This window comes from Rutilus rutilus, assembly GCF_951802725.1.
Source record: "Rutilus rutilus genome assembly, chromosome: 6".
NCBI lineage: Eukaryota > Metazoa > Chordata > Actinopteri > Cypriniformes > Leuciscidae > Rutilus > Rutilus rutilus.
Genome location: NC_140214.1, coordinates 48,911,679 through 49,055,857, shown reverse-complemented (window position 1 = coordinate 49,055,857; position 144,179 = coordinate 48,911,679). Strand labels below are relative to the sequence as shown.

General features: G+C 39.2%; 3 protein-coding genes and 2 long non-coding RNA genes across 9 annotated transcripts; 2 read left to right on the top strand and 3 right to left on the bottom strand.

Annotated features, from left to right (window-relative positions):
- Positions 1 to 64,927: 64,927 nt before the first annotated feature.
- Positions 64,928 to 69,415, bottom strand: LOC311291915. Its single transcript, XR_014627628.1, has 4 exons — positions 69,242 to 69,415; positions 68,939 to 69,102; positions 66,053 to 66,133; positions 64,928 to 65,538 (listed from the first exon to the last, which is right to left on the bottom strand). It is a non-coding gene; the product is annotated as an uncharacterized lncRNA (long non-coding RNA).
- Positions 69,416 to 72,473: 3,058 nt separating this feature from the next.
- On the bottom strand, positions 72,474 to 83,363 carry LOC311291916. The gene is made up of 6 exons (XR_014627629.1): positions 83,030 to 83,363; positions 80,949 to 81,216; positions 75,930 to 75,990; positions 75,120 to 75,201; positions 72,736 to 72,865; positions 72,474 to 72,611 (listed from the first exon to the last, which is right to left on the bottom strand). It is a non-coding gene; the product is annotated as an uncharacterized lncRNA (long non-coding RNA).
- Positions 82,416 to 106,637, top strand: LOC311291910 (uncharacterized protein). The gene is made up of 2 exons (XM_084411265.1): positions 82,416 to 82,866; positions 104,937 to 106,637. Exons 1-2 carry the CDS (start codon positions 82,788 to 82,790, stop codon positions 105,782 to 105,784), a joined length of 927 nt encoding a protein of 308 aa, XP_084267391.1. The 5' UTR covers positions 82,416 to 82,787; the 3' UTR covers positions 105,785 to 106,637.
- Positions 106,638 to 108,442: 1,805 nt separating this feature from the next.
- On the bottom strand, positions 108,443 to 124,761 carry LOC311291912 (tripartite motif-containing protein 16-like protein). 5 transcript variants are annotated; one of them, XM_084411269.1, is made up of 5 exons: positions 124,646 to 124,761; positions 117,197 to 117,407; positions 111,688 to 111,892; positions 109,686 to 109,721; positions 108,443 to 109,472 (listed from the first exon to the last, which is right to left on the bottom strand). In XM_084411269.1, the coding sequence occupies exons 4-5, from the start codon at positions 109,717 to 109,719 to the stop codon at positions 108,952 to 108,954; spliced, it is 555 nt and encodes a 184-aa protein (XP_084267395.1). In that variant the 5' UTR covers positions 109,720 to 109,721; positions 111,688 to 111,892; positions 117,197 to 117,407; positions 124,646 to 124,761; the 3' UTR covers positions 108,443 to 108,951. The 5 variants fall into 5 exon arrangements, with proteins under 5 accessions (XP_084267395.1, XP_084267394.1, XP_084267393.1 ...); XM_084411268.1 differs by having other exon boundaries at positions 111,688 to 111,816; XM_084411267.1 differs by lacking the exon at positions 111,688 to 111,892.
- A 9,377-nt stretch (positions 124,762 to 134,138) lies between these two features.
- Positions 134,139 to 141,818, top strand: LOC311291909 (uncharacterized protein). The gene is made up of 2 exons (XM_084411264.1): positions 134,139 to 134,343; positions 140,738 to 141,818. The coding sequence occupies exons 1-2, from the start codon at positions 134,265 to 134,267 to the stop codon at positions 141,595 to 141,597; spliced, it is 939 nt and encodes a 312-aa protein (XP_084267390.1). The 5' UTR covers positions 134,139 to 134,264; the 3' UTR covers positions 141,598 to 141,818.
- The last annotated feature ends 2,361 nt before the right edge of the window (positions 141,819 to 144,179 follow it).

Genomic DNA, 144,179 nt, shown 5'->3' with positions numbered 1-144,179 from the left:
TTTTATAACTGAAAATTATATATTTTAGTAAAACAAACAAAATGTCATTTGTTTTGTGATATGACACAGATATGCATGAATACACACTAAAGAAATGCAGTGAACATCTCAATTTTCAGTCTAGCAATGAATTAATGCATAAATTAATGAAATAATTATAATTTATATACTGACTATAAGAAACATGAATAAATGAGTAAAAGAATGAATAAAAGTAACCATCACAATAAACAAATGCATGTACAAGTCAACAACACACCAAACAAAGCTTTATTCAAACTTATTGTTTTAACAATCACATATTTACAGGCGGTGAACCCCATAAATATCATATAATAAAGGCTAGATGTGGTCGACGTCCGCACATGGCGGCCATGTTGCCACAGGGAGCTCGCTCACTCGTAACATTGTGTTAATGGTGCATGTACTTTTTAAATAACCATAACTTGCTCAATTTTCTACCGATCTTCAAACGGTTTGGTTTGTTATAAACGTCAGAGATGTAGTTATGACACTGCATACTTATCAATAAATATTATATACTCAACAACACACACTCCTGTCAGACTCAACACACACTCCTGTGAGATAAGCATAGTAGAGCGAGTCTTTAACACGCTGAACACACACTGATGCTTTATAGAGTCTGAACTGAACCTGTGAGACTCAACACACACTCCTGTGAGACTCTACAACACACACTCCTGTGAGACTCAACAACACACACTCCTGTGAGACTCAACAACACACACTCCTGTGAGACAAGCATAGTAGAGCGAGTCTTTAACATGCTGAACACACACTGATGCTTTATAGAGTCTGAACTGAACCTGTGAGACTCAACAACACACACTCCTGTGAGACTCAACACACACACTCCTGTGAGACTCAACAATAACATATTTTTAATATGGGAGGGAGTATTTAATATGATGATAGGATGCGACGAAACACATTGAAACACTCGCACTTGCACGTAACGAGTTACAGTTTAAAATATATATTTATAATTAATTTTAATGGATTATAATTAATCATAAATATTTTAGTTATTTTTAGAATTGACTGTAGAAGAAATAATTATACAATTATTTAATCAGTTCATCCAATGAACAGAAAGCATAATCAATCATTAATTTGTATATTATCTTCCTGGCCAAGAAAGTATAACCTTTTCCAACTAAAGTAAATAAAGTTCTAGCAGGGTAATAGCGTAGGTATTGCTAGATCAAGATGTTTAAGTGACTTCCATATGTGGCAAACACAGAGACAATAAAGCGTTGATATAAGGGTTTAATAAATGAAACTAGGGTAGGCGACACACACACACACACACACACACACACACACACAACTAAACTAAGCAAAGATTGTATACAGAATCAAGAAAGTAAAGAAAAGTGAAGAAAGAGAGAGAGAAGAAAAGAGAATGGCAAGATTACAATCAGCTAACCACAACCTACGAGAAACATCAGAGAATCAGGGTCACCTTGAAGGGGCACAATAACTTAGGAACGCATCTAAAGGCTGTGAACGGGTACTTGCATTGACTTTGGTTGCTGAACAAGTCCAGATGCAGGAGATTCTTGATGATTTCACCAGGAGTGCGCTGAAGCGTTCGTCTGGGTTCTTAGGGTGGTCCACGTTGAATCCAAAGAAGTTAACTTGACGATGAAGTTTCCGGAAGACAGGAGAATGTTGTCTCAAAGAGATTGAGCAAAGATCTGACCTAATCAGATACTCTTAAAGGTCCTATCAGTTCACACCCATGTGTTGAGGTGACCAATCTAAGTAGACCTGGAGAAAGACTTTGATCCATCTTATCTCCATTTGCATGTTCATGCTGGCATGGAGAATTTGTGCAGTCTTTACACAAAAGTATGGTACAAATATTTATGAAGCAATTTATCAAAACATGTTGTACACCATTGATTATAAAATCAAAAGGGAATTATTATGATACTAAGAAAGAGGGGATTTGAAGACATAAAAGCAGTGATACATCATCTTTGGATATCAACATTGGAAGTTACTCTAACATAACTAAAGAATCATAACTAGGCTAATAAAACATAGGGACATGCCTAAAACACAGGAGAAATACTATAAACATTTGGGAAAAGTTTGTGGGTAAGAATGGGGTAAATGTCCGTTGTGTATTGGAGTTTGTCTCTATAGTCTTTAACCAAATGGCTAGTGTCTCCTGTGCTGTCTTTGAGGCTTGTAGACACAGTCTCTTGCTGAGATCGTTCAGTGGAGCCGAGGTGATAACAGCCTTTGAAGAGAACTGGTTTTAGGGCCGATGACAACAGGGGAGAGGGGGAAGGTTTCTGATGTCTAGGTCATTTTGATTAAGGCCATTCATTACAAATGTGTCTGAAAACAACCATCATAAACTCATTTGACCCAGTGAGCAAACCAAGGGTAACACTGACATGAAAGAACCTTAAAGATTAAATGAAATGAATGTGTATACTAACATAAATACATCAACGCTTTCAACCTTTTTATTGTTACAATGTTGGTAGTATATTTAAATGAATAATGTGTAGTCTCTCTCCATGTGACCTTTACCTTGATATCCCTGTTTATTTGTCAGCAAAAGTCTGCTGGATGAAGATGAACACGTTAGTTGATCATCATAGATCTGAGTCATTTTCTCTTTCTGTCTTCAGTCTGAGATATTGCAGTATTACAGAGAAACAGAGTCTCATCCTGACTTCAGCTCTGAGATCAAACCCGTCACACCTGAGAGATCTGGACCTGAACTGGAATCAACTAGGAGACTCAGGAGTGAAAAACGTCTCAGGTTACGACTGTAACCTATGTTCCCTGAGAACAGGGAACGAGACACTACGTCAGAATGACGCTATGGGGAACGCCTCAGGCGTGACAGGTGTCTGAAATAAATATCAACTCACGTCAATCATGTTGACCGGCGACAGCCTGTGCATCATCAGCTTGAATGATGAGCGCGCGACCTGGATGTATAAAGGGGAGCCTTGCACACATGACAACATCCTATCGTCTGAAGGGACTGTTGCAGGCAGGCCCCGAGGCATGGCAGGAAGACGTAGTGTCTCGTTCCCTGTTCTCAGGGAACATAGGTTACAGTCGTAACCTGAGACGTTCCCTTTCGAAATCGAACTCTACACTACGTCAGAATGACGCTATGGGGAACGATATACCAACGCCACCATGCTGAGGGGAGTGCGTGCCCAAAGGCAGTGACAACTGTCCGAACCAGTAAATCAGAAACACTGGAACCACTCACCCTTAGGTCACATCGGGCTGTCAGTGACAGCACTCCCTACCGGTCATAGCCCAAGCTAATGAACCAAGAAACCGCCAGAACATAGTTAATGGGGGGTATATCTGGGCCAGCTCAAAGGCTTAGGACCACAACTTCCAATAGAAGGGGTCCCTTCTAGGGAGTGTGGCTAGGGGACCCAAGGGACTCCCAGCCAGTCACTATTCAGGGGAGCATGCCTCCTGAAATGCCACCAGGCTGGCCTGGTGATCTATACTAAGACTCACAGTCTGGCCATTGCCTGTCTGTCCAAGACAGAGCCTCTGGAAGTTGCCTTGGATAAGGCATCCAGAAACTGAAGGCCTGTAAAGCTGGCAGAAACCATTCAGTTCCGGATCACAGAGACGGGATCTCCCAGAGAGTGTGACTTAACCTCAAGAAACGACGGAAGTCGTCCACTCAATCCACGGGTCTACCCAGTGCTCGATCCGAACACTGGGGAAGTAAGAGAGGGTTCAAACCCAGGAAGGTCTACTGAGACCTAAGACCTGATGACCCCCTCATGTGGGGAGCTCCAGTACATGAGGGCTCATATCAGGAAGGCCGCTGAGGCCTGTAACCTGACAGCCACACAATGTGGGGCTACCTTCAGAAAGGCCTAATGAGGCCTGTAACCACAGAATGTGGGAGATAGCCTGAAAGGGAAGCGCCTGTCGTAAAACATTGCGACAGAGGACGCATCTAGAGTGGGACCCAAGGTGAAGAACCGGAGTCTGAGCCACGTAAAAAAGGGAATGAAGCGGACAGCGCATAACCCTTACCATAAATATGGATTTTAGAAAGTACACGAAACGAAAGTGCGTGTACTTAGCCATTCTGAATCCAGGAAGGCCTGGTGAGGCCTCTAACCTGGCGACCACAGCATGTGGGAGCTCATACTCAGGAGGGCCTAGTAAGGCCTATAACCTGACGACCACAGTAAGTGGGAGCTCATCCTCAGGAAGGCCGCTGAGGCCTGTGACCTGACGACCACAGAGTGTGGTGCTACCTTCAGAAAGGCCTAATGAGGCCTGTAACCACAGAATGTGGGAGATAGCCTGCAAGGGAAGCGCCTGTCGTAAAACATTGCGACAGAAGACGCATCTAGAGTGGGACCCAAGGTGAAGAACCGGAGTCTGAGCCACGTAACAAAGGGAATGAAGCATACAGCGCATAACCCTTACCATAAATATGGATTTTAGAAGGTACACGAAACGAAAAGTGCGTGTACTTAGCCAGTCCAAATCCAGGAAGGCCTGGTAAGGCCTCTAACCTGGCGACCACAGTATGTGGGAGCTCATACTCAGGAAGGCCTGTGAGGCCTGAGACCTGGCGACCACAGTAAGTGGGAGCTCGTATTCAGGAAGGCCGGAGAGGCCTGTAACCTGACAGCCACACAATGTGGGGCTACCTTCAGAAAGGCCTAATGAGGCCTGTAACCACAGAATGTGGGAGATAGCCTGAAAGGAAAGCGCCTGTCGTAAAACATTGCGACAGAGGACGCATCTAGAGTGGGACCCAAGGTGAAGAACCGGAGTCTGAGCCACGTAAAAAAGGGAATGAAGCGGACAGCGCATAACCCTTACCATAAATATGGATTTTAGAAAGTACACGAAACGAAAGTGCGTGTACTTAGCCGTTCTGAATCCAGGAAGGCCTGGTGAGGCCTCTAACCTGGCGACCTCAGCGTGTGGGAGCTCATACTCAGGAAAGCCTGTGAGGCCTGAGCTCGTATTCAGGAAGGCCTGAGAGGCCTGTAACCTGACAGCCACACAATGTGGGGCTACCTTCAGAAAGGCCTAATGAGGCCTGTAACCACAGAATGTGGGAGATAGCCTGAAAGGGAAGCGCCTGTCGTAAAACATTGCGACAGAAGACGCATCTAGAGTGGGGCCCAAGGTGAAAAACCGGAGTCTGAACCACACATAAAAAAGGGAACGAAGCGTACAGCGCATAACCCTTACCATAAATATGGATTTTTAGAAAGTGCATGAAACGAAAGTGCATGCACTTATCCATTCTGAATCCAGGAAGGCCTGGTGAGGCCTCTAACCTGGCGACCACAGCATGTGGGAGCTCATACTCAGGAAGGCCTAGTAAGGCCTATAACCTGACGACCACAGTAAGTGGGAGCTCATCCTCAGGAAGGCCGCTGAGGCCTGTGACCTGACAACCACAGAGTGTGGGAGCTTGTATCCAGGAAGGCCGGTGAGGCCTGTAACCTGGGAACCACAGCATGTGGGAATCAATGATCAGGAGGCCAGACGAGGCCTGTAACCTGATAGTCACAATGCGTGGGAGCTCACATTCAGGAAGGCCTGATGAGGCCTACATCCTGACATGTGGACGCTCACAACCAGTAAGGCCTATACCCTAGCGACCACAGTGCGTGGGAGTTCACATCCAGGAAGGCCTGGTGAGGCCTGTAACCTGACATGTGAAAACTCATAACCAGGAAGGCCTAGGAGGCCTGAAGCCTGGTGACCACTGAATGTGGGAGCTTAACACTCAGGAAGGCAGAGAGGCCTGAAACCTGGCGACCACAGCATGTGGGGGCTCATACTCAGGAAGGCCTATGAGGCCTGAAACCTGGTGACCACAGTATGTGGGAACTCACATTCAGGAAAGCCGGATGAGGCCTATAACCTGACATGAGGAAGCTCATAACTAGGAAGACCTGCGACCACGGTGTGTGGGAGCTCATACTCAGGAAGGCCGGGTGAGGCCTGTAACCTGGCGGCCACAGTATGTGGGGGCTCACATTCAGGAAGGCTGGATGGGCCTGTAACCTGACATGTAGAAGCCCATCACCAGGAAAGGCCGGTGAGGCCTGTAAGCTGGTGACCACAGTATGTGGGAGCTCATAACCAGGAAGGCCGGATGAGGCCTGTAACCTGATTACCACAGTATGTGGGAGCTCACATTCAGGAAGGCCGGTGAGGCCTGTAACCTGACATGTGGAAGCTCATAACCAGGAAGGCCTGGTGAGGCCTATAACCTGGCGACTACAGTATGTGGGAGCTCATATTCAACCACAGTATGTGGGAGCTCATACTCAGGAAGGCCTAGTGAGGCCTATGACCTGATAACCACAGTATGTGTGAGCTCATATTCAAGAAGGCCTGGTGAGGCCTATAACTTAATAACCACAGTATGTGGGAGCTCATCCAACCACAGTATGTGGGAGCTCATAACCAGGAAGGCCAGATGAGGCCTGTAACCTGATGACCACAGTATGTGGGAGCTCACATTCAGGAAGGCCGGTGAGGCCTGTAACCTGACATATGGAGGCTCATAACCAGGAAGGCCTGGTGAGGCCTATAACCTAGCGACTACAGTGTGTGGGAGCTCATATTCAACCACAGTATGTGGGAGCTCATACTCAGGAAGGCCTCGTGAGGCCTATGACCTGATAACCACAGTATGTGGGAGCCCATATTCAAGAAGGCCTGGTGAGGCCTATAACTTGATAACCACAGAATGTGGGAGCTCATATTCAACCACAGTATGTGGGAGCTCATTTTCAGGAAGGCCTAGTGAGGCCTATTACCACATTACTCCTTGACAGTCAAATCCTGGGAGCTCACCTCAGGGAGGCCCAAGCGCTGTCCGGTTGCAAAATGGGGACTGTATGGTCAAGGAGGCCTGTTAAGACCTACTACCTGACCATCGAAAAAGTAAATCAAGATTTTCTTACCCAAAACATTTTGCCCCAGACTCTAAAACAGGAGACATGGTCTGAAAAGAAACAGAAATATGTTAATTTCACATTTTACAAAAAGACCAGAATTACACCTGCTCTTTTTGTTCGCTGCTCATCATTTTAATTCCTCAATTAAAATGCAGCCAAAAACACTGGATAACGCGATCTGGATGATAGGCTGAATTACTAAATATCTAACTTCTTAAAAGTCAGATAATATTCCATCATTTTAATTCATAGAATAAAATGCAGCCATAATCACCAAACAATACTGTTTTAATATTTAATATACGTTCTCGTAATCTACACACTGCCTCGGCAAGCGCGAGAACGAGTCGTTAAAATATATTTGGCTTTCATCCCTCGAGAAGAAAGTCAACAGGCGCGAGGTTGAAACATCCGACAGCGCACGGACTTTTTCTTTCTCACGCGCGCCGAGATATTTCTTAATGAACACTGTCAGCACCCTCAGGAACTGCTGTGAACGGCTCGTACCCAAACAGTATTGTTTCACAAATCGCGTGCACCACGGGGCTCAGATGCTGAACCCTCCTCCCTCGAGAAAAGGGTCCGACGAGAGCGGAGCATCTTTAAATGAAAAACGCTCACAGTTTGCACAAGAGGCTCTCTCGAGAGCCTCCCGCGCGCTTCAGCGATATTCTCAAAACAGACAAACAGTCCCTGAAGACGAAAAGATGTTGTCATGTGTGCAAGGCTCCCCTTTATACATCCAGGTCGCGCGCTCATCATTCAAGCTGATGATGCACAGGCTGTCGCCGGTCAACATGATTGACGTGAGTTGATATTTATTTCAGACACCTGTCACGCCTGAGGCGTTCCCCATAGCGTCATTCTGACGTAGTGTAGAGTTCCCTTTCGAAAGGGAACCTCAGTGATCTACTGATGAACCCACAATTCAAGCTGGAGAAACTACAGTTAGTATCATTATACTGTACAGCAATTACAGTGTGACTGAAGTTTATTTATTTGAAGACAGCAGGGCTTATGTTTCAGTGTTTATAGCAGTGCACTTTCTGGGTTTTTTAAACTAAAACACTTTATACTCAATATCTCAACATACACGCCACTTTCTAAAGCCAAGTGCCGTGTTATCTGTACGCATTTTGAGCTATCTGCGTCTACGCCGTTAAATGTTCTCAGCGAAACGAACCATTATCCCCGGATGTGATTCCTTACTACGTCTACGCAGTTCCCCGGATGTGATTCCTTCCTCAGATCGGTAAGCAGTTGTGGTAAGATGAGGTACTGGATTTGCTAAATGCAAAATTACTTTTTTTGGCATGCTTTGCATCAGCTCGAATGATTACATTCAGAAACCAATGTCTATGCTATGACTGGCTTACGTGGTGGTCTATAAACGCAAATTTAAAACGCTGTTAGCAAAGCTACGATAGCAAGTTCCAGTCAGACAGGCATTTGCAAGCGAACCCAATCTGTGTTAAGAATGGGGTAGGCTAGTCCAAACTGAGCACGTTTTTATAGGTAGATGCCTACAAATGTTATTCTGTGTACCCATTTAGTGTTAGTGTTACAAACATTCTGATTCCATTAATATTCTGATTCTACTGGTTGCAGAAAGTCATATGCCTCACCCTTGTTAAAATGTCTGCAGCCGCATTGTGTGTAGATATTATGTAAGTCTAGAAAGTAACACATATAATGTGACAAATATGCAAAACAAATGTGGAATTAAGTTATTAATAAGCAATTAACATGTAACTCTTTTTAGTTGACGTTGGGTTGCATTCTATTGTGACATCAACTAAAAAAGATCTTACAGGGAAGATATTTTGAAATGAGGCTGTGCTTAACTAATGCTAACAAAATGATTTGAGATATTATCAATGATGATGATTACTGCACCACAGCTGTGATTAATAGTTCTAGGCCTATTGCTTATGCTCCTAGCCTATGCCTCACTATTTGATAACATATCATAACTAGATACCATAGAGACTCTTAATGGAAAATGTAATGTTTTCTGTTAGCAGCATTGACAAATACCCTGGACTGGCAACTCAAGTGCTGCCACTTGTGTTTGAGAGACCATAGTTCAGGTTGATTACAATCATAAAATCAAATACATTTTATATGACCCTGCCCTAGTAAAGACTAGAGGTATTGAAATTAATCAAATAATCGATGCATCGAATCGTGGACATGGACGATGCTGCATCGATAATCCACTGGGCTATAATCTATTATTTCTGTTTACAGTTAAATGTATGCCTAACAACATTTCTCTTTACATATTCTGTTAAGTTTTGCACATTCAGGAAGTGCCATGTGCTTAGTGCTGTAGTTTTATGTTTCCAATGTATTTAGTATTAGAGCACTGCAGAATGTTTTGTTTTTGAAGCTTGAAAAGCTATGAATTAAATATCCAACATGACTTTAATAGAAAAATGTATTTGACGCATCGAGATATCGAATTGCTGACATGATAATCGTAATAGAATCGGGAGATCAGTGAAGATTCACACCTCTAGTAGAGACCTATACTGTCACGATCCACACAGGGAAACAGAGAGATCCAATATGCAGTAGTATATTTTATTGGGCAAATCCAAAATCGTATCCAGTCCAGGCAGAGGTCAATATCCAATAGAGCAATCCAACAAAAACAGGTACAAGACAACAGCAAGAACAGAACTTGGAAGTGGTGTGATACAAACAAGGACTCCGTAACACATACTAAAACAGACAGGGTTATATACACAGGGAAAACAAGCTAAACAAGATAACAAGGGGGTGTGGTTAAACTGAAACACCTGGGAAGACTAATCAACTTAACGGGGAACAGTTGAACATGGGAAAAGACACATGGCAGGATCACATGACAAGCAGGGAATAAAATGACAGACAAGAACAAGGAACAAGACACAAAACCCACACCGTGACATATACAGGCAAAGATGTTCAATATGTCTATGATGTTAGCATACTCAATATCTGCAGAATTATTGGGCAATCACTAACTTTTTCAGAAAATGGCTCAGAGAAACACGCCGGCCAAAACAAGGGTGCAGAAGCGCCTCAACTCCTTTAAGGAGAAGAGTGCCGAGTGGGCAAAGGGGATGAGGCGTAACAGGAATGTCAGCCATTTTCTAGATGACACTGAGGTCACAGTAAGTAAATGTTTTTCTTGAGGATGCATGCATGACACATATCCCTGCGTTCTGAGAAAATCAGCACCAACATCTTGAGAACAACATGAGACGTTTTCTATTTTCTCTTTTTCATTTTTTACCTTTTCTTTTTGTCCTTAAATATGTATATTTTTTATGTGATCGTTGTTATGTCATCGTCAAACTTGCTCTATGAATGAAAGGGTAGTCACCACCAATGTAAAGGGAGTGCTTGAGAGGGCAGAGATAAAAGCCTGCTAACCTGACTACTTCCGGGGCGCTCCATGGTGTGCGACCCACTACAGCAAGCACCGTCTTTTGGTTGTTTTATGTGGTTTTCTATGTTTTATGTTTATGTTTTAAGCGGTTTTTGAATGCTGTGTGCATGTGTGTATACGACGGAGTACAGAGATGTGGAACTTGGGGTCGTCTTTGCAATTTTTTTTACTTGTTTTTATCATTACGCTGGTTTCCTGCACCTGTCGAGGGGCGATGGCTGTTCAGCAACATGGATATCGTCTTGTGTTTACCAGAGAGCTTCTCCTGTCACTACGTTCTTCAACGGAGGGTGAGATACCGATTACAATACCGGCAGAGATTTTTGTGCCTCTCCATATTGACCGGAATCCCCCAAGGCGGCCACCGCGGAGGAAAAGAGATAGGAGGGGAGGCATCAAGCGTAGAGTTAATAAGTTCTGTCTTGATGACCGACGCCGGCTGCCCCCTCTGCCCTCGGTCTTTTTATCTAACACGCAGTCCTTGAGGCGCAATATTGACGAGTTGGAGAGCCTGGTAAAATTAAGACAATAGATTAAAGAGTGCTGCCTGCTGGGGATCACTGAGACTTGGCTAAATGAGAGCGACCTGGATAACGAGATGGCGCTCACTGGTTTTGGCTGTCCCATCAGACTGGACCGCTCCAGGGAGACGACAGGAAAGAGCCGTGGAGGAGGCGTTTGCTTCTGTGTAAATCAGAGGTACTGTAAAATTATTTATGTGAGGGAAAAAATCTGTACTCCTGATATTGAGTTACTCACCCTCTCCTTACGACCGTTCTATTTACCACGTGAGTTCCCTCAGCTGTTTTTTACGCTGATGTACTGTCATCCCCGTGCTAACGCTACTGCAGCCACACAAGTGATTGTGGATTTATCTCAGCGATTGGATACTATTTGCAGTGATGCTCCCAAATTTTACATGGGGGATATGAACCATGTTCGTTTGGACAAGGTCTTGCGGACATATGACCAATATGTGACTTGTATAACCACGCAAAGAAATACCACACTGGACTTGTGTTTTGGAAATGTAAAGGAAGGATATAAGTCTCTTCCCATGCCAGGGTTGGGGGCTTCATACCACAACAGCATCTTCCTTGTGCTTGTGTATAAACCTTGTATTAGACGTCGGGAGGGAGAATCAAAACTGTTAAGCTCTGGACAGAGGACAGTATATCCTCCCTCCAGGCTTGTTTTGAGTGTACGGACTGGAAATGTTTTTTCGATGGTTGTGGGGACAATATTGATGAACTTTCGGATACTGTTTCGTCCTATGTCACCTTTTGTGTGGATACTGTTATCCCAGTTAAAACCGTTAACACCTTCCCCAACAATAAACCATGGGTTACCAAAGATCTAAAAACAGTGATTAATAAGAAAAAAAAGATCTTCTTTACTGGTGACTCATTGGAGAGAAAGTCTGTATCCAGAGAGGTTAGGGCTGAAATAGTAAAAGCCAAAAGTAAGTATAGGGAAAAAATAGAAAAACAATATGTAAATGGCGACCTTAGGTCAGCATGGCGTGGGATTAAATCTATGGCTACAATTAATCAGTATGGTAATGAACCCAAGCAGCAGATCAGCCTTAACAGTGTTCAGGATGACTGTTTGCCTGATGCTTTTAATACTTTTTTTTTACGATTTGAAACGTCTGATTTCATGCATGATGTCTCCAGGTTGAAAAACTCCTTGACACCATGTAGTGATATTAAAATATCTCAAGAACAAGTTGAGGTTCTATTTAAGAAAACAAAAAAGAGGAAAGCCTCAGGCCCGGACCTTATCTGTGGTCACACATTACACCACTGTGCTGGACAACTCAGTGGTGTTTTTTCCCATCTTTCTCAAATGTGTGTTGATAGCTGCAAGCTTCCAACTATTTGGAAATCTTCCATTGTTATTCCTATCCCCAAAATCAATAGAGCTAGGGAATTACAAGATTTCAGACCTGTGGCGCTTACTTCTCTTGTAGTAAAAAACCTCGAGAAAATCCTAAAAGAAGAGGTTCTCATCTTGGTCGAGGGCAAATTTGATTCTCTTCAATTTGCCTATCAGAGGAATAAAGGTGTGGATGATGCTAAGCTTTTTATCTTGGACACACTTTATAAGCATCTGGAGAAACCCAAATCTCATGCCAGGCTTTTATTTGCTGACTTCTCATCAGCTTTTAACAAAATGCAGCCTCTCATTTTGATTGAGAGGCTTGCTTCTTATTTTAATCTGCCCGACCAGCTTTTAGCCTTGTTCTTAAACTTTCTGACTGATAGGACACAGAGGGTTTTAGTAAATGGGATTACTTCAAAAACCCAAGTCTCCCACACAGGTTCCCCACAAGGCTGTGTACTTTCCCCGCTACTGTTCATTTTATACACGGATAGTTGTAGGTCTCTTAAAGAGGACAGTTTTCTTGTTAAATTTTCTGATGATACTGCTCTGCTGTCACTCCTCCATGGCACAGAGTCAGATCACGGACGTGCACTTCCTGATTTCGTTAAGTGGTGTGATGACAGCCTTCTTGACCTTAATGTTTTTAAAACTAAGGAACTCATTATCGATTTTAGAAAAAAAGGGACAAATACCTCTGTATGCAGGATCCATGGCGAGGATGTGGAGGTCGTAAATTATTATAAATATCTGGGTACGGTTTTTGATTCTCAACTGAAGTTTGAAAGGAACTCTGAATCAGTGGTCAAACGGGCCCAGCAGAGAGTACATTTATTGCGCAGGATAAATTCCTTCGGGGTTTCTAAATCTATACTGTGCACTGTGTATTTGTCTTATATTGAGAGCCTTCTTACTTTTTCTTTCATTTGTTGGTTTGGTAACATTTCAGTGAAGGACTGAAACTGTTTAAATAATATTGTGAAAGTCTGCTCCAAAATTATTGGAATCCAAATGGGCGACCTAAATTCTCTTTGGGAGAAACGTGTTCTTCAAAAAGTAAAAAGTCTGATGAACCAAAATCATATTCTGGGAGATGAATTTGTTCTTATGCCATCAGGTCGGCGTTACTTGCAGCCCCCTAGAAAGACAAACCGTTATGGAAGATAATTTATTCCTTCAGCAATTATGCTGTTAAACATTGAGCTGAGGAAATAATTATGGACTGAACTGTTCTTGGCACTATGCACTTTAGGAGCTACGGATATGTGCAATTTTTTTTTTATTTTTTTTTATTCTGCTTTTGATGTCTTTTTATTTATAAACTGTCCTTGGACCCGGACCCTATCATGTTACCCTTGTTATATACTACATACTATGGCTGTGTGAATGGTTGTATGTCTAGACGGTGTACTGTAGAAACTGAATTGCCCTTTGGGGATTAATAAAGCTATCTGTATCTGTATCTGTATCTGTATCTGTAAAAAAAAAAAATAAAAAACATTGGGACACCATTTTTGTCTTTTTGTTGTTTTTCCAGAGTGCGACATAAATCCCTATGCCGATGTTTTCGAGGAATGGAAATTGTGACGGATCATTTGTGACAAAGAAATTTCTTTTGGGATTAATAAAGTATTTCTTATCTTATCTCCTAAATTTCCTGGAAGTCTTTAGTCAAGCTCGGCAGTATATCAAACTTATTTGATTTAATGTTTTCAATCAGTATGAAAAATCAGCTTGCAATGAGCAAATATAACCGTACACTCCCTGGCTAAACATTTAGAACAAGTTGGGCCCCCTTTTGCCTCACGAATCACCTTAATCCTTTGTGACGTGGATTCCACAAGATATTGGAAACATTTGTTAGCAATTTTGTTCCAAATTGATGACAGCATCGCACAGTTCCTGCAGATTTTCCAGTTGCATATCCATGGTGTGCATTTTCCATTCTACCACGCACACCTTTGGGTGGTCTATGACATGCCGTGTTTTCTGACGGGATGTAGCCATGAGCATATGGGTAAATGGTACAAATGTACCAAGAAAATACCCCCATTAGTAGCCTGAATCATCAATTTAAGACATGATGGATTCACACTTTTATGGCTTTTACACAAAACTCTGACCCACAATCAGAATGTAACTAGAGAAATCGAGAATCTTCAGACAAGGCAACATTTGGCCAATCTTTTATTGACCAATTTTGCTGAGCCTATGCAAATTTTAACCTCAGTGTCCTTTTTAAAAGCTTGCAGGGGTGACATTTAGTACGATCTACTGTTGTAGTGGCCCATCTTCTTCAATGTAGATGTGTTGTACATTCAGAGATGCTTTTTAACGCACCTAGGCTATAACAAGTGGTTATTTGAGTTACTGTTGGCTTGCTATCAGCTCAAACTAGACTGCCCATTCACCCCTGACCCCCAGCATCAGTGGGCCATTTTTTCCCCTGAGAACTGTTCCTTGCCAGATATTACTCATTGTCAAAGTGTAATGCCAAAGGTATATATACATAATAAAAAAGACATATCCCCTCTCCCACTGTTGAAACCTCATTTGCACGTAATGAACAAGACAAAAGTATTCCATGTTCTCTGGTCTTTCCTGGCTTTGGTCTCAAGAAGTGTCCCAGTGCCTGTTGCTGATTCTGTGGTCCTGTTCCGTGAGCAACGATAGGCGATAGGCTTGAGTGCGAGTGACATCCTTCTAGTCAGTGTGCTATATTGCTTGTTAACAGTTTGGTATATTAGTAAATAATGTGTGATTGGACTGCAGGCATACCCTCATAATTTACAAGGTCAAGTTCTAATTTATTTACATATTCTAATTGTCTAAATATTTCCGTCATATATTTATACTGCATCATAACTGCATCATGTAAAACCAATATGTCAAGTTTGAGGTTGGTAAAATGTATTTTTATGGCTTTGACCCAGGTATATCCCTTACCAACCTACTATGACTACTCACATAGATTTTTCATCTATGACATGATAATGAATGATTCTTCACCTCTTTCAGATGGAGAAAATGAAGGCCCTTAGACTCAGACCCCTTTTATTAAATGGGGTCTATAGTGATAAAATGTCAAGATACGACACAAAGGTCATCTGCCCGTACAGATGAGTACAAATGAGACAGAAGTGACGCTGAAAAAAATGAACATGCTGTACAATGTTCTTTTACAAGGTATGGTTTGCTTGCCAACATTTATTTGACTTCACACTATATCTGACTAAATGCACACTGAGGTCGAATAAGCAGTTTTTGAGCTATTGATCTTTGGTGCTGATATAATGCAAGCGCATGGATATGGATACCTTATTGGTGAGTTATAAATGTTTTTGCATAGTTAAGATTTACTTTATGCATGACTATGATAGCATGGACTCCAGAGGATGAGGGGAGTAGGCGTGGAGAGAAGAGGAAGGGGAAGAAAGGTAACATGTGCACTTTTTCAACATACTTTTTGTGAAAGGTATTGCTTGGAAATGTTGAACTTCTAATATACAACACAGGAAACCAGAGGCCTGTGTCAGGAGTGGAGAGGGCTGCAGCAGCACCTCTGAGTGGAGAGTAGGGGGCTGCAGCAGCATCTCTGAGTAGAGAGGAGAGGGCTGCAGCAGCATCTGGTGGTGGTGGTGCAGAGGTCGTGGTGGATGACCCAGAGGAGGAGGGGGTGGTGGTTGATAGCCCAGAGGAGGAGGTGGTGTGGTATGGTGGAGGAGAGCCCAGAGGAGGAGGTGGTGGATGGCCCCGTAGAGGACGTGGTGGTTGACTGCCCAGTGGAGGAGGAGGAGGAGGAGGAGGAGGAGGTGGTGGTGGTGGTGGTGGTGGACGGCCCAGAAGAGAAGGTAGAGGAGGTGGTGAACAGCCCAGAGGAGGAGGTAGTGGTGGTGGATGGCCTAGAGGAGAAGGAGGATGTAGTGGACGGCCCAGAGGAGGAGGTGGTGGACGCCCAGAGGAGGTGGTGGACTGCCCAGAGGAGGAGGAGGAGGAGGAGGAGGTGAACAGCTCAGAAGAGGAGGAGGAGGAGGAGGAGGTGAACAGCTCAAAAGAGGAGGTGGAGGTGTTGGACGACCCAGAGGAGAAGGTGGTGGTGGTGGAGGAGAGCCCAGAGGAGGAGGTGGTGGATGGCCCCGTAGAGGACGTGGTGGTTGACTGCCCAGTGGAGGAGGAGGATGGTGATGGATGACCCAGAGGAGGAGGGGGTGGTGGTGGAGGAGAGCCCAGAGGAGGAGGTGGTGGAGGAGAGCCCAGAGGAGGAGGTGGTGGATGGCCCCGTAGAGGATGTGGTGGTTGACTGCCCAGTGGAGGAGGAGGAGGAGGAGGAGGAGGAGGAGGAGGAGGTGGTGGTGGTGGTAGATGGCCTAGAGGAGAAGGAGGATGTAGTGGACAGCCCGAGGAGGAGGTGGTGGTGGTGGTGGATGGCCTAGAGGAGAAGGAGGATGTAGTGGACGGCCCAGAGGAGGAGGTGGTGGACGGCCCAGAGGAGGAGGTGGTGGACGCCCAGAGGAGGTGGTGGACGCCCAGAGGAGGTGGTGGACTGCCCAGAGGAGGTGGTGGACTGCCCGGAGGAGGAGGAGGAGGAGGAGGAGGAGGAGGAGGAGGTGAACAGCTCAGAAGAGGAGGAGGAGGAGGAGGAGGAGGAGGAGGTGAACAGCTCAGAAGAGGAGGAGGAGGAGGAGGAGGAGGAGGTGAACAGCTCAGAAGAGGAGGTGGAGGTGTTGGTGGTGGACGACCCAGAGGAGAAGGTGGTGGTGGTGGTGGAGGAGAGCCCAGAGGAGGAGGTGGTGGATGGCCCCGTAGAGGACGTGGTGGTTGACTGCCCAGTGGAGGAGGAGGATGGTGGTGGATGACCCAGAGGAGGTGGTGGTGGTGGTGGAGGAGAGCCCAGAGGAGGAGGTGGTGGATGGCCCCGTAGATGACGGGGTGGTTGACTGCCCAGTGGAGGAGGAGGAGGTCGTGGTGGTGGATGACCCAGAGGAGGAGGGGGTGGTGTTGGATAGCCCAGAGGAGGAGGTGGTGAATGGCCCCGTAGAGGACGTGGTGGTTGACTCCCCAGTGGAGGAGGAGGAGGTCGAGGTCGTGGTGGTGGATGACCCAGAGGAGGAGGGGGTGGTATTGGATAGCGGTAGAAGGTGAGGAAGGCAAAGGGCTTCAATGCAAGAGTTTAATTCCAAAATATAATCCAAAAAGGTATAAACAGGCAGATAACATACTCTACATAAAACTAACAGCCGACAAGGACAGATGAACTGAAAACAGGTGATACAAATTGTGGTGTAACGTGTGGAAGACAATAAACAGACTGAGCAGAACTACCGTAACACGTCTTTACTCTGTTGTTTCAGTGAACAGACTCACAACTACGGATTCCGCATTGGCTCAAATATTGTTTGCCAAACAATACTTAACACAACCACTGCCATTTCAATAATGACCCACAAGGTGGCAGCCTTAACCTGTAAATACACAAGTCTATTACACAAATGAAGGTAATTAACAAGACACAGGTGATACAAATGAACTAATGAGGGTAACCAGGGAAACAGATGAGCTAATCAGAAAATCAGAAACACAACACTGACAGTAACGTGACAGGTTCATACTGACCCACAAATCAATGTCCTCTGACATTCCCGGCCAGTAAAATCTTTTGGAGATTGCCTCTCTCGTTTTTTTCTGGCCACAATGTGCCCCTGCACTGCTGGCGTGAAAGTCCACAAAGACTTAATTTGCCTCTTTTTCGCCATACAGTACTTTTGCCTTAAGAGACTGAGGTGTAATTCTGTAATTCTGAACCACTTGGAGATCAAGCGGGAGAGCGTGGGGAATGATCACGCAGGGTTTGAATGAGCTCGCGAGTTCCCGTTTCCTCGCGTGTGGATCTGTTATCCTCTCGCGAATGTCATTTACTGCGCGCGCCAGCATCAGTTGTGCGCTCCGTTAATTTTGTCATTGATTTTTCGCCATACTATTATCAAAGTTTAACAATAACTAAATCAGCTATTATGCACAGCTGAGTGAACAACACAGGTTTACTGTGTGTGTGTGTGTGTGTGTGTGACGCATAAGGTGGTTTTCTGCTGCTTGCAAACGAACTGTTTTGAGGAGACAGTGGATTTCCATTAAAGCAACACTAAGTAACATTTTTTACCTTAAAATAATGTTTCCAAAATCGTATCAGTGGTTCATCAAGTCGTAACAGGATGAAAGGCACTTCTGGATTTGCTGTGCGTCTCTATATCTCAGGGGTTGGGAACCTTTTTATCTAGAAGAGCCAAACAAACAAAAGAGCCACAGCAAAGTTTACACTTGTGTATTAAATTACATTTGCGAATTTTTATGTAATAACAAATGCAGTAATACGACTTGCATTGGTAGTAGTTCTGGTAGTTGTATACAGGGTTTCTGCAGGGAACTTCAATTTAAATTTAATGCTTTTTTAATGCCTTTTTAATGCCATTTTTTTTCATTTTTAATGCCGTACACGACCCATGACTAACCACGGATATTTTATATCCAAAATCCAAATACTTCTGGTTTGCCCGGTACAGAGTTAAAAACAACATCAGCAACCACAAGTTGTGTTATGTAAAAGAGGTAGATTTTAACACACCTTCTAGCCAGAATTGAAAATTCAGTAATTGTATAACTGGGACCTACTTACCTGCTCACTTCCTTGAGCAGAGCACGGTTCTTGACTTTGGGAACTGATGTCCTGAGAAGATGAGGTCTGCAGAGTGTCAGGCTTCTGCTTTGAAATGCACATCCTCTTTATTTCTCCTACTGTGCCTTTTAGCTCCTGCACAACAGCATGCACTTCTGGAAAACAGCAGAGCGACACAATCATGTTCACGATCCACAAAGCCTTTACAGTGCCCTCCACATCTATTGGCACCATTTATCCTCTTGGTCTTTCATTCAAAATTCTAATCTAAAATCAAAATAAAATAATTGGGAAAAATATGAATATGAATTGAGGAATAGGGGTGGTGTGGCGCAATGGATAAGACACATGCCTTTGGTGTGAGAGACCCGGGTTCGAATCCACTGTGAGACACCAATGTGTCCCTGAGCAAGACACTTAACCCCTAGTTGCTCCAGAGGCGTGCGACCTCTGACATATATAGCAATTGTAAGTCGCTTTGGATAAAAGCGTCAGCTAAATGAATAAATGTAAATGAATTGAATAATACAGATGTGGTCTATTAGCCTAAAATTAGCCTATTTCCCAAAAAAAGTGGAGTGTTCCTTCTCATCAGGCACAGCATTTTTCTAATGAAGCTGTCACTTTAATTGACCGTTCGCAAAGACCCGCCCCCCTTAGTTACTGTTGCTATGCCCGACAAGCTACGCTGCTCTCATGCCACTCCATGTTCTCACACAAGGAAAAATACATCGGAGCAGAGAGGAGACTGACAACACGCTGACAGACAGGACAGACCAGGTTACTTTCGGTTACTTTTGATATTAAACAATTACATATATTAGAAATGTAATATTTCTGCGTGTGAGAGCGCTGCAAGATCTCTGTTTGCGAGTGACTGCCTGTGTGTGTGTCTGTATGTGTGTGTCCTACAATAAAAGCAGCACATTAATTTAGAACAGTGATTCATCTGACTTGTAACCTGTGCATTCATTGTTTAATGCACACCTTCCAGCCAATCAGAATCGAGAATTCAAAAAGAACATGGTATAATATATACTGAAGAAGATAGTTCACAAGTTGAGAACTGAAAATTGAGAACAATTGCTGTGCTATAGCTAGATTTCATTACCTTTCCACTCCCTCAGCTCTCTCTTTGCTTTTATCCTGAAGCGCCGCTCATATTTAAAATCTTCTTTAAGCTCTTTAATTTCATGTTTTAACTTTTTGATCTCTTCAGCCATGTCTGACCTCTTGCATGGCTGAGGAGACAGAGGACTTGGTACACTTGAATCCTTCAGCACTCCCACAGCAGGTCTCGGTTCCTGAAGTACAATAGCCGTTATTATGTATTCTAGCTGTAAAGTTATAGTTTATAAAAGATAAAATAAAGTAGCTTCCTGCTCACCTTTATTTGAGTGCAGCTTTGTTTCACCGCAGCCATAATCTTCTGTTGAATGATGTTTTTGGTCTTTTAGTTTTTGTTACCGGTGCATTTTCCTGAAAATAGAAATCACACAATAAAAAAGTATCCCAGAAAAATTAAACTATTAAACATAAATGCTTGTCTACAGTGCATTTAGTACATGTATGAAATATACAGGACTTTAGGCATACATGTAACGGGATTTCTTGATCTCATTTAAATACTATCTAAAATCAGGTTGACATTTGAGGAAGAATGTGAATGAGATTTGATCCGTTTACCAGGTCCAGAAATGAAGTCTCGCCAACATCTGTTGAGGACCTTTTGACTTTCTCTCTTCTACCCTTTCCTAACGCTTCCTCTGTTGCAAAGAGGGGTATACTGGCAAAGTCACAGCCAGTTTCTTTTTTTTCTCAAGTCAATTAGGGGCTACAAACAAACAAAGACACATTTAGTGCAGTTTTGTTTATTCCATTGTTATAAGTCAAGTCAAGTCATCTTCATTTATATAGCACTTTTAACAATGTAGATTGTCTCAAAGCAGCTTCACAGAGATAAGCGTATAATTTAAGGTAACAGAGATTGTTTCGGCTTTATAGCAGAGTTAAGTTATTTCCATCTAAAGTTAGTTTTAATTGATTTGGTTCCGTCGCAATGATCATTTGTTATTAAATTAGGGGCCGCTAAGACGACACCATTCTCTCTACACAGACTTTAAACGCGAACCTGTGAGAAACGCTGATGGCGGTCACATGCGCATTTAGAATGGGTTCTATAGTTATGTGCGTTAGAATATACGCAGGTTTGGAATTCCCTACAAGCCAAGCCTAAACAAAATACTTGTCTTTCCTTATAAATTTTGATAAGGAATTTTATTTTATTTGTTGCTTTGGGGTAGGACCGCAAGACGAATTTTCCCGACAACGCCTTATCTGTAGAGTGGTAGTGGGATCCTCCATAGGGAGAGACTAGTTGGCACTTCAGCACTGCGTTGTCATCGGTCCAGGTGAAGGTCCTTCGTCAGATCTGGATACGGCCCGGATCCGGCAGGCTGCAGGAAAAACCTTGGGATAAACACAGACACTAAAATTAGCGTAGATGCCATTCTTCTCATGATGTAACGAGTACATCAGGATTTTTGGGAAGTGTTCCCGGTTCCGGCTGACCTAATCTATGCAGCATAACATTAAATTATAGAAGTCTATAATGTATTATGTGAAAGCTAGGTCAAAGAGATGTGTCTTTAATCTGGCTTTGAACTGACAGAGTGTGTCTGCTTCCCGGACAATGGTAGGAAGACTGTTCCAGAGTTTTGGTGCTAAATAGGAAAAGGATCTACCGCCAGCAGTCGATTTAGATATTCTAGGTATAATCAACTGGCCGGAATTTTGAGATCGTAATAGACGTGACGGACTATAATGCGTTAAGAGCTCGCTCAAGTACTGCGGAGCTAAACCATTCAGTGCTTTGTAAGTAATCAGCAATATTTTAAAATTTATGCGATGTTTAATAGGGAGCCAATGCAGTTTTGACAGAACTGGGCTAATATGGTCATACTTCCTGGTTCTGGTAAGAACTCGAGCTGCTGCGTTTTGAACCAGCTGTAGTTTGTTTATTAAGCGTGCAGGGCAACCACCCAGTAGAGCATTACAATAATCTAGCCTTGAGGTCATGAACGCATGAACTAATTGTTCCGCATTTGTCAATGAGAGCATATGACGTAATTTAGATATATTTTTAAGATGGAAAAATGCAGTTTTACAGATACTAGACACGTGACTTTCAAATGAAAGATTGGAATCAAAGAGCACACCCAGGTTCCTAACCGACGACGAAGACTTAACAGAGCAGCCATCAAGTGTTAGACAGTATTCTAGGTTATTACGTGAGGAAGTTTTTTGTCCAATAATTAGAAACTCTGTTTTTTCAGAATTTAGAAGTAGGAAATTACAAGTCATCCAATTTTTTATATCCGCTATGCATTCCGTTAATTTTGTGAATTGATAAGTTTCGTTAGGTTTTGAAGAAATATAGAGCTGAGTATCATCGGCATAACAGTGAAAGCTAATGCCATGTTTCCTAATGATATCTCCTAAGGGTAGCATGTACAGAGTGAACAGCAGCGGTCCTAGTACTGAGCCTTGTGGTACGCCATACTGAACTTGTGATCGATGAGACATCTCATCATTTACTGCTACAAACTGATAACGGTCAGATAAGTATGATTTAATCCATGCTAGTGCATTTCCCGTAATGCCAACATAATGTTCTAATCTATTTAAAAGAATGTTGTGGTCAATGGTGTCAAACGCAGCACTAAGATCGAGTAACACTAATAGAGAGATACAACCACGATCGGATGATAAGAGCAAATCATTTGTTACTCTAATGAGAGCAGTCTCAGTACTATGGTACGGTCTAAATCCGGACTGGAAATCCTCGCAGATATCATTTCTTTCAAGAAAGGAACACAGTTGTGAGGATACTGCCTTTTCTAATATCTTTGACAGAAAAGGTAGATTCGAGATCGGCCTGTAATTGACTAATTCTGAAGGATCAAGTTGCGTTTTTTTAACAAGCGGTTTAATCAAAGCCAGCTTAAAGTTTTTTGGTACGTATCCTAGAGACAAAGACGAATTAATGATATTAAGAAGAGGATCTATGACCTCTGGAAGTATTTCTTTCAGTAGCTTAGTCGGTATAGGGTCTAACATACATGTTGTAGATTTAGATGATTTAATGAGTTTAGTAAATTCTTCCTCTCCTATAGCAACGAATGAATCAAATTTTTCCTCAGGGAGACTACAATGCACTGCCTGATGCGATACTGTAGTAGACGGTTGCATAGTTATAATTTTGTCCCTGATATTATCAATCTTATAAGTGAAGAAGTTCATAAAGTCATTACTGCTGTGTTGCTTGGAAACTTTGGTGCTTGAAGCTTTATTTTTCGTTAGTTTAGCCACCGTTTCAAATAAATACCTAGGATTATGTTTATTTTCTTCTAATAGGGTTGAAAAATAAGCAGATCTAGCAGCTTTTAAAGCCTCTCTGTAAGTAATTGAGCTCTCTTTCCATGAAATGCGAAATACCTCTAGTTTTGTTTTCTTCCAGTTGCGCTCCATTTTTCTGGCTGCTCTCTTAAGTGCCTGAGTGTGCTCGTTGTACCACGGCGTTGGACTATTTTCTTTAATCTTCTTTAAGCGCAACGGAGCAACTGTGTCTAAAGTGCTGGAAAAGAGAGAGTTAAACGTTTCTGTTGTAATATCTAGTTCTTCTAAGCTATCTGAGATGCTGAGATGATGAAACTGATTAGGAAGATTATTAATAAAGCAATCTTTAGTAGCAGAAGTGATAGGTCTCACATATTTGAAACACGGAGTTGGCTTTGCAGCCTTGGCTAAATGTAATTTACACGAGACTAGATAATGATCTGAGATGTCATCGCTCTGCTGCAGAATTTCAACGGCATCCACATCTATTCCATGTGATAATATTAGATCTAGAGTATGATTACGACGATGAGTAGGTCCTGACACGTGTTGTCTAACTCCAATTGAATTTACAATGTCTTTAAATGCCAATCCCAATGCATCTTTTTCATTATCGATGTGTATATTAAAATCACCAACAATTAGTACTTTATCTGCAGTCAATATTAATTCTGATAGAAAGTCCGCAAATTCTTTGATAAAGTCTGTATGGTGCCCTGGTGGCCTGTATACAGTAGCCAGCACAAATCTCAAACGTGATTTATCGTTTACACTATATATTTTTACATTAAGCACCAATGCTTCAAAAGAATTATATTTAAAACTTGATTTCTTAGTGGTTTTGAAACTATTACTATAGATTACAGCAACACCACCCCCTTTGCGTTTCAGACGAGGCTCATGTTTATAACAGTAATCTTGCGGGGTGGACTCATTTAAAGTAATGTAATCGCTTGGTTTTAGCCAGGTTTCTGTCAAACACAGCACATCTAGGTTATTATCTGAAATCATATCGTTAACAACGAGTGCTTTTGAAGTAAGCGATCGAATATTCAGCAACCCAAGCTTTAGCATTTGCTCATCTGTATTATAGCTGTTTTTTATTTGTTGAACATCAATTAAATTTTTTAACCTTAGTTGGGTTTAAACGTTTTTTGGATTTCCAAATTCGGGGAACAGACACAGTCTCTATATGATGATAGCTAGGTGAAAGAGGCTCTATGTGATGGGATTTATCTGACCTGGGTGACGCGAGGCCGCTAGCAGACAGTCGGTTAAGCCAGTCTGTCTGCTTCCTGACCTGAGCCCCAGATATAAATGTTTTTACTTATATTTGAGCTTCAATGATAGCATAATACATTTGTCTATTCACAAAGGATTGTAACGTTCACTGGTTGGAGTGAGATTTTAATGATAGCCTACGATTAATCAGTCTCACTTTATCACCATATTGAAATGAATATCTTTACAACGCAATAAAAATGGATCCCATAAATGGTCAGTTTACTTCTGGTAATTGTATTACTAAAACATGACAGTGAATGTATCGCCTCCAAAAAACAACATTGTTTTGTCTTTCTATCAGACTCGAGTTCTGTGTTGATCAGTCCTCGCGAGGCTCTGTGCTCGTGCCTTAAAGGTGGGGTATGTGATTCTCTTTTTTGTCCATTTTTTCAAAATCACTTGAAATCCTATTCCTAACCCACTTACAGCCACTGAGTTAGAAGCACTGAAATGAAAAGTAAGCAATAGGCCTATTTCACAAAATGGCGGCCGAGACCGGAAGTAGGGTAGCGATACTTCCGGTCGCGCTGCCGCCCGCTACGATTGCCATTCATTCTCAAAATGGACTGTGAACAGCTTGTTTTCTCTGTAATTAATATATCTGACAAAAGTAAGAATAGCAGATGTTGTCCGTTTTGTTGATAGTTTTCAGGGAGCTGTGACAAGATCAAAATTGGACAAAGGTTACAAATGATTCTTGACGTTTGCTTACATAAAAAAGAAGTTCCATTCATTTAAATGGCATGGCACTTGATGACTAAGCTCACACTTACTATAGCTAAACAAAATAAATAAATAGAAATGATGTCTGATTGTAGGCTATGTTTGAAATTGTCACGATCTGCTCCGAGACACAAAGGTTTAGATCCAAACGCAGCTTTATTGTATGGGGCAATCCAGAGGCGTAATCCAATGTACAGGCAAGAGTCATACACAGACAGGCAGTCAAAACAAACAAACAAACAAACAAACAAAACAGGCAGGGACCAGAGGCAAGAGAGTAATCCAGGGAACAGGGCAAGATATCCAAAACCAAGAGACAAGAAAACCAGGAGAATGCTCAGAAATGCAGTGTAACACTTAAACAAGACTTCGCGGTGAGTGAGTGAATGAATGAACATGGTATAAATAGACTGAGACTAACAGGATAATGAGACACAGGTGAATGCAATCAGTGAATGAGGAACAGGTGAATGTGATCAGTGATAAGTGATGAGTCCGGGCAGTGAGTTATGGGAAACTATTAGTTTGTGATAATAGTCTTATGTGGAGTGCCCTCTGGTGGCTCTCAAGGGCACTCCAGCTGGTGACCGTTACATAGCCCCCCCTTTAAGGAGCGGATTCCAGACGCTCCTAAAACTGTCCAGGAGGGAGGTGGAGCGGAGGCGGACCCGGGGGCGGGATGGAGGGCCAGGCCCGTGGAGCGGATAACGACCTGGAGACTGCAGCAAGACGGGAGGCCAGGGCGGATCAGGCAGTGCAGCCGGCCAGGAGGAACAGACACCGGCTCAGGGACAGACACCGGCTCAGGGACAGACACCGGCTCAGGGCTCAAGCGACGTGGCGGTGGTCATCTCGTCTGGAGACACTGGCTCGGCGGAGATCATCTTGTCCTGGGACACTGGTTCGGCGGAGACCATCTTGTCCTGGGACACTGGTTCGGCGGCGGCCATCTTGTACGGAGAAACTGGCTCGGCGGCGGCCATCTTTATTAAGTGTTAGTTTGTCCCGGAGATTGCAGCAATCTTCCACTAGTGACTAGATTATGGCTCATTTTTCATGTTACCACCATGAATGAAACTAAGAATTGTACATCTTTACAGTGAATTTGACCTAACTTTGCTAGTAGGTCTAATAATGAAATTAAGGCAAATAATAAAAAAATGGTTAGACTAAAAACATGAATGAAGTGAGTGATATTACATGGTTTAAAAAATCATGATGTTACAAAATCACATTTTACTGTCAGGTCCCCTTTATGAAAAGAAAATATATTTCCCTATATATGAATGATCAATATATTAAATGGTTTAACAGTGAATGAAAATATACAGAATAATATATTGTTAATATTACAATATATTGAATAATACATAAAGAATTTTCACATATTTAAAAAGGTGAGACATATATTTACTAATATATCATAATGGATGTAATTTTATATTCAGTAATACGCTTCATAATATATACAGGGATTAAAGTTCTCAGTCGCTACAAGAGCATTTTTGTGAAATAGGCCTATTTAATCATCTGTGGAACGGGCAGGACTCGAAAAACTCCAGCCAATCATTTCCAAGACCACCTAGAATCATTGGACAGTAGGTTCATCAATCAAACGGTCGTACCATCCCCCCCCTCCCCCATCCCCCTCCATGTTCTTCGAATGGGTGGAGTCAGGGCCGGCGTTGGAGGAAAGAAGGTAGGACCATTTGAGTTGTGTATTTTCAAAATCTGCCGACCGTTTTGCAAATCCCATACCCTACCTTTAATTGCACACCTGCGTGTGCGCTACAAATCAGTACGTAAGCAGCATTTCCCCCTATTTTCTCAACTGTGTTTGAATAAAAGATAAATAAAAATATTTGTACAGCTCTCTAAATTAAATATCCAAAGATATGAGGACATTAGACGTTATAGCCTACTCACCACTAAACTGGATGACTCGACAAGGCCAACGCTGCAGCTCGCCTGACCAAGTTTTCTTCCAGTAAACATATGCTTCCTCTTCTTTGTTCCGCTTGTGAATGGCCTCGGGGTGTAGTTTTGACATATTTTTGTGTTTTATTTGTGAAAGGTCACATATATGAACGGTGTTGTCTGAGAAAAAATCGACCAAAACTTATTTTATGTCCATCCTGAACTAACGAAGACGCTGACTGACAGTTCGCTCATCAAGGATCAGCTGCTCTCGAGACTCGTTGTCAGGGCAACAATAGTCATACGTTTCTGATGTCGCAATACATCACACTTTCATGAAACCATGCAACATACTCTACCTTGTCTGTGGACATTGTTCATTCCAAAGCCAGTGCTGGATAAACAGTGAGCGTGCGTGCGACAGTCGGCTAAATGATTTACGACAGCGGTAATGGACAATTCCGCTTCCAACCTGTAGGGCGACCGAAGAGGAAAAGTTCCTTAGTGTTGCTTTAATTTGTTGTCCTGATTCCACACGCTATGTGCTAAATCATCAACACTATCATCCCTAACATGTGTTTAATTTAATACATAACGATCAGCTGAAACGCATGGGCAGGATACTTTACTTCCTGAACAAGCACGCACCCGAGTCCGTGTTGCTTTCACATTCATGCGAACCGCGGCACGGCTCGGGAGCAACCGAACTAGTCTCGGGTTCGGGACCCCAGTGCACATCCAGGTCCACATGACAGCGTTCACACTAGTGATCTTTCATCAGAACCGTTCCCCGTTCTGGACTAAACTGCCAGTGTGAAAGCACGTAAGATACTGATGATTCTAATGATGAAAACATTCCCAAAATAAGTAAAGGAATAAACATTTTTATTTTAACAGAGGGGATAAAAACTGACAGAATACCATGAGGGATATAGTGGATCACAATACACACACACACACACACACACACACACACACACACACACACACACACACAGTGGCGGTGAGAGGACTAGTCATGCACACACACACACACACTCTCACACACACACACACACACACACACATACACACACAGTGGCGGTGAGAGGACTAGTCATGCACACACACAAGTAGTGATTATGCCCCGTCCCTTTTGGCATAGGATCAAAGGGATCAAAGGGTTAACCTTTGACCCGGTTAGCCATCAATCATGTTTTTTGACAGTTAGTTTGACCTATTGACCCGACTAACCCTTGATCATGTAGTTTTGACAGAAAGTTTTTGAAGCCTTTTGGACAGTTAGTTTTAGGTATTGAAAAAGAAAGAAAAAAATAAAGAAAGAAAGAAAGAAAGAAAGATACTGATAATATACAGCTGTGTGTGTAGGAAAGTTTTGTTTTTGGAAGTATCACAGGACCCCCCTCCACATTGCTGAGCGTATCCGGGCTGTGATGTGAAACTGATAAGGAAAAGCTGTGGAAGTTTATCTCACACAAACGTTGAAAAACCATTCAGTTCTTTTAAAAGAATATAAAATAGTTTACTAAAACCTCACACAAAAAGTTTAAATAAAATTGAGTTGCAATGAGTCTCTCAAAGCATCACTGTCTCAAAACATAGGGAGCGTGTGTCTGTGTGTCTGAGTGTGTGTGTCAAAGCAGGGCTAGGGGAGCGTGTGTGTCTGTGTGTGTGTATGTGTGTATGTGTCAGCAGTAAAGGAGCCGCGCGCGCGTGTCTCTGTCTGTCTGTGTGTGTGTGTATGTGTCAGCAGTAAACATAGACAGTATAAGAAGTGGACAGAGCCATCTCATTGGAACTCAATTGAGACAAGTGAAGTCCATTTTTAGCGATTTTTAAGGACTTCCGTTCCTGACGCGCAGACTCAAACAGAGCTTGACGACGTAGATGTTACGTGAGCAACCCGTCTGTCTTCTAGTGGCTGTGGCATGAGAAATCTGAATCATTCCCTTCCGAAACTTGCAGAGACGGAGAGTGTGAGTAGGAGGTGTCCATGAGCAGGAGCAGGAGCAACTTTTGCTAGGTATTCTGATTAATTATTTTGTAATTGTGCCTCCACGTCCCCCCGATTGCCCGCGAGCTTCTCCTCCTGTCTATACGGTAATTTCTCTACTGTGCGACAGAGTCGCGTGGTTATGACGCAATCGTTAGCCTACTTTTACAAAAACTGCTTCTACGGGGCCATAACGTAAGATACAAGGTAATGGAGCCTTTTATACATTGTCGTGTTTCTTTAGAAATAAATAATGGACAAATGGAGTCTTTAAACGCCTCAGATGTAAAGCTATTCGCTGTCAAAGTGACGCCAAAATGAATGGGAGTCAATGGAATGCTAACTGCAGGTGAAGTTCTGCTACAAGATGGTGGCACGCGGCCGGCTTCAACTTCCGGTCGACTTCCTTCCTGCTTGGCAGTAAAGGAGCCGCGCGCGCGTGTCTCTCTGTCTGTGTGTGTGTGTGTGTGTGTGTGTCAGTATGGCGCTCGAAATGTTTCATTTGGCGACCAGACTGACAAGCACGACAGATAACACACGTGTATACGTGCGTGTACGTCTCCATTTGTTTTATATGGAGACGTACACGCAAATATCACGTCACGAAGACACGTCAATAACGTGTAGCTGTTGATCGTTACAGACGTGACGGCGGCGTCACGTTAGAAGTTAACGTGTGGATTACGTCTGCCCGTCTTAACGTCTGCCCGTCTGAACCTCTGCACATCTGCCCGTCTGCCCATCTGCACGCCTAATTTTCCTTATTTTCTCATACATTTACTGTTATAGACATTATAGATAATCTTATTTTGGCAGTTTACTAAGGACTACATTGGATTTATTTATTTCTATAATGCTGAATGTCTGTTAACCCCCTGAGGTCGGCGGTATCGCCGGCGATACCAGCTCGCTTTTTTTTTATCAGTGTAAAAGAAACTCATAAATACTCTGTTGACTTTGATTTTCCATAGGAGTTTCATACATCAATCGATTCTGTTAAATGTGTATTATTTTTCTGTATACTCACAATAAAAACAAAGTGTTGTGCTTTTCGCCAAATTAAGAAAAATAATCACGGAGCGCGATCTGCCTTCTCTCTGTCCGTGTAGTCCATTCTGAAACGCGTCCGAAAATGAATCATAACTCAGCGAATACTTCTCACACAGGCACGTGATATATGTCTTTATGAAGCTTGAAATCTCTTCTTTTAAATGAAGTAATTAATAAAAAAAACAAATGTTTTCAACTCATGTAATCCGTTTGAAAGCAAGGAGAGGTACCGTTTTTTCCTTCTGCCTAATTATCTCTATAATGAACTGAGGCCGCCCCGCCCCCGGCGCTATTGACATGGTAAATAGTTTAGGTGATCTATGCTTCGCACCCGCCCCCCGATCAATGCCTTGAAAACACGAAGTTTCATCAGATCAGATTCACTGATAGTTCATCGCGTTTAGAGAGGATGGCGCGTTTCTCCGGTAAAGACGCTCTTCAGATGATTCTGGACAGCGAGGAATAACTCACCTTGGCTTTTCCTCAGAGGAAGATTGTAACTCAGACGAACGGCAGCATGTTCAAGAGCGAATTGATCACGCCGAGTAAACACCGAGTTTTCACGTGAGTAAATACATGAACTCAAGTGGTCTAGTGGTAGAACATTTGCCTAGCGTGTCAGAGGTTCTGAGTTCGAATCCGCACTCATATATATATATTTTTTTTTTTTGTCAAATCAGATTATGTTTATCAGTGGTTGTATATCAGGCAGAGACATGCTTGTGTGTATTTTATTTTGTAATTTCACTGGAACGAAAAGAGAGTCTCCACAACGGATTGAAGCGCGCGTCCGAGTGAAGACTGCGTGAGCCTAAAACAAACACAGTATCCGCGTCTGACTCGCGGGAATCCACGGCGCAAACCTGTGAGGGGCTGTGTTTTCTCGAGCCCCATATCAGCTCGAGAAAACACAAGTTTATTCAGATCATTACTTGTTTACACCGTCTCGCAGCGCTGTGAGGAATAATAATAATAATGGAAAATGTCCCTCAAAAGGTAGATGTAAACAAACTATTAAAAGGTAAATATAATTTTTTTTTCTTTAAATAATTTTTATTGTGTTTTATTAGTAACAAATTTGGGGAGAGGATAAATATTCCAAAACTGAAAATACAGTATGAGAATTTACTGCACAATTACTAGACATGTTTACCTTGGATATTATACAATTTACAAGCACAATTTGTGTAAAAAAAAAATTTATATAAAAAATATAAATAAAATGTATTTTTGTGTATAAATATATACACATATATGTGTGTGTGTATGCACATATATATATTTGTATAAGCAACGTATTAAACTGCAAATTAGCATTTATATTCCTTATAATAAAATGAAAGACCTATGTTACAGACATATGAAAGACAACATTTCGTTGATTAGTTTTGGATAGATTATACATTTTTACTGTAAAATATCTGCCACCTCAAATAAGCTTTTATTTGCCAATTTTTTTGTCAAAAATAATCAAATAATCAATCAAATCCTTAACTTTGAAATATGTATGATAAAATGTATACTTTAGTTTGTACAAAGAAAGATTACACTTGAATTGTTGTTTATTTAAATATTTACAAGGTAGATGTAAACAAACTATTAAAAGGTAAATATAAGCCTTTTCTTTAAATAATTTTTATTGTGTTTTATTAGTGACAAATTTGGGGAGAGGATAAATATTCCAAAACTGAAAATACAGTATGAGAATTAACTGCACAATTACATGTTTTCCTTGGCTATTATAGGCCAAATTGCAAGCACAATATGTGGAAAAATAAAAAAGAATTGAGATGCTTCCAACTGTTGCTCTTGCATTCTTGTGGCTCAGTGACTCACCTGAATGAATGGCTCATTAAGTATGCGGTCCTCAGGTGTGAACCACTACATATGTATGATCGTCGACGCCCACTCGAATATTGCCTTTCCAAACAGAAAGTGCTTTGCAAAATTCAAATCAATGTATTGTGTTATGTGAAGGATTAGGCAGGGTGATTTTCACATAATTTTGAAGAAAAAACACTAGGCGATGACATCCATTAGACAAAAGTCTTATTGGCACATATTTAGTGTGTGTTTTGTGGTCTTATTTCAGAAACTTTAGTTTTTAGTTTTTTCAATAACCACGCATAAACATTATTCTCTCAAAAATGCAGACATGTACATTCTTGTTGCTCACATATTATGGTAGCCCTGTTTGTGCTAAATAGTGTGTAATTTTTTTTTTGCCATTACTATGTTTATAAGCAACTGAAAAAAGCACAAATGTCAGGGCATGTCAGAACATCTCAAGGACCCCAAAAACACCTCAGACCCCAGAGGGTTAAGTAGGCCTACATACATTTGGTATCCCTGATAGATAAAAGTCTATTGTCATGTATATACGATCTTATGAGAGACAGATAAAATGGGCTAGTAAAATTCAGAAAAAGTGGGTCATATCATTATTTGTTTGTTTAAGATTTGTTAAAGCCCTGCAGCAGCCGGTCTGCATGCCTCAAGTTCATTCATAGATGCTGCATTTAGTATTAATTAACCATTCAGAATCCACTTTAAAGCTTATTGGATTTTAAACTAAAATGAATGATCATACTTCTGATTGCTGGTTACTGCTATACTTATTCTGAACGGGTTATTAATCATTCCATTTAAAATCGTCTAACATAAATATGCTATGTAATAGAGCTACACTACAGTTTTTATAAAGCCTAGCACACTATTAAATGTAGCCTAGTCATACTGCACATTTTTTTGCTACTATGTTAAGAGCATACAAATATATCACCCAACTCAGGCAAAACAATTGACAGCCCTGATAAATAAAGTAAAAGGCTTAAACGGATGCATCTTGTTTTCACCTGCAGGAAAAACAAACACTTAAAACAAAAAGGACAGTAAATGACCACTAAAGTCAGTAGGTGGCAGCAGAGGGACACTTATCTGCTCATTAGCCATGTGTCCACTCCTTGATATACTTGTAGGAAGTTTCAGTAAGTCTTGGGTCATTTATTCCTGTACATTAAGGGCTCAATGCATTCATTTCTGAAAGGAGCAATGTTCGATATAGTGTACATTTGCTTTTGTAAAATATGTTCAGTGCTTTAAATGTCTTACAGATTTGTATTGTATGGGGGTTCTGCATCTTTGGAAAAGTTATATTCCACTAACACAAGATAAATAATGAGTGAAATGTATGACTGAATGATTTTTTTAAATGTATTTGTAATGTCATTTGTAGCATCTTTTAATAACAGAATAATAGACTTAAATGGTCAGAGTATGACTGCTTTATTCTATGGTATTGTCTGCATGCTGGTCCTATTCCTGTCTACCTATTTATACATGAGATACCCATACCTTTACTCTGCTCTTAAGCACACACAATAATCATAAATGCTACACTAAATCTTTAAATCCTGGGAAATAAAGTTTGTTACATAAATAAGAATTACAGTAAAAAGCATTCACTTCATTTCGCAGTTAAGGAAGTACATGTTATACAATATACCAGTGTTCAGTATTTTCAGATTTAAACTATGGCTACGATTTATATTTATATTCTTTATATCACAATGACACACACACACACACACACACACACACACACACACACACACACACACACACACACACATATACAGTGAGGAAAATAAGTATTTGAACACCCTGCTATTTTGCAAGTTCTCCCACTTGGAAATCATGGAGGGGTCTGAAATTGTCATCGTAGGTGCATGTCCACTGTGAGAGACATAATCTAAAAAAAAAAAAATCCAGAAATCACAATATATGATTTTTTAACTATTTATTTGTATGATACAGCTGCAAATAAGTATTTGAACACCTGTCTATCAGCTAAAATTCTGACCCTCAAAGACCTGTTAAGGCGGGCGTACACGGTGCGAGTTCGGACCAGGATCGGACACTCGGGAGGTCGTGAGATATTGCAAACGTTGCGAGTCAGTTTAACTGATAATCGCGTCAAAGCAGCTAGTACACGGCACGACTGTCCTGCACGAATTTTATCCCGAGACGGCAGCAATCACGTGAGCTTTCGCGCTAAACACAGAGACAGTCAATGTTGCATGCAGGCAAAGCTTCAGATAGAAAAAAATGACAGAAATGTGTGTGCAAATGATTTGTTGTAAAGCAGAGAACAGTTGCCATTCATTTCAACATAAAAACGAGAGAGAGAGAGAGAGAGAGAGAGAGAGAGAGAGAGAGAGAGATAGAGATGTGTGTGTGTGTGTGTGACAGTTTATGCGCACGCTGTATGGTGAGAGAGAGAGAGATGTATGTGTGTGTGTGTGTGACAGTTTATGCGCACGCTATATTGCTGCCACTGTGGTATAGCCCCACGTGGTTGTGTATGATTAGCAATAGGGGACAGCTGGTGAAAATCGGGCCGACTCCCCGAATTTTTTAAACATGTTTAAAAATGATCGGGAGGTCTGGGAGGTGCTCATAACGTGCTCGGCTCGGCTCGTAATTCCCCTCACACGCTGCGAGCCGCGACCATGCGAGCATCACCAATCCCACTCGATTTCTCCCGAGTGAAAAAAATCATCTGCGAGCTCGTAAAAACAACAAAAATCGCACCGTGTACGCCCGCCTTTAGTCTGCCTTTAAAATGTCCACCTCCACTCCATTTATTATCCTAAATTAGATGTACCTGTTTGAGGTCGTTAGCTGCATAAAGACACCTGTCCACCCCATACAATCAGTAAGAATCCAACTACTAACATGGCCAAGACTAAAGAGCTGTCCAAAGACACTAGAGACAAAATTGTACACCTCCACAAGGCTGGAAAGGGCTACGGGGAAATTGCCAAGCAGCTTGGTGAAAAAAGGTCCACTGTTGGAGCAATCATTAGAAAATGGAAGAAGCTAAACATGACTGTCAATCTCCCTCGGACTGGGGCTCCATGCAAGATCTCACCTCGTGGGGTCTCAATGATCCTAAGAAAGGTGAGAAATCAGCCCAGAACTACACGGGAGGAGCTGGTCAATGACCTGAAAAGAGCTGGGACCACCGTTTCCAAGGTTACTGTTGGTAATACACTAAGACGTCATGGTTTGAAATCATGCATGGCACGGAAGGTTCCCCTGCTTAAACCAGCACATGTCAAGGCCCGTCTTAACCCTCTGGGGACCAAAAACGCGCCCGCGCGTTTTGCTCGTTTTTTTTTTTTAGCAATGAAAATAAACACTAAATGCTCTGTTAATTTTGATCTTTCATTTTCGTGTAATACATCAATCGATCCTGTTCAGTTTCTATTTTTTTTTCTGTATACTCACAATAAAAATAAAGTGTTTTGCTTTTTGATAAATAAAGAAAAATTAACATGATGCGATTTCTGCATATCTTAAATGGTCAATATAAGTCTTCTTCTAAATACATCTTTTGTCCTTGCATTGTGGCTCAGTCAGTGTCACACCTGAATGAATGGCTCATTAGGCAGAGTCATTATGCAGAGTGGGTGGGACATTGTAATCTAAGGTGTAAACTACTCCTCCCCCTCGCATATTGGCTTTCCAAGCAAAACCTGTTTTACACCATTTAAATCAATGTATTTTTTTGGTGAACGATAAAGCAAGACTATTTTCACATAATTTTGAAGCTAGAACTCAAAGGGACAACATCCATTAGTCAAAAGTCTTGTGGACACATATTTAATATGTGTTTTGTGGTCTTAATTCAGCAACTTTCATTTTAATTTTTTCCAATAACCACGCATAAACATTATTCTCTTAAAAATACAAACATCTACATACACGTTGCTCGCATATTATGGTAGGCCTGTTTGTGCTATATAGAGTGAATTTACACCTTTGCCATTAACATGTTTATAAATAACTGAAAAAAGCACAAATGTCAGAGCATGTCAGAACATCTCAAGGACCCCAAAAACAGCTTGGTCCCCAGAGGGTTAAGTTTGCCAATGACCATTTGGATGATCCAGAGGAGTCATGGGAGAAAGTCATGTGGTCAGATGAGACCAAAATAGAACTTTTTGGTCATAATTCCACTAAACGTGTTTGGAGGAAGAAGAATGATGAATACCATCCCAAGAACACCATCCCTACTGTGAAGCATGGGGGTGGTAGCATCATGCTTTGGGGGGGTTTTTCTGCACATGGGACAGGGCGACTGCACTGTATTAAGGAGAGGATGACCGGGGCCATGTATTGCGAGATTTTGGGGAACAACCTCCTTCCCTCAGTTAGAGCACTGAAGATGGGTCGAGGCTGGGTCTTCCAACATGACAATGACCCGAAGCACACAGCCAGGATAACCAAGGAGTGGCTCTGTAAGAAGCATATCAAGGTTCTGGCGTGGCCTAGCCAGTCTCCAGACCTAAACCCAATAGAGAATCTTTGGAGGGAGCTCAAACTCCGTGTTTCTCAGCGACAGCCCAGAAACCTGACTGATCTAGAGAAGATCTGTGTGGAGGAGTGGGCCAAAATCCCTCCTGCAGTGTGTGCAAACCTGGTGAAAAACTACAGGAAACGTTTGACCTCTGTAATTGCAAACAAAGCCTACTGTACCAAATATTAACATTGATTTTCTCAAGTGTTCAAATACTTATTTGCAGCTGTATCATACAAATAAATAGTTAAAAAATCATATATTGTGATTTCTGGATATTTTTTTTTAGATTATGTCTCTCACAGTGGACATGCACCTACGATGACAATTTCAGACCCCTCCATGATTTCTAAGTGGGAGAACTTGCAAAATAGCAGGGTGTTCAAATACTTATTTTCCTCACTGTATATATATATATATATATATATATACAGTGTATATATCTGTAATGAGCAGTTTTTAGAAAACCAGAATGCCTGTAAATAAATAATATATTAATGACTGGCATTTCACACAAAACAATTGTCTAAAAGGAGTAGTTGTGTGGGTGTTAAATATATATTTGTGTTTTTGAAAGAATAGGTTGAACATCAACCAGTAATCTCAATAGACCAGGGCCTTGGCGCCATCTACCGGCAATTTTATATTGATATTTAGTAGTTTAATATTCATTTAGCCATTCATTTCGGCATTTACAACTCAGTTTAAATGAGCTTGCTAGAAGTTCATAGAACGATTTTTGATAACATAGAATTTAAGAATATAATTAAGTAATGCATCCACTCTACTGTAGAGCTTTATTATTATTATTGTAGCCTATAGCCTATTTCCTATTCCCATGCATGCTCGTGCATAATTGATAATGCAAAATACATTCAAAGCTTTTTACTGTTGAAATTAGTTTTTTTTTTTTTTATGTATTCAAACCTAACTAGTATTTTCTTAATATTCTTCGAGGATGTTAAAAGCTAGGCCTATGTTATATTAATGTGATATTCTCTGCTGAAAATTACTTCATCTAATTTAATAATAGCTTAAATTATCAAATCTTCTAGCCCACACTGTCTGAACAGTGTCTCAAATAAGACAAGTCCATTCAATTCAAATTTAGTTGTAGGCTACAGCGCTTTTCACAAAACATATTGTTTCAAAACAGCTTTACAGAAAATGCATTTCAGAAATGTACATATAAAAATACAGTTAGTTAGTTAGTTAGTCATTTATTAAACCATCATACATTTAGCTGCATAAAAGTACGTGCGCTATTTTTAAATTAGCCAAGGCACGTTTTGCGTTCAGAGGGGCAGACGTGCAGACGGGCAGACGTGTAGACGGGCAGACGTTCTCCACACGCACGTTAACACGTCTTTAAGCTTGGTTAGGAAAGAAATGACACAAAGCGAGCGCCATAGTCAGCAGTAAAGGAGCCGCGCGCGTGTCTCTCTCTCTGTCTGTGTGTGTGTGTGCCTGTCAGAGCAGGGCTAGGGGAGCTCTTGTGTCTGTGTCTGTGTGTGTGTGTGTGCGTGTCAGAGCAGGGCTAGGGGAGCTCATGTGTCTGTGTCTGTGTGTGTGTGTGTGTCACGGGATTCCCCTCCCATGCAAGCATTTGAGCTCTGACATCTGAAACGTGCTGTTCAGACACTGTGATTAAACAACGTCATACAAAAAACATTCTATCCTCTAAAATATTTATCGTGCTAATTACCCTAAAGTTGAAAAAAACATTCTGTTCTTTTTAAAAGTGTATAAATGAAATGGTTATAAATAATATCTTACTAAAATCTACTGAAACCAATTCTTTCAGTTTTAGATAAACAAAAGAATAAAAAATCATCTTACATAAAACATTCTGTTCCTTATAAGTATATAAATTAAAATATATAAAATAATTTTCTTATAATTTAACTAAGGTTGAAAAACATTCTGTTCTTTTTAAAAGTATATAAAATATATAATATAAATATCTTATTGAACCAATTATTTTAGTTTTAGATAAACAAAAATAAAAATAAAATCATCTAACATTTTTAGAGAGTCACAAAAGTCATCACACACCTGTGAAATGTTCAATAATTCCTTAAGTAATGACCACATAGGCCTATCTTCTGAGAGAGCAACAATGAAAACATTTAGAAACTGTGAACCCTCAGGCTGGCCCATTGATAGGCTGCTTATAAGGTCCTTTCAGAGCCAAAGTTTTGTTCATACTAAATTTATTTCAAAGCATAATCGTAAAAGTTTAAATATGATCTTTTAAAATGAAAGATTGTTTAAATGAAATCTTTAAAGTTTGAATACATACACATCTTCTATTTATCTTTTAGACGATTACTGTAATGATTTTGTCTAACGGTGACCTAAAGTATAATTGTTATTAAACAATGTCTGTTCAAAACTTTAGATTGTTGAAAAACTGTACTTAGCCGTCTTAAATCTCATTTATGAAAAGATTCAAGCAGCATTTTTTTGTCCATGCGGGGTTTCAATTTTTATGGCTTTCCATAGCTATAATGGTTTTTGTACCGTAACTGCATATTCTATCCCGTACACCTAAACACGACCATCACAGAAAACTATATTTGTACATTTTCAAAAATGAAATAAATAAATAAATAATATTATATCATTTCTAAGCTGTTTTGCACGCGCACACACACGGCTCTAAAAAATCTCTATTTTAAATTAAATTATTATTAATAAAATATATAACCAATGAATAATAACATATGGTACTAAAATGTATTTAAAAAATGTAAACAAAGTTTTAGCTAAATAAATATATAAATAAAAACAGCTTACATTTCCAGAGAGGTGAAGTAGTTCTTTATGCAACGATAAAAAACAATCCAAAAAGCAAATAGTTTAAGTTGTCATAAACAAAACAGCCCCAGATCCTTCAGGGATAAACTACAGTGTGAACTGAAGCTTCAGACCCGTACAGAGACGAGAGGAGTTACAGACCAGATGAGCCTCTGGGGATAATGTCACAGTAAAGCTAGTCTGTGTTACAGAGTACATCCAGAGTTTATACTAAATTCATTTAAAAGCATAACCTTAAAAGTTTAAATTAGATCTTTTAAAATTAAAACACTGTTTAAATCAAATCTTTAAAGTTTTATTAAAATCATATCTTCTATTTATCTTCTTAGAAGACTTGTGTATGATGTAAATGATTTTGCTTAAATTTAACCTAAGGTATTATTTTTACTAAACAGCGTCTGTTCAAAAACTTTAGATTTACACAAAAATAATAAAATAAATATAGCTGCAAGCAGCCATTACCGGGGCCAAGCAGAATAAGACGACAAGACATGGCTGAAGGTGTCAGATCAACTGCAACAATGAGCAATTACAGACATTTAAAGAGGATTTTAGACGAAATGGCTGAAAAATCATAGAAACAGTAATTAAAAATATAATTTAATTGATTATCACTTTCGACAAGTAGGTGGCGCAGTTACAAAACTGATGTGGTCAGAGTGAAGTGACAATGTCACATACAAAGTTTGGTGTCAATATGTCAAGGCATTGCAGAGATAAAGCCTGAATAGTGCTATTGGCATCATGCCTCAACTTTGCTGCTGCGCTATACGAAAATGGTTTCGTCTATCGACAAGAAATCCATAACTTTTAGTCGGCACGGTCTGGAGATGATACGATTAGATTTTGGTGAAAATCGGACAAACGGTCTAGGAGGAGTTTGAAAAAGTAGGTTTTGACTGAAAATCAAGATGGCGGACAGGAAGTTTGGCCAAATAAGGAAAACTTGGTATCTATGTTCTCGGCTTGACCCAAGGAATCTATTAAGCATTTCAATAGCCAGATTTATTCAAAAGTTATTAGCCTTTTTGGAAATTTTGTTACAACTTTTGACCACTAGGTGGCGCTGTCTCGAAATATTTTGGGTACCTTCAGGGGATGGTGCTGATGACAGAATCTGAGTTTCGTAATATTACACCAATGCATTTGTTTAGTATAGCATTTTATTTCACAAAATTGTATTGAAGTCAATGGGAATTTCATGTTTTGTTCTATTATAGCGCCACCAAGAGGCTCAGTCCCACCATTTTTTGTATGTGTCCTCAGAGTGAGCCCATACATATGTGTGTCGATTTTGGTGAAAATATCTCAATTATCTTCGGAGTTATAGACATTTATATGAAAAAACACGTAAAAAATGACTGACACATGACTTTAATTGGAATTTACTACCTCTAGACATCAATATTTTCGCATTTGGGCTTAAATGTTTAGTTAACAAGCTATGATTCCAAACTTCTGACGGTGGTTTCGTCTCGATCGGACAAACGGTTTCGAAGATATCGCCTAATGTTTTTTAAGTGCTAAATCACAACGCTACACAAACCGTAAGGCGAAACCTAGCATATTTGGTATCGTTGGACTCGGCAAGGATTCAGGAGTCTAATGAGATGAGTTTGGTGAAAATAAGTCGACCACACCCAAAGTTATAAGCATTTGAAAAATAAAATTCACCACAAGGTGGCGCTGTTTCGAAACTTCTCACGCTCCTTCAGGGCATCATGCTGATGAGCCACACCATGTTTCGTAACAATCCATTCATGCATTCTTAAAATACAGCATTTTAGCACAAAATTCAAAATGGCCGACAGCCAAAATGGCCGATATGGTCAAATTGGATATCAGTCGACTCAGCATGTTGGCCTGAATCTATCGAGACCAATTTGATGATTTTTGGGCAAACTATTCAGAAGTTATAAGCAAAAATAGCCATTTTTCATATCTCCGGACCAGTAGGTGGCGCTGCGCCGAAACGCAGCATGTAGCCTCAGGTCATGCTTGTGATGACATGTGCCAAGTTTGGTCTGAATCCAATAAAGCGTTGCGGAGATACAGCCTTACGTCTGGTTTCGCAAGCGCTACTTAAAATTAGTTTGTGGGTTTTTTCGAAAATTGCTAAGCGAATCAACTTGAATTCCATAACTTTTTGTCGGCATGGTCTGTAGATGATCTGGTTCAATTTTTCGACAATTATTGATCTAGAGAGTCCAGAGAATTGTCCTAGACTGGTTTGGTTCCAATCGGGCGAAAAACCAGGGACTAGTTCGCAAAGGTAGGTTTTGGACAAAATTCGACATAGCAAAAAATTTCCCCTGCCTAAATCAAAATCGGAGATAGCCATTTTGTCCGCCTTGAGCCAAGGATTCCAACGATATAAGACACTTGATCCTGGGACAAACGGTCTAAGAGTTATGAGCAATTTTGAACTTTTGCTTGCTGTAGCGCCACCTATGGGCCAATCGGGGTCATACTCTGATAGGTTGTCCCCAAATTGAGGCCTACCATCTGGCCAGGTTTCACGTCTCTAGGCCTTACGGTTTGGCCTGCACGATGCGTTTTACGAATCCTTACAATTACAATAGGGTTTCAGCATTTCATGCTTGAACCCCTAATAAGAATGAAGGCTTTTTGCCAGTTATAGCGCCACCTATGGTCCGATCTCCATCAAACTCTGCATGCTTCCTCACTATGTTCTGACACATATGCTCATCAATTTTGGTGAAGTTCTGAGTTTTCAATTGGGATTTATAGGCTTTTTAGTGTATTTTGCCACACCCCTTTTCTAAATGACCCTGTTACAGCCACCCAAATGCAAAAGTTCAACTTTTTTTCGATAATTATTGATCTAGAGAGTCCAGAGAATTGTCCTAGACTGGTTTGGTTCCAATCGGGCGAAAAACCAGGGACTAGTTCGCAAAGGTAGGTTTTGGACAAAATTCGACATAGCAAAAAATTCCCCCTGCCTAAATCAAAATCGGAGATAGCCATTTTGTCCGCCTTGAGCCAGGGATCACAGTGGTGTAAGACACTTGAGTCTAGGACAAATGGTCTGGGAGTTATGGGCGATTTAGTACTTTTGCACTAAATCTGTAGCTGTGGCACAACGTAAAATTTGTTTGCGCGGTATTCGAGAACGGTTTGACGAATCAACACGAATTCCATAACTTTTTGTCGGTACAGTGTGGAGATGATACGATTCGATTTTGGTGAAAATCGGACAAACGGTCTAGGAGGAGTTCGAAAAAGTAGGTTTTGATTGAAAATCAAGATGGCGGACAGGAAGTTCGGCCAAATATGGCAAACTTGGTATCTATGTTCTCAGCGTGACCCAGGGAATCTATTAAGACCAGTGGCATTTCAATAGGCAGATGTATTCAAAGGTTATTAGCCTTTTTGGAAATGTTGTTATAACTTTTGACTACAAGGTGGCGCTGTTTCGAAACTTCTCACGCTCCTTCAGGGCATCATGCTGATGAGCCACACCATGTTTCGTAACAATCCATTCATGCGTTCTTAAAATACAGCATTTTAGCACAAAATTCAAAATGGCCGACAGCCAAAATGGCCGATATGGTCAAATTGGATATCAGTCGACTCAGCATGTTGGCCTGAATCTATCGAGACCAATTTGATGATTTTTGGGCAAACTATTCAGAAGTTATAAGCAAAAATAGCCATTTTCATATCTCCGGACCAGTAGGTGGCGCTGCGCCGAAACGCAGCATGTAGCCTCAGGTCATGCTTGTGATGACATGTGCCAAGTTTGGTCTGAATCCAATAAAGCGTTGCGGAGATACAGCCTTACGTCTGGTTTCGCAAGCGCTACTTAAAATTAGTTTGTGGGTTTTTTCGAAAATTGCTAAGCGAATCAACTTGAATTCCATACCTTTTTGTCGGCATGGTCTGTAGATGATCTGGTTCAATTTTTCGACAATTATTGATCTAGAGAGTCCAGAGAATTGTCCTAGACTGGTTTGGTTCCAATCGGGCGAAAAACCAGGGACTAGTTCGCAAAGGTAGGTTTTGGACAAAATTCGACATAGCAAAAAATTCCCCCTGCCTAAATCAAAATCGGAGATAGCCATTTTGTCCGCCTTGAGCCAGGGATCACAGTGGTGTAAGACACTTGAGTCTAGGACAAATGGTCTGGGAGTTATGGGCGATTTAGTACTTTTGCACTAAATCTGTAGCTGTGGCACAACGTAAAATTTGTTTACGCGGTATTCGAGAACGGTTTGACGAATCAACACGAATTCCATAACTTTTTGTCGGTACAGTGTGGAGATGATACGATTCGATTTTGGTGAAAATCGGACAAACGGTCTAGGAGGAGTTCGAAAAAGTAGGTTTTGATTGAAAATCAAGATGGCGGACAGGAAGTTCGGCCAAATATGGCAAACTTGGTATCTATGTTCTCAGCGTGACCCAGGGAATCTATTAAGACCAGTGGCATTTCAATAGGCAGATGTATTCAAAGGTTATTAGCCTTTTTGGAAATGTTGTTATAACTTTTGACTACAAGGTGGCGCTGTTTCGAAACTTCTCACGCTCCTTCAGGGCATCATGCTGATGAGCCACACCATGTTTCGTAACAATCCATTCATGCGTTCTTAAAATACAGCATTTTAGCACAAAATTCAAAATGGCCGACAGCCAAAATGGCCGATATGGTCAAATTGGATATCAGTCGACTCAGCATGTTGGCCTGAATCTATCGAGACCAATTTGATGATTTTTGGGCAAACTATTCAGAAGTTATAAGCAAAAATAGCCATTTTCATATCTCCGGACCAGTAGGTGGCGCTGCGCCGAAACGCAGCATGTAGCCTCAGGTCATGCTTGTGATGACATGTGCCAAGTTTGGTCTGAATCCAATAAAGCGTTGCGGAGATACAGCCTTACGTCTGGTTTCGCAAGCGCTACTTAAAATTAGTTTGTGGGTTTTTTCGAAAATTGCTAAGCGAATCAACTTGAATTCCATACCTTTTTGTCGGCATGGTCTGTAGATGATCTGGTTCAATTTTTCGACAATTATTGATCTAGAGAGTCCAGAGAATTGTCCTAGACTGGTTTGGTTCCAATCGGGCGAAAAACCAGGGACTAGTTCGCAAAGGTAGGTTTTGGACAAAATTCGACATAGCAAAAAATTTTCCCTGCCTAAATCAAAATCGGAGATAGCCATTTTGTCCGCCTTGAGCCAAGGATTCCAACGATATAAGACACTTGATCCTGGGACAAACGGTCTAAGAGTTATGAGCAATTTTGAACTTTTGCTTGCTGTAGCGCCACCTATGGGCCAATCGGGGTCATACTCTGATAGGTTGTCCCCAAATTGAGGCCTACCATCTGGCCAGGTTTCACGTCTCTAGGCCTTACGGTTTGGCCTGCACGATGCGTTTTACGAATCCTTACAATTACAATAGGGTTTCAGCATTTCATGCTTGAACCCCTAATAAGAATGAAGGCTTTTTGCCAGTTATAGCGCCACCTATGGTCCGATCTCCATCAAACTCTGCATGCTTCCTCACCATGTTCTGACACATATGCTCATCAATTTTGGTGAAGTTCTGAGTTTTCAATTGGGATTTATAGGCTTTTTAGTGTATTTTGCCACGCCCCTTTTCTAAATGACCCTGTTACAGCCACCCAAATGCAAAAGTTCAACTTTTTTTCGATAATTATTGATCTAGAGAGTCCAGAGAATTGTCCTAGACTGGTTTGGTTCCAATCGGGCGAAAAACCAGGGACTAGTTCGCAAAGGTAGGTTTTGGACAAAATTCGACATAGCAAAAAATTCCCCCTGCCTAAATCAAAATCGGAGATAGCCATTTTGTCCGCCTTGAGCCAGGGATCACAGTGGTGTAAGACACTTGAGTCTAGGACAAATGGTCTGGGAGTTATGGGCGATTTAGTACTTTTGCACTAAATCTGTAGCTGTGGCACAACGTAAAATTTGTTTGCGCGGTATTCGAGAACGGTTTGACGAATCAACACGAATTCCATAACTTTTTGTCGGTACAGTGTGGAGATGATACGATTCGATTTTGGTGAAAATCGGACAAACGGTCTAGGAGGAGTTCGAAAAAGTAGGTTTTGATTGAAAATCAAGATGGCGGACAGGAAGTTCGGCCAAATATGGCAAACTTGGTATCTATGTTCTCAGCGTGACCCAGGGAATCTATTAAGACCAGTGGCATTTCAATAGGCAGATGTATTCAAAGGTTATTAGCCTTTTTGGAAATGTTGTTATAACTTTTGACCACAAGGTGGCGCTGTTTCGAAACTTCTCACGCTCCTTCAGGGCATCATGCTGATGAGCCACACCATGTTTCGTAACAATCCATTCATGCGTTCTTAAAATACAGCATTTTAGCACAAAATTCAAAATGGCCGACAGCCAAAATGGCCGATATGGTCAAATTGGATATCAGTCGACTCAGCATGTTGGCCTGAATCTATCGAGACCAATTTGATGATTTTTGGGCAAACTATTCAGAAGTTATAAGCAAAAATAGCCATTTTTCATATCTCCGGACCAGTAGGTGGCGCTGCGCCGAAACGCAGCATGTAGCCTCAGGTCATGCTTGTGATGACATGTGCCAAGTTTGGTCTGAATCCAATAAAGCGTTGCGGAGATACAGCCTTACGTCTGGTTTCGCAAGCGCTACGTAAAATTTGTTTGTGGGTTTTTTCGAAAATTGCTAAGCGAATCAACTTGAATTCCATAACTTTTTGTCGGCATGGTCTGTAGATGATCTGGTTCAATTTTCGTGAAAATCGGAGCAACGGCCTAGGAGGAGTTCGAAAAAGTAGATTTTTCGAAAAATTCAAAATGGCGGACAAATTTCCATGACGGAAAATGACGTCATAGGGTGCGATCGAATCGTCTTGAGCTAGGGAATCAGAAGAAATGGGAATTTTGTTTCTAGCCCTTGTGGTTCAAAAGTTATTAGCATAAACATGAGTGCAAATTTGGACAGCTGGTGGCGCTAGAGGGAATGAGTTGGAGACTCCAAATTTGCTATGGTGACTGTTCAGTCTGCCCTCTATCAGTGTGCCAAATTTCATAACTTTCCCGCAAGCGGTTCTATGGGCTGCCATAGACTCCCAGAGCGGAAGAAAAAGAAGAATTATTTTTGGTACGCCAACAAATACAATAGGTGCCTACGCACATTCTGTGCTTGGCCCCTAAAAATAAAAAAAGCAAAAAGTAGGCGTCTTAGATCTTATTTATACAAAAATATACAAAAACAGTTTTTTTGTCCATACAACATGTTGTCAAAGTTTGTCACAATGTTTTGTTGTTGTTGTTTTTAAGAAATCCGAGGACTCCACGTTGCTCTTATTTCACGAGTTCACATCTACATATAATTAGTACAATAAGTTTATGCGTATTTGGCGTGCTGTCCGGGGGGAGGGCTCCGAGCTCGGAGTTAGGCCCGAACCCAAAGTACTCCCCCAGTTGGTAAGTGTAGATGGAACTGGAAGTGTAGATGGAACTGGAAGTGAGGAGATGGGGTGGAGGAGGGATGCTGACAAACTTTCAATGAACAGAGATAGGTCTGCTGTGAATTTATACTCTGTCATTGAGTTGATTACTGATTAATCAACAGCTGTGCATAATTTGGTTAATTATCTGAACCTGCTCCTCCCGAACTTTGTTAATAAAACATCATTTAAAATCACCACACGATTATATTTTCATCTGTGGCTGGCTGAAGGATTTCCTTGTAGTTTATGAGTCTCTGAGCTGATGTGTTTAAATCATGTGTCGTCTCGATCTGCCAGATCTCATGTTCTCTATTGATGATAAACGGCTCAGTGTAGACCTTGTTTAGAGAGACCGACTGTGCTGCACTTCCCTCCAAAGTCCTCTCAGCGTCACGCAGCATTCTTGATTTCATCTCATTCCTTACATTCGGAAGAATTTCTAAAAATCAGTATAAAGTTGGATAGTCATATTATTAACAGGAGCATCACGCTTATGAATGCACAGTGTTCTACAACAAGAGATCTTACCATGTTCGTTTACCGAGGTAGAGTGAGACACCTGATAAACAAAAAATACTCATACATAAATATATATAACATACACAAATCATTTCTTAACTAAGCAACTGTTTCTTAAATGATCCGACACTCACCGCACTGATGTTAACACCACCATATATTGTGCTTTCTACCAGGATTGGAGCAACTATTGACCCACCATTCCTCTGGTCAATTGTGAAGTTAAGCTGATTAGGGTTCTGAATTAATGGCTGTCCGAATGATGTAGAATTATTATTATTAGTATTATTAAGCTGTTGTTGTGGAAGGTTGTTAGGCTGTTGATTTGTCATGTTTCCAAAATAAGTGTGTGCTTCACCTAGTAACTAGTTTACCTTCTGTTAGCAACGCTAGCCACGTTAGTAACACCCGTTTGAAACAAGGCTTCGTTCAATATTACACTCACAACAAGACCGATTCCCATACCCACAGGAAGTGATGCGGACTCAGTAAGCTATTGCAGTAATACGACGAGTGATTCAAATTTAAACAACGTCATTTAAACAACCAAAGCGGTACAAAAACAATGAAAACAAGTCACACAGGGCGCAGCCATCTTGGATTCCGTATCGGAATTCTTGCTCGGTTGTCCAAACTTCCGAGCGGCAAAATCCGAGGAAAGGGGGCGTGTTGGTGCGTGTTGCTAGGCAACATCTGTCTTCCTAATCGGAACTCCGACACGGATAAATAATAGAACGCAGCATAATACCCAGGACATGCAGTCAAAAAGATTTATGACCTTTTATGACGTGATTTATGAGCAACGGGTGTGTGTTTGTCACCTTTTGACCTCCGTTTCCAGACTGTGTGTGTGTGTGTGTGTGTGTGTGTGTGTGTGTGTGTGTGTGTGTGTGTGTGTGACCCCATACTGTATGTTGTGTGATCAGGAAGTGCATGTTTTTCCAGGCTGGTTTTGTCTCTCTCTGGGAAACGTCCACAGGCCTGTGGATTTATGAGCAGAGGAGATATGGCAGAGGAGTGGTTTCAGACTGCACAGCAACCGGCCATAATGAGTGTGTGTGTGTGTGTGTGTGTGTGTGTGTGTGTGTGTGAGGTCAGCAGAATAAGATGTTTGTTGCTGAGTCTTCTGGAAACAGTCAGGAGTCAAACACATGGTCAGGAAGCTCCTCTTCATTTACTCCTATTCCAGGGTTGCCAACTTTGGGACTTTGGCTGGAGTGAGACTCCACGTAGACGCGCGTAACCCTAACCCTAATTTTAAAAACATCAGTCCTTGTTTACTTGGTAAAATATTTTTTTTTCAAAATGTACAATTAATTTATTGATTGCACTATAAAAAAATAAAGATAGAGGTGATTAAATAACAAACATGTAAAACAACAACATCAAAACAATAAAAAATCTCAAAACAAAGGGGACACATAATAGTTCCTCCACCTCCCCAGAAAACCACAACACAAGTTCCCCACATGAGGCCTGTTGTAGCCTCAGCCACAGTGGCAGTGTTTGGCCTGCTTCACTACCTCTGCAGGAGCTCGTATCTGAAGCAGGGTTCGATCCGGTCATGAACGTTCATTGCGTCTGTCACGTGACAAATAAACGAAAGACTCGGAAAGTAATTATTTATGTTCCCTGTAAATTATTTTTGACTGCATTATAATGATTTCTTAATTCAGAATATGATAAAGACTGCGTAGGTGGATGTGTCCGGGGAATTTGGCTGTTAAAAGTATAACATTTAAAGCCCCTTAAATGAACGAAATGACTCGAAAAAAGATTCATTCATTTTAATGAACGAGATCGAACAAACGAGTGAGTAAAATGATCCGAGCTTCCCATCACTCACAGGGTGCCATCAGTGCCCATCTGTTCCTGGTGCCAGTCTTGTTTAGGCCAATAACTGAACAGGTTTGCTCAGCATCCGCATTTGACTGTGGCAGACTCAACACAATCTGGGAAACCTTTGATCATCTTTTTGATCATCACACAAAATGGGGGGAAAAGTTTTTGCACTTTAAAAAAAGCAAAAATGTTTTTCACAATTTTAATCACATTTCCTGCATTTCCATACCTTTAGGGACTATGGTGATACAAAATCCAGGAAATAATTAAGTTGATTATAATGATAAATTCTGCCAAAAAGAATATAGTAGGCTACTAAACTATGTATAGGAAAAATATGTCTTTCTTTCTTTATATGTTTAATAGCGGCCAATTGCCAAGACTTGAGAAAATCATTTTATAAAGTCAAAAATGTTCACCATTAATGTTTTGTGTGCAAATAAAATGTAAATAATGTGAGACTCAATTTCCACTGTAATGTAGAAACAACATGAAGACAGTATATTTTAAACAATTGTTTAATGCCCTTTTTTATGAATGAAGGCCAGTATCACTGTAGCTACTGATGTCTCCATGAAAATGATTTTTTACTTTTGAAAATTATAACAACTTTTAATATAAGTGAACTTAAAACTTTCCTCACATAAACCCAAAAATAAATGTAATATTTATGTGCCCTTCCTGTCTAACAGGTATGAAATATACAGAAATTGAATTAGGTTATCAAACAGTCCGCACTGCATAAATTATGAATTAAATTAATCCTTATTAAAGCTGCAAGCGTTCTTTAGTCAAGAGCAGTGAGTGCTTTTCTCTGTTCCCTTTGTTCTCTGGTTAACTTTACTGACTACAGAATTAGTGGCTGCTGTCCCTTTAAAATCACGCATCTCATTTACTCATTTACTCTTGTTCATTTAAGACTTTATGTAACTAATTTAAGACTGCTTATTGTTATGAGGATACTCGACAAAACTGACATTTTGGCATGTGTTATTGTTCGTTCAAGCGCGAAAGAGAACTGCCCAGCAAACCTGATTCTGACGCGCTCGAGACTGGCGCGAGTCTTTCTGTGCGTTGTGTGTGTGAGTGTGTGCGTCAGGACATTCACAGACAGCGCCATACCTGCTCATTATCGAGTGAGGTATTTCAGTGTGTGCAAGCGACGTTCCTGGACGTGTCCTGCTCGGTCCTGCTCCTCTTTGGTGATGACGGCGTGCGGTTAAAAAATCATAACAAACTAATTTGAAAGTGGGGGGGGGGAGAACGGGATTTTGAAAAGAGGGGGGGACATGTACCCCCGTCCACATAGGAAATTACGCCCGTGAGTGAAAGGCACACCATTTTGTTATCTGCTTACCTTGATTGTCATCCAAACTTTCAAACGCGCATCAGTGGCTCCGACTCCGAACCTGTGCTCTGAACTCTCTCTGAACTTCTCACACGCAGCTGACGTATCAGGTGCAAGGTTTTCAGCGAATCAACGATCAGAGAATACTGCAGTGAGAACGTAGGCAGATGTTACAGCTGTGGGCCTTAAACTCCTCTCCTGTCATTAATACGCTGTGGTCTAGTCATCAACAGAACATTAACGGATTGAGAGGGGAGAAAAATGGATTTTGCGTGACATTTCTTGCGCGTGCGTGAGAGCGTGGGATTGATGCTGAAAAAGCGTGAGTGTCACGCCAGATGCCTGAGAGTTGGCAACCCTGCTATTCACTGAAACAGTGATTTAAATAATCTCTTTGATCTTATTTAATAGTTATGTGTCAGCCATAACTAACACATTATTTAGATATGTCTGTCATATTACACCCTTGAATAGAGGCCCTGTGTCTCGGTCACACACTTAGTCACACATTAACTTTCTGACAGTCACGTATACAAGCTCATACACACACATTCATAAGGGTTATTAACAGTTCTCTGCTGCAATAATGTGGCAGAGGATCATGGGACTCCACACGCAAACCTCCTGCATTACATGAGCTTAATCTCATTACTATCATGTTTCTAAGATTCTATGAATATAAGAAAATGCAAACATATAGAATATATGCGTCATTCACAAAGTGTGGTCCATTGTCTGAGCTGATTCTCCTGGGTATTCCCCATCTCGGCACTATTGCTGCATCCCCCCCCCACACACACACACCACATGTCCACCATAACCAGGCAATACTTCTTCCCTTCATTCAGTTCTATGAAATCAATCATCAGATGATCGAACGCTCCCTCTGGCGGTGGATGAGATGCCTGGGGCATTTTTATCCCTTTTCCCACATTGTGTGTGTTACAAATGACACATCGTTTACAAAAGTCTTCAGCAAATGTTGTGAACCCCTTTGTAAACCAGACTTTTGTTAATTGTGTCACCATCCCCCCTTTTGATGCATGGTCCAACCCAATTTACCATCATGGTTTAAAACATGTTTGGGTAAACAAGGTTTGCCAACACTCAACCAAACGCCGGCTGTATTCTCTGGCTCTAGAAAGACTGCATGCCTGTCAGATAACTGTCAGATAACAGTGTGCACTCAATCTCCTCTGGTTGTCCCGCTGGTTTAGCCGCTGTGTCTGCTCTGGCATTTCCTAGAAACACAATCTTGTTTGTTAGTATGCGCTGCGCATCTGCAAATAGAAATCCTGTCAGGGAACAAAATAGCATCCAGCAAATTGGCCAGTAAAGGGGGGCATACACTGTGCGATGTCTGTGCGATTTCAGCAAGGCACATACTCACACTGAACGAGTAGATCGCATGCGACGTAAAGCCAAAGCTCAGGATTTCTGTACTCACACTGTACGGTCCGAACGTCGAGCTGCGACTTCACCGCTCACACTATACGTGTGAAATATGTGCGATAACCCGGGGTGCGCCAATAGACGATATCGTGGATCCAGAGATACTGTCAAAACAAGCATCAGCTATCAATATCAAGATGATTTAGCATTTCCAATTTATGTATTAAATTAGTATTAGTAGTATTGTATTATTAGGGAAGGCCAAGGCTATACTTTATTATTAAAGTGATAGGCTATTAAAATTAAATTGCCACACAATAATTGCATCACGCATCACCGCATAACTAACGCGCTGTGAGGATAATAAAATATCACACAGAAGCTTAATCCTCCTCATTGAAAATTGTCTAAAACATTTAGGTCGATTACAATAAATGATAGGCATATATTTAATTATTAACAGTCTATAATATGTCTGAACACTGCAATAATTAATCAATGAAAATTTAAAACAGCTTTATTTCAAAAACATTGTTTAACAAATTAATAAAAGAAGCAAAGTGTACATCGCGGGTGGCTTGGAAGACGTGGGTATCGTTTATCCATTTTGCAGCATGAACTGGAGGTAAGCAACAGTAATGTGTAGCTAGTTTGATCTACAGAACTTAAAGATCTCCATCTTTTTTTTTCTTTTTTTTTTCTGCAGATGAAACTTGTGTTTGGCGCAGGCGCAGTGAGGGGGAAACACTGAGTTTAGGGCGATCGGTTCGTAGCTCTGCTTCACCTGTGTGATATAGTCACGAGCAGCGACCAACATTTCTGACATGCCAGAAATTCTTCTGCCCATCCGATTGCCGGTCGTGAGAGGTTAGTCGCCTCTCGTTACCCCTGTACACTGCACGAACACTGTGCGACGCACGACAAAGCTGAAAATCGCCCCGACCCGAAAAAGAGTCGCACAAGTCAGAATTTGGCTCAAAATCTGACGAAAATCGCATAGTATATGCCCGCCTTAAGCCAGCAGAAGTGCTGTACGACCCTGTGGTTTCAGTGTTCAGCGAGACTGATGATATTCACCTGTCCTCTTCTGCATCAGGACTTCAGCTCACTGACAGGGGCACTGAACCTCTAAACTGAGAGACCAGGTCAGGGCGTACTTTGACTCGTACATTTATTATGTCACCAACATGTCCTATTCCGTTGATAGGAAGAGATTTAATGTGTAGTTTGGGCCTGACGTTGATAGCCAATTCTGGGGGAATTAAAATAGTTGAAAACAAACAAAGTTGTTTCTTTCTTTATTATTTGTCTCAAACAATCAACATAGTTATACAACATACAAAACAATAATTAAAACCACGAAATAAAACAACCATCACAAAAACAAAATAAAAATAATAAATACATAAGATAATAGTAATAATAATAATAATAATAATAATAATATCAAAATAAAAGATTTGTTTGAGAAGGAGCAGGCAGAAGCAATTAGCTTATTTAAACCTGCCCCTATTTAACAACATAATATTACAAAGCAAATTAATACACAGTTAATACATTCATTTTTCATAGATCTTACATAACTCACAACAATACCATAACCACAACACTTTCACATTGCAGATTTAGACCGGTGTTTCAATCTTTGCTTATCTATATTGGTCCAATAATGATTTCTTTAATCTATTTTTGAACCGAATGATATTAAAACTCTGTTTGATGTCATTATCCAGTCCATTCCATAAGGTTACCCCACAAACTGATATACACATGTTTTTAATAGCAGTTCGTACAAGAGGTTGTTTGAACATACAATATCCTCTTAGATGATATCCCCCATCTCTTTCATTAAACATTGCACTTATGTTACCTGGTAAATTATTTTCTTTGACTTTAAACATAAATTGAGCAGTTTTAAATGTAACAATGTCCATAAATTTTAACAAATGTGAATTTAAAAACAGAAGATTAGTGTGCTCGTAATACCCAGTATGATTTATTATCCTGATTGCTCTTTTTTGTAGTGTGCAAATATTTTGTAAATTGCTTTTATAGGTATTTCCCCAAATTTCCACACAGTATAACATATATGGCAAAATAAGTGTGCAGTACATAATATGTAATGTATTTTTGTTCAATATGTATCTGGTTTTACTCAATATACCAATACTCCTAGCCATCTTCATGCACAAATTTTTGATGTGGGGCTTCCAGCACAATTTATGGTCAAGTACAACACCCAAAAATTTACATTCATAAACTCTTTCAATTATTTGGTTATCAGTTATCAAACTGACATCTGTATTTATAATACGGTTCCCAAATACCATAAATTTTGTTTTGTTCAGATTGAGAGATAACTTATTAGAATCAAACCAAAGTTTTAATTTATTCATTTCAATTGTTACCTTTTCCATCATCTGTTGCAGATTGTCCCCGCAACAAAAAACATTTGTATCATCAGCAAAAACAGTAAATTTAAGTAAATTTGATACTTTGAAAATATCATTTAGATAAAGAATAAAAAGTTTGGGGCCTAAAACTGACCCCTGTGGGACACCACAGGTAATACTGAGGCTTACTGACCGATGAAAACCCATTTGTACAAACTGACTCCTATTTTCCAAATAATTTTTTATCCAATTATAGGCCACACCTCTGATGCCATACCTTTCCATTTTTTTTTACATAATTTCATGATCAACAGTATCAAAGGCTTTTTTTAAATCAATGAAAATCCCTACTGCATATTTTTTATTTTCAATACAATTTGTTAATCGGTCTACTAACTCAATTAGTGCCATAGACGTTGATCTACCAGATCTAAATCCATACTGACTGTCCATTAATAAGTTGTTTTTATCAATAAAATTATCTAGCCTTTTAACAAATAATTTTTCAAGTATTTTTGAGAACTGAGAAAGCAAGGATATCGGTCTATAATTATTAAAAACATGTGAGTCACCAGCTTTATATAATGGGATAACTTTTGCCAACTTCATCTTTTCAGGAAATACTCCTGTTTTAAATGATAAATTATATATGTATGTTAATGGCTCTACAATTCCATCAATTACTTTTTTTACTAGTGACATATCAATGTCATCACAATCTTTTGACGTTTTATTCATATATTTACTTACAATCTCTATAATTTCTTTGCCTTCTATAGTTCCCAAAACAAATGAGTGTGGATTTCTATCTACTTGATCCATCACAGAGTATTTCATCCCTGTGTACGTTATATCTTTGGCCAGTTGAGGGCCCACATTTACAAAAAAATGATTGAATTTGTCAACCACCACATTCATATTTGTCAGCTGTATGTCATTGTCCTTGAAATATTCTGGATAATTAAATTTATTAAGTCCTTTTGTAATAATAGTATTTATTGTACTCCATATTCCTTTCACATTATGTTTATTTTTCTCTAGTAAATTATTGTAATAATCCTTCTTACATACCCTCATTATGTTAGTTAATTTGTTTTTATATTTCTTATATTTTAACTCTGATTCTTTCGTTCTATATTTTATAAAATTCCTATAAAGAGTATTCTTTTTTTTACAAGCATTTTGAATTGATTTAGACATCCAAGGTTTTTCTGAATATTTACTTTTACTGCAATATTGTTTTATTGGACAGTTTTTATTATATAAAGTTATGAATATGTCTAAAAATAATTCATATGCAGTATTAAGGTCAGCTTCTTTAATTACTTCATTCCAATTGTACTTAATTAATTCCTTTCTAAATGCAAATATAGTTTCTTCAGTTCTCAATCTCCTATATTTAATTTCGTTACACTCTCTCATTCCACTATAGTTACAGTCATAAGTCACAAAGATTGGCAGGTGGTCACTTATATCATTAATTAATATTCCACTTGTTGATGTACTTTCAACATTGTTTGTGAAAATATTATCTATCAGAGTGGCACCATTACCTGTTATTCTAGTTGGTTTAGTGATTGTTGGAAAAAAACTCAAACTATACAATGTTTCAATAAACTCTTCCGTCAATTTATGATTGTTGGGGTTTAATAAATCAATATTAAAATCCCCACATATATAAATGTTTTTATGCTTTACTTTATTAAACATTTTTTCCATTTTTTACATAAATATATTAATATTGGATCCTGGTTTCCTATATACACAACTAACTAGGACATTCTTCGTTTTTTCCATACATAATTCTATTGTAATACACTCCATTATATCATCAATGACTACTGCCATGTTTTCAACAACTTTGTAAATGATACCTTTGTCAACAAAAAGCGCCACTCCCCCACCACAACTACTCTCTCTATTCACGTAATTAAATTCATAACCCTGCAACTCAAAATCCATGCCCCTATCGGCATTAATCCACGTTTCAGAAATGGCTATAATATTAAAGGGTTTCTTGAACTGTCCTAAATATTCCCTTATACTCTGAAAATTAGAATACAGACTTCTGCTATTAAAATGAATGATAGATATACCGTGCTCGTGTTTAATATTATTGTTAAACTGTTGCTCTGTATAATAGCCACAGTTGTTATACAAGTTATCATAAAAATTATTTTCAGAATCGATATTCATATCAAAGTCAGTTATACGTTGGTCAGTATCAGAACATCTATTATATTGAAAATCAATCATATTGTTAGACATGACAAAAGCTGCTGAATCAACAATAGTAGAAGCAAAATAATATGAAAGTTACATGATCAAACTCCTAGGAGTTTGCTCTACTGACCAACGTTACTTTCAAACTTTTCGAGCTGCTCAATGCTTCTGATACTCATAACTTTAGCCTGCTCTGGAGTGCCATTCATTTTAACAAACACCTTGCAGTTTGCAGTCCAAGTAGCTTGAATGATCCCTTTCTTCTTCAAGAACCTTGCCTTTCTTGCAATTTCTGCATTTGTTTTAGTTAGGTGCTCATTAATATAAACATTTGAGCCCTTCAATTTACGGCCCTGTCTGAGCAGGTCAATTTTATGCTTTCGGTTAGGAAAGCGGACAATGACGACATGATTACTTTTCTGGTTCCTTGCTGGAATAATGTGGCATGCCTCAATATTGTGTCTATTTATAGATATATTTTTATCATGGAGGAAGGCTGTTACCTGAGCCTCAGTTGAATCGTCACGGTCCGCGCTCTCGTCTCGCCTCTCTCCATTCACAGCATGAGCGTAAGACCGTGGCTTAATCTTCAATCCAGTTATCAAGACATCGTTCATTCGAGTATACTGCTCCAGGTCTGATACACGAGCTTCCAAGAAGTTAACCTTGTTCTGCTGTTCCTCATTTTGCTTCTTAAGATCTGTGATTTCATTCATGAGATTCAAAATAGTACGTTGTTGCTTGGCTATAGTCGCCAGTTCCTCACCCATCATATTCATGGCTGCTTTTAACTCCTCTATGTCTTTTTTTATTTCTTTTGTGGCCATCTTGTTTGTTGTTACCTAAAACACAATCTGAGCGGCAACGCAGGACCGGCAGTCGCTCCGCAACGAGTCAGTGAGCCACTCCACAGTGACTAGGCTACCACACCGTCCCCAGCGAAGTTCACGCGAACCAAAGCCTCACCCGGCGTCCACAGAAGCAACTCCTGGTCTACCCCGACCAGCCTCTGGGTCACCTTGCGCCCGGGAATGCTCGCCTTCCTCGGCGACCACACCGTCGGAAGCGGCCTCCTCTCTGGTTCCCGCTGCTCCACGCGCACTCCCGTCGAGCCAGTCCCGGTCCAAACTTTCTCAAGCAACTTCAAAAGTTGTAGTTTGTTAGACACTCCAAAATGGGCTTATGAATGGGGCATCCAGCCTTAAATGCGGTCCCTTTGAAATGATGGGCAACACATAAATATGACGTGGGGTTAGCTGTGGATTGTGAACCAGTGACGATTGTTCCAAAGTCTGATCACAGACCGTTCAACAACAACACACCAGTGTTCAGTCACTACATGAAGAGGGGATAATTGTGCCATAACTCTCCTGTACTTACATTATTTACATTAAATCTCATATTTAGTGTATTTTAAACTGTAATGCAGAGTTAAAGATAGAATAAATAGATACAAATGGTTGTTTCATAAGACACTACTAGCTATAGAGTATTTAAGCAACAAGGGCACAGTGTTTTGAATAGCATATAACCTATGTATTATTATTATTATTTGTTTAATTCGTTTAATTTTGTCCTTTATGAATACAAATAGACTGAAAATATCTATAACTATTGTCTTTATTTTTTCCACTCATAGTCTGTCTTATATAGTCTTCTTTGTTATTTGTTTAATATTTCTGTAATGTAGCATTTATTCGTTCATGAATGACTCAAATATATTAATTTTCTCTCTCTCTCTGCACATTTTGTAGGTCTCTCTTATCTGACACACTCAGTTCAGTTCATGGAGTCTCTCCTAATGAGCTGATGATCTGGTTCAGGTGTGTTAAATAAGGGAGACATACAAAATGTGCAGAGCAGTCGGTCCCGAGGACTGGAGTTGGGAACCACTGATCTAGAGATAGATCAAAGTTGTAATGAGTGAAGACATTGTATATCTATTCATTTAGCGTTGAATGCTCTACAAACTAGATGTACCGCATGGCGGTACAAAATATGACCGCCGCTCAGGCCTGCACTGGCTTTCCACAAAAATAAATGACGTGGAGCAATTTGGCTGTATTGCGTGTTTATGTATATACCTAAAAAAAAGTAGTAGTATGTGCATGTCTGTGTGTGTGTGTGTGTGTGTGTGTGTGTGTGTATGTGTGTGTCTGTGTGCGTGTATGTATGCGTGCGTACATGTGTGTGCGCGTGTGTGTGTGTCTGTGCATGTGGATTTGTATGTGTGTGTATGGGTGTGTGTCTGTGCGTGTGGATGTCAGTGTGTGTGCATGCTTGCGTTTGTTTGTATTCCTGCATGTGTGTGTGTGACTGTATCATCCTAAACCAGCAACCCTTCGCTCAACACCACCATCTACAGGCCGATGAGTGTACAGTCACTAAATGTGCACATAAATGAATTTGTTTTATACCCCCCCCCCCCCCCCCCCCCCATGGATGAAATTCTACGAAACTTAGCATACCCCCAGAGGATGTCAAGTTAATCATACACATGAAATATGGTGCAGTTCTGAACATCTCAACTGAAGATAGGGGCGATTAAAGCAGAATAATATTGCATTTTAATTTTTTATGGGAGTGGCGTAAATCACAAATGAGTGATTATGGGCTAGGTTGATGTGGGCCCTTAAGACCAACATACCATAAAAATTTCTTCATCCTCGGTGCCACGGTTCAGATAGTTATGTAGGAAAAGCTGCATTTTTGGGGTTTGGGGGGGCCCAGCTCGGGGGGGGAGTGGCCCCCGGGGACCAAACAAAATTTTTCCGTAAAAGTCTAGTGGGGCTACATGCCCACCAAATTTCATGTTCCCCGGTGCTTCGGTGTCCCTGGTATCGTTGACGAAAAATTCAGTAGATGACGGGAAAAAAAAAACAAAAAAACTTTGACAATCGATTATGGGCTAGGTTGATGTGGGCCCTTAAGACCAACATACCATAAAAAATTCGTCATCCTCGGTGCCACGGTTCAGGTAGTTATGTAGGAAAAACTGTTTTTTGGGGGTTTGGGGGGCCCCAGCTCGGGGGGGGAGTGGCCCCTGGGGACCAAACGAAATTTTTCCGTAAAAGTCTAGTGGGGCTACATGCCCACAAAATTTCATGTTCCCCGGTGTTTCGGTGTCCCTGGTATCGTTGACGAAAAATTCAGTAGATGACGAAAAAAAAAGAAAAAAAACTTTGACAATCCCTATATGACCGCTTTCGCTAGCTACGCTTCCTAGACACTGAATAGCCTCAGAGTCAGGATCGATTCCAGCACAGGAATCGACTCGCGCTGTCGACTCTGTTGCTGTGTCAGAAATAAATGAAGCGAGGAATTTAGACACTGGCGTATTTCAGCGCAGAAACGTTGTCACATGCATTTATCCTAACAGTACATCGATTACATTAGAAATAGTTAACTGTAATAATGACTATAGTTTATACATACCCCATGACATTAATTTAAATTGTCATATAAATACAATAATGTGCATCACACGACCATTATAATAAGATGAATTCATTGAAGAATGCCTTCTTCCTTGTTTATTTAATTCTGAAATAATTGTCTATAGACTTCAGAAAACTCACAGAAAACAGCGCGCGATTCCTCTTGAGTCTGATGCCTAACTCAACTTAAAATACATGCAAAAGATAAACTTTTACTCTATGATGGTCAAACTTTGCAATTAATACGTGAATCATGTATTCTGAACCGGGGGGGCAGCTGCCTGTACAGATCACGGATCAACTACGATCCCTATACTTGACATTGCACATCATGTGATGTGCACATCACGATATCGATGCCAAAACATTATATTGTGCAGCCCTATTTGGACAGTGACCTCTAAAAGTCACTGCCTACGAAGGTAGTCAAAGTCGATTCCAAAAAACCTGGTGTTTGCGAAATTGATTCATTTTTTTATTTACAACCCTGGTTATGACTTGTTTCCTGTTTTTCTATTTTAGATTTGAGTACACTGTCATCATCACAAACCATTGTTATAACCAACGATTTGTAATTGACTAGAGGTCAAATTCATCATGTAGTTATAGTCCAAAGCGATCTCTTTTTATTTTTATTTTATTGTTCTCTTCTTTTTCAGTGCATGTGGAAGTGTAGAGCGTGCACTGTTGTAGAATCCAGTAGGTCTCGGTTGCTTAAACATTCTAGACTAAATCATAGGCATTATAGTTATAGCAGGCGTTATCCATGTCCATATTTGACTTGCCCTAGTACCTTCAAAACATGGAATAGCCTTTACATACATTTAAGTAGAGACCACAAAACACACACATCACAAGAACAAATTCCCTTGTCAACATTTAATTGCCCTGTATGTGCACATAGTGATCTTGCATCTGAAAGGGGATTTTTTTCTGCATATGAATACCCATTTACGGAGTAATGAGACAGTCCAGTGTGTATTTATTGGCTGTAGCTTTCAGACAAATATATCTGCAACTTATCAGTCTCACAAGAACAGAAAGCATAATCCACATTCAGTCAAAGATGTCCAGCCTGGTGTAGTTAAACCTGCAGGGGAATCTCAGGACTTGCAAGATGACATTTTGGAGGATGACGATACGTGTACTGTGGATGCAACAGTCAGTGTTAATCAAAGCAGTGATTCTGAAGTATTAGACTTGTCAAAAATAATTCTGACAAATCTTGCTGCAGCATTGTTGAAATTAGAGCATGTTAGTCATGTGCCAGCTACTGTAGTCAATGAATTTTTAGAGGAATTGCATTTTTTGCACACATCTGCATCGGTGCCCCTCTCGATTAAAAATATTCAGCACGTGTTGCAGAGCCTTAACATTATTGTTGATAAAGCAGTTTTACAGGAAATAGCTTCAGCAGCCTCAGCATCTAACACTTTGTTCAAAGCTACTGGCAAGGGTGGACCTCTTAACTCTGAATACCACCGCAAGACGTATTACAAAGACAATTTTCATGTTGTAGAACCAATTGAATACATTCTTGGTTCAGTATATCAGTATATCCCCATTCTACAATCTTTGCAGCAGATCTTGAAAAGAAGAGATGTAGTGGACAGCATTGTACAGAACCACAGAGTTCAGCTGCACAGTGAAAATTGTAAAGAGTACAGAACTTTTCAGGACGGCAAAGTTTACAAAGAGTTGAGACTGTCTTTAAGGGAAATACACAAACTCTGTGGTATTTATTGGATTTTAAACAATCTACCTCCTGGATCACATTCAGCTTTGTCTAATATTTACTTAGCAGTGCTTTGTAAAACTGATGATGTGAAGAAATTTGGGTACCACAGAGTTCTGGAACCTCTCATTGAAGATTTGTGTACTCTTGAGAAACATGGAGTCTTTGTCTCTCAGTTGGGTAAATTCCTCAAAGGTGATCTTCATTTTCTAGTAGCAGATAACCTTGGAGCGCATGGGATAGCAGGCTTTATTGAAAACTTTTCTGGAGAATATTTCTGTCGCTTTTGCTTAGCGAAACGCTCAGATATTCAGACAAATGAGGTCCGCTCTGGTTCTTTTGTACAAAGGTCAAAAGAAGTTCATGAATCTCATGTGAAGCTGGCTCAGCAGAAAAATGCTTCCTCCTTTGGTGTTAAAAAAGAGTGTGTATTCACAAAGCATCTTGAACACTTCTGTGTTACCTCTGGGTATCCACCAGATATTTTTCACGATCTTTTGGAGGGAATCATGCCAATTGAGCTTGCACAGTGCCTTGCTGTTCTTGTATCCCAAAAATATTTCACTGCAGAAAATCTCAACAAAATCATCGTTAAATTTCCTTATACAGGAACAGATAAGACAAACAAACCAAATGTGATGCCACATAACATTTCAAGCAAAAAAAACATAGGAGGCAATGGGCATGAAAATTGGACATTGTTAAGGTTGCTACCATTGATGGTAGGTCATTTGATTCCAGAGGACGAATTGGCATGGCAAGTTCTTTTGGATTTAAAGGACATAGAGGAACTTGCTGTTGCTAGGTTTCACACACACGACACACTGAACATAGACAGAAGTACACAGAGCTTTTTCCAGGAATTCTGTTGCGACCCAAACATCATGTTGTAGAGCACTACCCTGAGCTCACAAAGCTATATGGTCCACTTGTAGGGCAGTGGACCATGCGTTTTGAAGCTAAGCACAGCTTCTTCAAGCAGGTCTCACACCATACAAAACGCTTTAAGAATGTGCCACTGTCATTAGCAGTGAAACACCAGCTGATGATTTCTTACTACATGAGGCCTTGTAGCCTACAGAAGCCTGACTCTGAAGTCCATGATGTATCAACTGTTTCAGTTGATGTTTTGAATCAAGCAGCTGCTGAGAGAATTAAGTTGAAGTATCCAAGTACAAGTGAAGTACACCTGACCAAAAGAGTGATCAGTAAGGCTGTTGAGTTCAGAATTGGAACGATAGTTGCACAAGGCTCTACAAGTGGGCTGCCAGACTTCTGTGAGATCCTTCAAATCTGCTTGGTTCAGGAAAGGTTGTGCTTCATCGTGAAAGGCTGTCATCATGGTACAGAGAACACTACCGTGCCTTTGAAATACATGCTACACGTGATATCACCTTGCTTGAAGTTGCTGATTTACCTGTTCCATATCCTTTGGCAGCTATTGAATCTATGAGGATGGTTACTTTGAAACGGTTCCTGACCGTGACAGGTTTGTTGTCCAGCAGTCATACTTTCCCCTTGTAGTACTACATGTTCGTTCTGCCCAAGCAATGCTAATGGGCGATTTCCCTTTTTGTTAGGTTCAACTTTATGGGCTGCTTTACATAATCATTGTGTAAAAATGTCCATGGCTCTGCAAAACATTTCCTTTTTTGTGGCCTGTGCGTGGCCATGTAATGATGTTATAAACATTGTAATTTTTCTATGTATTGTTCAGATTTAAATTATGTTACTAAATTGGTTTCATATTTGTGGTTGACACTAAAACATGGTCTTGTCTTTTACAGATTAGGTAAGAAAGGAAATGGCATCATTCAAACTCCGGATAATATGGGGAAGTGACAATTCACAGAGGCTCATTTTCAGTCATGGCATGCCAGCATCTCTGAATGCACTCTCCAAAAAGATTGAAAATGAATGTGGCCTCCAAGGGCAGGAATTTCGACTTCAATATATGGATAAAGACTCCAATGAGTTCATGAACTTGACATCAGTCTCTGACCTCAATGACAAAGACACGGTCAGGGTTGTTGTTTTTTTACCTCTAGCTCCAGTTCCTTCAGCCATATGCCTGCTGAGTCCACTCCTCTTGCCCATTCCCTTTCTTCTGACTCCTGTGATGCTGATACTGAGAACTCATCTGCAGACACTGACATTTTGTCTTCTTCTGAGTCCACATCAGCAAGGTCATCATTATGGCCAACACCTTTCATTCTACCTCGTTTCCCTTATGATGTGCAATTGAAACTGGATCAGGGCAACTCAGCATTCAGGACTGATGGCAAATTTTGCATTCCTGACCCCAAACTCAAGTCAGGTATCCTTGATGCTTTGGCAGAGGAAATAATTAACTACAAGGCATATCCATCTGACAGCGAGTTCAGTGATGTGGCAGAAGCATTGGTAGCCAAACATCCATGCCTTAAAGAGCAAGGTTCTGTCAGCGGCTACAGTGGATGGAAGATGAGTTTAAAGTATAAACTTGCAAACTACGGGAGCAGATTGAGAAGCCTGGGATGCCCTGAAGTTACAGTAAATGCCCTTAAGCACAAACCAGAAGGAACGTCCAGCCCTGCCTATGGGATAAAAAAGCCTAAGAAGGCAGAAGTGAACTACTGTCCAGGAGTTCCTGCAGGTGAAACAGCAGAAAGCCAGGAAAAGATGAGGGTGGATCTTCTTGCTGAACTGAAGAAAAGAAACAATGATGAAACTGTGAGGAAGATGATGGACATGACTTTCGCATACAGAAGGCATGAGATTGTCCATGATTCCCCTTTAGTCGCAGCCTTCAAAAGCAGACGGCCTGCTCTTTTTCAAGAGCGCGAGGTAAGTGATTTGATGTTTCCTTTCTATCAGAGCTGTCCTGTAGTCTATGCTACCGCCTCTGGTGCTTCAAAGCACCATTTCCCAATTTGAACTTTATTTATTGCCCCCTCCCTCCCCTTTTTGTTTACTAATAAATCAAATGTATTTATTTATTTACATTTATTATTTTTATAAACAAAATGAAAAACTGAAACCAAATACAAAACAAACATTGTTTATTGATAAACAACAATAACATCCATAAAAATAAAAAGTTCAATAAATAATCGCCTTATAGTCAAGTAAATTCATTCAGAATAGTCAATACTTAACAACGACATCTAATTCATGGAAGCAAATGTATAATGTTAATATTGTTATACATTAAGAGTTTAAATCTTGACAAAACTGTAAAAGATAAATATGACTCAAATATCTTACAACTTTAAAATATATTCCAGGTTCCTCAGAAACAGTAAGTTTCACAGTACAACAATTCAATTTATAATGCAGTCAATGTTAACATTTTCACTCTGGGAAAATTCACACAGGGCATTTTAAGTGATTGATAAGCCTCAACACAACTGTAGGTAGCTTGATGCTCTCCTTCTGAATGCCCAACAGATACTGCAGAAAAGTCTGTGTACTTTTAGTTGGTTTCCTGTACTTAATGTTGAACAGAAAGTAGGCACTCATAGTAAGGCCTACACCCATTGTTATGTCATCAGGTTCATCAGCAAGCAGTTCTTCGCCATCAAGAAAAACCGCAATGCTGCTTTCACCAAATGGGTCTCCTGTAATCACCATAGTTGGTGTGAGGTTCTGTGGAGGCTGTTGGTTGAAAAAAAAAAAAAGGAATAAGATACATTTTTATTACAAAACATTTACATGAATTAATTTTCCACAAACATTTATTCAAAGTGTCTTAAAAAATTAGCAACATCAAATGCAACTGGTCACAGAGCTAGCAATATACAGGGTGGGCCATTTATATGGATACACTGTAATAACATGGGAATGGTTGGTGATATTAAAGTCCTGTTTGTGGCACATTAGTATATGTATATATCACCACCCATCTTGAGGAGTTTGCCCCCTCACATATACTAATGTGCCACAAACAGGACTTTAATATCACCAACCATTCCCATGTTATTACGGTGTATCCATATAAATGGCCCACCCTGTACATAATATACAATGTCATTTTATTGTTGTAGTAAAGCCTTTTATGGTTGTGGAGCAGTTAAATGCACAAAATCACTAGCAATAACTAGCACAATTTTAAGCTGATTATTTTAATTGTCAACGGCCCAAAACATTTGCATGTATATATAAAAACTGCCCTTGTTTATCATGTCCAGTCCAGCAGGATCATCATGCAACAGGTACGGCAAGACAAGGATTCCTGCAATGACCATTAGTCCTACAAATATGGAGAAAATAACGGTTTAATAAACTATAAAAACATTTCTCTCTTTAAAGGTTACTGATGTTTCTCTGCAACAGTGCTCCATAAAAGAAATGTGATTTCTCCAATAACTTTTGGTTAGAATTATTACAATATGTACAATAAATGTGATCAGTATAAGCACAATGTATTTTACCAATACATATACAAATATGAAAAATACAGTTATAGAATACACCCTTTATCATATATAGTAGTTGCTGTGCACAAAGTATTATTACTGAACAAATTACTTGTTGAATAGATTATTATTATATATTAATTATAAATATATTAATATATATATATACAGTACCAGTCAAAAGTTTGGAAACACTACTATTTTTAATGTTTTTGAAAGAAGTCTCTTATGTACGGAAGCCCTAAGAGGCCATGGATTGTTATTTTTTTCTATCTTGTTTTCTCGTGATCACGACTTAATTTTCTCGTTATCTCGAGATAACAAAAGTTGTTTTCTCGTGATCACGACTTAATTTCTAATATATGATCTCGACATAAAACCGTTTTCTCACGCCGTAATGTGTATGTATCGCGATTCGCGAGAAAATCTCGCTCCTTCTGAATGTTGTGTATATCATGATGTAGCCTACGTGCGAGCTGGCTTCTTTGATTTTGAAATCTACTTCATAAAAAGCCCGCAGAAGAGATGGATTTTATAATTGCTTTGAGAGAGAGAGAGGTGTCCCAGAGGAGAACCTGGCCAGACTTAACTGAACCTCTCTGACCATTTCTCGGGTCAGCCGCAAAAAAACATTAATCTAAATCTTTCAAACATAATTCTGGTAGACATGCAGACGTCAACTGACAGCCTCCTCCTTCTAAGTGTCGGACACTAATGTGGAAGTCGCCAATCACTGACAGACATAGAACTATTTCATTTTGAGTGATCCTGTTATCAAAGTAAAAGCGAATGCGATCATCCATGATGCTGCTTTATTCTGCGTTTGGTGCTTATACTGTTCTTGCCGACTACGCAGAAAAAACAAGTCGTGATCACGAGAAAACAACTTTTGTTATCTCGAGATCACGAGAAAATTAAGTCATTATCACGAGAAAACAACAGAGAAAAAAAATATTATCCATGGCCTCTTAGGGCTTCCGTACTTATGCTCATCAAGCCTGCAGTAAAAAAAAAAAAAAACAGTAATATTCTGAAATATTATTACAATTTAAAATAATGGTTCTCTTTTTTAATATACTTTAAAATGTAATTTATTTTTGTGATGCAAAGCTGATTTTTCATCAGCAAGTACTCCAGTCTTTGGTGTCTTATGAGCCTTCAGAAATCATTCTAATATGATGATTTGATACTCAGTTATTATCAATGATGGAAACAGTTGTGCTGTTTAATATATTTTTTTGGAATACTTTTTTCAGGATTCATTGATGAGTAAAACGTTAACAGCATTTATTCATAAAAACAGCATTTATTCAAAATAAAAATATTTCTAACAATATAAATCGTTACCATCACCTTTTATCAATTTAACGCATCCTTGTTGAATTAAAGTACTAATTTCTTTAAAAAAAAATAGTTATTGTTCCCAAACTTTTGAACGGTATAGTGTATATTGTTACAAAAGATTTCTATTCTAAATAAATACAGTTCTTTTTAACTTTTTATTCATCAAATAATCCTGAAAAAAGTATCTCAGGTTATAAAAAAAATATTAAGCAGCACAACTGTTTCCAACATTGATCATAAATCAGCATATTAGAATGAATTCTGAAGGATCATAAGACACCAAAGACTGGAGTACTTGCTGATGAAAATTCAGCTTTGCATCACAAAAATAAATTACATTTTAAAGTATATTAAAAAAGAGAACCATTATTTTAAATTGTAATAATATTTCATAATATTACTGTTTTTTTTTTTTTTAACTGCAGGCTTGATGAGCATAAGAGACTTCTTTCAAAAGCATTAAAAATAGTAATGTTTCCAAACTTTTGACTGGTACTGTATATATATATATTACCCAACCACTTTTTATTTTACAAAAGAGAGCTTTACGTATCATCACAAGATCACAATATAGGGATCATACAAACTATTTATTTTTCAAATTAAACATTATAAAATTCTATGATTTAGTGGATTACAAGGTTACATTGACAATGTATAAAGCATATTATAAAATGCTGCCTGATAAAATGTTGAGTATGTTTGAGAAACGTGATTGTAAGTATGAGTTAAAAGGAACATGTTTGTTTAAAAAACTGAAGGTACGAACAAATATTAGATGCAGAACTATCTCTGTAAGAGGAGTGAATAGACCTTAAATTGACACAAACAATAAGTGGATTTAAAAGGCTCCTAAGAAACAAGATGATACTTTCATATAGATAAGTTTTGGGTAATCAATTTCTATGACTTTGTTGTTTCAAGTGTTTGCAAGAAGAGAATTGAGCACTGCTTGTGAAAATTGAGAGGGATAGGCGTTAATAAGCCTTGAGCTTCAGTCTATAGCCTTTGGTTTAATCAAAAGTTATGAATATGATGAGTTGAATATTTGTTATTTGTTAGTGATAAACCAAATAAACGAAATGAAATGAAATGAAATGATGCTGAGTGTGATAGGGGTTCACAAACACAGAGAAATCTAATAGGGTGAATTCACATTGATTAGGACACTTTTTTTGTCATTGAGATAACGAGGAAAAAGGGTCCCAATCAACCCCTACAACAGATAGTTTACTTATATAAACTTGAATTGCTTAATTTTTTTATGCCTAATAAAAGCAATAAAAAATATTCACCTTTGTGTGCTTCTTCAGCATGTGATTGAAGTGCAGTGCTGTACATAGCCAGAAGGTCCTTAGCCACACATCTTCTCTGTGCCTCAGTCAGTATCTTCTCCAAACACAGTCAAAATTCTTCTGTCCACATCAATATTATATGTTGTTTTCATTTCTGAAAAAATCTGATTTAACAAAGATCTCTTTAGGAATTACATTACCATAGATATTAATGTCACTTGAAATACTTTTTGAAGCACATTATTGTTTGTATTTAAAGGGATAGTTCACTTTGAAATTAATTTTTGATATGTTTTAGCTTACCTCAAGGGCATCCAAGATGTAGGTGTCTTTGTTTCCGCAGTAGTTTCAATTTTGATATTTTTAGGTCAAACCGTTCTTGTCTGTCAGTCATATAATGCAGGTCTGTGGTCACTGGCTCAAAACACAAGCACAGAGTCCAAATTAAAACAATTCCCCACGTCCAAATGAAACAATTCCCCATCATAAGTACACATTGATGGCCTAAGACACGAAACGAGCGGTTTGTGTGAGAAACCGAACAGTATTTATATCGTTGTTATCTCTTGAACACAGCACACGTCCAAATGATCTGACGGCGCGGGCGGGTATAGATATATACATAGATGTCGCCTTGGCTACGGTTTCGTTCCAATGAACTGCAGTAGCCAAGGCGACATCTAGTGTATACATCTATACCCGCCAGCGGGAGGGTATAGATGTATACACTAGATGTCGCTTGGCTACGGTTTCGTTCCAATGAACTGCAGTAGCCAAGGCGACATCTATGTATATATCTATACCCGCCCGCGCCGTCAGATCATTTGGACGTGTGCTGTTTTCAAGAGATAACAACGATATAAATACTGTTCGTTTTCTCACATTCTGTCTTCATCTTGCGTCAACAGTGACCAAAAGAGCAACACTCTCAGACAAAGACAAAACTGGAATGATGCAGAACATTTAAATGCAAGTGTATTAAAGGTGAACTAAGTAACTTTTTAACCTTAACTGAACAGCTTCAGAGTCATTGGAATGGTTATATTACTTATTTCGGGTTGAATGGTGGTCGTTTCGCACCCCCCTGGTGCCCGTGAGCGGAAAATACGCACTTGCAACTTTGGGCCGCCGGCCGCCGCGTCAGGAAGTCTCGCGTGATATCAGGTCTCGCGATGTAAACAATTGCTTTACGGCCAAAAGAAATCTGCTAAAATGCCGTCATTATTGCGCTCCCTCACGCTGTCCGAACCCGAATGAAGAAGACGTTTTAAAGAATGTCCCATCTGCTTTGATGTCGTTGATCTGCTAGCCTCTGGTGTCTGAGAATAGCCAACGAGTTTTTACAACAGTGTTGTCAAATATCTATTCCGGAGCTGTGGGGGGAGCTCTAGAGAGAAACCTGCGAGCAAAAAGCCAGAATACAGCGAAGAAATCCCGAAACTACTGAGCCCAGCTTTAAATGTACATCAGCAATTGAAGCTTGATCATTTTCATTTTCAGCCAGGCTTCTTGTTTTGCCTGCTCTGATGTATCGTCCTGGCACATTGATTAAATTCAGATCTACAAGAGGTTTCCGTTCCTTCTTGAATTTGTAGTACAGGTATTAAAGGAAAAGTTTGTTCACGAATGAAACTTCTGACATCACTAACTAATTTTCCTGTTATCATTCACTTCCACTGCATCTTTTATCCATAAGCCAATATGGTGATTCTGCTTTTTTTCATTGACTTCAATCATGAACCATTTAAATAACAGAAACTATTGAAATAATGTTCGAACTAATGTAGAATTAATACTACTAATCCACTGCTTCAAGTCAAAGCATGGGGACATGTTATTTATTTCATGAATTCCATTAAAGGTGGAAGGGACTTAAACACAAACTTAGGACAGTGATGTAATGCAGTTTTTATCATTAAAAAAATCATCTTACATGTCCAATGCCTGTTTGGTCCCTCGAGTTTGGATACATCTCAATAAGTGCAGTACACACTTCTTTATACTGTTGCTGTGTAGGATTACCTTAGACAAAACTATACATTTGTGGTTATAAAGTAAATGCAGTGTCATTGTGTACATTGAATAGCAGATCAACTAATATTTACACAGATGTCTATTCAAAATGTAAACATGTTATGTTTCCTATTGGTAATAATATGTGTGACTTACCAAGTTAGGGTGCATATATAGCCTAGTCAAACAACACCTGCACAATCTGCCACCTCCATTTAGAACGGAATGTTGGCTGGTGCAATTCAGCCATGTAGCTAGGCCTGTCACGATAACACATTTTGCTGGACGATAAATTGTCCAAGAAATTATCGCGATAAACGATAATATTGTCGTTCTGAGACCATTTTCATTTAATATAATTATAATGGCATAATAATGCAGGTACACCTTTTCAACGATCTATAAACTTTTATTTCTAAAGAATATTAAACATTGAAAACGGAAAACATTTTAAATATCCAAAAAAATGAACAAAACAACCAAAAACTATAAAAGCAATGGACTCTTAGTGTCTGTTAACAAAATAAATGTCTGTTAATAAATAAAATGGATGTAAACAAAATTGCACTTCAAAAAATATTAAACATTAGGCTTTAGACATTAGGCATAAATAGTGATACATTCCATAGCAGGCAAAACTGACAGTTAGGACCTTTGTAAACAAAAAAAAAAAAAAGCCTCAACAAGCCATATCGCTCAATTTTGCACTGTTACTCCTGTTACTTTGTCCTCCTGTTACTTTGTCAAGTGATTGTGTACTGTCGGGAAGACGGAGACGCTCTTTATTACGTGTGTATGCTACGCACTGAAAATACTTGGTTAGGATTAGGGGTGAGGAGTGCGTGCGTATTACACGCCATAAAGAGCGTATCATATGCACGCAAAAACTATTTTTGGCGTATAAATGGCACGAGAAATAACATTCGTGGTATAGATACGCATTTTCATATGATCCGGCTCGCTGTCGCAACTCACAATTAGCGTCTTCTCTCTCTCCCGGCAGTCGCCGCAAACAGTCCCGCCGGCGCTTTCCCACACAAAGACCATGTGACTGACAAGAGAGTTCACTCCTCCTATACGCTAAAGAACCGAGAGTGGTCATCCAGTCTCTTTGGTAGAGACTGAGAGAGAGAGAGACGAGGAAAACAAACAAGCATGCAAATGGAATTATCGCGGCCGGAAAAATAATCAAGCTCATTTTTTTTTATCGTGCGATTAATTGACTTATCGACTATCGCGACAGGCCTACATGTTGTTTTCCATTTTTTGTTTCAACAGAGCTGGAAACTCTGGTAATTTGAAAATTGTTGGCCAAGTTTGTCCTGAATTTGTCTCATGAACTATATTAGATGATGGTCCATTTCCACCAGATGAAGTGAGCACTAAGCTACAGGGCAACATAACCATTATCATCATGATTGTCGTTATTTCTTAATATATTTCAAAATGTTCAATTGGATTGATGCTGAACTAAAGTTGAGAAAAACAGAAAACTTCAGATTTAATTAAATTGACTTACTCATGATTCTTGTCCATACTCTTGACGATATTCAGGTTGTCCATCATTCGATTGAATTTAATTCTTTGTTTTATTATTGGCACCAATTGCTCCACCATCCTCTCATTTAGTGCCAACATGTATCTCCATCTATTTGGTGTTCTGGAAGAGAGAATACTAAATTGTTATATCAAGAAATTAAATAATTAACATTTTTAACTTTTTGAGATGAAAATGAAAAAAGGGGGAAAATGGAGGGGGAAAAATATTAACAAAAGGGACTGACTGTAATCCAGTGTCTAAGTGGTAATGTTATCTGCCCATCTGACTTCCTGTAACCATCAAGGCAGTGGTAGCCAATCTCCTCGCCAGGTTTCACAACAGTCCATTGATGCTTCTCCTCAACAACATATGAGCTGAAATGATTGTCGAAGTAGGAGGGAATGAACATTTTCCCACACAGAAGCCAAGTCTGATTGACACAGTATATTCCCCGGATCTCCATAAACACTGGTATCTCCTCTGCATGCACTGTGTTGACAATGATGTAGTCTCCCACATGGTAAGCAACATTGTTCACGTAGATGTATTTTGTTTTACTGACAGTCACAGGCACAGAGGTTGTTTGAGACATTAAGGCTTTGCGTGCGTCAGTTGGCAGAGACTCCACAGGAATATTTCGTGTGTCTGCAGCTTCAGTATTGATACCTAGGCAATAAGTATCTGAGTGTTCCCAGCACTGTCTAAATTGATGTCGTCTGGCAAGAGTCTTCGAAATGTTTTTAAAGTTCCCAAGAACTGCGGCCACTCTTTTAAAATACTGGTGTTTCGCTTCAAAGCGGAGACATGACAGATGCACCAGAGGACCATAAGATAGGATTAACCTTGGATAATGGATCATGTAATGCATCTTCGGGGTGATTTTACCAGGAAAATGTTGATGGAAAGTGGACAAAAACTCAACTATTTTCTCTGAAAGATATGGAATCCAGGATCTCCTTATTACAGGAGCAATGACAATGTCCACTATCTCTCGAAGAAGGAGGTAAAGACTCCATTACAGTCGGTTTCTGGAATTTGTTCTGCAATCATGAATGGCAGTAGTCGAAAAAGAGTAAGATTCTCCATAGCACTGCCTCCCAAGACAGCTCTGTCTGAGAGTGGTACAGGTTTTGATAACCTATATGGAAAGTTCTCAATCTCATAATTTAAGTCACTTGGTGCAAAGAATTTCGATTTTAGCCACTGGGAGATACTTAGACTAAGGACCATTGGTATGATCCCTTCATGGAAATCATGCATAATGTCCGGTGGAAAGAGGTGTAACATTGGAGAGGGCACATGCTCCAACTTTGAAAGGCAACAGGCATTAGTGATCCCATAGACTGATGAGTTTGCTGAATCTTCTTCAACAGCATCAGGATGATACCTGTAATTGGCAGCATTCCTCATGATGAACTCATCCTCTGTGAATTTAGTCTTGATGTCATTTGCATTTGCCAGACAACAGCGGCCAGTTGAAAAACTTCTGGTGAGTCCTGCTAAGGCACGAGCAGAAAGGTGATCTGCTGATACAGATGCCACTGTACTTTCTCCGTCACATGACAACATAAGCCCAGTAGTTTCCAACATTGCAAGATCAGTAATGAGAGGCTGAAGTACTTCAGCATAAGATGTTAGTTCATTTTTGAGGAACCGATGGTGGACCAGTGTTGACAAATAATGGTCCAGATTTCCGAGCTTAAAATAGACAGCAGGTAGTTTGTGTCTTCCTCTTTTTGAGCCAGGTGAATTGACCACTTCAAATTCATCCACATAAAAATCGAGACGTAAGCTGTGAAAAGTCATGTGTCTGTTTGATTTAAACATTTCACCATCTGTGAAATCTGTGAGAATTTCATCATTTACAGATTGGGCTCTATTAAGAGCAGCCCAAGCATCTTTGTTCTTTGCAACCTTTTGCAGCAAAGCAAGCAGAGGAATGTCCTGGAATGAAAAGATTCTTTCATTCTCTTGTTTATTGGGGCATATCTCAATGGGTTGTATCATATCCAGCTCTTTGACGCAGTATTGTTCCAGCATCCATTCAGATCTGATGCTCTTAATGCACTGCTCAAAAAACAAGCCATTACTTAGCAAAGCCTGGAGCTCATGGTCATCTTCTATGTTTATTTGCTTATTTGTCAGATGAAAACGGATGGCTTCAGTGTAATGTGTGATAAATGTGTCGCACACTGTTCTGAGATCTTCGACAACACTTTTCTGTACAACTGCTGGCACAGTGAGTTTTTCACGAATTTTTAAAACAAACAAGCAAAGGCTTTTTTTTTAAACCTTCAATTAGTTGTTCATGAGTGAGGCTGCAAGACTTTTGATCAGTCTGTACAAGGTCTCAGTCTTCTTCTGGGATATCTGATGCTAAATCAGGCTCAGCGTGTTGATGGCTGTCCACTGTATGATTGCGTTTGAACAGTTCCTTGTGTTTTCGATAAACAGTAGGATGTAAAACAACTACTGTCATGGCTGCACCCATTAAGTCCACAAGTTATGTGGAAATGAGGCTCATGTTGATGGTATGGTCCAATGGGTTTGAGTAAATGGGTAAGATAGAATGTCTTCTTGTTGCACAGTGGGCAATTATAAACAGTCATTGTTGAACTATTTACACACCTTCAAAAGACGGGGCAAGTGCAGAGAGGTCAGCCGGCAAATGACATCAGAAACTGTCCACTGCCTCACATTAGAGATGTCCCTATAAAAGCCAATTCATGAGTCAATTCTTCAGCTCATCAAGGATATATTTATTTGATGAAAAATACAGTAAAAACAGTAATATTGTAAAATATTAAAACAAACTTAAAATGTTTTCTATTTTAATATATTAAAAAGTATATATTATTCCTATGATGTCAAAGCTGAATTTGCAGCATCATTACTGTAGTCTTCAGTGGCTCATGATCCTTCAGAAATTATTCTAATTATGCTGATTACAATAAATTAATAAAAAATATAGCCACAAACGGCAATCATTGGGGCCCAAGCACCAATGGCCCGTGTGGACAAATAGTGATTCAATTGAAATGTATAGTTTTAGTTTAGTTATAGACTGATAGTTTCGAATTTTCTGTTAGCCTCCCGAACATCTAAAAAAAATTAACGAAACTTAGCATGTTTGCTCAAAATGACGTGTTCTCCATATGTGCAGAGTTTTGAGAAGTTTGGACTTTGTGCACAAAAACATATAGGAATAATAGTCATAAGAGATGTATGTTGATGTATTTGCTAATAAATTGCTAAAAATAATATGTATATATATATAAATGAGAAGGAAGAAGAAAAAAATCAGTACAAACACAATAGGGTTCCTTTGGTGCTCGGACCCCTAAAAAAATAAATTGCTGCTAGTGTTTTAATGAATAAGGCCTGATTGACAAGAACCATTTCAGTTATTTCGAAGTCCAGAAATATTGGCCTACTTACATTTGTTGCCGCTCAGTGAAACCCCGATTTCATAGGAATAAAGTATAGCCTACTGGATGTTCTGAGGACAGAAAAAGACCAAAGGATTAATGGTTAGGGTAAATAATAATATACAGTTTGTACAGTATAAAAATCAGTATGTCTACCATAACGAAAATTAACCATGTTTTTACTACAAATAAAACAAAAACATGGTTATTATAGTTAAAGTTATACCATGGCAACCACAAATGAACCATGCTTTTGCTACACTAACCATGGTTTTACCATGGTATTTGTAGTAAAACTGTAGCTATACAAATGCTGATCAATCCGACAGAAAACAATGTTTAACGTCACTAGACTTTTACTATAATAAACCCTTAGTTCATTTTCGTAAGAGTGTGGAAAGTATCCTTAAAACATGTAAACTCAACTTGTGTGTATGTTTGTAGCCTATGGACAACGAATTAACACAAATACCAATGGCAACAAATAGTTCAATAAAAAAAGAGCGTGCTGCATTGTCTAAAAGTTAACATAATAACTAAAAACATTGTTTTGTGATTTAACAGTGCATGCTCATTTCGTCCCACAAAGTTCTTTCGTTAGCATCGCAGCTAAAACAACTAGCCTATTCTGCTATAAGTTAACGTTAAGCCTACTGTCAATGTGTAGCCTAACCTTAGCCTAATATTAAGCGGTTAAAAAGCTTAAAACAGACATTTTTAAACATCCATACAATTAAGCGTGTTAGTGTGTCAATGTGTGTACACATAGTATATATTTTGAATACTAATTCTGGCGACTTTACTCACCTTTAATGGGGAGGTCACATGAAGGAGTTATTTTGATTAAATGAGCCGTTATTTTTTTATTTTTTTAAATCACCGCTTCTTGTGTTGCGCGCGAGCAGGACGCAAGAGAGCTCTTCTTCTTCTTCTTCTTCCGATTAATAATTATATTAATAATAATAATAATAATAATAAATTATTTTTTCAAAGATTGTAATCGGTTTCATCATGGCAATAACAACATAAAGATAACTAATTGTATTAATTGTTGAGCAGTTTAAGCAGCCTGTCCTGAAAGCTATTTAATTCAGTAAAAAAAATGATTAATTCAATAAAAATACTAAATTTCATATATAGGCTACTGCTGTTCGTTTGAGGGCATGGTGTAGGCTAACCACTAGATGCCTATAGGCTATATTAATACAAATCTACTGGGTTGTAAAATGCCTAGTTGCTTTTTTTTTTTTTTTTTATGTTTAGGCCTATATGAAGTGTAATGTTTTACATGAGTAGCCTATAGTCAAACCTAAACACAAATCATTACCCATAATCTATTCAATAAAAATGTAACAAAAATGAACAAAAATGTGTGATCTGATCTCAACCTCTTGTCTTCTGGCTAACTGGTAAACAAACAATCTCTCTCTCTCTCTCTCTCTCTCTCTCTCTCTCTCTCTCTCTCTCAGGGTGTCTCTGTGTGTGTGTTAATAATTATTAACAACAATTGATAACAACAACAATAATAATAATAGGCATAAACTGTGCTGAAAGGCTGTAGGCTACTACATCTTAGTGTGGCCTCACAGAACTTTTGGGTTCCTCCAGATGCTGGCTTTTACAAAACAGATCATCCAGGAACCACTTAAATGTTACAGGTCTTACAAGAACCCTTTCATAGAATATGAGTTCCTCTATCTTCCCCCAAAGCACTTCGACGTCTCACGCTAATGGAAAGGTGCCTCCAGAACCTCAAAACTGAATACAAAGTGCTTAAAGAATCAGATAAGTTCCTGAATGAACCGCAAAGACAGTCAATGGTTCGACCAGTAAGCCTATTATAGGAGAAAGAGCTTTGAGGCACTTAAAATAGGCTACATTTGGAAGTTCATCGAGTATCTGACAGGATATTTGAGGCACCTTTAGTTTTTACATTGTAGATTACAGCGTCGGTTGGGCAGTTGTTGAATTTTGGTTGGAATAAACCAAACAAAAAGGTGAAATGCATGGCCGTACACTTATTACCAGCTTCACTTAAAGCTAACCAGATTTACTTTATTTAATTTCCATTTTAATGAAATCATATTTTGTATTTTAAAGTCACCATGATGGTGGTTAGCGTTTGCTTTAGTTGTGCTCTTGACCCTAGACTCTTTAACCCCTAAACAGGTGGGACGTTTGCCCATATATATTTAGAACAATAATATCTTAGTAAAAACCTCAAATAATATTGACAAACTATATATCATTTGAAAGCTTACAATCTCTAGTTTTCATATTTGGTGGCTGTTTTTAAAAAAAAAATTACACAGGAGCAGTAATTTATTAATTTGCAACAAGAATATTTAATATTCATTAGGCGTGTTTAGGCCTTTATTTTGAAATAGAAATAAACATGAAAAATCATGAAAAATTGGTAGAAACCTCAGTTTGTTTTGTTGTTGCCAAGAGTTCAAAAGATAACACCAATTGAATTTTATGAGAAAAAAAGGTCTGAAAATGTTTAGAATATGAAGAAAAATATTATGGATTCCTCGAATTGTGATGTGGCACGCAGCGAGCTATAATGCACATATGTGCTCTTTCTATGTTTATTAGAGGTTGAAAACAAATCAAATACTGCCAAAACACCCTGAATAGGATGTATACTTCATAAATTGTATGAAATTATGAAAATACATGGTTCAGATCACTCAAAACATATATGAAAACGGAGACGCCCTTATATGGTCAGTAAGGAAGCTGGCTGTCCATCTAGTGAAAAAGTTTGGTACTGCGCCCAAATAAAATCTTACTGAAAGCCTATTTTTTGAGATATCAACCTAAAATTTGGAACACAACTTGTTTAGATTTTTGGCTTTAATTTTCTAGCAGTTTTAGAGTAAAATATATTGTGTAATATATATATTTTATATAAAATATAAATAATAATATTTTTACATTCTATATTTTCATAAACTCAAACTTGTATAACTTTTTTTCTGTTTCACTTTCATAATTTATTTCACTTCTACAATAATCTGGCAAATGTCTTCTTAAAAACAAGACCAACCATATGTCTATATTCCAAAGCATTCTTGAATTACAACCATTTAAGTTTGTATAGTGATTTTTTTTGTCTATGCGAAAAAAGGGGGGGGGGGGATGACAGTTAAAGGGTTAATATAAAAATTTCTCTGGCTGTTATAATTGTGTGTTTATAAAGCACATCTGTTGTAGCTAAAAAGCCATGAGATCAGGTGATGTTGGCTGTTTATTGATGATGAAGATGATGATGATGATGTAAATGCCTGAATCCCTGATCTTATTCAGTGTCTAATGCTTTGATCATATAGGACTTGTGGGTTTAATATTGTTTTATTCATAATAGAAGTCATTTGATTCTACAGCAGATCTAGCAGTGTTGTTTATCAAAAAATATACTTGGTTTTTAAAACTATTTAGTGCACAAACACCTTTCATCTATGGCAGTACTTAGACACACACAGACATCAAGAAACAGCATATGAATCTCAACAATGGTGACAATCAAACAAAATATCCAGATAATCAGATCAACTCTGAGCATAAAACAAGCTACAAAAAATCCAGCTGCATAATTTAGTAATGCCGCAATGCATGCTGGGCGATATGGGTGAGTTTTGATTGGTGGTACCCAGCATGCACTGCAGCATGAAGCATTTCATTGATTTTCACCATTGTTGAGAGTCATACTCTAAGTCAGTGGTTCTCAGCCTCTCCTGCAGGGTTTATGATTTAACCCTGAAATGGCACACCTGATTCAGTTAATTAAAGGCTTAATAAGTAGTTGACTAATTCCTAAAAACTACTCATTAGCTGAATCAGGTGTGCCACTTCAGGGTTAAACCAGAAACATGGCCTGTCAGGGAGTCCCTGCAGGAGAGGCTGAGATCCACTGCTCTAAGTAATAATGTAGAGGAAAAAGTTTAATGCACTAAATGTTTTAAAAATCCTTTATATTATTTGACAAACAACATTGCTCTCATGCTGTCAAATTAATTGGCTTCTATTATAAACAACATTAAAAACACAAGTCCAATATAATCAACCCATTAGACTCTGAATAAGATCAGGGATTCAGGCATGATGATTTCACCATTAATAAACAGCCAACATCTCCTGATCTCATTTTCTCTGGGCTTTTTTGCCACAATAAATGTGCTTTATAAACACACAATTATAGCAGCCAGAGAAATGTTATACTAAAAAGGCAAGGGTCCAACTAAAGCAAACGCTAACCACCATCCCGGTGACTTTAAAATACAACTATTGATTTCATTAAACGGAAATAAATTAAAGTAAATCTGGTCAGTAATGAGTGAAGCTGGTAATGCTGTGTGTGGAGGTGTTTACTCCTCCTCTGCTGAGATCTTCACTGGTTTAATGTGCTGACATGCAGTTTTTGTGCAGTGCTTATTCCAACCAGAATTCAACATCTCTCTGACGTTGGAGCTTGACGCCAAACAAACGTTGGGTTTAGACGTCGACCCGACTTTCATTTCCAACCAAAATATGAGGTCTGACTGGTTGGAGTCCAGCGTCTTCCTGACGTCACACTGACGTACTGTGCCTGCTGGGAGGGTTAGCGAACCCAAGCAAATAATCCAGTCATTATTTCCTCCCCTTCATGTTTCAGAAGCTTCAAAAGCTTCATCAGATAATGCCAGGACTGAAAGTTGGGCTCCAGCGACTGATATTGTATGAAACCAGCAGAACAAACTTGACAAAAATCCCCTTTTGTGTTTAAACAATAAAAACCAGAGGGATCTAACAGCATGAAAGCAAGTAAATAATGGCTGTGTTTATATGTTGAGGTGAACTAACCCTTTCACCCACCAGAGAGAAATTGTAGTAAATGTATGCATGCATTTTGTTTTATAGTAATACCTTGACGAAATAAGCAGCTTTGAGCGTTTCAAACAAGCTTTACAAAAATCAATCACATTTATGCATTTGGCAGATGTTTTTATCCAAAGTGACTAAATGCATTTATTACAGGGACACTGACCCTGGACCAGCCTGAGAGGTCTTGGGGATCTGGAAGCTCTGCGACACCACCCTGTCAGATGCTGATGGGCCAGCCAGTGCAGGAACACAAGGACCTCGATGTCCCGTTCCCATCCGTGGTCAGATCCCAGTCTGACTGCAGCGATCAGGGACGTGATGGACGGCAGAGACAGGCGAAGGTGGGCAGGGTGGTCAGCCGCTTCATCAGGATAGAGCCGCAGAATGGGAACAGCTCTGCTGAGATGGCAGTGAGATGTGGGGTTCACCGCCTGGAAATACATGATAGTTTGTTACAACAATAAGCTTGAATAAAGATGTTTCATGTGGTATTGACTTGTATATGTATTGATGATATCTTTTATTTATTAATTTACTTATTTTTATTCATGTTTGTTGTCAGTAAATACAATATATTCATTTCATGAATTCATGCATTAATCATTGCTTGAATAAAAATGTATGTATTCACATCAGCTGCATTTGTCTAGTGTGTATTCATGCATAGTGATGTCATATGACAATACAGCAGTTTGCTTGTTTTACCAAAATATATCATTTTCATAAAGAACATTTTATATAATTAAGTGTTGGTCAGCATTAGTCATTATTATTGTGCATAAGTGTTGGGGTGGGCTAGTAATGCAATTCATTCTGGGGTAATCTTCATTTTTTCAGTAGTAATACTGGCTTTGTTTGAGTATAAACTCATCAGTCTTCTTCGAGCAGCTGCCCGTCTCCTGTGTGCACACACTCGTCTAACTACTGCAGACATGCCAACCATTGCAGACGCTGATGAAACCCGTTCTGGTTCGGCTGTACTGATGCAGATGTCGGTGCACCTGTTGCTCATAACTTTTACATTGTTGCGCTTGTGATAACGTCATAGGTCACATGATAACGTCAACATGGCGCATGATGTCCGGATCGCATCCATACTCAACGAGATTTGGCTATAAAGTAGTTCTTTTAGCGCTCGTTAAGTAAGTACTTATTGAAATTAAGTACCTACTCATTGAGTATGCGGTTTCGAACACAGCCTTGTTTTCCTCCCCCATCAGCACACACTCTCTCTCTCTCTCTCACACACACACACGGGGAAAGGACTGGTTTCCCATGAGCACACACACTCTCTCTCTCTCTCTCTCTCTCTCTCTCACACACACAGGGAAAGGACTGGTTTCCTCCCCCATGAGCACACACACACGGGGAAAGGACTGGTTTCCTCCCCCATGAGCACACACACACACACTCACTCTCTCTCTCTATCTCTCACACACACACACACACACACACACACACACACACACACAGGGAAAGGACTGGTTTCCTCCCCCATGAGCACACACACACACACACACACTCTCTGTATCTCACACACACACACACACACAGGGAAAGGACTGGTTTCCTCCCCCATGAGCACACACACACACTCACTCTCTCTCTCTATCTCTATCTCTCTCACACACACACGGGGAAAGGACTGGTTTCCTCCCCCATGAGCTCACATTATCTCTCTCTCTCTCTCACACACACACACACACACACACGCGCGGGTAAAGGACTAGTCTTGGTTCCTCCCCCATCAGCACACACACACACACACACTCACTCTCTCTCTCTCTCTGTCATACCAACGCTCCTCTAACACAGAGATTACAGAGCAGTGTTTGATTGATGGCCGTCATAAACATTCCACACACTTAAGCACGAACAGTGTACATTCATCAGAGCTTCAGTTCGTCGATATAAACACAGATCCTCCTGATCACCACACACACACACACACACACACACACACACACACACACTGGAGAAGAAGGGCGAGTCTCCTGCTGAGATGATGATGGAGCTTATTAAAGAGGAGTGTGAAGACATGAGTGAAGGAGTGAGAGATGAAGACACTGAGGAACAAAGAGGTTCGTGATCTTTCTTCAGTAGCGATAGTGACTGTAACTGCGAGTATAACTGTGTGTGTGTGTGAGAGAGAGAGAGAGAGAGAGCGCGAGTGTGTTTAAAGTTCTCCGTCAATTGCAGGGTTCCCGCCTGTCCTTATGTCTTAAATTCAGTAAATATGCTTACATTTCTCAAATACGTTTTCGTTTGAAAACGTATATTTTTCTCTCTGTTTTGTCCTTCCGTCCACACTGAGAAAACGAAGCTTTGATTAGGGAAAGACGAGGTGTATTCACCCTGCTGAGGGGGATGTGATAAAGCCTGGAGTGGAGCCGAAGCACGTTCCTCTCTGCACGCTAAGCGCTCTGTAATCACTCCGCTCTGATCCACTCCGGGTCTTCCATTCCCGCTCACGGGAAAACTGATCCGTCTTCACTCCATTTTTAAAAGTTATTAATGTTTTTATTTTTTATATAGGCTATATATCATGAATGTCTGAATTTATAATACTATATGTAACATTTATAATACTATGTAACGGTTTGGAAAGTATTCTACACATTTAATAAATATAATTACACAAATATGTCCAAATGTAGTGAACGCGCCTATAGAGAGAAACGCACATTTTATTCGGATTACACCACTATTTCCCTGAATATTGCATTCTAGGGCTGGGTATCGATTCAGATGTTCCAATTCGATTCGATTTCGATTCACAAGCTCTCAAATCGATTCGATTTCGATTAAATTTTCGATTTCTCGATTCGATTTTCTATACTCGATTCTCGATTCAACTCAATGAATATAGATTTAATACAAATACTATATTTATAAAAAAGAACAGTGATCATAAGTCTATTAAGTGGATAATTAATAAAAAGAAATGAAGAGCCACAAACCTGTATATTAAACTCTTTTATTTTAGGTACACTTGGGCACATTACAGAACCCATCTCTAATTTTCAAATGCATACAATTATGTTAAAGGGTAACTAAACCCTAAACCAACTTTTTTTTAGATAATGATCTGTAAGAATGGGGCTTTATTAGTGCTGTTCATTGATTCAAATAACTTTTTTGACATTTGGGTATAAAGTGTTTTAATTCTACAATATATGGTGTAAAAACGTCTGAGTGCTGCCCTCTTCAGGTTGAACGGAGGCTATTGCAGTTGAATTTTCCTATTGGATGTTTGCGGTGGTACGTGACGTAAGCGGTGGCAGGTGACGTAAGCAGGTTCCAGCTCACCACGCCGTTGGATGAGCTAGCGTAGATTTATCTGTATTTAGTACAGTGGTCAGGAGGCTATGTAGGTGTAGTGTTGCTGGTTGCAACAGCACTGCTGGACTGCATAGCTTTCCAGCAGACTTGGAGATTAGACACCAGTGGTTGCATGCACTTGGCCTGGAAGACCGTGAGTGTGAAACCAGCATTTTACGCGGGATTGCTTCTCCAACACAATAGAGGTGGAAATGGGTTTCTCCACACAGCTCGCGCTGAACAGCGACGCAGTGCCAAATGCTGCTCCTCCTGCATGGACTCCACCACCGCAGCGGCGTCTTGATGTGAGTGATCATATACATAATCACAATTTATGGTTAGGCTAAAGTTAATCCTCTGGGGTCGACAAACGCGCCGGCGCATTTTGCTGGATTTTTTCACATAGCGGCAAAATATGAATAATATATGCCTATAGAGAGCGCTGTTGACATCAACTCGATAAAACTCATCAGATGCATGTACTTTACGTCGTCTCGCGACCCTGTGAGTCACTCTCCATTTTAGACAGTCTGACAGCAGGTCTCAGGTCAGGTGCACGTCCCCCCGCTCACGGTTCCTCCCCTCTATCTCCACTGGGATCTGCCCACTTTTCTAGCATTTTTCAGATATTGCCAGTGGGTGGAGTCAGGCTAAATAAATCAGGCAGAATAAATACAATACAATTTTGATGCAAGATGAAAAATGTATGCTGAAAAAAGTCAGAACAGTCGCATTCCTAGATCAAACAGGATCGGGTTATTTCATTTTTAAGATAAAATAATCATAAAATCTTACAGAATTAGCTGTCACATGCAAGCCTATGAACGATGTAGGACAACTAATACTGGCTTATTAGTTCATATGAGGGAGGTTGTGTCAAAATGATTTATGACCCTTGATTTATGATTTTTTTTATGGCAGGAAGTCCTTATATGGAGTTTTATGAGCAACAGGTGGTATGTGAAATTTGCCCCGTGTGTGGTTCTGGTGGGGGGTTTATGGCTGTGTGTTTTATGACTTCAATATGGTTGGCGTGACATGGAAGTGAATGTTTTGCAGGGGTGTTTTTATTATATGGGGATAATGTCCACAGAATGAGGAAATTATGAACATGAAGAAATCTGTCATGGATTTGTTTCTCAGATGACAATGCAGCTTCCATAATGTCTGTGGGAGAATAAAAACAGAGGAATGAAATTAAGAAATAGCATAGACAAATTAAAAAGCATATAAATAACAGATATGTGAAATAAGGTGTTAATTTTATTAAGTATATGCATTTAAAAGTAAGTTTTAAACGTGAAACAAGATTAAATTTATTTAACTATTTCTAAAAGTAAGTTTTAACCTTTTAAACACCACATTATATGAGTTAAGAATCCAAATGTCTGATAGTCTCTCAGGAGTGTATAAATAGCCGATCGTGGAATTTTTCTGCACCGAAGAAATATGTTAGAGTGAATTGTTTTCAGATTACACAGTCACGTCCACAAATAAAACATAAAATAGTGTATAATAGTTTGTTTTGTTTGAAATAAGACGTTAAATTATCAAGTATTTTAAAGGTAGGTTTAAACGTGTGTTGAAGTGAACTTACTATCGGTGAAATTAGGAGGTCTAATTGTGCCCATTCTGACACTTCACCAGGGACCAGGCTGTAAGATCAGTATAATTAGATGTTTATACCAGTGTCTTCAGGAAAAGTCAGGGGTCAAAACAAAAGAGCCAGGAAGTTACATTTTATACAGCCTACTCTTATCCAGTAATTGTGCTGATAAGCTAAAGCGTCCTCTTCCTGCGGGAGCTGTCCCCCATCCTGTTGTTCTTGGAGAACGCGTGAAAGAAAGATGAATCCCAAAATGACACCTCAATACTGACACCTTTTGAAGATCAGATTTCCTTTTCTAACATTTAAACTTAGAGTGCATTACAGAACACCCTTTGACTTTATGAATACACAAACATGACGGCTTAATGATTTTTATATTTCTGCATTTATTTAAAGACTGCATGTAGGCCTACCATTTTTATGCTTGTGTTACCTTACTTCTTTGGCAATATTAAAGGTTTTTATGAAATATTATTTCTATTTTTCAGCACATGCAGTCAGAGTTACAGAACATAATAATAGTGCAACAAATAAGCAGATAGTGTTATTTATTTATTTTTAGTACTTTTAGATTTGCAGATCTTTAAAGATTAGACAATCACATTTAAATTACCTTACGGCTTCAACATACACAAACTTACAATTAACAATAATGTAATCTGTTGTAACATTCACACAAATGTTTACATTTTATATATTTAATGACGGTCGAATCACTGGCGGTCGAGCGCATCTCATCAAGGAGCTGTGCGATAATAGAGAGGGTAGCGGAGTTCCCCCCGGACATCGCCAGAGTTGCAGGCTTTCACGATGTTCTCGGGCACAGTTATATCCGCCTCTGTCAGAGTGCAAAGATCCTTATTTTCGCTCCGGCGGACTTCAGGAGAAAGAAGTGCGGCTGAGATTGCCGGTTGCTGCTCCTAAAATCTGTCGAGCATGTCCACTCCAGCACACTGTTCCACCTGGTCACCACGTACATTTTAAGTCTGCGACGGGGCAAGTTTTCTTTGAAAACGTTGTTAGCATTAGCGCTCATGTTAAAGAATGTCACTATGCACCTAACTCGACCTAGCAACTGAGAGATGGCCGGAAGTTTCAGCGCAGCTTGAAAAGCTTATCTAAAATGCTTCCATACCTCTGACTTTTTATGTGAAAGTGGCATCAACGTCGACAGCACACCTGAAGCCGGCATTTTAAGCACTGAATGAATGAATGACAGGTTCGCCTCTCTTCTTGGTAACATCGTGCAAGGCAAATAAGAGGCTGACATCTAGTGGAGAACACTAGTAATTAGATTAACGTTAATCTTATGTTCAATGCTTGCGGAAATAAATATGGAAAAAAATCAATTCGTGGCCTTTGAGAATCGATTTTGAATCGACCGCGTTTTAAAAAACAATTAATCGAAAAATCGATTACATTCGATTACGAAACCTTTACATTCTTGTGCATATTGAATTCAGTTCATTCAACAAACTACAAACCTGGCTTACAAACTAAGTGCTCTTGGTCAGTGAGTATTCTCTTTGGTGCTCCAAACCTGTAGAAAAAAGTAATAATGCAGCGCGAGACAACATCTGCAGATTTATGTGGAATTGCATATGCCTCGGACCCTTTGTATTACAGTCAACCAGGACACAGATGTACTAATTTCCCCGGATGGTTTTGGTGACTTTCCCACTAAATCCATGCCCAGCAGTTCCAGAGGCGTATCCACCTTAGAATCAAAATAGCACAATAAATACATTTACATTATGTGAACTCATGAAATACCAGTCTCTAAACCCATGCACATCTGTGGACAAGCTTACACATATTGGGATGTACTTGGGCTCCTGCTAAATTGGCATCAGGCACACGGCAAAACCTGATGTTCAGAAATAAGCTCATGAGAAATGCATTTCAGAACATAATCCATTTGTGTGTTTCACAGCAAAGTTAAAAGGGAATAATTTAGTATGTACGCATTTATCGATGTCCACCCCCATTCCAGGCCAGTAGAACCTCGCTGAACTGGCCAGCTTTGTTGTTCCCGTCCCGCCGTGTGCTTCGTAGGGGCCGGCAGGGAACTCTGTGGATATTTGGTTGGCTTCTTTTTGTCCAACAACCACTTTTTTCCTCAAACCCATACCGTATTTTTGAGGAGATGTAGTAAAGTTGGCCATTTATTGAAATAGCTTTATTGTTAGTGAAATCTATAAAATAACATGCAAGGAGGTTCTGAAGGCCCAAGGAAAATAATAGGCTAATTTAAACTATTTATTATATTATACTTTATTTTTATAGTTTTATCACATACAAATGACAAAAATAATAAAACAAACAAACCAACTAACAAAAACCCATGAACAATCTGGAATGCCTTAACATTACAATTAGTTGAGTGATGCATCAGTACTTCAGACCTCGTCCTGTGGTTGAGATGTAAATACAGGCCGTTTCCCCAGTTATCTGCACATTGATCCTCTTGAACTCTTATCGTATCAGCCATTCCACTACACTTATTACAGACACTAGTTTCAGCCATTCATCTCGTGTTGGTGGGTCTGGCTTGTACCATCTTCTTGTAATGGCCTTTTTACAAGTTGCTAAGAGAATGTTAAACAGGTATCGCTCTTCTCTCGACACAATGTTTCCTTTCATATTACCAGAATACAGCACTGTACATTATACAGGTATATCATGACCCAGGATTTTAACAATAACCAAGTGAACATCCTCCCAAAACTGTAATGACAGGGCAGAGCCAAAAGACATGCGAGTGGTTCACATTTACCGCTCCACACGGTCTCCAACATGGTTGGGGCACTGACAGAAATTTGCTCTTAATTTTAGGTGTAATGAAACATTTTATTACATTTTTCCAACAGAATTCCCTCCATATACACAAGGATGTGGTAGATTGTTGTGTATTCCATACATGTAACCAGTCTTCCCCAGAAATATTCATACTCTTTTTCCCTCTTCTGCTTGACATATGATGTTGTATGTCCCTCTTCCTCTCCATCAGCTGCTGGTATAAAGCAGATATTACTCTCAGTGCCGTCGCAGGTGGGGGGGTGCGAGGCCCAGTGCGAGGCCCAGTGCGAGGCCCTGTGGGAGGCCCTGTGCGAGGCCCAGTGCGAGGCCCTGTGGGAGGCCCTGTGCGAGGCCCAGTGCGAGGCCCTGTGCGAGGCCCAGTGCGAGGCCCTGTGGGAGGCCCTGTGCGAGGCCCAGTGCGAGGCCCTGTGCGAGGCCCTGTGTGAGGCCCAGTGCGAGGCCCAGTGCGAGGCCCAGTGGGAGGCCCAGTGCGAGGCCCAGTGCGAGGCCCAGTGGGAGGCCCAGTGCGAGGCCCAGTGGGAGGCCCTGTGCGAGGCCCAGTGGGAGGCCCTGTGCGAGGCCCAATGCGAGGCCCAGTGGGAGGCCCAGTGGGAGGCCCAGTGCGAGGCCCAGTGCGAGGCCCAGTGCGAGGCCCAGTGGGAGGCCCAGTGCGAGGCCCAGTGGGAGGCCCAGTGCGAGGCCCTGTGCGAGGCCCAGTGGGAGGCCCTGTGCGAGGCCCAGTGCGAGGCCCAGTGCGAGGCCCTGCTCTTTGATGTGGATGCTCAATTGCGCATGTATAACAGTCACACGGACGTAGCTGTTCTAGTTCTACTGCACGCATAATCTCGCTGCAATACGTTTTTATCGAGTAGGATAATACAGCATAATCATGCACATAGTCTCAGCGATGACTTTTTGCTCTTTATTTCAGAGGGAAAAGCATTAACTGTGCAGCGAGTGGCTTTACATCAAGTCAGCTCAGTCACTTTATTTTTGTCATCATGACAGTTTAAACAAATAGATTAGGACACTTTTCATTCATAATATACATTAATTCATTACAACTATACACAACTAATTATTTTAAACACTGTAACCCTAATAAATGAGATGGACTCACCGTGCGTAAATGACGCAGAAACTGATCACGTCAGAGTCACTTTCCTTGCCTTCATGGCCGCAAACTCAGCAATAAGATCTTTATAATCCAGTTTTGATGCAATGTCCTTTTCAGTGGATAGCAGGGCGAGCCCGCACAGTCTCTCCTGTGACATGGAGGTGCGCTAATAGTTTTTAATTACTTTTCACTTTGAAAAGCTTCGCTCGCCCGATGCCTACTGTTACTGGAAAAGTCAGTCGGATCCTGAGCGCAATCTCACAGTTAGGGAAAGTTCCTTCAATCCCTTTGAGGTAACGCAGTGTTTTTATTGCTGTAGTTGTTCCCTTTGGGATTATCTCTCGTAGTATGCTCAACTCCTGCATTTGTTTAAAGCGGGTATGGAGAGCAGTGAGGGCCTGGTCCACTATCACATTAAAATAGTCTGTCATATATTCCTGCTCTGGGTCTGGAGTATGTTCATATTCATTTTCATCATGTTTGCGTTTCACTCGCCGTGTTGCTTTTATTACAGGTTCAGTGTCCATATCAGTAGTAATTATGATGGGGCTTATGTCAAAATTATTAATGACCTTTTTGATTGACAGGTTGACCTTCCGGTATAGGGGTCAGGGATTAACCCTTGACCTTCCTACCACATGCGGAGGGCGCGCGCATAGGCTGGTGGTGCGCTGGAGAGGCATGAAGGAAAAAACTGTCTTTTGTTTTACAACTTTTAATAATTTATTTAATTTAAAACATTTAAAAAAGATATAATTTAAACTTTGAAATAATTTTAGCCCTAAGATCTCATTCAGATCGCTGAATAAACCCTCTGAGTCAGAGACCGACAGACGGAGCTGAGAGAGAGAGAGAGAGAACCACTCTGTGATTTTATATTATACATTTTATATTATAAGCAATTATTTTAGGGCTGGGCGATATGGACCAAAAGTCATATCCCGATATATTTAGGCTGAATATTGATATACGATATATATCCCGATATTTTTTTCCGCAAACTGAGAACAAATGTTCAGTCAAAGTCAAACCGGCTATTTCAGTGAACAGTTGCAAAATCAAATGAATAAATAATAAACAGGTTTCTTCACCTTAGGGCTGCACGACTATGAAATTGCCGACTATTCCCTTGGAATTGTAATTGCGATTTATTGATTATGATTATCAAAGTTTACATTGAATACATATAAACAAATCTTGTGTAAACATGTTATAATTTTCCTACATATACATACATACATACATACATACATACATACATACATATACGTATATATAGGCAAATTATAACACGTTTACACAATTTAACACACACACACACACACAAGTACTTTTCCCCTTTACTTAAAATAAATTGTAAGAATATGACTAATAGTAAAGACTAGTACTAATAGATAAACATTAGGCCTTTGCTAAAGCTATTAAATTGCAGTCCCAAACTAGTTTTTGTTAATACAATGTTGGTATGAGCCACTAGTCATTTAAAAATATAATAACACAAAGAAAAATAAAGTGGCATTTTGGAATATATTCCAAATATATTTCGTTATATATATTTTCGTTAATATGGAAACGGCAGTTACCATGGTGATACACAATACTAACAAGAACTGATAATGAAACATGGAAACTGCTCCTGGTGAACAGAATGAAAATCATCCCTGCATTACTTTTATTTCGTGAAAATTACCACGTAACGGCGTTGCGTGCTCGTAGTTTCTTTTGCACTTTATATACGGGTGGTTCTTCAACTACAGGCACTTTTGGCCTTGTGAACTAGAGGGGAAAAAAGTGTTCAAATCAAAATTTGTCACAGTCCAACAGTTAAATATAACTAGTCTAGTTTAATGATCAATAAGAGAACTCACTTACATTATAAGACAAATTGGTGTTTTTTGACATATTTTTCGATCCGCACTGAACAAATGTCATTTCCATCACATGTAAATATTTGATTATTATTTAAAATTATTATGATATACATAATTTCTTAACAGTGTAAGATCACTTTCACACATAGTTTTACCAATTTATACCTATATTGCAATTACCATAGATTTGTGGATTAAGTAAATTAATTGTCAAGAGGCCCAAACACAAAGCTTACATCCACCACAACCTGAAATATAATATTGCATTGGTTAGATACATTTCAGAAAAATAACTACTTGTGTTATTACATTAAGTGGAACATTATCTCATAAACTATGCAGAACTTTTTAATGAGTGATTTGAATTTTGTACATATTTTTTTAAAAAGTGATGAGGTGGTGGAAATGACAATGAATGGACGTCCGTGTAGAAAAACAGAAAACATTTATTTGAAACCCATTTAACAAATCATTAGTCATTAGTCTGTTTGCTTCCATAACCAGATGAACAGTTACAGTCTTACTGTAAACAACTTTAACTACAAATAGTCACATGAAAAATGTAAGTTACGCATAAATTGTAATTGTAAAAATGTAACATTCTGACTGGTTAGATGAACACTGTTCTGAATTTTGGAATAATTAAAAAAACTCCTAAACTTTAGTCATGTCAATGCATTGTAACATGAACTATAAAGCATCTTGAGCATGCACACGCTGTATGTGAGTTAGTTTGGTATTGTAAAATTCTAATCGGTCTCTTAGATGAACACAGTTCTGAAAAGGACATTTAAAAGACACCTTAAACTATACCATATCAATTATCATATAACATGAACTGTACAGCACCTAGATCACAAGGGCTGTGTGTGTATGAGAGAGAGAGAGAGAGAGAGAGAGAGAGAGAGAGAGAGAGATAATATGGAGGTTGGTGTGCTTTCTTTCCTACAAGAGCTGCTGGACAGCGGGAGAACCCCATCCACGCTCAAGGTGTATGTGGCGGCTATAGTGGCTTTTACGAAGCCTGTGAACGGCCAATAGCTGGGAATGAATGACCTCATAATCCGTTTCCTCAGGGGTGCTAGGAGGCTGAACCCTTCTCGGCCACCCTCGGTTCCAGCTTGGGACCTTTCCACAGTCCTAGAGGCCATGAAAGGTGGACCATTCGAACCATTACACGCGGTGGAGCTAAAGTACCTGTCCTTCAAAACCGCTTTTCTGCTGGTGCTAGCCTCAGTAAAGCGAGTGGGCGATCTGCATGCGCTCTCAGTGAGGTCTGCGTGCCTGGAATTTGGGTCTAATGACTCTAAGGTTATCCTCAAACCAAGGCATGGTTACGTCCCGAAGGTGCTTGCGACTCCATTCAGAGCACAAGTTATTTCCCTTTCGGCACTCCCTGCATCTGCCAGTGAGGCTGGGGTGAACCTCCTTTGCTCAGTGAGGGCTTTAAGGATTTATGTGCAACGCTCTGCTGCCTTTAGGCAAACAGAGCAGCTTTTCGTTTCGTTCGGGGGCCGCGTCAAAGGGCTGCCCATCTCGAAACCCTGTCCAGATGGATAGTGGATGCTATTGCGTCAGCCTATGCCTCCAAGGGCCTGGATTGCCCCTTGGGGTTTAGGGCCCACTCGACTAGAGGTATGGCCTCGTCGTGGGCATGGACAAGTGGGGTATCACCTCATGACATGACACTGTCTACATTTGTAAGGTTTTATAACCTAGAAGTACCCGCCTTACAGGCCAGGCTTTTCTCAGTCTGATTATGCCATATCAACACTGTCTACCCAACTCAGTTTGATTAGACTATTGATATGCTGCAACGTCCTGTGGGCTTATGCAGTTTCAAGGTTGATATACTGCCTTAACTGTATATATATGTGTATGCACCGATCTCATAACACCGGGTCGTCCCGCCCTGTTCGGCCTTTGTGACCGTTCCACTTATACATGAGCCCCGGGCTACTGGGACATAAGTGTTGGAACCTCAGCACGCACGGCGCTTTACATAGGGTTCCCGTAGCGTAAGCTAAACTTCGCTTTGACAAATCTGCAATTGGCTTTACAACCCCTCTTTCTTTTTTCTTTATGTCTCTCTTCAGTCGCTCTTCATATTTGACAGGGTCCTCTTTTAGTCTGTCCCTATAGGACTGAGGCCTTTCTCCAGTTGACTTCCGCGACATCTTAAAAATAGATGAAAAGGTATTTCAACAAATATATATTTGAATAAATACATTAGCGTTGTACATTTCAATAAATAAAATATTCATATGTAGCCACTCAATCTATGAATTGCACTAAATGTCATTTCCACCTCACCATTGTCATTTCCACCCAAGAAGGTAATGTGGTGGAAATGATAATCCTACAGTATTTTGTAAAAAAAAAATCCAAGCTAGTATTACAGATTAGCTATGAATTGGTAGTTAGCATTGCATGCATGCAAAATACATCTATTTGTGTTAAAAAATCAATTTATTTACAAACTCATTTGATGTTACGCCATATTTGGAAATGACATACAATAAAAATACTTTCATTTCAAGCAATATTTACCTTGAGTTTTCTTCTCCAAGTTGCTGAAGAAATGTAAAATCTCCTCCATGTCAGACATGTGCTGTGATGTCATTGTTCATCTCCATAGAAACTACTCAAACAATCTTTCAAAAAAACTTTTTAAAGGGACATTACAGCGTTGTGGTGGAAATGACGGCAATACTGTGGGACAACTATATTTTGTATATAAAATCACATTAATAGTTGTCTGAACTTAAATACCTCAATTATGTTTTGATTATTTTACTGAAACTTTATTCAGTCATATTTAAAAAAAATAAAAATAGATAAATATATTTTTTACACTTCTTTTACATTATTGAAGGTCAGAAGTCTGGGTGTGGGACAAGCACAAAACAGCAATATTTGCATGTATAATGATGTTTAAAAAGGTGAACAAATCATCGTAGACTACCGGTAAAAAGTTCCTAAAGTACTTTCACTGTAAATTTAACTATGAAAGTGTGAATTTTTCACAATTAAATGTTTTTTATAAAATATGATCAAAGGACAGGAAAGTGCCCATAGTCTAAGAATTGCCCATACAGTGAGGCGAAACACAGCGCGCGCAATTGAAGAGTGTTCGCTACGAGAACAGGATAACGGCTGACAGGACAAGAAAGTCCGTTTTTCTGAGGTGAAATATTTTTCCTATTAGTTCGCAGTAGTTCCTATTGTGCTGGGTTTTCTCAAGTAGTCATGATTCGCCTCTCATAACATAACATGCTCTAAACACACACGCAAAGTGGAAAAGGAGGAGCGGGGAGCAAGGATCACAGCGCAAATTTGAACTATATCGATATATGCGATATGGTCTAATTCTATATCGCATTTAAAAAATATATCGATATATCGACCAGCCCTAAATTATTTATATAATTTTTAAAGAATAGAATGTTTTATGTAGATGAATTTTATTGTTTTGCTTATCTAAAACTGAAAGAATTGGATCAATAAGATATTTATATTATATACTTTTAAAAAGAACCGAATGTTTTTCAACCATAGTTAAATTAGCACGATAAGTATTTTAAAGGATAGAATGTTTTTTTTTTTTTGTATGACGTTGTTTAATCACAGTGTCTGAACAGCACGTTTCAGATGTCAGAGGGGAATCCGGCCGTGACACACACACACACACACACACACACACACGCACGTCTCCTTTGATGTCTGATCTCCACACACACACACACACAGACAGACAGACGACGCGCGCTCCCTATGTTTTGAGACGGTGATGCTTTGAGAGACTCATTGCAATTTTTTTTATTTAAACTTTTTGTGTGAGGTTTTATTAAGCTATTTTATATTCTTTTAAAAGAACTGAATGGTTTTTCAACATTTGTGTGAGATAAACTTCCACAGCTTTTCCTTATCAGTTTCACATCACAGCCCGGATACGCTCAGGAATATGTAGTAGGATCCTGTGATAGCCTACCAACTTCAAAAACACACCCTTTCTGTCAACACCAAGGTTCAAAAGGCTTCAAAAGGCTTCAAAACTAACTGTCATACCATGAATTATTATTATAACAGTGTCTTCAAACGATCAAAACTTTCTGTCAATACCACATGATCAAGGGCTACCCGAGTCAAAGGTCCCTTTGATCCATCCCTTTGATCCTATGCCAAAAGGGGCGGGGTCACATGTCAATCAATAATTTTTTGACAGGTGGTGTATCATCACTACTATTATGAATAGTCAACGAGGACACAAGATGTACTCATTTCCCTGGTTGGTTTTGGTGACTTTCCCCACTAAATCCATGCCCAGCAGTTCCAGAGGCGTATCCACCTCAGAATCAAAATAGCACAATAAATACTTTTACATTATGTGAACTCATGAAATACCAGTCTCTAAACCCATGCACATCTGTGGACTAGGGCTGGGCGATATGGCCTAAAAAAAAATCCCCGATTTTTATTTTTTTATTTTTTTAACAAAAAAATCCGATTTACGATTTAAATTAGGGATGTCAATTTTCACAAATTCCCATGATTGATCATCATTTAAATTAACGATCAATTAATCGTTAGCCTTAATACTGCGATATGCGTCTACTGCAGTGGCTATGGCCAACAGCATGACAGGGTCTGCAAATGCTGCTAAAAATGCTATGTTCCTCACCAAATCAATGAGAATGGTTTTAAATATAAATAAAGGGCTAGTTAGATTGTAAAATGTTTCGATGTGATTGATAATTAAATTAATTATCTAATAATCAAATATAAGTTATAACTACTAATGCAACGTGTCACCAACGCCGCCTCATATGCGGATGTGAATGTGTGACAGTTGTGGACGCGCTCTTCCTGGAACAACTGCACGCGCTGAATGAATCTGCTACCGTTAAACTGAAGCACTGAGCTAGCACGTTATTTATCTAAAAGAAACACATCCTATATGAGATTAATCAGATATATTAAAAATAAACATAATATTACAAATTATATCTGCACAAAATGACGCAAATTCATGCTCTAGTGAACTTGAACTAAGTTACGTGCCATTCATTCAGAACTGCTCATGTTGTGGACGCGCTCTTCCTGGAGCAACGCGACACGGCAACTAAACCCAAATAATTCACAATGTTTTATTACAATATTGTTCTCTTTATAATGTTATGTAATATTAGTCAGTATTAGTCGTGCACTGCCGTCTGAGTTAATTCTTAACCAAATGCATCCAATATGAGATAAATCAGATATAGATAGGCATACACAAAATAAACAGTATTACAACTTACATTTGCACAAAACAAAAGGTTGTGAATGCACACGCAAACTTATAGTCATGATGAAGGTGTAAAACGGTCCCAAATAACTCCGGCGTGCTCGCTTTACATGTTTCGCGGTTGAGCAGCACGCACACGCATGAAGACCTGCTTAATCGATGATCGATAAGTTGTATCGATTAAATGTATTATCGACAATTAATCGATCGTCGATTAATCGTTGACATCCCTAATTTAAATAGATTTATTTTGCTTCCCTTACTTAAAATCAATCTGCAGATGACAAAGAAATTGTTCAAAACAAGTTTTAACTTTATTTTGTTTGATTTTCCCTTCTGGGATTTGATTTGGATTTCCCCCTTGGGGTTAAAGTGCAATCAGAAGCAACAAGCCAAAAACACAAGATGGCATCATGGCAGGCCCTGCCTTTGTAAACAGTGAAAATGTAACATAACGTGAAATGGGTGGATTGGGATTAGGGGGGAACGTGAAAATCAAAATGTACATCACAATAAAGTGTATAATGATTGTCAAAACATTTGATAACTAACCAGAATTTTAAGTTTAGTGACAACACAATGTTTACATGGTACAATGACTGGTAATGACTGGCTACTGTTTTTATTATTGCTTTCACAATTTCAGTTCAATTCTTGTGATTTGATTCTGATCTTGATTCAGTATCAATATACCTTTGGATAAATACTACGTACAGTAGATACATGTTAATCTAAAGCCCTGTCAGCTGGTATTATTATTAAAGGTTAAAAATAACATCTCAAATTAAGTATAATGCGTTTTTTTATAGTAACATTATAATATTTTAATGATATAGGTAAAAATATAATAAATATGTAATATAGTTATCATATTTAGCAAAAATACTCCTCTCTACCGCATTTTAAAGTCCAACTAACGTGCTACGGTCATTAAATGAGCTTTCCAGAGGTATAAATGTAATGTTACGTGACATATTGTTCTCCAGCTGTTATTATAGACCTCTTTCCGCAGTTGAAAAACACAGATCGATCGATTTTATTTCATTTCGGGAAGTTGAACCTTATCTTTCAAATGACCTATTGATCATTCGTGGTTATTTAGCCTACAATTAACTAGTAGCGTTAGTAAAGAGTAACAGATGATCGGTTCACGTGCCGCTTGAACTCTGTCAGCGATCTGTCAAGCGCCAAAACGGTGTTTATTGTTTGAATTTCGTGATTAAATCGACAGAATCTGAGAGCTGAGAATTTGAGAGCCGATTTTTCTCTGCGTGAGAAAATGAGTGTGTGGTGTAAAAAGTGAGGATTGCGTGAGACTCACTCGTGAGAGTTGGCAGCCCTGCGGTTTGTAAGTTTGTAAGACTGTAGGTTGTTTTTTGGCGGGTGCGCTTGTGCTGCCGCGGTCTTGTTAATTTGCCGTGTTGTTTGTGTATCTCTATGTGAAACACTTATTTCAGACACTAGTTTCAGCCATTCGTCTCGTGTTGGTGGATCCGGCTTGTACCATCTTTTTGTAATGGCGAATAAAGATCATTTTAAACAGGTATCGCTCTTCTCTCGACACAATGTTTCCTTTCATATTACCAGAATACAGCAAGTCAAGTCAAGTCACCTTTATTTATGCAGCGCTTTTTACAGTACAGATTGTATCAAAGCAGTTTCACAGTGATAACATGAAAATAATACAACACAGTTTTTTTCTAGAAGAAAATTGCATCATCGTCCACCCATAATAAGGCAGATCAACAATATTGTTGAATATTAAATGTCCCCAACTAAGCAAGCCGAAAGCCAAGGCAACAGTGGCGAGGAACCAAAACTCCATCAGGGACAGAATGGAGAACCCAGGCTCAGACAGAACAGCACATGATATACTGTAGCTACACCAAAGTATTCCTCAAGATTTGGTAGAGCCATACCTCCTTCATGTTTTCCAAGCTGTAAAGTTTCATACTTGATTCTTGGCCTTTGACCACTCCATATTAACCTAGAGATAGCTTTATCCCATGTTCTAAGGTAGATCTGTCCAAGTGCATACTATCAGTTGGACTACCATTAATTTTTATCCTTGCAGTCGGCTTTTGATAAAGTGTCTTAAAGGGATAGTTCACTTTGAAATTAATTTTTGATATGTTTTAGCTTACCTCAAGGGCATCCAAGATGTAGGTGTCTTTGTTTCCGCAGTAGTTTCAATTTTGATATTTTTAGGTCAAACCGTTCTTGTCTGTCAGTCATATAATGCAGGTCTATGGTCACTGTCTCAAAACACAAGCACAGAGTCCAAATTAAAACAATTCCCCATCGTCCAAGATAGCACAGCACACGTCCAAATGATCTGACGGCGCGGGCGGGTATAGATGTATACATAGATGTCGCCTTGGCTATGGTTTCGTTCCAATGAACTGCAGTAGCCAAGGCGACATCTATGTATATATCTATACCCGCCCGCGCCGTCAGATCATTTGGACATGTGCTGTTTTCAAGAGATAACAACGATATAAATACTGTTCGTTTTCTCACACAAACCGCTCGTTTCGTGTCTTAGGCCATCAATGTGTACTTATGATGGGGAATTGTTTCATTTGGACGATGGGGAATTGTTTAATTTGGACTCTGTGCTTGAGTTTTGAGACAGTGACCATCGACCTGCATTATATGACTGACAGACAAGAACGGTTTGACCTAAAAATATCAAAATTGAAACTACTGCGGAAACAAAGACACCTACATCTTGGATGCCCTTGAGGTAAGCTAAAACATATCAAAAATTAATTTCAAAGTGAACTATCCCTTTAATGCATTGAACAGCTTTCTTATTCAATCCAAATTTCTTAAGTGTCTGGTAAAGAAGTGCCTAATTAACGCAGTCAAATGCCTTTTCAGCGTCAAGACTTGAGGCTGCACTGGTATTGTTAAGCCTGTTTTATACTTCTGCGTCGAACTGCCGCCGTAGCTACGTCGTAGGCTGTGTGTAGCGCGTGTACCCTACGGCGTACCCTGACGTGCACCTCTCCAAAAATGTAACAACGCGTCAATTCTACGCGGACACAAGCGCTGTGATTGGTCTGCCAGAACCCCTCCCTCGGGGTTTCACATGCTCCCTAGGTGCGCGTCAACGCGGACAACGACACAGAAGTATAAATTAAAACCAACACGTTGCCTACGGCGTATAGGCTCCGGCGTATGTCCGACGCAGAAGTATAATGAGGCCTTTATGCTTAACATGTTCAATAATATGTAGGGTTCTTCTATTATCATGGGTTTGGCGCCCCTTACGAGTACTAAGACCCAGCAAATGTCAAAATGATTAATGGCCTTTTTGATTGACAGGTTGACCTTCCGGTATAGGGGTCAGGGATTAACCCTTGACCCTCCTAGCCCTCGATCATGTGGTTTTGACAGATGGTTTTGATGAATGGTTTAATGTTTGAAGCCGGTGTCGAGAAGGGTTAAAATAAGCAGACCTTATAAGCAGCCTATCAATGGGCCAGCCTGAGGGTTCACAGTTTCTAAATGTTTTCATTGTTGCTCTCTCTCTCTCTCTCTCTCTCTCTCTCTCTCTCTCTCTCTCTCTCTCTCTGAAGATAGGCCTATGTGGTCATTTTCTCACAGATACAGTTTAAGGAATTATTGAACATTTCACAGGTGTGAGATGACTTGTGACGCTTCAAATTATTTTACATACCCATGATAAATAAAAATATACTTTGAGTTCAAGTCAGGTTTTTCCACAGACCATCATTGTAGAATATTTGTTTTTTATTAAGACTTTTAATAATTTATTGAATTTAATTTAAAACATATTTTATTTTTAAAAGATATAATTTAAACTTTTAAGATTATACTTTGAAATAAATTCAACACAACATTCACAATGTCTCATCCTGATCACTGAATACAGCCCTCTGAGTCAGAGACCGACAGCCGGTGCTGTGAGAGAGAACCACTCTGTGATTTTATATTATAGATTTTATATTATAAACATTTCATTTATACACTTTTAAAGAACAGAATGTTTTTCAACTTTAGTTAGTCTGATATATACAACATTATTAGGACACCTCTTTCTCACTGTTACCTCAGGAATGTGGATGATGCATGTGACAGATGTCAGAGCTCAAATGTGGAGGGTGGGAGGGAGCGCGATGCCGATGCTTGCATGTGAGACGCACACACACACGCACATGCACGCACACACACCATTTAGGCTTGAGAGGCATTCAGGAAAAACAGTCTTTTGTATTACAACTGCAATCTCATTCATAAGCTGTATGTTTCTTCAGCTCTCTAAACATGTTAGATGATTTTATTTTTTATCTAAACTGAATTAAATGGTGCAGTAGATTTTTAGTAAGATATTTATTTTAAAGGATAGAATATTTTTGTGTGAGATAAACTTCCACAGTGCCCGAGCACCCCCAATGCGCTCCTGTGACACACATCCTGTATAACCCTTCTTGACACTGTCTTCAAACATTAAACCATTCATCAAAACCATGGACTAGGAGGGTTAAAAGGTCAAACTAACTGTCAAAACTATAGGCTTGTTTGAGATGCGCCTTGCCTCGCCTGAAGTGTAGTCGAGAGTAGGCGCTGCAGTGAGAGGAGGAGTGAGAAAAGTGCAGGCAAGCCGGACAGTTCTCTCTTCTCATAGTGGATCTGACACCTGTGAGATCAAAGATGGATATCGTGGGATTCACGCTCGTGCACAGTGTTGCTAATAAACTAGTTCTGTTGCTTTTATATGAAAATAAATAAAATGAGCAAGACACCCAAAGTACTTGTTATTTAAAGGGATAGTTCACCCAAAAATGAAAATTCTATCATTGTTTACTCACCCTCAAGTTGTTCCAAACCTGTATGAGTTTCTTTGTTCTGCTGAACACAAAGGAAGATATTTGGAAGAACGTTTGTAATCAACAGATCTCGGTCCCCATTCACTTTCATAGTAGGAAAAAAAATATACTATGGTAGTCAATGGGGACCGAGATCTGTTTGGTTGGCAAAAAAATCAGCCCAATTGTAAAAGTAAATAAAAAGGGACAAGTCACTCATACCTCTAGTAAAAGTTATCTGACTTTATGAGGTGACCTTGAAGCATCAGTCCTCAATAGGTAGTCTTCTGAATCCCTGGAGCTTTTCCTTGAATCGTGCGTGATGGCTTTTCTGTGTATTGTCCCCTGTTGCACCGAGCTCTTGGTCGCCGCTCCGCTCCGATAGCTGCCATAGCTCTCGTCGTTTCTGCTGCGTCCTGGTAGAGACGGGTGCCATCATCATAAAACACTCACATCTCCGCTGGATATGGGGTCTGAAACCTGATACGTTCATTTTTTTTCAGTATTTATTTGGCACCTGCGTACTCGTTGCGTTTTTTTAGCACTTCAACTGGAAAGTCATGGTCAACAAAGAAACGCATTTCATCACAGAATACTTCTTTTTTCTGCCATGCTTTCCGGAGAACCTCCTCTTTTGTGCGGTAGCTCCTAAACTTCACCACGATAGAGAGGGGCTTCTCTTGCGCACTGTCCGGCTTTTGAGTCAGTGCTCGATGTGCTCGTTCCAATTCCCAGATCCCGGTCTTCAGAAAGGTCTAGTGCTTTTTTAAACAAATTATCCAGAAAAGGAATCCTATCGGCCCCTTCGTTATTTTCGGGTATACCGTAAATCCGCAGATTCTCCATACGTGCACGACCCTCCTGGTCTATCAGCCTAGCTTCCAATTTAGCTTTGCGTTGGGATAGCCTCTTAATTAGCATTGATGCCGCTTGTAGCACCGTCTCTGTTTCCTCTATTCTTCCCTCCGCTTCATCCAGTCTGTCGTTCACGCCTTGTATTTCTTGTTTAACGTCCGCCAGCTGCACGTTATTATCTTTTCTAAATTCACGTAGTTCATCCAGGATGCGTTGCAGGCTGGGCTCAGGTGTGTCGCCGCCCTGAGGGCTTATCTCCGGGGTGTAGCCTCGGTCACCATGGCTCAAAGTGGTCTCGTCCTCAACCAAATTTGCGGTTTTCCTACTTCTGGTAGAAACCCCCCCCCTTTCCATCTTGACAAAAATTCCCAGTTATTAGCAAAAAGAGTAACTTAGGGGAATATTTTTAAGACACCTTCGGGAGCTAACAAATTAAGCTGCCATCCTCTCGCTAGCGGAACCGGAAACCTTATCTTTCTAACTATGTAGTGGCTGGTCTCTTCTAAACTCTGTAAGCCTCTCTCTTGCGCGTTGAGCTGCTCTGTCCGAAGTGTTGGTGTGTTTCCACGGTAACAGCTCATTCAGACGTTCCTCTACAGCTCTTGCAGCGTTCCTCTTCGACGTGGTCATCGTCATCTGAAATCCATGTTTAATCAGGTCCTGGGCCGCTTCTTCCGCACTCCCATAGATCCGCAGTCCTGAGTCCCAGGGCACTCGCATCTTCGTATTGGGTGTCTGGAATCGGATCCCCCTCTCTTTCAGGGCTGCTTTGATTGACCCGTATGCTTTGCGCTTTTCGACGATATCAGCTGCATAGTTGTTATCAAAGTAAACTCTTTGAATAAGTTTCAATAGTTCACTTACAAAGTCAGTGACCGATTTCCCCTTTTACTTCTGGTACACCATAAATTTGGATATTATTTCTTCTAGAGCGACACTCCAAATCCACTATCTTGTCCTGCATCTCCGAGTTTCGTTTCATGACTGTTATCAGTGTATCCAAGCAGGCTAATTCCAGGTCCGCTATCCGAGTTTGAGCCTCTGTAATATTTGCATGTTGACTCTGCAACTCTCGCAACAATTCAACAAGGTCATCCTTCATAGTTTACATGACATCATTTTTAAATTCTCCCAGGTCCTATCTCATATCTTGCTTGAAGTCCATTAGCTCTTTGGATAGCAGCGCCAGACTTTCGAGCAGAGTGTTTTGGTTAACAGTAACTTTAGCGTTAGTAGCATTACCTGAGGCTGCTTCTTCAATGCCATCTTCGCCATGCCTAGTATCCACATCCGAGTTTACTTGATTCTTATCCGTCGGTGTATGAATGAGTGAGTGAATGGGTGAATGTGAGGCTATGTAAAGCGCTTTGGTGGCCATAGGCCTGTGAAAGCGCTATATAAATGCAGTCCATTTACCATTTACTTATTCATCTACTTGTCGTTCTTATGACTTCTTTGCATTCTCCGTCCTCTCATACTCGAGTTTAGATGATTTTAATGTTTTTTTTCTAGTGATCGGAGGTATTTTTCTAAACTCGACTGTGAGGCACACACCACTACACGTCCATCTCGCTCTCTTAACACCACCGGAAGTCAGGATAGGTTATTTTTGATGTTCTAGTTGCAGGCAAGTCAATTATAAGAAGGCTATAGTCCATGGAGAAGTATGGGCTTTTTGTTTGTATCAAGTCTTGGTGTATCGCCTGTCTGTGGAGTTATCTCCACTGTCTAGAATAATTATAATTTAGAATAGATTACTTACCATCAATTTGGAATTTGGAGGAACGTCTGTGAATGACACATTTATGGTCTTTTTATGCCAAGTGGGTATGTGCCTTGAGGTTTATAGTTCATGATTTCCTCATACATTTTTGGATTCATTGTTGGAATGTGTTCAGGTGACAATGTTGTGTGGTCATCTCCCCAATTTATAAAACCATTTATTAACTTGATTAATTGATTGATTTAATTAGTGCCCTCTGAAATTGTGAGTCCACAACTTAACTATTCTGATTTCTCAAACACTTTTAAAGTATGGTTTTGTCCAGTTAACTCTTCCCAGTCCATAACTTCATATTCTTATTTGTGAGATCTTTTACAGTACAATTTTTGTCAGTTAACCCTTTCCTGAATGCATAACTTCCCTGTTAGAAATAAAAGTTAAGTATGAAAAATGCCTACTTTTTTACATTCTGGGCTATCGGCGTTCACAAATCACAAATCAAGCGGTTAAGATGAAACTGGTTTCAGTCTTCTAAGTGACCAACATATTTAGCTAAAGGCAATATAATATTAAGAGTTTTCAGACCGGAGAACCGCATCACTTGAATTTACAAACCTTGAAGAATCACATGCGATATTAGATAATTTCAAACTGCAAGCTGGGGTCACTAATTTCATCTTCATTGTCAATTGAATTGAAATTCTAAAAATTTTAATTTAATTTGTTCCTTTCAGATTTGATTAAAGTGGAAGAGGAAAGTGAAGTGGAAAGTGAAGAACTGAGTGAAGTGGAAAGTGAAGAACTGAGTGAAGTGGAAAGTGAAGAACTGAGTGAAGATGATGAACATCAGAAATCTCAGAATATCACAACTAGAGGAAAATCTTCTAGTAGCTCAAAGACCAAAAAGAATGTTTCACAGAAAATAACTCAAAGATCAAGAGCTAAAAGGCCATCCTGCACCTGCCCTCAGTGTGGAAAGAGTTTCACATGTAAAGGAAGCCTTAGGGATCACACAAGGATTCACACTGGAGAAAGACCTTTCACATGCAGTTACTGTGGAATAGGGTTTAAACAAAGCGGATCTCTTACAGAACACGTAAGAATCCACACTGGAGAGAAGCCTTACACATGCAGTCAATGTGGGAAGAGTTACAGACAGAAAGGAAGCCTTGGGATGCACATGAGAACTCACACTGAAGAGAAGCCTTTTACATGCTCGCAGTGTGGGAAATGTTTTACACAGAAGCAAAACTTTAACCTTCACTTAAAAACTCACTCCGGTGAGAAGCCTTTCGTCTGTCCTCAGTGTGGAAAAGCTTTTAGTCAGGCGTCACTGCTGAAAGTCCACGAGGTTGTTCACAGCGAAGTGAAGATGTATCACTGTGCTGAATGTGACAAGAGTTTCACCCAAATGACTACCCTTAAAAGACATTTAAAATCATTCATGCATAATAAATACAGGTCCCTGGAAAAATTCATGATTCCAGCTGTAGCCTCAGCTCATGGTTTTCCCTCAGGAGCAAATGTGTCTCAACAGAGCAATATAATAGGGTCGTCTACTAAAACACATTACCTGCAGTGAGAAAGGCAGTACAGGGGACATGAATGTATTAGTTCAGAACACAAACAAATCATTAAAGCACATCTGGTGTTGTGAAGGGATGCTTTTCTTTAATGTTCAGCTGTAAAAACACTTTTAAATGAATAAAAGTACATGTATGGTACCATGCAAAAACAAGGTCTGTTAATTAATTATACACCTTAGTAGTTTAATGTCTTAAAATAAACATGTTTGCACTGAGAATTGAGAATATTCACTTGTAATGATGTTAGGAGTCTAAAAGAGGATGCCATGATGTTGCAAAAGAAAACCAATCAAAACCAAAAATGTATTCATTTATATGCCTTTCTTATAGAATTGATAACACAGTTTATGAAGACATTTACTTTTCTCACAGCTATAAACACAATCTGATAACTACACCCCAGTTTGTACAAACCTCAGACTTCCACATTTCAGTCAAAAGCATATTCACTTGTAAGACCGTGACACACAAATACACAGACGACTCCACTGCCATATTTAAATATTTACTCCACTTGAAGCCTCAGTCATCAGTGTCCGAGCGTCCTGTGTTTGGATTGTGGGGAAACTGGAGCACATGGAGGAAACCCAAACTGCAAACTCCACACAGAAAGAGCTGCTGGCTCAGCCGGGACTCCAACCAGCGATCGTTCTGCCGTGTGGAGACAGAGAAACCCCTCCATCTTGAGTCTTCATGTTCCTCTTGAGGTCATGCTCATTTTATTCTTATATACATATAAATTCTCATCACACATCATTGATCTGCATTCAGACATTTTTTTTTTTTTTTTGCAACAGGATGTTTTCTATGCTATAATGTATTTCTATAATAAAAACATGATATATCTTACCTGTGGTGATTAGTTGTTGTCCCTCTTATTGTCCCCTAGATGGCTGTAGTACCAAATATACAAGTCACAGATTACCAAAGTTATAGGGGTAAATAAATGTGAATTAGAGAAGCTAAGCATGTTCAATTTGAGTGCTTACGAAATAAAGAGGCTACACGTCAGTTCATACATTTATTTTTCAGAGTGTTTATTCAATGAACACCACATGGTCAAGTCAAGTCATCTTCATTTATATAGCGCTTTTAACAATGTAGCCAAAGCGGCTTTACATTGATAATAGGAAATTAAAGTAACAGAGATTGTTTTGGCTTTACAGCAGCTCTAGAATAAAGTTATTGTCCGGCTAAAGTTAGTTTTGATTGATTCACTTCAGTCTCAACGATCATTAGTTATTAACTTAGCTAACACAACACCATTTTAACAGAAAACTCTTAAGTTCTTTCTGCGCAAACTTCAAAAATGCAAACCCATGAGAACGCTGATGGTGTGCATATACGCACATACTTACTACGAGTTCAGTCAATAGGTATGCGTGTTTCAGGGAACAAGGGTTACATATGTAACCGAGACGTTCCCTTTAGACGGTCATGTTTTACGTACGTCGGGCCGACCGACGGAATTGGGAATATCTACCAACCCAACACTGTTGCTGGCCCTTCCAGTGCTCTGCTCGAGTCTCCTGGTCCGCCCCCAACTGTTGAGCAGAAATCAGGGCTCACGCGGAGCAGGTCTGTCACTGCTGTTCCACATGACCCATTCAGTCCTGTGCTCCTGTGCTGATGGAGAAGGCTATGCTATACATGTTACATGAGGTGCAGGTGACAATAAGAGGAGATGACATGACTCATCGTGTTTGTTTCAGCAGCAGGAGGCAGGGTTTGCTATTTTGCTGTTTGCTATTTCTTTTGTCCTCGCATTCTTTACTTGTGGTACTCTCAGTGACACACCTGAATGAAAGGCTCATTATGCGGGTCATTGTCTTCTCAGGTGTGAATCACAGCATTAATCATGATCATTCACGCCCCACGCATGTTGCCTTTTCAAATTTTAAAAAAAAATAATAATAATTTCTTACAAAATTTAAATCAATGTATTGTTTTATGTGAATGATTTAGGGAAGTTTCATGGTGGTCTCTTTTTGAATATTTTTCCCTATTCACCTGGGTTTTTCCCATCTTAGAATTTAGAGAACAAATGCTTAATTTGCATAAAAAAATGAAATCTCAGACAACTTGCAATGGTGTTTTTCTTAGTTATTATGTAATATGGAATACATCACATATCATATATACACTGGGAACATTTAAGAGTGATATTGATTGAATATGTATGTCGGCCTTAAAAAATTACACAAATAATGCTTAATTTCACCTTAAAAGTTGGTATTTTGCATATATATACATATACATAAAAAAGGCAGTGAGCCTCCATTATATCTTTGCTCTGACCCTTGACTATCGATCTAGAAACTTAATTTCCTCATCTTGATTGCCTACTTACAAAAAAAACTAGGGGAAAATGGTCCAACGACTGAGCACGATAGGCAATTTGGCGGCCATTTTGATATGCAAATTAGAAGGTAAAAAACTCAAAATTTCGCTTGGGTACCATTTTTTTTTTTGGGACTCAGCACCCTTGAAATATGTAAGGTAGGCCGGTTCCGACTTGTACCCATAACCCATAAATGCTCCTCACTTCTTATAGAAGGCCATTTTTCTGAAATCCGTCTAGTCTAATTAGGCAGGATGATTTTCAGATCATTTTGAAGCAAAAACTCTAGGCGACAACATCCATTAGTCAGAAGTCTGGTGGACACATATTTAGTATGTGTTTTGTGGCTTTATTTCAAAAACTTTTTTTTTTATAACCATGCATAAACATTATTCTCTCAAAAATACAAACATGTACATACACGGTGCTCACATATTATGGTAGCCCTGTTTGTGCTAAATAGAGTGTAATTACAACTTTGCCATTAATATGTTTATAAGCAGCTGAAAAAAGCACAAATGTCAGGGCATGTCAAAACATCTCAAGGAGCCCAAAAACACCTTAGAACCCAGAGGGTTAAATTGCAAGCATAAATTTAGAAAAGTATAGCCAGTCCGGCAGAGGGCGCTAGGCAGAAGGAAATCAGGACTTTGAGTGTTGTTTGCAAAGCTAATCTTGCTTTAGGGAATTTGTGCGTGCAAAATCAAAGTAAAGTATCCCAATTCTACATAAATTATAAATGATAGATGTGATTCTGTTATAAAACTAAAGGAAGCTGATCTCCATCAACACTAGAATCTCTCTACAGTTTATTCAGATCCATCAACACAGTTTCACTGATGATCCAAGAAAAACATAAAACCCCGGATAGAGCGGCTGAGTGAATGTGGTCTGGACTCTGTGGATCAGGCTCATTTTGTCTCCGCTGACGCTGTAGAAGGACAGTTTTCCTGCACTGTGATCCACATACACTCCTATTCTACGACTGGGCACTGCAGGGAGTTTAGTCTCTGTGTTATTGTGTATGAATGAGTAACCGGAGGGAGTGCAGTCCAAACTCCAGGACTGATCATTAAATCCAAACCCACACTTATCACCCCATCCCTTCCTGCTGATGCCCTTATATGACACTGATATCGACACACCACCACGCCACTCAATCTCCCAGTAAGAGCGTTCACACACACTCTCACTACACAACACCTGCTCATAACAATCAAATCTGTCTGGATGATCAGGATACGACTGAAGCTCTGTGAAGTTGCCAGTAATCACTCTGTTCTCCTCAGACAGACGGAGGTGTTTATTCACTGTGTTCAGATCCAGAGTGAGCTGATGGGAATCTGATGGAGATAAAACATCACAATCAGGAATTATGAATCTGATATTTTAATGTAGCTGAACTCTTCATGTTCAATATATCAGCAGTGTCTCAGTGCAGTTTAATCATCATTCACATGATCAACTCTAAAACTCTTCCGTCAAGATTTCTTTCAGCTTCTACCGGAAGAACATGAACACACACAGTGAGTTTCTATGCTTGTTTTCTGACTTACATTGAAGGAAGTCACTCCTGGTCTTGGGAGCCATGACTGTGGAAATCAACAGACATAAAGAGTGTGATTATCATGTCAAGAGAAAATGATCCTGCATCCATTGCTAACACATGCAGAAATCCTCCAGCATTATTTACAGAGCCCAAATCCTAACACAATCACTATTGAGGGTTTGATAATATTGACATGTCACCATTGTAACGGTCTAAACGTTACCTGGTTTTTATTATTGTATTTTCACAGGCTATTGCCTAAAGCAGTGATCTCAAACTCAATTCCTGGAGGGCCACAGCTCTGCACAGTTAGCTCCAACCAGCTCCAACTCACACCTGCAAGGAAGTTTCTAGTAATCCTGAAGACCTTGATTAGCTGGATCAGGTGCGTTTGATTAGGGTTGGAGCAAAACTGTGCAGAGCTGTGGCCCTCCAGGAATTGAGTTTGAGATCACTGGCCTAAAAAGAGGTATCTGGGGTTAAGTGTAATACCACTAGGAGCCGTTTGAGGGTGCTAGTGCATGGTGGCTACCGGGTATAAGCCTGGTAATCCACGAACAAGTCAGTTCATTTGGTAGAGGGAAACACATGGTTAAACCAGAGCCCGTCTACGGAGAGCCTGGCCACTCCCTATTAAGTCTATTGTACCGAATTTTGGTTGTAGTTCCACCAGAGTTCCACTGGGGGCGATCGCCCATGAGTGCAGACTGAATGGGAGTCTATGGGGCTAGACGGCTAAATTTGTCTCTTTCACCCGATTGCCGTTGAGAAATCTCAGATTTGATTGTAGGTTTTGCAAGTTCAACATGGGTTATAGGTCGAAAGTTGAATGAACGAGTACTTCTGTCCTACGAGTACACTAGCATTCTGCTAATGAACGCTGATTGGTCAGTGAAGGACTGATTACGACCAGAGATACCGCTTGATGGCATCGTGGCATCCGAAGCGGGACCAGAAACAAACAAACCAAAAACTCTTCTAGCACGTGTGTTTACCTGTGTCAGCTGTGCTGTCGATGCCTCGAGAGAAAAGAAAGTGCAGAGCGCGAAGGCACCAAAGTGACTGAAGGATTGCCGTAAAGCAGTATCTCTGGTCGTACGATGTGTGTGACGTCATGGACATTTCAAAAGACTTTTTAAAGCAAATAAGTGACTCTAAAAAATCTAACAGCCAGCAATGTGTAATTTCTTTGCATCTCCTTTCGAATACAACATTCAAATTACTAGACAAAAAATTATATCCTGGGAAAAGTGGATTTTGAGGCGTATAGCGCCATAGACCTCCATTCATTCTGCACTCGTCCTGTGAGCGCCCTCATGTGGAGCCAGAGTGGAACTGCAACCAGTTCAGAAGCCGGAAGTTTACTGAGAGTGGAAGTTCTCCCCTTATTAGACATTCTCTGGTTGAACTAATGCTACCTGCCTACTCATTTGAAGTCCTGTTTTGAGGACTCGTGGAGTTTATGCTCAAACGTGAGTATTGGCTGACTATGCTAATGTCTTAGTGTATTTGTAATGAATAATGACTGATGTTAGCTATTTCGCTTTCTTTTGTAGAAAGGACTTTTCTTCATATATATCAGTTCACTCATATCACTATTGGACCATAACAGTCTTGTTGTTTTACATTACTATGTTCATTATATGAGCACCGTCTGGCTATGTTCATTATATGAGCACCGTCTGGATCCACTATACGTCTCAGGGAAGCGAGAAGTGAGAAGTATGGATCTGGGTATTACCACGCTGTAGCGAGGCACCAAACGCCATTGACTATCTTCACCTCTCACACACTGGATTATCGGATTATATCACTGCGTCGCTGTCAAACAACCTTGCGGATTTATACTCATCTCGTCACCATCATCAGTTCAGCTAATCTAAAGTCAGGACATTGTTGATAAGTTCAAGTTGTTATATCGTCTCATTTACACAGAGACAAAGACTGCTTGTTTGCTTATATTGTTTATTTTTGGGGCAATTATATTACGTAACGAATCTCGTAGATACCTTTAGTGAGTAGAATTTAGATTCAGAGGAAGAAAGAGAGGTGTTCCCGGAGCAGAGGGGTGAGCATTAGACCCCTTAGACCTGGCGACTTCCCATTACCCCCTCCTCCACCTGTTTTATGAAGATGACCTGCAGTGAGGAAGATGCCAAACGCATGTGTAGTATCGAAGAGCATCTGGTTGATCTTGAGCACAGAGTCAGCAAACTTGTCACCACAGAAACAAAGAACACGAAGTTAAGAGCATGGGAAGACAGGATTAACTACGGTTTACAGAGAGAGCTGGATCGTGTTAAACAGCAATGTTATGCCAGAGTTGATGAATTGAGTCAGAGCATTGTGGATTGTTTAAAGCAGCGAGATAAACAGCTAGAGCAACAATTCAAAGCTATTAAACCCATCATGTCCACTCCCGCACATTCCAGCAGTCTCAAGCACCATCCAAGATTGCATATCTTTAAAGCATAACATACTGTATCTTTCTTCATCATCTCCCCTCCCTACTGTTAAACTTGAATTGCCTACGTTTCGAAATTTTGATTCAAAAGACCCTATTGATTTCATTGATCGTTTTGAAGAGTTTAACGAATTGAGACCTCAGCATCACGAAGCGTTGTTAGCGGCGTTATCCGTGAGTCTGAAAGGGACCGCTAAGAGTTGGTGGAGAGCAGAGAAGCAAAATATTAGAGATTGGTCCTTTTTCAAAGAGAAGTTCCTTTTTTTGTTTTTGAATGAAGATCACAATGAAGTTGCTGCTCAGAAGTTGCTGCTTCAAATTACAGAAAAAGAGTTAATGAAAGTATAAGAGACTTTGCTTTCAACTACAGAGAGATGTCACTAAAGATTAATCCTATAATGTGTGAAAATGAACTAGTGCATGCAACGCTGAGAAACTGCAATCCTCGCTTGGCTTCACTGTTGAGGGGAACAGTAAAAACAGTTGATGATCTGGTTTGTCTCGACACGCAAATAGAGAAGGACTGGGCAGAGAGCAAGAGAAGACTGAGTCAAGGAAAAGATGAGGAGCAGAAGAACAAATCTTCAGGTGGGAATGGTCAACCTAATCGCCTCATCTTCATTGATCCCACTTTTAGCTCTCAGTGGAACAATGTACTATAAGCTCCTATAATTTTCATTCATTCGACTTCAATGCTGTAATTGATACAGGAAGCACTTTTTTTGTTGCAGCAAAAAGTATGGCAGAGATTGAGGGAGAGGGATGAGCAACTGACCAGAAGCGCTCAAACGTTCATGCTCGCTAATGGCCAGAGTCAGAAAACTCAGGGTAAAGTACTCTGGGAACGTGAAATATATACGGAGTGAAACGTAAAGTCACATTTTATGTGATGGACGATGAAAACTTGTCTGTTCCTGTCATCTTGGGATTGGATTTCCTCCAAGAAGCCAAACTATCTATCGATTTGAATGTTTCACGTATATACTTGCCTGATGCTAACTCTAGTCATCCTATGTGTTTTAATAAAATGCACGAGCACGCTGCTGTCCAATTTTATGCTGCACAAGGAAAAGGCGGAATGATTCACGATGAGGAAAAGTCGAAGCTGATCGACCAAGCAGTGGAAAACTCACATGCTTCAACCAAGTAAAGAATCAATTGAAACCTATCATGTGTGATTGGCCTTCAGTATGTACCCATAGGCTAGGTTGTACGAACTTCATTAAGCACGAGATTGAAACAATTGATGAACTCCCTTTAAGAAAGAGACCATACAGAGTTTCTAGAGCTAAAAATGATTTTATTGAAGAACAGATTAAGGAGTTGCTTCAACTAAAAATCATTAAACCTTCTTCGTGTCCGTGGACTTCACCTGAGGTGGTCGTAGATAAGAAAGATGGAGGATCTAATAACAATCTTTTGTCTGGCAAGGCCCCTTTTCATTGTCCACAATGGACAACAAAAAAAGTAAACACTTTGGGAGAGATCTATGATGATATGGGTCTAAAATCATTTCAGAACATTAAAGCTCAATATAATCTACAAGGTACATCTTTTTATATGTATTTGCGAATAAGATCGGCCCTTCGGGCATATGGGGTGCCTTGGGACTCTCATTTACCTATTCACCCACTGCGTAAATTAATCCTTCCTTCTGAGAGATCTCCCTCTTCTGTTTCAGTTATTTATCAGTATCTTCTTGAGCATTCATACAAACCCTTATCTATTACAACTGTTTGGGCCAAGGATCTTAATGAAGATGTGCATGTTTTATTTTCGGATCAGGTATAGAGGATGTTTAAGCTGTCTTCAAGGAACCCCAATCATCAAATGATACACTGGAAATTACTACATAGGGTTCACTTGACTCCTATGAAACGTTTCTATATGAATCTATCCTCCTCTCCCAAGTGTAATCTTTGTTCTCAAGGATCTCTAGGCACGTACTTGCACTTCTTTTGGGACTGTCCCTCTCTCTCATCTTTCTGGACCCAACTCTCACAGGACTTATCATATCTGTTGGACACTGATATTTCTTTGACCCCACATAGTTTTTTCTTGAACGATTTTAGGGACCTTACCTTATCCATTCAACAAAGATATTTACTGTTAACTGCTCTCACAGCGGCAAAAAAAATGTTAGTTAACCGCTGGAATCCTCCTCACACAATGGACAGAAGAACATGGATGGTATCTTGGCTGGACATTATATCAATGGAACTCTCAACCTCTCGTATGCATGGATCCAATGTTAAGACTGTGAATTTATGGCATGCTGCTTTTGATATTGTGTCAACCTTTTTAACATCTATGTAATTTTATTTTTTTATTTGTTTTATTATTGTTTTTTTGGGTCTACATTCTATGTTTGTATTTGATTTGTATTTTCTTGAAGTCTACCAGGGGTGGGATGGGGGATGGGTTCTAGATTTTTGCGTTGTATTTTTGTTTTTCTTGGCTTTAAAAAAGAAAACTTAATAAACAGTTGTTAACAAAAAAAAGAAAGATGGAGGATCCCGGTTATGCATTGATGACCGTGGCCTTAACGCAAAACCTCACCTCGACAAGTATCCGATGCCTCAGATCACGGATATTCTTGATATTCTCAAAGGAGCCATGGTGATCAGCACGTTGGACTTAAAGAGCGGATAATGGCAATTTGAAATGGATTCTGCAAGTATGGAAAAGACAACTTTCATTACCGCTTCAGGGCTATATGAATTCTTGTGTCTTCCAGTTGGCCTTAAAAATGCAGCAGCATCTTTCCAACGGCTGATGGAGCAAGTTCTCAGAGAGCACAAGAACAAATGTTGCATGATCTATATCAATTACATTATTGTGTACTCCCCAGACATCCAAACACACGTTTCATAGTCTGCACAAGGCCGGTCTCACTCTTAACCTCAAGAAGTGTAAGTTCATATGTTCTTTGCTTGACTATTTAGGCCATACCATCACAGTGGACGGAGTCAAGGTGAATTCAGACAAGGTGGATGCAATCAGAACATTCCCAACTCCCAAGTCCTTATAACAGGTACAACGATTTCTAGGCCTTGCGGCTTGGTACCATCGGTTTATTTCCACCTTCTCCACTAAAACAGCACCCTTACACGCACTGAAGAGGAAAGAAGTGGACAGACGACTGCCGACGTTCATTTAACCTCATCAAAGATGAACTCACCAGAGCACCTGTTTTAAGTACACCTAACTAAGTACAGACCAATGCAAGTGATGGGGGCTAAGGAGCTGTATTAACACAGGAAGTGGATGGACAAGAGAGAGTGCTCAGAGGTGCTGAAGAAATCCTATTCCGCATCAGAAAAGTAATGTCTAGCAGTAGTATGGGTTGTAGAGAAGTGGCACCATTACCTAGAAGGCAGAGCTTTTGAGGTGATCACTGATCACGCATCCTTAGTCTGGCTTTTCCAACATCCAAAACCCTCATCCAGACTGGAAAGATGATCAGACCAGGAGAGATGCGGCTGAATCACCGGCTGTGTTGTTTCACACACCAGCTAAGCGTGGTTTTACTTCTGTCACTTGTGATCTGCCGTTGGACTTGTCTCAAATCGGGGATGAACAGAAAAAAAGACCCAGAGTACCAAGAGATCATGGTTAAAGCCAAGAGCCAGCAAACCAAAGATCTTATGAGAACGCACTACGTCTTTAAAAATGAAGTTTTATTTAGGAATGTTCCAGACTCTAAAGAAGGCCAAAGATTTCAATTTGTAGTCAAAATTGAAGGAAGTAATTTTGACTTGCACATGACAGCCCTCTGAGTGGTCACTTGGGTAAATTTAAAACTCCTTTGCGACTTTTAGAATTTGCTTATTGGCCATCGATACGTACTGATGTATGGCAGCACTGCAAAAAGTGTGAGAAATGTCAACAGCATAAGCCCGCTAACTTAAAACCTGCAGGGGGGCTACAAGTGTGCCCATAGTCACATCATGGGACCTACAAGTGTGCCCATAGTCACATCATGGGACCATTTCCACGAAGCACCCGCCAGAATAGTGGACTATTTCACTAAATGGGTAGAGGTTTTCCCCATGAGAGCTGCTAAGGCTACAACCATTGTGCAAATTCTTACAGAGTATATTTGCACAAGATGGGGAACACCAGCCTTCATCGCGTCTGACAGAGGTACACAATTCACCTCAAACCTCTTGGCCCAATTATGTAAGCAGTGGCAAGTAACACAAAAACTGACCTTCGCATACCATCCTCAGTCAAACCTCACTGAACGCGTCAATTGGAATTTAAAAACTCTGATTGCCATGTACGTCAAACAAAAGTAACACAGTCCGTCTGTGAGAGTGCTCATTGGCTGTGTGTTCGTGTTTCGTGTGAACGCAGTCTGTGAGAGTGCTCATTGGCTACGTGTTCGTGTCTCATTTTGTGTGAACACATGGCTTGTGATTTGTTTTTACTGGCCATGTGCTTGTGTTTTAGTCATGTTTGTTGAGAGCACATGGCTTGTCATGTATGTGTCCTTGTGCTCTCCTGTCGATTGTCTAACCCCGCTCATCTTGTCACCTGATTATTGGTTCATTTGTCTTACCTGTCCTCCCTTGTTACCTGCCTTGTTTTCTCACTATTTATTCTCCTTGTGTTTGCAGTCCTGTGCCAGATCGTCGTCGAATGTCTACCTGTCAAAACTCCCTCTGTGTGTTTTCCAGAAAAAGTCAGTCATGCTTTTCCCCTCGGGTTAGTTTTTGTTTGTGTTCTGTTTTATTTTTATAGTTAATTAAAGCCTATTCTTCTGTAATATTGAGTCCTCGCTCCATTCATCACTCCAACCCTGACATAAGAATAGTAGCCTACATTTGACATTAACTGCATAATATACTCAACGTCTTTAAGGACTATTTGTAACAGCATGAACAAAGGAAATATGTTAATATACAGTATATACAGTAAAATGGGAAACTTTACAAAATGTTACACATTTATTAATAGAAACACCTGTTAGGAAATATGTCAGTACAAACATTGACTGTGTGAATGAAGTAAATAGAGATTAATGCATTTTTTTTGCATAATACACTTACCTGAAGACGGTATAGTGTCACTGGCTTCACTCACTCACACTTTACCCACTATCCTGTAGCGGATCAAGTACTGCTTTCCAGACTCCAATCCAGTCAGAGTAAACTCGTCCTCAGCGGTGCTGATGATAGTCCACTGTTCCTCAGCGCCAGAATCTGCTTTCTCCTGCTGGGACTCCACTCTGAACTGCACAGTTTCTCCAGCTGGGGACGTCTGCAGTTTCAGGGGCAGAGAGGTATGTGTCTCTGTTAATGATCAACTCAGACAAGCTCATAGAGCATATTAAAGAACATGAAATCAGAACAAAATATGGTGGTAATACTGTTGTTGATCCTGTTGTGTGTTAAATTAAAGGTTTAATATGTTGCATAAACTGTCTCGCTTTAAACGTGATTGTGTCGTATTTGCTAGAAGAGGTACAGTATCTGAAGTATCAGTGTATGTCCTATGTTCATTCATCAAGCTTGTTAATATTGATCTTAGTTTCATTTCATTCCGTTTGATGACACGAGTGGTTAATTCGGTGCTGCACAGACTGAAATGCGCGCCAGTTCATCTGCGGTGCATTTTGGGTAATGTAGTTCATGACTTAAAGCATGTTATATGGGTTAAGGGTTAGAAACTGTTACTTTGGTATTGTAAGTCGCCTGCATATAACAAAGATGGGACAATGTACTAACTAAATGATGTTGGCTGACTCTGGTGCATCTCTGTGCCGAGCCTCTGGCTCCTGGAGTCGCTGCCTCGTTGCTATAGTGTGTCTGGTAGAGGTGCAACGGTTCAAATGGCTAAGAACAAATAATCTAACTACAAGCAACAGCACAAACACATACAAAAGAGCAAAGATACTAATAAAATAAACAGTGCTTTTCATGTTTTACAGGCAGGTCTAACATTACTGAAAACTACTGAATACTTATTTTGATTCCAATAAAAATTTTGAATGTCATATCAAGAAGTCATGTTTTTATCATTAAGAAACATTTCCAAGGTGAGGCGGTTTTTGAATTTTAATGATACAGAGAAACTTCTTCCAGCCTTGATTATTGTAATGCTTTTTTCTCTTCTTTGAACCATCGCACTGTATCGTGTTTACAATTAGTGCAGAATGCTGCAGCCAGATTACTGACAAGAATAAAGTTATTTCATCTTATTACACCTGTTTTAGCTTCTTTGCATTGGTTAACTGTTTATTTAAGGATCGCTTTTAAAATTGTATTGTTGACATGTAAAGCTTTAAATGAGCTCCTGAAACCTTGTGAATCAGGGAGATGTCTTAGATCTTCTTTTAATAAGCTGCCGGCTGTTCCAGTGACTGGATGTGTGCCTAAAGGGGATAGACCGTTTGCACTGAGGGCTCCACAACTATGGAATAGTTTGCCAGATTGAGTTTTTATATTGTGCATATTTATATATATATATATTTTATATAGTTCACATAAGGCATAACAGATTATGTCTGCTAGGATACTCATCAAGACGGACATGATGGTATGATTTTTGTGTGAGTTAGTCTGTTGAAGTGCAAGACTTGAAAGAGAACGTCTCGGTTACTGGCGTAACCTCGGTTTCCTTTCGAGAGGTCTCTCGTATTGCTTAAGGTTAGCTTACGCTATGGGAAAACTCCTTTTCTCGAGAATATTGAAGCCATATCTTCAAAACGCAGTGCAGCTACACAGCAGAGACAGATGAACGGCGAGCCAGTCAGTGACGGGCTTCATATAGGGAAGAACAAGGAATGGGCCTAATGAGGGCCAAACTCTTATAATGTATAATATACACAGTATCTCACGAAAGTGAGTACACCCCTCACATTTCACCAAATATTTTAGTATATCTTCTCAAGGGACAATACTATAGAAGTTAAACTTGGATATATTTTAGAGTAGTCAATGTGCTGCTTGTTTAGCAGTATATATTTACATACATAGTATACAGTATACAGTGTATATAGTATACACTTGGCTTTTATGAGATCTCTCGGCTTGATTTGACACAAATGCAGTTGAGCAGCTTCCTCTCCCAAAACAGCAGATGGCGCTAAGCTAGGCGATGAATTTAGCGCTGGTCTCCCAGAAGAAGCACTGGTCTGAAATAATTATAATGAACCTTTTTGAGGTTTTCTTTTGCAAAATGTGTATTACATATCTAGACAGAAATCCCCATTAGCACTCAGTAGCGCTCCACTCTCCGCTATAAGCTGAAAGCTCTGCCATCATAGGCTGCTTTTCACATTTTTGCTACATCGGACGCCTGCGAAATGACTAAATTAGTGATTATGTCTACACTAATTATATGCTGAGAGAGAGATAAGAGTAGAGCTGCACGGTTCATCTTTAAAGCATCTTTAAATCTGTAAGCAGCGGAAATAAGCCAGGCTTCTTCTGTCCAGGACTCCTTCGCACAGTCACATTATGATGAGGGCAACTTAGACATTCTTAGTTAGAAATATGTGGATTTAGGTGATTATGTATTTGTACATTTTGTGCATTATGATGAGGGCAACTTTCAGTCCAGCATATTCTGTTTCCCCCAAAATTAGTTTTATTTATTTAATTATTTATATATTTATTTAGTTAGAAATATGTGGATTTAGGTGATTATGTATTTGTACATTTTGTATATATTTATTTATGTAGATATTTTTTGTGGACTTATTTATGCATTCATTAATTTGTGTATTTATGTATTGCTTTTACAGGTTTCGTCCTCCACATGTAACAGAACTACCAGTAAAAATACAACTCATGATGGCAGGGTAGCCTAACTCAACATGTGAATGAAACACGGCCATCCGACGTGCGGAGCCAGGACTGTGTGTTATGCGTGATAAAGAAGACATATTACACTAGTAAAACCTTCGTAACTGCAATTAAACAATAGGCTGAATTCATTAAATGTTCAATAGGCTAACTCATATCTGCTGAACATTTGGAATAAAAATATGCTGAAAACCCAAACAATAGCAGGTGACAAACGAAACGCGGCTCATTGGTTTATTATGCTGCTGTTACACAAATTAATAAATAAATAGGGCTAAATAAATAAACAAACGAACGACGGACTACAGTAGCCTAAAGTTGGTTTATAGGACATACACTGTTCTGTGTTTATAGCCTAATAGTTATTGTGTGTGCAGATTGTAGCTGTATAATTACGGTTATCAGACATAATGGGCTATTTTCTTCTTATTATTATTATCTTCTGTGTAGGTTTCCCGCAGGAACTAAGGCGGCCGCCTGAGCAACACACGCCCAATCTTTAAATATGTGATATAAGCCTCCGAATCGTGTGATGCGTCCGAACAGCGGCCTCTGGTGGTTGAATGTCATCATTCTACAACATTATTTATCTGGGAAAAAGAAATATAAAAAACGTTCATCCGGCATTTGGGGTACAATTCAGCTGTTGTTTCAGTTGTTATGTTGTTTTGCACTTTTTAGCACAAATATTTTTAAATATTTGTATAGTTTGTTAAAATTGCACATTGCAACTGTTATTTTGAAAAGCTGGTTATTTATAAATTGTTATTTAAATTTAATATTTAGTGTTATAATTATTGTTAAATTTAGTACAGAGCCTGTAGTCTATCACACAAAAACAAGCTCCCAGACAAATATTTATATTCCAAATGTTCAGCAGATATGAGTTAACCTGTTGAACATTTAATGTATTCAGCCTATTGTTTAATTGCAGTTACGAAGGTTTTACTAGTGTAATATGACTTAATTATCACGCATAACACACAGTCCTGGCTCCGCACGTCGGATGGCCGTGTTTCATTCACATGTTGAGTTAGGCTACCCTGCCATCATGAGTTGTATTTTTACTGGTAGTTCTGTTACATGTGGAGGACGAAAGCTGTAAAAGCAATACATAAACAGAGGTGGGCTGCTGGCCCTGTCAAAACCTAAATTATATATATATATACATATATATATTTTTTTCTTTTCATTTTTGTGAGGCTGAGCTGGATTTTCCATATGGCCCTGTCAAAATCCAAAAATGTATTTAAATTTTTTTTTCATTTTTACGATTATATTTCCAGAGAGAATATGATTCATTTTTGTGAGGCTGAGCTGGATTCTCCATAAGTCATCTAAACGCACCACAGCTCCGTGGACCAGCACTGGTAGTATGCGCAGTGATGAGGGACCCCGCGATGTGTCGGCGCTAGCCCCCGCTGATGTCATCAACCGTTAGAGATTCTGGCGGGTTGTGAGCTATGGCCGCTGCCTTCACACCTCTTATCGATCCTGCTTTCGGTCTCCTTCGTGTGCCTTTTTCAAGGCGTTCGTTTGGAGAGGAGAAACAGCTCATTTCAGAAGGAAGATCTACACCTAAGCTGGATGGGCTGACCAAGGCCGGAAAAGGTTTTGTGCGGCACTTCACTGAGGGTAACTACGACCGCGATGACCGGCTAACAGCTAGCACTGAGCGGAACAAGCTATTTTGCTAACCGTGTTTGCTTTTTAAAGGGGTCATATAATGGTACATGCACTTTTACAAGTTGATTGTACTGAAGTGTGTGTTGGCAGCAGGGCCGCTGCTAGCTATAGGCAGAGCAGGCGATTGCCTAGGGCCTCGGGCTATGAGGAGGGGCCTCCATAACCGTAACATCCCCTATATATATAGTCCACCAGTCAAGACGGGCATAAATACTAGCCTCATTGTTCATTGGATATTGTTGAATTGTCACTCATCTGCAGTTAAACCAATTAATGTTTCCGTTTCAAAGCGGGTGCCGGCTTCTGAACGTTTGTGTAACGAACGCATCCATCAGGTGCTGCGAAGCAAAAGCCTATAGGCACTCAAAGAAGCACAGCTCGTAATGCAGGTGTGTGAGTTGTCGTCATCTATTTTGGAGTGATTGCAATGTATTCTAAATATAAACTTGTACTGTAGATCAGCGTCATTTCTGGAAAAATCATTCACCGCTTTATTACGAGTTTAAAAGAGCGCGAGCGTCATTAACGTGCCCAGACGCGACGCTTTGAATTTGCGCGTACAAGGAATAACATCGCGTCGGGAGCTGACTAGTAAAAAAGCTACAAAAGTAAAAGACAAGACGTTTGTATTCAAAGCTAAAAAGCCAACACACTACAGCATGTTTAAATGTTTCAAATAAAGGATCTCATATCTATGGGTCTATCTTCTACATTCTGCTGATGAGTTTAAAATTAAATAAAAATTCTGCTCAGTAGCGATCGTGTCTTTCTCTAGCATATTTAAGGTAACAATGCAATACATAATATCATAATATCTGCAGTCAATATTGATTAAATGGGAGGGAGAAATCCTGCCCATACCGCAGCTATGAAAAAAATATATATAAAAGCTCTGATGTTCATCTACTGGAGTGGTATTCTGGAACTGTGAATACATTTAATAAAACAGCAAAATAACAACAACAATAACATCTTCATTAAACAAAAAAGAGATTACCTTAGATAAAGTTTGACTAATATGTACATACAGTATACCGGTAAAAAGTCTGGACCCATTACTATTTTTAATGTTTAAAGTTTCATATTATGCTCTACAAGCCTGCATTTAATTGATCAAAAATACAGAAAAACAAAAACAAAAACAGGAATATTCAGCAAGGATGTGTTAAATATATAAAAAGTGATAGTGAAGACTTTTTTAAAACAACTTTTTAAAAATAAAAAAAAATCCTGAAAAAAAGTATCACAGGTTATAAAATAAATATTAAGCACAATTTCTAACATTTGATAATAAATCAGAATATTAAAGTTTTCTGAAGGATCACGTGACACTAAATTCAGCTTTGCATCACAGAAATATATTTTAAAGTATAGTAAAATAGAAAACCATTATTTAATAATATTTCACTATATTATTTTTCTGTATTTTTGATCAAATAAATCCAGGCTTGATGAGCATAAGAGACTTCTTTCAAAAACATTAAAAATAGTAATTTGTCCAAACTTACTGTATGTAGTACTGTGTAAGTAAAAATATACTAAATTTAAAATTAAATGTTGTATAAATAAAAAGGTTAGGAATCATATTTGTTTCAAGTGTTTTTTATTGGGGGTGGGGGGGCCTCCAACATGAATTTTGCCTAGGGCCTCCTAATGTCTAGAACCGGTCTAGAATACATAATTACCTAAATCCACATATTCCTAACTAACTAAATAATTAAATAAATAAACTAATTTTTGGGTAAACAAAATGGAAATGCTGGACTGAAGGTTGACCTCATAATGTGATTGTGCGAAGGAGTTCTGGAAAGGAGAAGCCTGGCTTATTTTCTCTGCTTACAACAAACTTCATATTTTTTAAATAGAAATTTGAAATAAAGAATGTCCTGTTTTTGATTTGGGACTCCGGGTCAAAAGAGACGGACGACAGATTAAAACTGCTAACTCTCTGTGGCCAGTTTCATCTCCATAAATGTGAAGTCACTGATTTTAAGCCCAAGTTTAGGCTTTTCTGTGTTGATTTAAAGTTATTCCATGATTCTCTCTGTTAATCAGCTAACAAGACAGCTGCTAAAACTGTTCTGTTGTCAAAAAAAAAAATATATATATTATATATATATATATATATATGGTTTGATTATAAGTTACCTCCTGATTTCCTGAAAATGACAAAAAATATTTTTTCGTTGTTTCATGTTATTTATTTCTATTTGTTTTAATCATGTATTGTATGTTTAATTTCTATTCCTTTAAATGTTTTATGAATAATCTTTTTTAGTAGACTATTTCTTACTGTATATTGTTTGAAAATGTACATTATTGCCTTGCTCTACCTCGAGTTCCTTTTTGTGTGTGTGTGTGTGTGTGTGTGTGTGTGTGTGTGTGTGATACATGTGTCCCTGTGATCTTTGTTAAGTTTAAAAAAAATAAAAATAAATAATAATAATAATTGGCAGACGCAGACGTCACGTTCATTGAGACGAGTGCATTTTGCAAAGTTACATGAAATAACCGGAATGCCATACACAAACACACACACACACACACACACACCCGCGTGATGACGTAAATGACTGGTCATGTTCGAGCAAACGCAACTCGCATTGAACAAAGTTTACAAAGAGTAATAGTTTTGTTCATGTTTTATGATTATCGCTGTTGTGATGTATTATTATTAGGGAGACAGCATATCATTGCCGATCTCCTTTGCTTTCTTAACAAAGTGAAAGTAAACCGAAACCGAGTCTTTCTGCTTTTATAGCTCCTCAGAGATAGAGTCAGTAAATAAGATAGCACTTATTTATCCTGACAGCTGTACATCAGAGCCGTCATCTTTTCAGATCTCACACTGTTGTTCTTATGATTTATAGACCACCAAAGTCATATCTGCTCTGGCTACTTGTATTTATTGTCTACTGTTTTAACACATCTATGTACCTTCTCTCCGCGAATATCATGTTAATGAGAGATGTGAATATTCAATACTACTGGTAGGCTACTCACCGACTGATCTTGTCAAGATGTTGAGGAAAGAATCGGGTGACTGAGTCAGCGCAGTTTTGCGTCAAAGCTGTGTTCTAATATGTTAATTAGAGATGACGAATCGCTCTTTTGAACCGGTTCTTTTTACTGAACCGGTCGAACCGGTTCACCAAATCGGACAGAGCCGAGAACTGTGTGGCAAGCCGTTTTAGCATAGAAAACTATGTTTTGACTATTCATATATATTTTGGATAGTCATACATGTATTTTGACGAGTCATAATTATAATTTGATCAGAATGATATTTAGAGATATCCGCAATTATAAGAAATCTGATTTGAGATATTAAATACATTGTGACTAGTCTAACTCCATTTTAGATATCTGTAATGACGTCATAGATATCTTAGACTAAATTATATATTAGATATATATCATATTTTAGACTAAAAATGGCTATGGTTTGGGAATTTATTTATGAGTATGGCACTGTGATAAAAATATACCTTGCCCTTATAATGTTAATAAAATTCAGCATTCTAAGAATGATGTGTCTTAAAAATGTAAGTCATTCTTTCTCAGCAATGCTAATGAATGAACAATCACATCAAAGAAACATGAGAACTGCCAAACAATGAAACATAAAAAGGGAAAACAATAAATAGCTGTAAAATGAACGGGGACTCTCCATAGGCATAAGAGTTTTTATACTGAACAAACTGTGTCTTCTATCACCTTACACTAACCCTGCCCATCACACAACAACTGCATTCATATCACTTCTAATGCCATCTCATTAACTTTTCCTGTGTAATCTCTCTCTTATATGTTGTTGGTTCATTCATATTCAATTAATTATTAGCATACTAAGCAGAAAGGCTAATTTAAAATGTACTAGTAGGCCTACCTATCAAGTTCAGGATCTCTTTGGTCGAAAAAGTTACTAGTAGCAAGTTAAGTATAATGAAATACTAGACACAATTGGAATAAGTACTAGTATCTAATAAATAGGAATTAGTATCTAATGAATAAGTACTAGTATATTTTAAAAAGGTATTAGTACCTAAAGAATAAGCACAAGTGTCTAAAGAATAATCACTAGTGTCTAAAGAATAAGTATTATGGCAAGCCGTTTTAACATTTAATCATTTAAACCGACTAGTCTCTATTTTCATGCTACTAGTACTTATTTTTTAGATACTAGTACCTATTCATTAGATACTAGCAGAGCCACAGAGGGAAAGAGTTGCGACACTCTTTGATGTCGCCGCTATGGCTGTCACATGGTTCATGTAAGCCCCAATAGTTCCAGAACATACGCTGGCTGTCATGTTCTTCTATGGGACAGACAGCAGCGATTTTATTATTGAACGGCAAATATAAAATAAAACACACACCCAAGTACTTTTTCAGCTGTTATTGCATTATTGCATTTTGTTAATGTCAGTTTTGCATTTGGAGATAAGTTTTAGGCTATATTTTTGGAGGGAAAAGCTTAGTGTTCATGTCGCATGGGTAGTAGCACTTGCTTTAGCGGCTCTAACTTAACTTTTCCATATCATTCATCTGATGATGGACGTCTCATGATATTTAGCACAACTGGGCTGTATTAGGCTATTGATTCCCGTGATTTTGCTTATAAATTTTGATTCAGCCATTAGCCTACCTTTGATCACGCAAAGAGGTCTGCGGTGGGGGTCCGTTCAGAGTTCGCTTAAATATTTTTTATTAAACAATGACAGACAACAAAAATGTGTGCTTGTGTGAGTGTGTGTGAACAAGAAAAACAAAAACCAGGGGCAGGTGATCCATGAAACAGACAGGAATGGTGATCCCATAACAATCCTAGAGGTCCAGCATTGTTCTCACAAGCTGCTTCACTCAATACAATAAAACATAATGAAAAGTTAGTATATCCCAAAAAATTTAAATAAATGAAAGTTGCTATAAAGGTGGCAGCGATTCATTACCGAACTCTTACTGTCACAGCTGACGAAGTCGCGCTAGCTAACTAGCAGGCAGTGCTTGAAAATTGGTTGAAACAACCAACATAAAATATAAATAATTACGCTGTGCATGTACAAATGAAGACCAGTATAAGCATCGCAAAGGGCCTCTGATACATTATAGACAGTTGACAATTCAAAAGAGGTCGATATTTCAGCAATTTACCTCTGGAACAACTCGACGCGCAGCAATGTAAGTGAATGGTGTCCAACGCCCAAATGAAAGTGTTTGGAACTATTCCGATCTTCAAATCCCGGAAGTAGGCGGTTAAAAGCGCCGCCATTTTTTACAACGGAGGTCTATGGGAGTGTCGCAACTCTTTCTCTCTATGGCTCTGGATACTAGTACCTATTAATTAGCTACTAGTACTTATTCAATAGATACTAGTACCTATTAGATACTAGTATTTATTCCAAATGTTACTAGTAAGATTTTTCATTTAACTCTCCAGTGGGTGTTCTGACTAGTCAAAACATAAGACGAGTAAAAACGCAGTTGTGACTAGTAAAATAAGAATAGTTACAAAAATTACAAAAGATACTAGTGTCTAATAAATAAGTACTAGTATCTAAAAAATAAGTACTAGTACCTAATGAATAACTACTAGTATCTAATAAATACGTACTAGTAACAATTGGAATACATACTAGTAGTCAGAACTGAATAGTTGATATCTGAATGACAGATCCCCATAGAAGTCAATGGCAAAAAAAAAAAAAAATGTGTTACTAGTAACAAAAGAATAATTACTAGTCACTATTGGAATAAGTACTAGAATCTAATGAATAAGTACTAGTATCTAATAATAAGTACTAGTATCTAATAATATAAGTACTAGTAACTAATGAATACGTACTAGTATCTAATAAATAAGAACTAGTCACTATTGGAATAAGTTCTAGTATCTAATAAATAAGAACTAGTATCTAATAAATAAGTACTAGTATCTTTAAAAAGGCACTAGTACCTAAAGAATAAGCACTAGTAGCTAAAGAATAGGCACTAGTACCTAAAGGATAAGCACTAGTACCTAAAGAATAAGCACTAGTAGCTAAAGTATAAGCACTAGTAGCTAAAGAATAAGCACTAGTATCTAAAGAATAGGCACTAGTACCTAAAGGATAAGCACTAGTACCTAAAGAATAAGCACTAGTAGCTAAAGTATAAGCACTAGTAGCTAAAGAATAAGCACTAGTATCTAAAGAATAGGCACTAGTACCTAAAGGATAAGCACTAGTACCTAAAGAATAAGCACTAGTAGCTAAAGGATAAGCACTAGTACCTAAAGAATAGGCACTAGTACCTAAAGGATAAGCACTAGTACCTAAAGAATAAGCACTAGTATCTAAAGGATAAGCACTAGTACCTAAAGAATAGGCACTAGTACCTAAAGGATAAGCACTAGTACCTAAAGGATAAGCACTAGTACCTAAAGAATAAGCACTAGTACCTAAAGGATAAGCACTAGTACCTAAAGAATAGGCACTAGTACCTAAAGGATAAGCACCAGTATCTAAAGGATAAGCACTAGTACCTAAAGAATAGGCACTAGTACCTAAAGGATAAGCACTAGTACCTAAAGGATAAGCACTAGTACCTAAAGAATAAGCACTAGTACCTAAAGGATAAGCACTAGTACCTAAAGAATAAGCACTAGTAGCTAAAGGATAAGCACTAGTACCTAAAGAATAGGCACTAGTACCTAAAGGATAAGCACTAGTACCTAAAGGATAAGCACTAGTACCTAAAGAATAAGCACTAGTACCTAAAGGATAAGCACTAGTACCTAAAGAATAGGCACTAGTACCTAAAGGATAAGCACTAGTACCTAAAGAATAAGCACTAGTAGCTAAAGAATAAGCACTAGTAGCTAAAGAATAAGCACTAGTAGCTAAAGAATAAGCACTAGTATCTAAAGAATAAGCACTAGTATCTAAAGAATAGGCACTAGTACCTAAAGGATAAGCACTAGTAGCTAAAGAATAATCACTAGTAGCTAAAGAATAAGCACTAGTAGCTAAAGAATAAGCACTAGTAGCTAAAGAATAAGCACTAGTAGCTAATGAATAAGCACTAGTATCTAAAGAATAGGCACTAGTACCTAAAGAATAAGCACTAGTAGCTAATGAATAAGGACTACACTGTAAACCCCAATGTTGTCCATACTAAAGATATCAAGTTATCAGAACTTGACATTACTTAAAATAAAAAGTTTTGGCATCAAAACTTAAACAGGTCTGCTTAACTTACTCATTTGGCAGCAGAAATCTTTCTAATTAATATCTTAAGTGTTGTAAACTCAACATTTCAATTCATTTAAATTATTAGCTATGTCTCTGTTTAAAATGATAGGTCGGGCATGAAATTCTGCCTTGACAACCGCGCTGATTGGTCGATATAACGCAAGGCGGTAAAATATTTTTTTTGTCCTGCTGAATGTTTAACGGCTCTGGTGTGACGCAGAAGCAGTCCTCTCGAGGCACTTGCAGATTTCTGAAATAAAGCTAAATAGGTAAGTAACGTAGAGATTTAAACACATTTATCGTAATTGCCTTACACGTTTTATTCTAATGTTTTTCCCCCCATTTTACTCTGGCAAGCGGTTCAAGCAGACAGGCAGTAAAGCAAGCGGGAACCGGGAAGAGAGTCGTCGTGAAAGACTCATTAGACTACACTCAGTGGTAAGTTAATTGTAAAATATACGTACATTTTGCTTAGTTGCTTTTAAAATACTTTATTTTTAGATAATTTGCGAGTTGTAAACACGGTTGGGTTACTAACTTTCTGTAAGAACATTTAACTTTCCCGCTGAATTTCCTGTTATCCTCCCCCAGCGGCACTATCAGGCAGGCGGTCATGAATCAGGCGCGGAGGGGGAGAGAGTCGTAACGTTATAGCCTAGGCCCACGGAGTTAACGTTAGCTGGTAAGTTAATGTAACACACCTGTAAATTGTACTTTATTGTCTGTAAAATGTTTTATTTTATATGGATGGACAAGGTATAAATGCGTTTAAGTTAATTGCACACTGACAATGAAACGCGCCAATGGACTAACTTATATGCACGGAGCATTCTTTAAAACTTCCGCAATAATATAACGTTACGCCAGCTGGAAATGTCACTTGCTGGTGTGTTGGTATCTTCAGTGTCCTGAGGTAGATTTAACAGCATAAATATTGTAATAAAAGATAAGCTAATATGCATTTGAATTTGTAAATGTCAGTATCATTGTAAATGTTTATCTTTTTTGACACATTCTTTTTATAAAAGTGATTTAAAGGCTTAAATATGCGAGGTTTATCTTTTTCTAAAACATTCTTTGTGAAAAATTATTTAAAAGCTAATTTAATCTTTAATTTAATACTCATCAATCCTACCTTGTAACTATTATTTTTGGATTCTATTAGATTTGTTTAAGGTTTGGCTGAATTTTGAAGAATTTTGAATGTGCTTTGCTGAATATATTAACAGTTTAAATAAAAAAGCTGAATTGTGAGTTTGTGTAAGTAAATTTTTAAAGGTCAATACTGCTTAGAAGTGAAAAGAAAACAAGAAAAAATCCGAAAGGGCTAAAAATTACCCCCCCCCCCCCCCCCCCCCCCCCCCCAAAAAAAAACGGAATTTGAAAATAAAATAAAATGGAATTTGAGAAAAAATGAAACGGATTTCATAGGGCCCTACATATAACATCGTTTTTATTTTTATTGAAAGGCTTATGAATACTTGTTCACCGAAAAATGAAAATTCTGTCATCATATACTCACCCTAAAGTTGTTCCAAACCTGTATGAATTTCTTTCTTCTGCTGAACAGAAAGGAAGATATTTAGAATAATGTCAGTAATCAGACAGTTTTAGATACCATTGACTTCCATTGTATATTTTTTTCCTACTATGGAAGTCAATGGTATCTAAAACTGTCTGATTACTGTCTGAAAATGTACAAAATTTTATTTGCCGCCCCGGACCCCCCTAGAGGTACCAAGCTCCACCCACAAAAATAATGTGGGAAACACATTAGGCTATATGATGATCTACAAAAAATACAAATTTAACTATCTCATTATTAAAATACATTATTAGGATTTTACCACCTCATTTTGAGCTAGGAAAAACCTGACAGGAGCTAACATGACAGGAGCTATTTTGCTGAATATTCTCACGATTGCAAATGGTACATTGATTTTAGTTCAATAAACAAGTAATGAATATTAAATTATTTCAATTACTTAGGTTAAATATTACATATAAGCATGTAATATAATGTGTATTTCCATCACAGGTTTGGTCTTAAATATTACATATACGCATGTATTATAAAGTGTATTTCCATCAAAGGTTTGGTCTTAAATTTCATTCAAAGTGGCATTAAAAAGTCTTAAATTTAACTTGTTTATATCTGTAGACACCCTGTTAATGACAGAATTTTCATTTTTGGGTGAACTATCCCTTAAGGTTAAGATGCACCTTTTGAAATGTACATGAGCTTACATGCATGTGAATTAATTTAAATTTAAATTTAATGTTTATTCATCTTCACTAGATGTCCGATGATCGCAGCTCTAATCTTGATGTGCCAGTGGGGATTGTACTAGTGGAAGATGGGATGACTCTTCAGCCCCTCAACTCTCTGCATTTGTCTCCCTTGTCCATTGGTATAGTAATTGGTGGACGCATCCTCCTTTCCATGGGGCAGAAAGACCTGCAGCCTAAAATACAATCTTTGGCTAACCATCTGTTTGGTTAAAATGGAGAAAACGTGATCAGCACATGCATTCAACAAAAAATAAAATATGATGCAGCGGCCAGTAAGACTTTTACCAGCAGAATGCAACGGCTTTTTCTAGGGGGCGATGTAATTTTCTCGATGACAGAACACTGAAATTTGTTGCACGATTTTGTGGAACGACTACAGACCTCCCTTACAAAACACTGGCAGTACTTATTTTTGGTAGATGTGTCAGTTTCTTGCAATGTGTTATACATATATGAACTTGCTGTTTTGTTGTTCATGTGTTTAAAAAAAAAAATCAAAGCTTACAATTTTGATGTTTGTGTGCCTTAAAAATGTGATTGTTAGAAATGAGCTTATTTTGTTTGTCTTTTAACAATGTCACTTAAAAATTAGCTTATGATTTTGATGTTTGTGTTAGAAATGAGATTATTTTGTTGTTCATGTGTCTTTTAAAAATGCAACTGTTAAAAATGAGCTTATGATTTTGTTCGTGTCTTTTAAAAATGTGACCTAAAAAATTGCTTATTTGATGTTTGTGTTAAATGTGTTAGAAATTAGCTTATTTTGTTGATGTGTCTTTAAAAAAATGCAACTAAAAAATTTGCTTATGATTTTGTTTGTCTTTTAAAAATGTGAGCTTACTGTTGAAAAGCTTTCAATTTTAATGTTCGTGTGTCTTAAAAATATGAGCATATTGTTATGAGAAATGTTTCTGTTAAATTAATGTAAATGCTGTATATACCGAATAAAGTGGTTGATGTGAAAAACAATACTTGTTTTAATGATTTATAAATTATTTAATACAAGGAAACGATATATAAACAGGAAAGTTTGAGTTAAGTCTTTGCCTTTTTAAGTTATATGTACTTAAACATTTAAGTTATCTGTAGTTAAACATTAAGTACAGATAACTTAAATGATTGAGTTACTTCAATGAAGCGACCATATTAGGCCAACTCAATTAAATTGAGTTGTCAATTTCCCCATTACTCAACTGAACTGAGGGAATCACTTTCCTCAAATCATTTGAGTTGTCTCAACTTATTAGGGTTTACAGTGTAGTACTTAATGGAATAGATACTAGTATCTAAAAAAGAAGTACTAGTAGCATGAAAATAGAGACTAGTCGGTTTAAATGATTAAATGTTAAAACGGCTTGCCGTAAACGGCTTGCCATATAAGTATAGTAGCATGAAAATAGATACTGGTACATAGTAAGGATTAAATGTTAAAACGGCTTGCCAAAGCTTCACACATACGCAAAGGTAATTAGAGATATCTCTAATTCAGTTTCGACTAGTCACAATTATATTTAAAGATATCTGAATTGTACTTGCTCCCAGTGGAATCTGCTGCTGTGTGAGTGAGACTAGATTTACTCAGCTCCTCCCCCTCCCTGCTAATGCTCAGTGCTAACTGCTAATGCTCAGTGCTAACTGCTAACAACAGTAACGTTAGTCTGCTGACAGAAAAGCTACTGGGTTCATTTAATTACTTCAGCGATTACTACATAACATCTGGATGCATTCATATGGTAAAAGGTCTCCAGCATTAAGAGCAATGATTTTAATAGCATGTGGCAAAACTGACCAACTGAAGTGTTCAATAAAGATTGAGAACCGCAAACTCTTCGTCTGAATTTATTTATGAAATATTTTGAAAAGACAAGAGTGAAGAACAATGGAATTATACACCAAATACATGAAAAATAGTACAAGTAAACGTGTGATGGACAAGAATAATGCTTCAGAATCAAGGCAGACCTTATTAGAAAAGGTGAAGGCTGATTTAAAAAAGATAAGAATTTATAAAATGTAGGCTATAAATTAAGTTTAAATGGCATTAACATGTACTGATGACATTGATTAGTACATTACGTTGTGTATGGATTGTGCTTGTTGATGCAGGTTTACTCGTGTCATACAGTAATAATAACCCACAGGTGGGAGTGTTGTATTGTGTTATAGCAAGATTTATTTTCTTATTAAAGATATAATTGAATGTGAAAATATGAATCTGTGGAAAGTAGTTGCCAATCCAAACTTAATTTATGGTTATTGAGCGACAGGGGCGGTTCTCAGGTCAGGTTTAGCCCAAACTAAAATTGGGTATTTTTATTTAAAGGAATTAATTCATTATAAAAGCGATTTAAGGGAAAAAAGAAAGGCCTATTGTATTTAACTATTTGCAAATAATATTTTATTTTTAATTATGCATGCATTTTCTCTAAATGAATCAAGCATATTATAGCATATTTTCAATTAAAAAAAGCTCAATTTAATAAATAAATAAAGTTGAGTAATTTGCGTCACCAGATACTGTCGGTAGATGAATATTTCTATTGTAAAACAGTCAAATATTAAATGTTCATATACTTACATTTTACCAGGCGTTCGTTCACTTCTTTAATCACTCGGACATTGATGAGCTAGAGTGACTCATTTAAACGCCTCTGATTGGCCGATGCGTTCATCAGACATGTCTGTGATTGGCTACAATGCTCAACGCTGCAAAAGCACGTCGTAAACTCCTTTAATGCAAAGGGAAAAATATAAATAAAACTGTAAAACGCACTTTTCATGATTAGGTAATCGCGACTGCTGTAATCTTATTCACATCTGTTTTTCTGATTAATTTGGGCTTAAGCCCAGCCCTAGCGCCGCCCCTGTCTCAGTGAGAGACATTAGTTTATTGTGAAGAATTATTTTATTCAAGGTGTATCTAGCCTGCATACTCATCATCATCATGACCAGCCACCGGGGGGCGATCGAGACGCTTTGGCTTCACTTTTCAGCACTTGTGCGACACGCTTGATTTCCTCCGTCACCAGCACACACACACACACTGACACAGGAGAAGAAGAGCGAGTCCAGGAGCAACAGCTGAGTCTTCTGCTGAGATGATGATGGAGTTTATTAAAGAGGAGTGTGAAGACATGAGTGAAGGAGTGAGAGATGAAGACACTGAGGAACAAAGAGGTTCGTGGTCTTTCTTCAGTAGCGATAGTGACTAACTGCGAGCGTGCGTGCGTGCGTGCGAGAGAGAGAGAGAGAGAGAGAGAGTTTGCACTAGAACAGGGTTCACCAATCTCGGTCCTGGAGGGCCGCTGTCCTGCAGAGTTTAGCTCCAACCCCAATTAAAAACACCTGAACCAGCTAATCAAGGTCTCACTAGGCATACTAGAAACTTTCAAACCGGTGTGTTGGAGGACCTCCAGGACCGAGATTGGTGAACCCTGCACTAGATAGTACTGCATTAATATCGTGATCTACAAACGAGATCCGTCTTCATGATCTGTGAATTCAGCGACGATCCTCCGGTCGAAATCTGTGATGACCCGAACTACACGAACGTCTGTTTACAATAAACACGAATCGCGCATTAATATTATACAAACACGTGTTTAGATTGAGCATGATTTATGAACACTTAATCGCATTTGATCAGTTTCATTGTTTCTCACTGCTTTCTCCTCGTTTTCTTAATGAAATACACGCTGTGCCAATGAACAACGATCCAAGCCATTAGATTAATCAGCTTATAATCAGTTTAAAAATAGTCATCTAGTCTAGTGCATACTAGGCTGAAATAGACTAGAACTTCACTATTCTCATTTGAGAAATCACGTTAGTTTTGGTCTGTTAACCCTATAACCAACACGCGCCTCATTCTCTCACGAGGCACAACTCTTCACGTTCATCATAAGACTGCTCTTATGTTATGAAGATACTCGACAAAAACACATTTTGGAATAACTGTGTGTGTTATTGTTCGTTCAAGCGTGAAAGAGAACTGTATTCTGGGCTGTCTTGTGCGCACGATATCAGCGCGAGTCTTTCTGTGCGTCACAGTCAGGACATTCATTGGCAGCGCGCTCTTTTTTGTCTTGTCGCGCATGAATGGTTTAAAAACATTAGCATGAATAAGAGCAGGATCATGTAACACTAGCCAAAGGATGACACAAATTAACAGATGCTGCGTTAATCGCGTTAACAGCCCAAATTTGTTTATTTCATATAAAATCGCAGCATTTTCCGTCATATAATCGCGCAGGCTTGACACCGCGATTGCGATATGATTAATCGTGCAGCACTAGTTGAGGTAAAACATAAAGATAAAACAAACATAAAATATCACAGCATTAGCTATAAAATGGAGTTTGCAAGCCTATGAAGAGTGGAGGAAAACTAATAGTGGCTTTTGGGTAATAGATAAATAAATATGGAGAAAAATCGATTCGTGGTGTTTGAGAATCGATTTTGAATCGACCACATTTTAAAAAACGATTAATCGAAAAAAAACTTTTTTTTTTGCCCAGCCCTAATGTATATATGTATGTACAACTGTGTATATATATATATATATATATATATATATATATATATATATATATATATATATATACATATATGTACAACTGTATATATATATATATATATATATATGAAGAGTTCAGATGCAAAAGCCTGAAGTGCCATCTGAAATTTTCTTCTTGAATGATCATTTTTATCAAGCTCGTATATTTAAGTTCAGTAGTTTCACTTAAATGACAATTAATAGGTCATTTTCATATCTATTTAAGTTAAATTACTGAACTTAAATATACGAGCTTGTTAAAAATTATCATTCAAGAAAATCAAGAAAATTTCAGATGGCACTTAATTTCTTTTTTGCATCTGAACTCTTCATATATATATATATATATATATATATATATATATATATATATATATATATATATATATATATATATATATATATATATATACATATATATATATATACACACACACACACACACACACACACACACACACACACACACACAGGCTTAGCTATCTAATGAAGTAGTTGACCGTGATCAAACATATAGTTTCCCAATCAAAGGGTGTCCGTAGCAGTAATCAAACTGTCCAATGTGGACACATCAAACCATGAACCCCGTAGCAGGAATCAGTGGAAACATCCAGGCAAGGACCACACATATGTATTCAGCATAGAAAAGTCCTTAGTTGAGCATTAATCAGAATGTTTGTTTGACCAAGGCGGTCGGCCATGCTTTCATAATCTAGCTAATTTCTTCAACTGCTCACCTGCTGCTTTATCTAAGCACAGAGGTTCTCTACTACCCCTAGTGGAGAGGAGTGTAATTGTAGTTTAAAACTAAGTAACGACTGGTGTCTGTCACAACCCTTTCCTGAGCCCTTAACTTCACTATTCTGTTTTGAAAAATCAAACTGACCAAAACTGATATATATGTATGTATATGTGTGTGTATATAACACACATACAAAGCTCTGTGATCAGTAAATGCTGCCGTCTCTGAAAACTACATTCGTCAAACATCTTCCCAAACTTGTAATGTGAAGCATTCATAATCATAAACCTTTTGTCCAACAAAAGACTTTTAATAACATGTTTTGAAACCAAACTCACTTCATAACATCAGTTTGAGTGTTTGACCTAACTTCCCTTTGTGAGCTGATGTGGCTTTTTATCATAGAATGAGACAGACAAGATATTATTTTATAGTATTCTATACAGTGATAAAGGCATTGCACTATAAATATACTTTATTATGAAAATACCAGAGAAAGCTTAAAGAACCCAGATAAACCATATATTGTCATTAATATTTTCTTCTTGAATTCCTGTGTTCAGGATGTTTCTGAAATGCAATCTTCGGCCTGTGCTGTTGCCTTGTTGACTGCTATCTGAAACTCGACCGATTACTAGGCATTGTCAGGCCCGTATTAAGAACACATAGGGCCACATATGGGTACATACTGCATATTCCATTTTAATATTAACCTGGCCTATATATAAATATTCCAGGCTGCAACACATTAACAGTTAATAAATGCATTAACACCAGATATGAGGTAAAAGTTCAACTTTTGAGCATACAACTACCTTAAGTACTTTTAAAATAGTTTCATTCGTGTTTTCACTGTTATACGGTAGGGGGGCGTTATTACACATCGTCTGAAAGAGTACAGAATCTCCTGATCAGATGAAGAAGCAGAAACTAGCAATATCATAAAATAATGTGATCAACAATATATAAATCAAAACTGTCTAATGTTACTGAATGAAATGTCGACCCAGCACAAGCTATAGGACTGTGAAGCTTTGAGGTGTTGATGAACTTGATCTACTCCATCTGAGTTTGATCATCAAAAAACTAAATCCAGGTCGTCGAGCTGGTTCCCCAGTGTCCACTGAATTCCATTCATCTTCCCTGCTGTTGTCATCTTCAGGATCCAGGCAATTGTCAGGAGAAATAGGAATGGTGACAACAGGCAGCCTTGCCTGACTCCCGTTCTAACCGCCAAGCTCTTTGTGAAATGTGCGCTGTGGGCCACCCTGCAGGTCATTCCTTCATAGGAGTTCTTGATCAGGCTCATTAGCTTGATTGGTATCCCGTAGTGCCGAAGTAACTGCCAGAGACTTTCTCGGTCGAACGCCTTCTCATAGTCAACAAAATTTCATTTCCGTAGACTGTTCTAAAATGAGACGCTATGTTGCGATCTGGTCGGTGCATGATCTTTCTTTTGGGAATCCTGCTTGTTCGTCTCTCAGCCGATGGTCCACTGCATCTTTCATTCTGTCTAAGATTATCCCGTTGTAGATTTTGCCTGGGACTGATAGTAGTGTGATTCCCCTGTAGTTTGCACAGTTGCTCAAGTCACCCTTCTTTGGTCTCTTAATGTGGTAGCCCTCTTTCCAATCTGCTGGTATGTCCTCCTCCTCCCAGATCTTTTCAAAGAGAGGGAACAGCATCTCAACAGTGGTTTCAGTGTCTGCCTTCAGTGCTTCTGCCGGGATGTCATCAGGGCCCGCAGCTTTACCACTCTTTACCACACTTTGTTTGCAATATGTCCCTGGTTGGTTTGCTGCAGTCTGGCTAGGTCAACATCAGCTGCCTGGATAACGGCAGGGCTTGCCGGTGCTGGTCTGCTCAGCAGCTCTTCAAAATGTTCTGTCCACCTGCTCAGTTGCTGCTCTATCCCCATGATGACCTGTCCCTCCTTATCCTTGACTGGTCTTTCTGGTCTACTGTATTTACCAGATAGTTTCTTGGTAGTGTCGTATAGTTGTTTCATGTTGCCTGTTGCTGCAGCTTGCTCTGCCTCCTCTGCTAGGTTGTCAATATAGCTCCGCTTGTCCTCACACTTCGCTTTACCTCTTGGTGGGCTTCTGTGTATTCAGCTTGTGCTGCTGCCTTTGCTGCTGTTGTGTGGCTAATGTTGAGGGCTTCTTTCTTCTGTTTTCTCATCTTGTGCATGGTGCCTGCTGTCATCCAGTCTTTCTGTTGGGGCTTCTTTGGTCCTCTTCCTGGCAGGTTAAGGTTAGGGCATTTTTCACTCCATTCCACATGGTGTGGAGGTCTGTTTCCTCATCATGGAACTTATTTGTCAATGTGAGCTGGTAGTCTTTCTGGATTGTTGGATCTTTCAAGAAACCAACATTGAATTTCTGTCTTTTGGTTTGTGTGTCTGTGAAGTTCTTTTTTTTAACTAGTAGATGGTGATCGGTTGCAGCATCTGCACCCCCCTTCACTCGGACATCTTGGAGTGATCTACTGAACTTTTTGGAGATACACAGGTGGTTTTCCGTGGTGTGGTCCGGAGACGCCCACATGGCCTTGTGGATCCTTTTGTGTGCGAAGATGCTGCCCACGATGAACTTGTTGTTCAGTGCACAGATGTCCGCAAACTTCTCTCGATTTTTGTTCATTTCACCAAGCGTGTGTGGGCCCATCACTGCCATTTAATGCCATTTTAGCATTAAAGACCCCCATCAGGATGTTCACATCTTTGCCCTTCCTTCTGTCCAATACAGCTTGAAGTCTACCATAGAAGTGGTCTTTCGTGTCCTCGCTGCTATCATTTGTTGGATGTTAAGCTTGATGTTTTTATCTTTTTGGTTTTGAACGAGGCATGGTTATTTTTACCTTAAAAAGAATGTTTCCAAAATCGTATCAGTGGTCGTAACAGGGTGAAAGGCACTTCTGGATTTGCTTTGCAGCCCCATATCTGCGATAACCACACTATGCAAGTTTGCCAAACCGGATCGCGTTTCTGTAGTTCGAATGAAACATTGGAAAACTACAAATTTGACTTGCTTTACGTCAAGCATATACAATACATCATACTTTCATGAAATCATGCAAAATACTCCACCTTGTCTGTGGACATTGTTCATTCCAAAGCCGGTGTTGGATAAACAGCGAGCGTGCGTGCGACAGTAGGCTGCGGGCGGCGAAATTATTTACGACAGCGGTAATGGACAATTCCGCTTCCAACCTGTAGGGTGACCGAAGAGGAAAAGTTCCTTAATGGTTTCCTGGTTGATAAAAGGGTGGTTGGGACTGTGGCTTCCTTTCGGCTTTCACCACAAGACGTCATACGTTCTTGAGACAAGAGCCCTTTCTCTTCCAGGAGCGGAGTTTGATGAATTGTTGTTGACGTTTCTATAACAAGATGTTTTTTTTTTTTTTTTTACGGATAGGGTTGTTAGTCCTAAGCCAACCTCTTTAGCCTCGAGGAGAGGTGGTCCAAGTTGGTCTGATCTCTATCCTTTGACCTGTCCAGCATGGGTGACCCCACCAGGAGCATAAGCTCCAGCTGGCTTAGGCACTACTTGGGAGTTAATCAAATTGGACACATTCATTGTAAAGTTCAGATTCTAAGCTTTCAAATGACACCTATTTTGTGTTGATCAAGGTACTAGTTTTGATAAATATGATTATGAATTTTTGTGTAGCTAGGTGGCACCATCGGGTGTTACACTCCGGTTTAGAGGGAATACTCAGGACTCATTAAGAGTTGATCATAATGGTTACATGCATTTAAAAAGCTGAATTTGTGAAAATTAAATTGATTTGTGAAAGGTTTCACTGTACAATTGCAATCTGTTAACCCTTCCCTGAGTCCATAACTTTAAATTCTGATTTGTGAAATTTCTCACAGTACAGTTATGGTCAGTTAACCCTTTCCTGGGTGATTAACTTCCCTATTAGAAAAAAAAAAAGAGTTAATTATAAAAAATGCCTACCTTTCACATTCTTGACTAGCAGACTTGAAAAGAGTTTGATGCTTTGCTGTGAAAAAAATTCACACATCAAGCAGGTCGAGATGAAACCACTTTCAGTCTTTGTTTTGAGACAAAGGCATTATAAAATTAAGAGTCACTATGAAAAATTTAAATGCTGATTTCGGACCGAAGGACCGCGTCACTTTCACAATTTCACAAATTTTGAAGAATCACATGTGATATTAGATGGGTAAACTGGGGTCACTCATTTTATTCATCTTCAATTTAATTAAAATTTTGAAAATGGGGATTTAATTAATTTGTTCTTTTTAGATCTGATGAAAGTGGAAGAGGAAAGTGAAGAACTGAGTGAAGTGGAAAGTGAAGAACTGAGTGAAGTGGAAAGTGAAGAACTGAGTGAAGTGGAAAGTGAAGAACTGAGTGAAGTGGAAGAACATCAGAAATCTCAGAATATCACAACTAGAGGAAAATCTTCTAGTAGCTCAAAGATCAAAAAGAATGTTTCACAGAAGATAACTCAAAGATCAAGAGCTAAAAGGCCATCATGCACCTGCCTTCAGTGTGGAAAGAGTTTCACATGTAAAGGAAGCCTTAGGGATCACACAAGGATTCACACTGGAGAAAGACCTTTCACATGCAGTTACTGTGGAATAGGGTTTAAACAAAGCGGAACTCTTACAGAACACATAAGAATCCACACTGGAGAGAAGCCTTACACATGCAGTCAATGTGGGAAGAGTTACAGACAGAAAGGAAGCCTTAGGATGCACATGCAAACTCACGCTGAAGAGAAGCCGTTTACATGCCCGCAGTGTGGGAAATGTTTTACACAGAAACACAACTTTAACCTTCACTTAAAAAATCACTCCGGTGTGAAGCCTTTCATCTGTCCTCAGTGTGGAAAAGCTTTTAGTCAGGTGTCACACCTTAAAATGCACCAGGTCGTTCACAGCGAAGTGAAGCCGTTTCACTGTGCACCCTGTGGAAGGAGTTTCAACGAAATGTCTGTCCTTAAAAGACATTTAAAATCATTCATACATAATAAATACAGGTCCCTGGAAAAATTCATGATCCCAGCTGTAGCCTCAGCTCATGGTTTTCCCTCAGGAGCAAATGTGTCTCAACAGAGCAATATAATAGGGTCGTCTACTAAAACACATTACCTGCAGTGAGAAAGGCAGTACAGGGGACATGAATGTATTAGTTCAGAACACAAACAAATCATTAAGGCACGTCTGGTGTTGTGAAGGGATGCTTTTCTTTAATATTCAGCTGTAAAAACACTTTTAAAGGAATAAAAGTACATGTATGGTACCATGCAAAAACAAGGTCTGCTAATTAATTCTACACCTTAGTAGTTAATGTCTTAAAATAAACATGTTTGCACTGAGAATTGAGGATATTCACTTGTAATGATATTAGGAGTCTAAAAGGATGCCATGATGTTGGAAAAGAAAATCGGTAACACTTTACAATAAGGTTATTTTGTTAACGTTAAAGTATTAACTAGCATGAACTAACTATGAGCAATTCATTTGTTACTGTATTTAATCTTTGTTAACGTTAGTTAACAGAAATACAGCTGCTCATTGTTTATTCATGTTCACAGTGAATCAACTAATGTTAACAATATTTTAATGAAGTAGTAGTAAATGTTTAAATGAACATGAACATAAAGATTAATAAATGCGGTACAAGTGTGGTTCATTATTAACACTAAACTACCAGAATTCCATAACTACTAGAAAGACCACAGCGGTCATTCTGACCGTTCATACTTTGACGTTCATATGGCCATACTGAATGTCATTTTCGTCATGTCATATCTACATTTGAACCTTCTCTTTAAGTTTTCCAATGAAGCTTTTAATAGACCCCTTCAATGTTTGTAAACATCGAATGCCTAGGTTGGGTGCGCGCGCAGCATGGGGTCAGAAAAATGGTGCGGCTTATAGACCGGCATATTGTGTCAAGGGTATGCGCTGTCTTTGCCATCACAGGAACGGGAACAGAACCATAATAAACTTGTTTTAGCTAATGGCGATTGTCTGTCTGATTAGAGTCCTGCACGGGTTCGGACGGGTGACCCGCAAATTTTCCCATTGACTTCCATAGTAGGAAAAAAATATACTATGGAAGTCAATGAGACCAGAAACTGTTTGGTTACTGATATTCTTCTAAATATCTTCCTTTCTGTAGCCTGGGTGCCAGCCCGAACCCCGCCCACAATATTTTTTGGTCGGGAAGTTCGGTCTGGACTCGCTCCGTTGAGGAGCTATTATGCCCGAACAAAAATTGTTCGGACCAATCAAATTGTCAGGGCGGGCTTTATACGATGATGGACAGATAAGCAACGGTAACGTCATCATTCACGTCATCAACGAGCGCTTGGGTTGAATTCAAATGACTGCCGCTGAAGAATTGAGATTTCACGAGTTCACGCTTACAAATAAGTCAGATAGAATAAATGCATATTTGGCGTGCTGTCTGAGGAGAGGCTTCGGGCTCGGTATTCGGCCCGAACCCAAAGTACTCCCCCCGTATTCCTGGCTGTGGAAGAACAAGCCAAGAGTGAGTGCAGGGATGCTGAAAACTGTCATGTTAGGTGAGTTGACCGAGTGAATAAATATATGCTTTCCTCTCATGCTGATAGACGGTTGATTGGATTGATTATTTGAATGTGCTCCTCCTGAAATGTGTTTATAAAACATCATGTGTAGATTCCGCCATCGCGTCTGTTATAGAAGATATCGACAGCGCATTAATTTTAAAAGAGGAACAGAGAACCGCGATCGGAAACATGAATGAAAAACATACGTCACTTACTCCGTTGCTCTGATTGGTTGTAGGTCTATCCAATTGAGTGCAGAGGAATTTTTTTTCCTGGTTCGGTTGAAACACGCCCCATAATCAAAGCTCAATGGAGAAGTATCAGACTCACATTCTGACTAGAATTGAGTATGACGACGTCAGGCTATCCTTTCTGTTCATCAGAAGAAAGAAATTCATACAGGTTTGAAACAACATGAGGGTGAGTATATGACGACAGAATTTTCATTTTAAAGTGGAGTATCCCTTTAACGTGATTGGTACCAAGACTGCCATCAAGGCCTCAATGAAGGGGATTATGTGAACAGAAAGGGGGTTCACAATGTAAATGTGCAGCCCAGTTACTATTGTGATTCTTAATATTCCAGATTATATCAAATAAAAAAAGAGATTTTTTAGTTTTTTGTATGTTCTTTACTATACCAATTTGTACAGTGTCCTTGGGTACCTTGAAAGGTGCTTTTCTAAATAAAATGTATTATTATTATTATTTTACTAAAATCTTCCATATCACAAATGTGAAAGCAAAATGGCCAGGATCTGTGCATGACTTAAGCATTTTCAGAGATTCACATGTATGCACATTATTTGAAAGTGGTGAGGAAAGTTCCACAATTAAATATCAAGCTCACTGTATTACATACACTTATGCTGGTCCTAACAGAACTGCATTTCTTCATAGGTGATTATGACATGTTCCTGCAGACAGGTGTTTTATGACCCCATTCCCTGACCCAAACCAGTTACAATGCAGCTCTAGCCAGGACAAGGGCACACAATGAAATGAACTTTGGCTAACTAAAGGGAAGATTTCAGTGTCTGATAAGTCTGAGGGTTTCACACCTGACAGGGCCTGTGACATTGCTGCATGTGCCATATTACACAACATTGCCACAAAAAAACAAAAAACACTTTTCATCAAATG

Bases quoted from the DNA above. Each gene is read 5' to 3' on its own strand.
- LOC311291912 (XM_084411269.1), bottom strand. From the start codon at position 109,719: ATGGCTCCCAAGACCAGGAGTGACTTCCTTCAAT. The intron at 109,473-109,685 runs GTAAGTCAGAAA...TATCTCCATCAG, and splicing joins CAGGAGTGACTTCCTTCAAT to ATTCCCATCAGCTCACTCTG.
- LOC311291910 (XM_084411265.1), top strand. From the start codon at position 82,788: ATGATGATGGAGCTTATTAAAGAGGAGTGTGAAGACATGAGTGAAGGA. The intron at 82,867-104,936 runs GTTCGTGATCTT...TGTTCCTTTCAG, and splicing joins AGACACTGAGGAACAAAGAG to ATTTGATTAAAGTGGAAGAG.
- LOC311291909 (XM_084411264.1), top strand. From the start codon at position 134,265: ATGATGATGGAGTTTATTAAAGAGGAGTGTGAAGACATGAGTGAAGGA. The intron at 134,344-140,737 runs GTTCGTGGTCTT...TGTTCTTTTTAG, and splicing joins AGACACTGAGGAACAAAGAG to ATCTGATGAAAGTGGAAGAG.